Source organism: Vipera ursinii, assembly GCF_947247035.1.
Source record: "Vipera ursinii genome assembly, chromosome: 2".
NCBI lineage: Eukaryota > Metazoa > Chordata > Lepidosauria > Squamata > Viperidae > Vipera > Vipera ursinii.
Genome location: NC_139513.1, coordinates 22,856,118 through 22,977,708, shown reverse-complemented (window position 1 = coordinate 22,977,708; position 121,591 = coordinate 22,856,118). Strand labels below are relative to the sequence as shown.

The window sequence follows — 121,591 nt, the reverse complement described above, 5'->3', positions numbered from 1 at the left end:
GGGATGGGGGGAGATGTGTTGCTTTAACAATGGGTTAGACCAGGGGTAGGCAACCTCGGCTCTTTTATGACTCATGGACTTCATCTCCCAGAATTCCTGAGTCAGCATAGCTATGCTGACTCAGGAATTCTGGGAGTTGAAGTCCATGAGTCATAAAAGAGTCGAGGTTGCCTACCCCTGGGTTAGACGGAGGAATGAACTGGATGTTGACAGCGCCACAGAGCAAACAAAGAGTACAGTCACCCTGTACATCTTGAATTTCCAAGACTGGTAGTTATGGCTTGTCAGATTTGCAAATGAAATCTTCGTTGCAGCTGGGTTACTGGCCATTTTGTTTTATTCTGTTGCAGTCTTCTTTCTGTTGCTATATCTTACTCTTATTTGCTGTAGCTGGCTAAGACTGGGCTGTTTATGCCTCTGCTGTATGCTTGGATGCAGTCTTTTGACCCATAGCCCGTTAGAAATTCTGTTTACATATAGTACCAGAGAGCAAACAAAGAGTATATAGCCAGCATGTACTTTACTGTTTAACTGTAACAAGAAACAGGAAGCTCTACTCTAGAACAAAAGAGCATAGAGTCTACACCATAGATAGTATAGTTTATAGATCTATACTTGTAAACACTGACATCTATTGGCTGAATACCACTGTAGTTGCTGCATAGAAATACATTCCAACAATGAATTCCAACAATTATGGATAATTCCAGCTGTTGAGATCTGCAAGTCCATGATATGAAAACTATACATCAAGTTTCAGGGGGGGAAAGTACATTAGTCCTCAACTTACAGTCATTCATTTAGCAACTGTTCGAAGTTTCAACAACACTGAAAAAAGTGACTTAAAATCAGTACTCACAACCATCGCAGCATCTTCAAGATCACATGATCAACATTCAGATACTTGGCAACTGGCATATATTTAAGAGGGTTGCAGCGTCCTGGGGAATCATGATCAACATTTGTGACCTTCCCAGCAAGCTTCCAACAAGTAAAGTCAACTGGGGGGGAGGGGGGGAGAGCTGCATTTGCTTAACAACCACATGATTCACTTAATTGCAGTGATTTGCTTAACAACCACGGCAAAAGAGTTCGTAAAATTAGGCACGATTCCCTTAACAACTGTTTTGCTTAACAATGGAAATTCTGGTCCCAGTTGTGGTCCTAAGTCAAGGACTGCCTATAGATGAAATTTTTGTCCCCTCCTCTGGAACCCAGAGGCAAAGCCATTTTGTCAGATCTTCCTTGGGAAATCCAAAGTCTTGTAAGTCTGGAAATTGTTGTAGGAAGAGAAAGCGCTCTTGTTTTGTTTCCCACATCATGGCTAATTAAGCTGACAAGGTGTGTTGGTCAATTATTATCATTCACACAGGGAATTTCCCAATAGGGATCTGTAGATTAATCATCCACATCCCTCACCTACATTGTAGAGAGGACTGTAGCAGGGAGGAGTATCTACACTACAGTTAGCAAAAGCCATTGTTTCTTTGGTATAGACCTCCTTCTTCCTGTTCTTCTCATAGGTGCCCAAACCACAAAGTCAAAATGCTCCTGGTCTCTCTTATTCAGAACCTAATTAAATCAACTTTAACTTCATGCCACCAACAGCTTCTTCTTCACCCTTGTCAAGTCTCAACTTGCACAGTGCCTCTTCCTGAGAAATAAAATGGCTGACGGGACCTGCTTGGCTGGTTCAGATGTACTTTTGCAATTTAGGTGTTTGGTGTTCCAACATGTTTTCTGTATGAATGTAAGAAAGAGAATAGCTTTTCATGCTATATATTATTCTCCCAAGCATAGAATTCATTGGTACCAAACCTGATGCCATCAATCAAGATGGTTTGAAAAGAGGTCAGACACATTCATGAGCATAAAGTAAGTTTATTTATTTCTTTGTTTGTTTGTTTATCCAATTTAGAATCCGTTCAACTCCCTCACAGCTTTGTATTCTGTATTCTGAACTTAGTACAGAAAGCTGGGAGGAGTAACTAGGAAGAAGCAAATGGAATGGCAGGTTCTCCTTCCATATAATGCTGATCTCAGCCCGTATAATGCTGAAAACATCTGTCATCAAGGTGCAATCTAGCCTTCATTTTCAAGTACTCAAAGATAAACCTGAAATATGAGCTCTGGCAGCAATATTGCAGGTTCATGACCTTAAACCACTGATCGGAAAAAGTATCTGAGTGGCTTCTGTGGGAAGTCAACTGTGGACTAATTCAGCAATGGAGCACTGTTTTCTAAGAGGAGTCAAAAGAAGAATGTAGGCAGAACCACATTAATAAAGTAATGAGGTTAGGAAATGAGTAGTACATAGATATATATTTGAGAAGCCAAAATGAAACCGTGGTAACAGATTCATGCTTTGAGGAATAGCTTGCAAAGTTTTCTTAGCTGAAGGTTGCATTTGACCTTTGAGAGAGATGTAGGGAAGCGGAATATAAAAGAGTATACAGTAGGTGGAATCCAAACTAACAGCACGTTTTAATGCACACTGAAATATTTATATTAATCTCATATTTGTTGCCTGTAATTTTGATGGGAAGGAGAAGAGGGATTGTTTCCAACAAGTTTGAAGAAATCTCAAGGAAGCTTCCAATGATACACAGAAGAATTCACAATGCCATCACATGCTCTCACCAGCAATGGAGTCTTCAGCCAGGAGGCCCCATGGCCACAAATTCGACTGGTTCTTTCTCTCACTGCTTTGTCACAAGGGAAGAAACAGGAGATGCATCAACCACAACATCTTCCTATTCCTTTCCCAACTGACCATTTCTTCAAGAATTGTGATGAATTCCTGGGGCTATATTACAACAGGCTGAGAAAAGAATCCATATGGAAAGAGCAGGAAGGCTGGACCTCAGCCTGAATAAGGCTGAAAATAATTATCTAGTGATCATCCTCAGGTAAGAATTGGCCTACAGGGCCTCAGTTGTCTATAGGTAAAAGGTAAAAGTTCCCCCGCACATGCGTGCTAGTCGTTTCCGACTCTAGGGGCCGGTGCTCATCTCCGTTTCAAAGCCGAAGAGCCAGCGCTTGTCCGAGGATATCTCCGTGGTCATGTGGCCGGCATGACTAGACGCCAAAGGCGCACGGAACGCTGTTACCTTCCACCGTAGTGGTCCCTATTTTTCTACTTGCATTTTTACGTGCTTTCGAACTGCTAGGTTGGCAGAAGCTGGGACGAGTAACAGGCGCTCACCCTGTTACGCGGCACTCGGGATTCGACCCACCAAACTGCTGACCTTCTGATAGAGACAGGCTCAGCGTCCTAACCCACTGAGCCACCATGCCCCCCCATGTCTAATAACGGATTATTATTAAGGGAAATATTTATTGGTATTAAAGTTGGTTTTGCCAATGCGTTAAGTCCCAATGGTTTTAGAAAAGAGCTCTAGTGTTCCAAATACATTGAGCTAAAGTATTTATTTTTTTTACTAAACCAGTGTTTTACTGTACTGGATTAAATTTATACTTACGCAATACTTTCTGGTGAAAATTATTTTTATTTATATATTTATTAAAAAAAATTGGTGCCCATCTTGCTTCGAGAAGAGATTTTTACTCTTCTTCCCTGTTTATTAAGCTGAATAAAGGATTTCAGGACTGATAACAGCAGGCAGCATTTGCAATAGGGATTTTTCCACAGGATCTTTACCTTAAATAATCAGACCTGCTCAGGAAGTGAATGAGAGTTATGGGGACAAGCAAATATTGACAATAAAGGACTGCTCAGGCAACAAATAAAAATGAAATGCCATATTGGCTGCCAGATGTAGAAAGTAAAGGTGGATCTGAATTCTTCTTCTAATGAGTTTACATTTCCACGTGTGGCTGATAAAGCTCTGGCAGAAGGTAAGGCAAATAGATAGGCAAATATAGACTCAGCAACGAACAAGTTACAACAGTAGTTTCTTCCAGAGACATTGCAGTGAAAGTGAGATATTCCATTTAGAACGAGGCAGGCACGTGTGGGAAGTCAGTCCCCCAGAGAAGGAAATATTAAAAGGGCATATATATATATATATATATATATATATATATATATATATATATATATATATATATATATATATATATATATATATATGTTTTCTGAGGTTTTCGCGGGTGTTTGTATGTGGATCTTTGCTTATTCGGGGTTTTTCCCGCGTAGAACTAACTAATCATCAGGCTGGTAGCTTTAGCTTCCTTCTTCTGGGAGAAGCATGTGGCTGTTTGTTCCTCTTTTTTAAAGTTTAAAAGCCACATGCTTCTCCCAGAAGAAGGAAGCTAAAGCCACCAGCCTTATGATGACGGATGGGATTCCGTCGAAACGTTGCGCCTACACCTTTAGTTCTACGCGGGGAAAAACCCGAATAAGCAAAGATCCATATATATATATATATATATATATATATATATATATATATATATATATATATATATATATATATATATATATATATATATATATATATATTCTCAAAGGATCTTAAAAGAGGCAGGAAAGCATGCCCAGTTTTCTTAATAGCCCCAAGTCTCCCTCCCGCAAGCAGAAACCAGCTCTGCAGAATTGCAGATGATAATCTTGTCAGAAACACTGGAGTCAGGAAACTGGGATTAGGAAAAAAGATCCCTAGAATCAACACCAAAAATCTAAGTGTCATCAGCAACAGCCCCAGGGAAGCAGGATATGACCCATGGGACATAATAGGATTAACCCATCGCCATCAAAATACCAGAAAGGCACACTCAGATTTTTATTTTTCTTTGTAAGCAGTAAATAACACCCTTGACTGTACAAGCTTTAAGCTTTCAGCAACAGTCAGCAGCATTGTATTATTATTAATTGGATTTATTATGGCTACCAAATATAAAAGATGTGTGGGGAGGGGGATCTTCAAACTTAGAAACAATTTGGAAACCAATTTTTCCTTTTCAAGCAATGATCTTCCCTTGAGAGCAAAACTCAAACATTTTTCCACTTCTATGTAAAATAGATCTTTTTTACCAGGCTGTGTTGTTATCTAAATAGAGTCAATAGATGTCGTTCCTTCATAGTGATTATCAGATAACCATGGGGGTAAAAAAAATACTATGAATTCCTGCTCTGAAGAAATTATAATTTGAAAAAAACATACTGGGAGTGGCATTCATTTAATAAGAGACTGCATGCTGTGGAGAAAGAAATGGTGGTCAGTCTCATGAGAATAATATATTTTCTGTTTGCAAAATAGCTTTTAAGCCTGCCTTTTTTTCTGACCAGAATAGCTATCTTGTCTTACACAGGAAATAAGAACGGTCAAATGGTCGTTCCAAAATGTGTGGTTCAAACCAATGCAGCAAATAATATCTCACTCCTCAAAGCTGAGCTATTTCAGCAACTGTGAACTCTTAAGAACCTCTCCATGGCTGTAAGAAGTAAAGAAATAATCTGAAAAACAGCTGCTTTACAATGGCTGCTATAATCTGGTCAATACAAGGCTGGCCTACTAAATGCAATACAGACTGTGCCAGATGTAATATAACATAGTTAAGCAGCCATAGCACATCTGATGTTCTCTTACATTAGGATTGGAATTCTTAAAACATCCAATTAACAGAGTTTTTCTGCAAGTGTTTTATTCTGTTGATCCAAACCATCATCCAGATGTAGAGTTGGAATCTTGGTCCTTTTCAGCTGTTGAACCACAACTCCCAGCATTCCTTGCCATTGGCCACGCTGATGGGGTTTGCGGGGAGTGATTGGACATTGATCTAAAAGTTTCTTCTCCAGACATCCAGATTTATCACAGTTGAGACACTCCAAACATTTGGCATCCTTCTTCGCTTCTGCTTTGCCAGTTTATCTCCATTCTACTTGTAAGAATAAAAGGCCATGAAAGTTTTTTCTAGCATATTGCTTTTTTCTTAAAACAGAGAACTTGAAGATGAACCAGCACTGAAATAAGAAGCAAAGTCACATACAAGGCCAGAGATAGCTTGGACAGTGTGCTAGACTTCAGGAAAATAAAGACATCCAGAATCAGGATAGAGCCAGGAAAATAACTATATCAGAAAACTGAAAATTGAACGTAATACGGCCTTTTTTTCCTCCCACCCTCCCAAATCCTCATTGGTAAGGTTTCCACTGCCTTCTTCACTCTTCCAAAATTTGTGTTCAGCTGAACTACAAATATTTTTCTGCATGCCAACTTTAGAAGGAGAGCACACAGCTCTTGCTTGGTTAAGATTATGCAGCAAATGTAAGCATGGTGAATAATGCAAATAGCAATGGTTATCAAAAGAGAAGGCTGCAGCAATCTCCACTTGTCAAGGACTGCTTCTCAGGGACTTCCTAAATGGACCTTAGAAATACACATCTGTTTTTTGCTGTGAAAAACATGGCTAGGCTATGTAAGACATTGCACTACTTTCTCTAGGGGGCGAGAATGGACAAGATAGTGAGTGATATTATGTGAAGGGGGAATTTCAGAAATAGACAAATAACAGCCACTCATACTCCATGGGCACATCATACTGAGTGGATGAAAAGAGGGAGGGAGAAAATGAGAAAAGAAGAAGGCAGATGAAATGTCATGTCCTGGATTGGGACATGATTGCCATCCTGATCGACTGTAGTTTATTTCAGGCGGGTGGGGGTATTGAATCTCCTGGCCTGTTACTGGAGATTACAAACATAGAAAAGGGGGGTGGGAATCAAACTTTTAATCTTATTTTCTTTTGTAAATTACAAGTGACTTTTAGCTTCATCTGTACCGTCGTCTGAAAACCACATAAAGGAAAAGACATTTTATTACAGTCGTGTTCTGTAGAGATTTTCCTCCTTTCAGCGTAGGAGCACATAACCACAACTATACATGGGCAGAGAGAATATACTTACATTTAGGAGGAGTGATAGGTTGAGTAGAATAGATCAACAACACTTCCGTTACTCATATGCAGGCATATTAAGAACGTCTTACTTACATATAGTCCATTTATTTTGGGTTGCAGCTGACTATGGATGCCAGTCTGGTCTATGCAGACATCAGATGTTCTGAAGATTCCTTATCCAGAAGAAGTGCAAATTCCGTTGTTGTTCAACAGGCCGGTAAGTTCACTAATTTCAGGACAGCCTCCCAGACTGAAAAAGGTGACATATTCTCTGAAATGCCTTCCATTTCATCCTTTATATATATATACAGACTATAAGTAGAAGCCCACATAGCCAGTAGGGAGTAGGGATTAAGGGTGCAGATGAGGACCCAGAATTAAGTTGCTGATTGGTTACAATGCTCCCTCAGTGACTTTGAGCTGGTAACAATATTTCCCAGCTTAATTTCTCTTTGAGAATCCATTACTGTGCTAGTAACAGAGGGGAGGCCCATTACATATGTGGCATTGAGCTTGTAGAGAAACCCTGAGCTATAATGTAATAATGATCATTGTAACAGAAGCATGTACAATATCCAAAATATTGCACATAGGACTGGATCTGATTTGTTGCATCTTGTCATAGAGAAAACAGAAGGAAGCTCTTTGCATTGGATGTGTTTTGCTCCCAAGTAACTGTACAAAAGTTAATCACAGCTTGGAGGGCCTTGATGTTCCCAGTGACATTATACTATGAAGCTGCGGTATTATCATCAATTAGTAATTGGTTCAATTCAACACAAGAGAGATTATTGAATATCGAAGGATATGATTTGTTATATGGTTGGCATGCTTATTTATTGTTTGATAAAAAAGTGGATAATGTTTTTAGGATACATATATTAAGATATGCCCTGTTGCGAGTGTGGAAAAAATATCGTTATAACTTCAAAATTCCAATTTGGGCAATACCTAAACATGCGATAGAAAATATAAATGTGGGATTCAAGCATGATGTGACTACATATAGATTGGAAAGAAATGTCTGGCAATTAAAGCCATTTAATATTTTAAAAGAAGAAGATAGTACAAACTTGGTTTCAGTATGGGCAGTTACAAGCTAGATGGAAACAGGAACAGGAAACTGGTATTTCTATAGTAGAAGAAAATTTGGTTAAAAAAAATAGAGATCAAGTTCCTGCACATATAAGAAGGATATATAATGCATTGATAGAATTAGATTCAGAAACAGAACTTGTTAAAGATTGTATGATAAAATGGGCCCAGAATATTCAAGAACCAATAATGATGAATACTTGGGAAAGAATATGGGTCAGAAATGTAAAATTTACACAGGCACAAAATTTAAGAGAGAATTTTTATAAGATGTCTTATAGATCCTAAGAAATTGGCATCTATGTATTCAAATTATCAGCCTAAATGCTGGAGGTGTGGTTGTGATGATGCAACGTATTATCATATATGGTGGACTTGTAAAAAAACTAAAAGCTTTTTGGATTAAAATTTGGTGGAATATGCAGAAGATATTTAAGAAAAAGATAAAATTTTCTCCACAATTATTTTTGCTGGGTATTACTATTGACTCTACCGCTATAGAAACTAAATTGATGCTGAATTTAATAACGGCAGCAAGACTTTTGGTTGCGCAATATTGGAAGAAGGAGGATTTGCCTACTATAGAAGAATGGACTTTAAAAGTTTCGAACCTGGCAGAAATGGCGAAAAATCTCAGCATATTTGAAAGACCACTCGCAACAAAGATATATTTTGGAATGGAGAAGATGGATTGATTATATCCAGAATAAATATGGGACCAAAAATTTTCATTTAGCATTTGAATGAGTATTAGATTTAGAAGATTTGTTATTATTTAGTTATTTTTAAGGAGAGTTAAAGTGCGATAGGACTTACAAGTGTTATTATAGTTAGTTTGCATATTATAGTTTAAGATTGTTAGGATCAATACCTTGTATTTGCTTTGGGAAGTCGGGGGGGGGAAGGAGAGGGAGGGGGAATTGGGTGGGGGTGGGGGGGATGGGTTTTTATGTTTTTTATGTTTAAAATGTATCTGTAAAACTCTTTAATAAAAAAAAACAACAACTTTGGTTACATTGTTCTGCCACGCGTGAAACGTGAAGGATGACTGGCAATGTGGCTGTATAAAAATCTTGCAGGAATGCAACAGGGACCAGGTATCAAGTACTATTTGAAGGGAGTGCTGTGTTTGTCAGTTTTGTGCTAAGAGATAGGCGCATTTTATTCTCCTGTGGTTTTACAGATAAAATTCTAAGAGCTGCCAGCCATCGCCTCTAAAAGTTTATGTGGGTTGGTTCTGAAAGTCTGTTCTTCACCCGCCCACGTCCACCTCTCGCAAAAACTTTGAACAAAAGGCAGTTCAGCAGGGATCGTCCTCTCTACCGTCCTCTGAGCCTCGGTTGTTCTTTTTTCTTTCATCTCTGTCAGTTCAACACTTGGTTCCCTGTGCCTTTCATTATCATTGTTTTACGTCCGTTCATTTATTTATTAAATTTATATACCGCCCATTATGTTGACCCGGAATTAGGGGATACCATAGGAAGTATCAACTGTGAATATGTGCAGATGACCCCGCTGTCTTTGGCCACTTGCAGAATCATGGATGCAGGGTCATGAAAAGACAGCAAGGAAAACACCCAATATCTTAAAACCCCCCCCCCCGGGAATGTACAGTGTCTTAGGGAAACACCCCAAAGGGAACATTTTTAGCTACTTCAGCTTTCTCCCTCCTTATCTATAGTGTGCCAGCCTTACAGAGCAAAGTGTTTAGCTTATGTGTGTCAGCTTTGCTGGGTGAATTGCTTATATAATCAAAAAACTGTTCTGGGCCCAGTGCTCTTCAATATCTTCATTAATGATTTGGATGAGGGGATAGATGGGGAACTCATCAAATTTGCAGACGACACCAAGTTGGCAGGAATAGCCAATACTCCAGAAGATAGGCTTAAGATACAGGAGGATCTGGATAGACTCGAACACTGGGCGCTATATAACAAAATGAAATTCAATGGTGAAAAAAGTAAGGTTCTACATTTAGGCAGGAAAAATCAAATGCATAGGTATAGTATAGGTGGTACCTTGCTCAATAGTAGTAACTGTGAGAGGGATCTCGGAGTCTTAGTAGACAATCACTTCAATATGAGCCAGCAGTGTGCTGCAGCTGCCAAAAAAGCCAACACAGTGCTAGGCTGCATTAACAGAGGGATAGAATCAAGATCAAGTGAAGTACTAATACCACTTTACAATGCTTTGGTAAGGCCACACCTGGAATACTGCATCCAGTTTTGGTCACCACGATGTAAAAAAGATGTCAAGACTCTAGAAAGGGTACAGAGAAGAGCAACAAAGATGATTAGGGGGCTGGAGGCTAAAACATATAGGGAACGGTTGCTGGAATTGGGTATGTGTAGTTTAATGAAGAGAAGGGTGAGGGGTGACATGATAGCAGTGTTCCAATATCTCAGGGGCTGCCACAAAGAAGAAGGAGTCAAGCTATTCTCCAAAGTACCTGAAAGCAGGACAAGAAGCAACGGATGGAAACTAGTCAAGGAGAGAAGCAACCTAGAACTAAGGAGAAACTTCCTGACAGTTAGAACAATTAACCAGTGGAACAACCTGCCTCCAGAAGCTGTGAATGTTCCAACACTGGAGGTTTTTAAGAAGAGACTGGACAGCCATTTGCCTGAAATGGTATAGGGTTTCTTGCCTGAGCAGGGGGTTGGACTAGATGACCTCCAAGGTCCCTTCCAACTTTATTATTATTATTATAAAAAGGTATAAAAATAGAGATTTTCTGACATTGGGGGCTTTTCTCTCTTTTAGAGGAGCCCGTCTTTGTTCAGCTGAATAATAATAATAATAATAATAACTTCTGGCTTTCTGTATTTTTTTTATCAAGCAACATCTCAGAACCTGCACAGCAATCACACTGTTGATTGACTCTTCTTGTACATCTATTATGATAAGATCAGGTTATTTGGGAGCCACTTACCTCTGATATAAGGGACGCAGTGGCTCAGTGGGTTAGGACGCTGAGCTTGTTGATCAGATGGTCGGCAGTTTGGTGGGTCGAATCCCGAGTGCCGCATAACAGAGTGAGCGCCTGTTACTCGTCCCAGCTTCTGCCAACCTAGCAGTTCGAAAGCACGTAAAAATGCAAGTAGAAAAATAGGGAGCACTACGGTGGGAAGGTAACAGCGTTCCGTGCGCCTTTGGCGTCTAGTCATGCCGGCCACATGACCACAGAGACGTCCTCGGACAAGCGCTGGCTCTTCGGCTTTGAAACGGAGATGAGCACCGGCCCCTAGAGTTGGAAACGACTAGCACGCATGTGCGGGGGAACCTTTACCTTTACCTTACCTCTGATAGTTTCTGCTTCTCCAGTAAGATCATACAGAGCGAGTGTACTACAGATCCCTTTGATTAAACAGCATCAGGGTTCTGGAAGGTAGCATCTGTCCTCTGGAACAATATTGACCCAGAGAGCAATACGACTCCTACCTTGGTAATATCCCAGAAATCCTTAACAATCTGGCTGTTCTTCCAACCTTTGGGATAGGGTTTTCTTCAGCCCCTGTTGGTTTTTCTTTGGAATTACATGATTGTTTTTATTCCTTCTATTATTGTTCTTTACTTTGAAAACTATAAGCTGTCCAGTCATCCTTCATTCTCTAGAAATGCAATTGAAAAAAATATGCACTTTTAAACCAAGATAAACCAATTAAAAGTTGTCAAAATTCCAGTTTGCCAGTTTGCCACTGAATTCATCAAAAAGTTAAGAGATGGTAGAGGAAAGACTTTAAAAAATGAACACATTCAGTGAAGCAATGGACAACAATAATTACAGTAGAGAAATAAAAATGCTGATATTCAGGCATGTCTCCCAAAATACATTCACATTTTAGTTCAGAATTGTTTTGTGTTGTTGTTGTTGTTTTAAAAAAAAATCAGTTACAATGCATTTATTTCAAACTCTTTTGAAATCTCAAGTTCAAACAACTTAACAGGGCATATTAGCAAAAACAAGAAACTACTAAGAAAAATGGAACTGGAGAAAAAGTCATGTATTTAATCCAAGTAAGATTTAAAATTCTTTGTCCGACACAAATTGCAGTATAAAGAGCAAAATAATTTGGCATGTGTTGATTTTGAAATTGTAATATAGTGTGGTTATTTTTGTTATCTCATAATGGACTTTTGGACGTGGTGGCTCAGTGGGTTAGGACGCTGAGGTTGTCGATCAGAAGGTCGGCAGTTTGGCGGGTCGAATCCCGAGTGCCGCGTAGCAGAGTGAGCGCCTGTTACTCGTCCCAGCTTCTGCCAACCTAGCAGTTCGAAAGCACATAAAAATGCAAGTAGAAAAATAGGGACCACTGTGGTGGGAAGGTAACAGCGTTCCGTGCGCCTTGGGCGTCTAGTCATGCCGGCCACATGACCACGGAGATGTCCTCGGACAAGCGCTGGCTCTTCGGCTTTGAAACGGAGATGAGCACTGGCCCCTAGAGTCGGAAATGACTAGCACGCATGTGCAGGGGAACCTTTACCTTTACCTAACTTTTACTGTTTAATAGAGAGAGTTGAGATAGAATTTGGGTGAGATATGAAATGAAAAGATGTTTGGTATAAGCTGTTAAGGTAGAAGATTATACCTGCTTGGAATGAAAGGGGAGGATTCTTTTCCTGTTTCCTTTTTCCTCTCTATTTTTCTTTCTTTGGACTTTTTAATTTATTCTGTAACTGTATAGGTTTTACTCATATAATATAATCTTTAATAAAATTATGGGGCAAAAAGAAATTTAAATGTAACCAGTTCCATTGTTTGGATATTTGTTTGTTTGTTTATGTTAATATATTTTATGTCCTTACAATTTACCACAATTAACATTTAAATTTAACTATAATTTCAACTGGGAATCAGTGAGCATCCTAAACCAAGCTAAGTTCCAAAACGCTAGGGCCGTGGTGGCGAACCTATGGCATGCGTGCCACAGGTGGCACGCAGAGCCCTCTCTATGGGCACGTGCGCCGTCACCCCAGTCCTAGGCCTTCAGCTGGGTTTTATAAAACCTTTTCGCTTTAGGCCTCTGCCACCATATGCAAGAAAAAAAAGGTTCAATCAATCAATAAATCAATTTCAACTTCTCGCAGGAAAAGAAAAGATCTCACAAAGTTGGAATTGATTGATTGAACTTTTTAGTCCCACCCAGTCTGCTGTTACTACTGCAGCCATGCCCACCCAATGGGCCACGGCCACCCAATGGGCCATGCCCATCCAGCACCTGGCAATACATAAGTGGGTTTTAGGTGGCAGTTTGGGCACTCAGTCTCTAAAAGGTTCTCCATCACTGCGCTAGGGAATTCCTGGAAGCCTGGCACTCAGACAAATCAGCCATCAACAGGCACATAGATATAAACAACATTTGCACACCATTCAAAAGAGACAGTCAAAAAACTAAAAAGGAAGCATCATCTCCTCAGCCAGCAATCAAGATCCAAATAAACAGGGATTAACAACAGGATTAATACCACACTAATAATCAAGCAATAAACAATACCCCAATTAAGGAACTACCAACTCAGATAAAAATCAAGCCCTAAACGTCAGCTTGATCAAGAAACTAGCAAGAAGAGAACAACACTCCCACCAACACTAACAGGGCGAGCCATTGTATATAAACAGAGAGCAAATCCACTCCTTCCAGCACTGATGGTCTTACCTACTTCAGTAATGAAGTGTCTGCAAGAAAATAACCAAACTCAGAGAGCACCAAGGACTCAACAGTTCAACCCTGAGCTGCAAATATTCTTTTCTATTGGTAACATTTGGATTAAACAAATTGGATTAAAAGCATTTTTTTAAACAATATAGGACAAAATGCAGTCTGCTGGGGAATATATTAAAATTCAGATAGCAACCATTCAAATCACTCGTAAATCACCCCGATTTAATACTGCAGGAAAATCCAAGGTTTTAAAACGACATTTTTATTAATTAAATAAAAAAGCAAAAATTAAGAAAAGGGAAACAAATGCATATACATTATGTAATATAAGCCAAGTTTTTTACACAGATTGGGGTGAAAAAGGGGACAGAGTAGTAACAAAGAAGGCATGCCTCCAGGGTCCCACGGAGGGGGAAAACATTAAAATCTATCGAAACATCCTATAATACATATTTTTAAATGTGAGTGGCAAAATGAGAGGGAGGAAGCTTATAACATTCAGAAAGGGAAAGTGGTATAAGAAAGTGAAAGTTTACTTCGCAAAGGCTTGGAATATCACATGTGTCAAACAGAAGGTCAAGGCGATCGTGCTGAGCTGAGAGAATCAATAAATTGCCTTTCTAATGTGACTTTGTTATTATTTACTAGAAGTGTCGGGTGATCTGCAAAATACGTAAGATATAACCTCCTAACCACTTCCATTAGAGTAACATTCCAAATGTTTTGCTTGAATTTTGCAGTTCACCGAATATGCCCTCATTGGCATTGGATTGTTCTATGGCTTTCCTGCACTGGGAATGTTATCTTGATGGTGACTGTGATACTGATGGGGTTTCATGGTGAGTACTGTAGAAGGAAAGAGCATGATGAAGTAAGAATCAAATGTACTGAGCAGACACTCAAAGATTCAAGGATTAAAAGCATTCCTTCTCATAGAAGTGCAAATAGGCCCAGTTTTTTTTTTATAAACTACAGTGGAGCCAGCCTTCTAACATCCATCAAAACTTACCTCCTCCCCATCCAGGTTAAGGAGAGTCCTATGTTGCATCAACAGAGAGATAGAATCAAGATCACATGAAGTGATTATCATTTTCTCCTGCATTAGTAAGACTATACCTAGAATACTGGGTCCAGTTTTGGGCACCACAATATAAAAAATATGTTGAGACTCTAGAAAGAGTGCAGAGAAGAGCAACAAAGATGATCGGGGGACTGGAGGCTAAAACGTACAATGAACAGTTTCAGGAACTAGTATGTCTCATCTAAAAAAGAGAAGTACTAGGTGACATGACAGTATTTTCCAATATCTGAGGGGCTGTCAAGAGAAGAGGGGGTTGACCTATTCTCCAAAGCACCTAAGGGCAGAACAATAAGTAACGGAGAGATCCAACCTAGAATTAAGGAGAAATTTCCTGACAGTGAGACAGTGGAACAACCTGCCTCCAGAAGTTGTGGGCACTCTATCTTTGGAGGCTTTTAAGAACAGATTGCATAGCCATTTGTCTGGAATGATATAGGATCGCCTTCTTGAGCATGGGGTTGGAATAGAAGATCTTCAAAGTCCTTCCAACTCCGTTATTCTATCCTATTCTATTCTAAGATGAATTGATCCTGAGTGGCCACAGGTGGGAGAATCAGACAGGAATCAGTGACCCAATAAATCACATTGTTTACATTCAGTGACCAAGTCTCAAAGAAAACACAGCTGCCATTCTGACCCAGTAGGATAAGATAAATAATGAGAAGGCTATCGAGATGGGCTTATTAAAAATATTTACACCTTGTCTACCTCTTTATCGTTGTGTGCAGGCTTAATACATTTATGCTGCAGCTTCAAAGTGATTTGATTGCTTTCAGTGAGTTAGGTTTTGGCCACAGCAATGTAAAATGGGGCAATCCCATCTTAATTATTTGATGCTCCTTGCAGACAATCCTCTCGGCCTTTCTTCTGGTCCATCATCTTTTTCCTCAGGCACTCATCTTACTTAATAAAGAAGTCAGAAGAAAGCAAACAATTGCATAGTGTTTTGTAATCTCTCAGATCGTTTAATGAAGAAATTGCCCCAAGTGAAAATACTAAAGAGAGCCAGTTTGGTGTAGTGGTGAAGGCACCAGGCTAGAAGCTAAGAGACGGTGAGTTCTAGTTCTGCCTTCGACATGAAACCTAGATGGGTGATTTTGGGCCATTCACACTCTTTCGGCCTAACCCATGTCACAGTGTAATTGTTGCAGGGAAAATAGGAGAAGGAAGAAGTATTGTGTGCATTCACTGTCTTGGGTTATGTATGAAAACAATAAAGGCAGGATATTGATAAAATAATAAAATAAAGCTTGTGAGAGGCTATCAAAAAGTGCTAAATGGATCCCTAGTACTGGTTGAGTAGTATTATGAATCCCTGGGAGAATCCAGATGGGGCTCTCTCTCTTTATCCAGAATACAATATCTGTGATATTGTGCAGTTTTAATTATGTAACTATAATTTTGGCTTAATGTTTTATAGGCCTGGGCTGCAATTCCTCAACAGCGACAAACAGAAGCTCACAAAATCCAGAGGAAATGACTGGAATTTCAAATGCGCATCAATGCAATCAAGATGAAAATAAAACAAATAGCCAATTACAAGCACTCAGGACTTGTCTAAGGCAACATTTGTGTGAGGCTACAAATGCAACAACAGGTAATTCTTTATATTTTTAATTGAAATGTTCCTGTGACCCTTGTTATAATTTCTTAGACATTTTTATCCCCAAATATGTCTGTTTCCTGGGTTCCAAGATCACTGCAGATGAGGACTGTAGCCAAGAAATTAAAAGACGCTTGCTCCTCAGGAGGAAAGCCATGGCAAAACTAGACAGCACTCTAAAAAGCAGAGACATCACCCTGTCAACAAAAGTGCGTATAGTCAAGGCTATGGTCTTCCCAGTTGCAATGTATGGCAGTGAAAGTTGGACCATAAAAAAGGCTGAGCGCCAAAGAATTGAGGCCTTTGAACTATGGTGCTGGAGAAGACTCCTGCGAGTCCCTTGGACTGCAAGGCGATCAAACCGGTCAGTCCTAGAGGAGATCAACCCTGACTGCTCTTTAGAGGGCCAGATCCTGAAGCTAAAACTCAAATACTTTGGCCACCTAATGAGAAGGAAGGACTCATTGGAGAAGAGCCTAATGCTGGGAAAGGTTGAGGGCAAGAGAAGAACGGAACGACAGAGAATGAGGTGGCTGGATGGAGTCACTGAAGCAGTAGGCGTGAGCTTAAATGGACTCCAGAAGATGGTAGAGGACAGGAACATTGTCCATAGGGTTGCGATGGGTTGGACACGACTTCGCAGCTAACAACAACAATGTCTATTATCTCTTATTACTGATTGATTGTTTAATTGCATTTCTGGGCTGCTCATCTCCCTCTAAGAGGCATCATCATCCTTCTTTTCCCCCTGAACTCTAACAGCTCTTTTGTACATATCCAGCCCCTTTCTCAGAAGTGCACTGTATCTAGTCAGATAGAGTAGGATCCATTAACCTCTAGGCAGTGATAAACTGCTAAGTCTTGAGGGAGTCACGAAACACAGAAAGAGAAACAGAGAGAGGGAGAAAAACCTCATGGTTCTGTTGGTGCGGATCAGAGTCCAGGTTCTGAAGATGAAGTGGAAGAAATCTGCAGGGCTTACTTTGCCTTATGAGCCAGCAGTGTGTAGCAGCGGCCAAAAAAGCTAATACAATCCTGAGTTGCATAAACAGAGGCACAGAATCAAGATAACACGAAGCATTAGTACCGCTTTATAAAACCCTAGTAAGACCACACCTGGAATGCTGCAGCCAGTTTTGGTCACTATACTACAAAAAAGATGCTGAGACTTTGGAAAAAGTTCAGAGAAGAGCAACTAAAATGATCAAAGACTTGGAGACTGAAACATCTGATGAACGGCTGCAGGACTTGGCTAGTCTAAAGAAAAGAAGAAACAGGAGCGACCTGATAACAGTATTCCAGTATTTGAGGGGCTGCCACAAAGATGAGGGCGCAAACTATTCTTCAGAGCACCAGTGGGCAGGACAAGAAACAATGGTTGGAAACTGACCAAAGAGAGAAGCAACCTGGAATTAAGGAGCAACTTCCTAGCGAGGACAATTAACCAGTGGAACAGCTTGCTTTCAGAAGTTGTGGGTGCTCCATCCCTGGAGATTTTTAAGAGGAGACTGGACAGTCACCTGTCTGAAAGCACACTAACCCATGGACTTTAGACTCCTTCCTTGGACCTAGTGAAGCTGGCTCCCTGTTGTGACTTGGTGGTCTACTTTAACTCCTCACAGTTGCAAATAACCCCAGTGATTTCAGACTTGAGAATGCAAACCTATGCACAGATGGGGAGGGAAACATTCCCATAATGGAGAAATGGATCTTGAAATTAATGGAGCTGGGGGAGATAGCAAAATTGATTACTTCAATTAAAGTTAGCCGTTTGACTGCTTTTCTTTTTTACATGGGAACTACTTTTGGGCTTTGCGCTTGGTAAAGTGAAAAATGAAGCCATGATTTTGGGATCTGATAATGAGATATGTTTTGAATATAGAAATCTTGTATATTGTTGAAGTTTAACAGATATGCATTTTTACTGTAGGCTTTTATGCCTTCGTCTAATTTTAAAGCAGAGGAGGTTTTATTATAGATTTTTATTGTAGAAATATCTAGTAATATGTTTTTGGTAGTGAGAATACCAAGCAATTATGAGCTGCGAATTTTATTCAAATTAAGTGATTATGATATATATTGTTGCTGTTGTTAGTTGATTAGTGTATATATTTTTATAATTTTGTTTCTTTTTTTGTTAATCTAAAATAAGTATATATTTTTTTTATTGAAAAGTTTTAAAATACAATTTTCCTTTAAAAAAACCCCCTTCCCCCTCCCTCCTCCCCCCCTCCCTCCCCTCCTCCCCCCTCCCTCCTCCCCCCCCTACCTCCCCCTCCCCCCACTACTTCCCAGAGCTGAATACAAGGTATATATATATATATAAAAAAGCAAACCTAAGCAACCATATACTAACAACTATAAATTCTAAAATCCATCACTCTCTAGCTTATATAGGATAAAACAAACCTTAACAATATTAAATATATGTATAAAAAAAACTAGAATAAGAAAAGGACACTCTCTAGCTTATATAGAATGGAACAAACCTTAATAGTATTAAATATATATTAAAGACAAAAAAAAAGGAAAAAGAAGAAAAAACCCCTTCTCAACCCTATACTTATCCTAAATAAACTCCATCCATTTTATCCATTCCATGATATAACATTCTTACAAATAATTTTCCAAATTAACCAAGGATCCCAAATCAAAAAACTTTAAAGTCAACTCTTCTGTAATCGGCCGTTCCTCTTCCAGTACCACAATCCAAAAAAGCTCACCCTTTCCACAGAACCACCAAATATAAAAATATATTGCGTCTACACCCAAATCTTTTCCCCCCTCCCCTACTTGACTACTTGACTATATCGTAAAAGTTCCATAGACTTCTGCAATTCCTGCTACTTTCTCTTCTTAGATCGTTTTGCAGCAGCACGCGTCACCCTCTGTTTTATAGATTCATCCGACGAGGTTGTATCTTGATCTCCTCCAACACCGTTGTCTTCTATCTGACCATCTTCGGCCTCTTGATGCACTCCTTCTCCAGATCCCTTTCCAGCTTCCAAAAGTGTTAATGGCGTTGCATTTAAAACATTATTGTAGAAATCACGCGCTTGCATCACAGTAACCAAACGGTACTTTTTACCTTCGTGCGTCACCATCAACCCCACTGGGATCTCCCATCTGAACCTTATATCTCGCTGCTTGAGCTCTTGCACAAGAAATGTAAAATCCTTCCTTCTCCTTAGAATCTTTGGAGGAATTTCTTTTAAGACCAAAACTTCTTGATTAGCAATCATAACTTTAGTATCATAAGCAGCTTGTATAACTTCATCTCTAGTTTCCCTTTTTGCAAAATATACCACCACATCTCTAGGCAACTTTCTCTGTCTGGCAATCCATGAATTCACACGAAACACTTTGTCCATGCCTCCTTTTATTTCAGATGCTGGCTGTTTCAACACTATTTCAAAAGCCTCAGAAACCAGTTGCTTTAGATCTTCCTTAGTATTCTCCTTTAAGCCTCTAATTCTAATGGCAAACTGCATCTGGAAATATTGAGCAAGACACAGTTCCCTTTCCATTTTATTTTCATTCTCCAATAGTTTTGCTTCTAATATAGCATTCTTTTGAGACAAGTCTTCTAGCTTTTCCTCCAATTCTTCCACACACCGAGCCACTTTAAACACTGAAGTCAAGATGTCTACCCTCATCGCTTTGAGCTTCTGTTCCATCCTCTCCTCCATTCTCTCCTCCAATTTCTCCAATTTCTCCTCCATCTGTGCAAATCTAATATTAATTGATTCCAAAATTACCTGGGTATGTTTTTCAAGAGCATCTTGTAAGTCCTTTGATGTCAATACATCAGGAGGATGCAGCGCCTGCAATAATGATTGTTGCACGGGAGAAGTTCCAGCACTCCGAAGAGTTTTAGGGGGTGGTTTAGCCGCCATCTTTTACCAAATATGACGCACTTTCACTTCAGATTTGTAATCCAAAAAAGTCCATCAAGCTGGAGAGTAAAACATAGTAATCCTCTTTACCATTTCCTCTTGTATCGCTCTGCCTGCTCCTTTAAATCATAGTCATTCCTTCAGGCAGGGGTGGTCGCAGACGGCTGGCTCTGCTCCAAGAGGTCAGGAGCAGAGGCGACGGCCAGCTGGGAGCAACCCAGGCTACGGGGGAGTTCAATCCTTCAGCCGCCCAAGCCATAAGCTCAGGCGGCCCTGGAGAACTCTACCCCTACCTGGGAGCTCGCCCCCTCCTCTTCTCCCGAGGAGGGGGCTTCGGATTCGCCCGAACAGCTGATCGGCGCTGTTTCGGGCGAAAAAACACCAGCTGAGCCGCGGGCAGCCCGGGAAGGCTCCCTCCGTCGCCGCGGAGCCACCGGAAGTCTCTAAAATAAGTATATTGTATTAAATTACTGCATGCACAATTAAGAGAGTTAGAAGTAACCTTTTTAAAATGTTATTTTTGGTGTGTATTTTTCTAATGTCACTTCTGAAACTCTCCCTGTTGTTCCCCTCCCCTACCTTTACTATTTTTGTTCTTTTATTTTCACCCTTTTATGAAATTTAATAACATTCTTTTAAAAAAGGAAATGCTAACCTATGCAAAGTCACCATAAAATTGATTGATTGAATGAATGAATGACCCTAACCCAGTAAAAATTATCGTATTTTTAAATGGGATCCTCTCCTTAATTTTCAAAGTGACTTTAAGAGCTTGCAATATACCTATGGAGTTGGTTACAGACATACGTTTTAAGAAAAAGATTTATTTCCTTTCCTAGAGAATGGATCCTGCAGTGTGTGCCCTGTAACATGGGTTTCTTATGAGGACAAATGCTACTGGTTTTCTACTTCAATCCTGCCCTGGATGCAAAGCCACAAGGACTGTGAGGCAAAAAGAGCTCAGCTATTGGTGATTTCTAGTACAGGAGAGCAGGTAAAAGAATTTGTTGTGGGTGAAGAATCCCTAGCTTTCTTACTTTTTTATTTTTAATTTTAAATAAAAAGATTTCAGTGGTTGGACTAGCATTTACCAGCAGGTTTCAGGCGATACTTCAGGTGAAGTGGGATTAGCCCTTAGCTATGCTGACTCAGGAATTCTGGGAGTTGAAGTCCATGAGTCATAAAAGAGCCGAGGTTGCCTACCCCAGGATTAGCCAAATGAATACATACAGGTAGAGCAGATTTTCTCACTTGGTTGTTTCTATTGATCTTACTTTGATGCTTAATAGCCATCTACTCCATCCTTTTCCCCCTCAAGGATAAGCAGATGGGGCAAAATCCACCTGTTAGAGTTCGCCACCACATCAGAGGCGGAACTGGCAGAAAATAAGAGACCTGTTTTGGCAATTAATTCATTCGGAGGAATTTAACACAATCTCAATAATAGGACACGGTTAGGGATTCCAGCAGCCATCCTTGTAATGAAAATGAAATGATATTTTGTAGGAATTCATCCAGGACATCACAAAGAATAAGAATACGTGGATTGGGCTCAGATTCAAATCGCCAGAGGAGAAGTGGATGTGGGTCAATGGCTCACCATTAAACCAAACACCGTGAGTATTCCAATAGCCATGGAAGAAAACTTCTGTAATCTAGTGCTTCTTGTAGAATAAAGTAAAAAAGAGAGAGAAGTATATAATAATAATAATAATATAAAGTTGGAAGGGACCTTGGAGGTCATCTAGTCCAACCCCCTGCTCAGGCAGGAAACCCTATACCATTTCAGGCAAATGGCTGTCCAGTCTCTTCTTAAAAGCCTCCAGTGTTGGAGCATTCACCGGCTCTGGAGGCAGGTTGTTCCACTGGTTAATTGTTCTAACTGTCAGGAAGTTTCTCCTTAGTTCTAGGTTGCTTCTCTCCTTGACTAGTTTCCATCCGTTGCTTCTTGTCCTGCTTTCAGGTGCTTTGGAGAATAGCTTGACTCCTTCTTTGTGGTAGCCCCTGAGATATTGGAACACTGCTATCATGTCACCCCTCACCCTTCTCTTCATTAAACTACACATACCCAATTCCAGCAACCGTTCCCTATATGTTTTAGCCTCCAGCCCCCTAATCATTTTGGTTGCTCTTCTCTGTACCCTTTCTAGAATCTTGACATCTTTTTTACATTGTGGTGACCAAAACTGGATGCAGTATTCCAGGTGTGGCCTTACCAAAGCATTGTAAAGTGGTATTAGTACTTCACTTGATCTTGATTCTATCCCTCTGTTAATGCAGCCTAGCACTGTGTTGGCTTTTTTGGCAGCTGCAGCACACTGCTGGCTCATATTGAAGTGATTGTCTACTAAGACTCTGAGATCCCTCTCACAGTTACTACTATTGAGCAAGGTACCACCTATACTATACCTATGCATTTGATTTTTCCTGCCTAAATGTAGAACCTTACTTTTTTCACCATTGAATTTCATTTTGTTAGATAGTGCCTAGTGTTCGAGTCTGTCCAGATAATATAAATACCTAGAGTCATTAAGGACTCTAGAAGCATCTCAAAGAGATTGTAAGATCAGCTTTCATTTCATCAGTGAAGGAACCACTTCAGTACAACTGGGAAAAATCCATGTCTAATACAGGATCCATGGCTTCATTTCATTATTTTGGGTTTTCTGCTGCTATTGGAAATTCTTTCCTGTATTCATTCATTTTGTATGCTGCTCAACTCCCAATTACTAGAGCAGTGGGTGGGGAAGGGCTCATAAATAAAAACACTTTTAAAAAATGTCCCAAAGATGCTTTTTTCCCCCCAAAAGGCAACTGGACTTTGTTTTTTTTAATCCTTGAAGATGTTTCACTTCTCACCCAAGAAGCTTCTTCCGTTCTGACTGAATGGTGGAGGATGGAAAGATTTATATTCCTTGCAGTCATCTGGTGATTAGCACTCTTTCTGAGAGTCATTGAGGCCACTTGGAGGTTTCTCTGTGCATTCAGGGTCACCTGAATAGCGCAAATGGGAATAGAACTTCTTGAAATTGTTGAAAGGACAGTGTAGTAAACGGGAGATAGGTGGTGTCATATCCCACCCCCCTCTGCTGAGAGAGGCCTGTTCAATCTTAATGTAGATCACCTCTTTGACCCCTCTTTCAGACCAGACATCCTATCTGTCCTGAATGTGGACTTTGCTCTCTTCAAAAGAGTGAGCTTTCTCTTTCAAATGCAGATGGAATGCTGAATCTTGTCCTGACAGATTTGTTCTCCTAGGTCACGGGTAGGCAACCTTGGCTCTTTTATGACTCGTGGACTTCAACTCTCATGGAGAGGTTTCCAAGCTGAGCTGTGCTGGCTCAGGAATTCTGGGAGTTGAAGTCCACGAGTCATAAAAGAGCCAAGGTTGCCTACCCCTGTCCTAGGTTGTGCCATGCATTTCTTTGATTCTCCAAGGCTCTTGAAATAGTGCAAACAGCAACAAAGATGGTTAGGTGACTGGAGGCTAAAACATATAAAAAAACAGTTGCTGGAATTGGGTATATTCTAGTCTAATGAAAAGAAGGACTAAGGGTGTCATGATATAGCAGTGTTCCAATATCTCAGGGGCTGCCACAAAGAAGAGGGAGTCAAGCTATTCTCCAAAGCGCCTGAAGGCAGGACAAGAAGCAACGGATGGAAACTAGTCAAGGAGAGAAGCAACCTAGAACTAAGGAGAAACTTCCTGACAGTTAGAACAATTAGTAATCAGTGGAACAAAATGCCTCAAGAAGTGGTGAATGCTCCAACACTGGAAGTTGTTAACAAGAGATTGGACAGCCATTTGCCTGAAATGGTATAGGGTTTCCTACCTGAGCAGGGGGTTGGACTAGATGACCTCCAAGGTCCCTTCCAACTTCTTCTTCTTCTTCTTCTTCTTCTTCTTCTTCTTCTTCTTCTTCTTCTTCTTCTTCTTCTTCTTCTTCTTCTTCTTCTTCTTCTTCTTCTTCTTATTATTATTATTATTATTATTATTATTATTATTATTATTATTATTATTATTATTATTATTATTATTTCTGCTGGCATAGTCCCAGGTGGTCCAACTGCTATACAGGTAGTCCTTGATTTACAACAGTTCATTTTGCGACCATTCAAAGTTACAACAGCACTGAACAAAGTGCCTTTTGACCGTTTTTCACACACCATTACAGCATCCCCATGGTCATGTAATCAAAATTCAGCTACTTGGCAACTACATATTTATGATGGTTGCAGTGAGCTGGAGCCATGTGATCAGCTTTTGCAACCCTCTGACAAGCAAAGTCAATGGAGAAACCAGATTCACTTAACCACCATGTTACTATTTTAACAACTGCAGTGATTCACTTAACAACTGTGGCACAAGTCATAAAATGGGGCAAAACTCACTTAACAAATGTCTCACTTAACAACAGAAATTTTGGGCTCAGTTGTTGTCGTAAGTTGAGGATTACCTATACTTCATTTCATTGTAGACAGTGCCTCTGTTCCAATTGGTACTAGAGGTAAAGAGGGTGGGGAATCTATTATTTGAGAACCATGGTAACCACTGTGTTGATGGATCACTTGGTAAACATCTGGACTTTATAACTTTCCAGGCCAATGTTATTTGTATGGCAAGATCAACCGGATCCAGAAACAAGTTCCAAACTCACAGTAACTTTTAATGATTTGAGAGCGCCAGTTTGATCTAGCGGTTAAGGCACCAGGTTAGACACCAGGAGACTGTGAGTTCTAGTCCCTCCTTAGACATGAAAGCCAGCTAGGTGACGTTGAGCCAGTTACACTCTCAGCCCAACTCACCACACAGGGTTGTTGTTGTGGGGAAAATAGGAAGCGGTAGGAGTACTGTATACGTTCACCACCTTGAGTTATCTATAAAAGAGCCTTGGTGGAGCAGTGGGCTAATGCCTCCTTAAGTAACACCAGCTGCCTGCAATTAGTGCAGGTTCGCATCCCACCAGGCTCAAGGTTGACTCAGCCTTCCATCCTTCCGAGGTAGGTAAAATGAGGACCCAGATTGTTGGGGGCAATTAAGCTGACTTTGTAATAATGCCGCTTGGGGGGTGTGTGAAAGCCCTAATAATAAGCAGGCATATACATAGAACGAAGGCTACTGCTAAGCACATTGGTTTGTGCTTTAAATTGTAAGCCGCCCTGAGTCTTCGGAGAAGGGTGGGATATAAATGGGTTTAAAATAATAATAATAATAATAATAATAATAATAATAATAATAATAATAATAATAATAATAATAATAATAATAATAATAAAGGCAGGATAAAAAAATTCTAATAATAATTGCTTCCTTAGTTTATTGCAGTTCCAACAACAAAGACTCTGATTTGCTAAATGTAATATATTTATGGAGGCCTCACCTTCCTACGTATTATCATTTTGCATGTGTTCGTGCGCATTTGTGTGTGTTTGTGTATGCGTGTGTGTATATGTGCCTGTGTGTGTGTGTGAGAGAGAGAGAGAACGGGGGAAGACTGCAGAAGGCAGGTGTCTCTATTGATGAACAGGTGGCATTTGTTTACCATTTCCCAAAGTGAAAGCGTTTTTCTCTTTCCCTTCACAGATCTCAACCCTTCGAGGCTAAGTGTGGTATTATAGGAAAAAAGGGAATTACGTCAGATATGTGCCTTACAGAGCTTTACTGGATTTGCCAGAAACCGTCTGTATTCATCTGAGGATTTGCATGCAGAATTTTTAAAAATATCCCCACTCCCCCCAATAACGTGGGCTGCCTTATTCAGCAATGGCTGTTTCACCCCGGAGCAAAGAGGTACCATGGGAGGAAAGAACTGCTAAATCCTTATACCAGCCTGTTCAGTGGTGGGATTCAGCCAGTTCGCACCACTTCGGCAGAACCCGTAGCTAATTTTTTGTTGCCCGGGCCCAGGCTGGACTTCCGGAAGCGGCATCCACACAGAGAACCGGTTGTCCACATATTTGAATCCCACCCCTGAGCCTGTTGTAGACGAAAAAAGAAGCATGAAGAGAAGTGACTTTTAAATGAAGATGATTTTGTGGCGTCCCCAGCAAATACGTGAGCCCACAAAAAAGGCCCGTGAGCATACATGTTACTTTAAAAATAAAGTTCAATAGATGAAATAGAGTAAGTTATACTTGTATTTTTAAATACAGCATGTAACAAAAAATAAAGAAACCTCTGGTTACCTTTAGAGATGTTGTAGTTGTTTTTACTGCATCTGTTTTTATGCCTCCCAATGCACAACCATCTTCAGGTTCAGATTTATAATTTCCATCTTTCTTACTCTTCCCCCATTAATTTCTGAGACAGAAAAGGCTTGTTCGTGGACACCATTATAAAATCAGGTTAGACAGTGCTTTTTTTGTAAAAGAAAAAGGTGCCGGAACTCACACATGTCATACAACCCCCCTTGCCTACCCTACAAGGTTCCATCCAAAAAAGGTGCCGGAACTCCGTTCTGAGTGTTCTATGAGAAAAAAAGCCCTGAGGTTAGAAATGCTGGATTGTAATTACCCGTCAGTGCTCCCCACTGGCTATCCATGAAAACAAGGATTCTCAGTTATTGTCATCCATCCCTTTAATGAAAAAATATCATAATACAGGTAGTCCTTGACTTGCATTCATTTAATAAATGTTTGAAGTTACAACACGGTTGAAAAAAGTGGCTTATGACTGGTGTTCACACATTTGACCGTTGCAGCGGCCCCATGCTCACGTGATCAAAATTTGGGCACTTGGCAAGCAGCATACTGCAGTGTCTTAGGGCCACTGGTTGCCATTTATGACCTTTCCACGAGTCTTTCAACAAGCAAAGTCAGTGGTGGGAGCCAGATTCACTTCACAACCCTGGTGATTTGTTTAACAACCATGACAAAAAAGGTTGTAAAGTCAAGTATGAATCACTTCATGACATTGCTTAGTGATATGGCTCCCGATGTATGACTGGTTTCATCTAGAGGACTAACCCCACCCAGATATTGTGAAACTTACGCAGAAGGAATATGGTACTTGGGGATATGTTTCCCTTCTATTAATGCAGACATGTCAAACACAAGACTCGGGGGCCAGATCCGGCCCACGAAGTGGTTTCATGTGGCCCACGAAGCCATCCTGGAAACAGTGAGGGAACGGCCCCCACTGCCTTGGCCCTGGCCCAGAGACCCTCCTTCTGCCAGAGACCCTCACATCTGTCCCACTCCTGCCCAGGCCTCCATAGGCACCCTTGATGCGAACGATGTAGAGCTGGCCATGCCCACCCAGTAGGCCATATGCACTCTAGCCACGCCCACCCAGTAGGCCACGCCCACCCTGGCCACACCCACCTGGCCCCCAGAGGGCAACTGCAATGCTGATGCGGCCCTCAGTGAAATTGAGTTTGACACCCCTGACCTATACTATACCTATGCATTTGATTTTTCCTGCCTAAATGTAGAACCTTACTTTTTTCACCATTGAATTTCATTTTGTTAGATAGTGCCCAGTGTTCGAGTCTGTCCAGATAATATAAATACCTAGAGTCATTAAGGACTCTAGAAGCATCTCAAAGAGATTGTAAGATCAGCTTTCATTTCATCAGTGAAGGAACCACTTCAGTACAACTGGGAAAAACCCATGTCTAATACAGGATCCATGGCTTCATTTCATTATTTTGGGTTTTCTGCTGCTATTGGAAATTCTTTCCTGGATTCATTCATTTTGTGTGCTGCTCAACTCCCAATTACTAGAGCAGTGGGTGGGGAAGGGCTCATAAATAAAAACACTTTTAAAAAATGTCCCAAAGATGCTTTTTTTTTTTCCAAAAGGCAACTGGACTTTGTTTTTTTTAATCCTTGAAGATGTTTCACTTCTCACCCAAGAAGCTTCTTCCGTTCTGACTGAATGGTGGAGGATGGAAAGATTTATATTCCTTGCAGTCATCTGGTGATTAGCACTCTTTCTGAGAGTCATTGAGGCCACTTGGAGGTTTCTCTGTGCATTCAGGGTCACCTGAATAGCGCAAATGGGAATAGAACTTCTTGAAATTGTTGAAAGGACAGTGTAGTAAACGGGAGATAGGTGGTGTCATATCCCACCCCCCTCTGCTGAGAGAGGCCTGTTCAATCTTAATGTAGATCACCTCTTTGACCCCTCTTTCAGACCAGACATCCTATCTGTCCTGAATGTGGACTTTGCTCTCTTCAAAAGAGTGAGCTTTCTCTTTCAAATGCAGATGGAATGCTGAATCTTGTCCTGACAGATTTGTTCTCCTAGGTCACGGGTAGGCAACCTTGGCTCTTTTATGACTCGTGGACTTCAACTCTCATGGAGAGGTTTCCAAGCTGAGCTGTGCTGGCTCAGGAATTCTGGGAGTTGAAGTCCACGAGTCATAAAAGAGCCAAGGTTGCCTACCCCTGTCCTAGGTTGTGCCATGCATTTCTTTGATTCTCCAAGGCTCTTGAAATAGTGCAAACAGCAACAAAGATGGTTAGGTGACTGGAGGCTAAAACATATAAAAAAACAGTTGCTGGAATTGGGTATATTCTAGTCTAATGAAAAGAAGGACTAAGGGTGTCATGATATAGCATGTTCCAATATCTCAGGGGCTGCCACAAAGAAGAGGGAGTCAAGCTATTCTCCAAAGCGCCTGAAGGCAGGACAAGAAGCAACGGATGGAAACTAGTCAAGGAGAGAAGCAACCTAGAACTAAGGAGAAACTTCCTGACAGTTAGAACAATTAGTAATCAGTGGAACAAAATGCCTCAAGAAGTGGTGAATGCTCCAACACTGGAAGTTGTTAACAAGAGATTGGACAGCCATTTGCCTGAAATGGTACAGGGTTTCCTACCTGAGCAGGGGGTTGGACTAGATGACCTCCAAGGTCCCTTCCAACTTTAATAATAATAATAATAATAATAATAATAATAATAATAATAATAATAATAATAATAATAATAATAATAATATTTCTGCTGGCATAGTCCCAGGTGGTCCAACTCCTATACAGGTAGTCCTTGATTTACAACAGTTCATTTTGCGACCATTCAAAGTTACAACAGCACTGAACAAAGTGCCTTTTGACCGTTTTTCACACACCATTACAGCATCCCCATGGTCATGTGATCAAAATTCAGCACCTTGGCAACTACTTCATATTTATGATGGTTGCAGTGAGCTGGAGCCATGTGATCCGCTTTTGCAACCCTCTGACAAGCAAAGTCAATGGAGAAACCAGATTCACTTAACCACCATGTTACTATTTTAACAACTGCAGTGATTCACTTAACAACTGTGGCACAAGTCATAAAATGGGGCAAAACTCACTTAACAAATGTCTCACTTAACATCAGAAATTTTGGGCTCAATTGTTGTCGTAAGTTGAGGATTACCTATACTTCATTTCATTGTAGACAGTGCCTCTGTTCCAATTGGTACTAGAGGTAAAGAGGGTGGGGAATCTATTATTTGAGAACCATGGTAACCACTGTGTTGATGGATCACTTGGTAAACATCTGGACTTTATAACTTTCCAGGCCAATGTTATTTGTATGGCAAGGTCAACCGGATCCAGGAACAAGTTCCAAACTCACAGTAACTTTTAATGATTTGAGAGCGCCAGTTTGATCTAGTGGTTAAGGCACCAGGTTAGACACCAGGAGACTGTGAGTTCTAGTCCCTCCTTAGACATGAAAGCCAGCTAGGTGACGTTGAGTCAGTTACACTCTCAGCCCAACTCACCACACAGGGTTGTTGTTGTGGGGAAAATAGGAAGCGGTAGGAGTACTGTATACGTTCACCACCTTGAGTTATCTATAAAAGAGCCTTGGTGGAGCAGTGGGCTAATGCCTCCTTAAGTAACACCAGCTGCCTGCAATTAGTGCAGGTTCGCATCCCACCAGGCTCAAGGTTGACTCAGCCTTCCATCCTTCCGAGGTAGGTAAAATGAGGACCCAGATTGTTGGGGGCAATAAGCTGACTTTGTAATAATGCCGCTTGGGGGGCCCCGAAAGCCCTAAAAATAAGCAGGCATATACATAGAATGAAGGCTATTGCTAAGCACATTGGTTTGTGCTTTAAATTGTAAGCCGCCCTGAGTCTTCAGAGAAGGGTGGGATATAAATGGGTTTAAAATAATAAATAATAATAATAATAATTATAATAATAATAATAATAATAATAATAATAATAATAATAATAATAATAATAATAATAATAATTATAAAGGCAGGATAAAAAAAATTCTAATAATAATTGCTTCCTTAGTTTATTGCAGTTGCAACAACAAAGACTCTGATTTGCTAAATGTAATATATTTATGGAGGCCTCACCTTCCTACGTATTATCATTTTGCATGTGTTCGTGCACATTTGTGTGTGTTTGTGTATGCGTGTGTGTATATGTGCCTGTGTGTGTGTGTGTGAGAGAGAGAGAGAACGGGGAAGACTGCAGAAGGCAGGTGTCTCTATTGATGAACAGGTGGCATTTGTTTACCATTTCCCAAAGTGAAAGCGTTTTTCTCTTTCCCTTCACAGATCTCAACCCTTCGAGGCTAAGTGTGGTATTATAGGAAAAAAGGGAATTACGTCAGATATGTGCCTTACAGAGCTTTACTGGATTTGCCAGAAACCGTCTGTATTCATCTGAGGATTTGCATGCAGAATTTTTAAAAATATCCCCACTCCCCCCAATAACGTGGGCTGCCTTATTCAGCAATGGCTGTTTCACCCCGGAGCAAAGAGGTACCATGGGAGGAAAGAACTGCTAAATCCTTATACCAGCCTGTTCAGTGGTGGGATTCAGCCAGTTCGCACCACTTCGGCAGAACCCGTAGCTAATTTATTGTTGCCCGGGCCCAGGATGGACTTCCGGAAGCAGCATCCACACAGAGAACCGGTTGTCCACATATTTGAATCCCACCCCTGAGCCTGTTGTAGACGAAAAAAGAAGCATAAAGAGAAGTGACTTTTAAATGAAGATGATTTTGTGGCGTCCCCAGCAAATACGTGAGCCCACAAAAAAGGCCCGTGAGCACACATGTTACTTTAAAAATAGAGTTCAATAGATGAAATAGAATAAGTTATACTTGTATTTTTAAATACAGCATGTAACAAAAAATAAAGAAACCTCTGGTTACCTTTAGAGATGTTGTAGTTGTTTTTACTGCATCTGTTTTTATGCCTCCCAACGCACAACCATCTTCAGGATCAGATTTATAATTTCCATCTTTCTTACTCTTTCCCCATTAATTTCTGAGACAGAAAAGGCTTGTTCGTGGACACCATTATAAAATCAGGTTAGACAGTGCTTTTTTTGTAAAAGAAAAATATTGTGTAGTGGGTCCGACGCAAGAGAGACGCCAGCCGGTGTGTGAGTTCAGCTCTTTATTGGAAGGGGAAGTGAACTGAGGAATGAGGGCTACCTGGCCTCCTTATATACCTGGCCAGGTAAGCTAACAGCCAATGAGGTTGGCCCTAGGTTTCCCACCGAAACTGTCCAGGCCAACGCCCCCTGGTGGCTGTTTCTATGCAGGTGCCTGCATACATAACACCCCTCCCCCCTTAGAGAAGACCCATATAACAACAACAACATGCAACTACTATAACTATGAGTATATATATATATATATATATATATATATATATATATATATATATATATATAAACAGTGGTGTCCTTGTGTGAGGGTCACTTGCACACATAGTCTGACAGGTAGGCTGGTGTCCTGTGTGGACGGGTGGATCGTCTGGGTGTGCTTGGCCCCTGGGCTTGGACCGTGGGTTCCTGAGGCCTTTGTGCAGGGCTGCAAGGAGCCGGCATCAGGAAGTCCTCCTCCTCTGGTCCCTGCTCTGTGACGTCCTCAGCTGGGTTGACCCCTCCTGGAGTGTGGTCCTCCTGTTGATCGTGTGCGTTGAGTTCAGGGACATGTGTGACGCGCTCAGGGGCGTGTGTGACGTGCTCAGGGACTCTTCCTCTGAGCTGATCGATGTGTCGCCTTATGCGTCTGTCCCCCTCCACCCCTACAATGTACGAAAGGGGTCCTGTTTTCTTGACCACTGTCCCCGGAACCCAAGGATGTCCAGCCCCATAGTTCCTTGCCCAGACCAGATCCCCCAGGTTGAGGACCCTGTGTGTGGATGATGATGGCAATGGTGATGGTAGTGATGCTGGTGGTGATGATGGTGATGTTGCCCTTCCGGTTTCGGCTGCTACCCGGTCTGGGTGTAGGCGGTCCAGCTTGGTGATGAGGCGCCGTCCCCATCGCAGTTCTGCTGGGCTCTTGCCGGTAGCCACGCATGGTGTTGTGTGTTGGGCTAGTAAAAATTTGGCCAGTCTGTGGTGCCAGTCCCCGCTGATGATGCGCCAGAGTGCGTCTTTGGTTGTCCTTACCATCCGTTCGGCCTGCCCATTGGTAGATGGTCCCCCAAGGCAGAGCAGGGCGGCCGCCTTTGCACTGTCCTCCGATATCTGATTGAACCGCATGTACAGTTCAACGTGAGCCAGGTAACGGGTCCAGGTTTCGGGGCGGCGGGTCTCGAATTCACGGGGTTGTCCGGCTCTAGCCATGGCGGCAGTTGGTCGTGGATGTGGCGCTTGGCGTTGCCGGTTCGGCTGGCGGTCGTGGGGGGAAGAAGGAAAATGCCTTTCCCTTCAGCTCGCGGAGCGTTTCCCCAGTGACTTCAGCTCTTGGTCAGCAGCAATCCCACCTTCGTCGCCACTATTGTGTAGTGGGTCCGACGCAAGAGAGACGCCAGCCGGTGTGTGAGTTCAGCTCTTTATTGGAAGGGGAAGTGAACTGAGGAATGAGGGCTACCTGGCCTCCTTATATACCTGGCCAGGTAAGCTAACAGCCAATGAGGTTGGCCCTAGGTTTCCCGCCGAAACTGTCCAGGCCAACGCCCCCTGGTGGCTGTTGCTATGCAGGTGCCTGCATACATAACAAAAAAGGTGCCGGAACTCACACATGTCATACAACCCGCCTTGCCTACCCTACAAGGTTCCATCCAAAAAAGGTGCCGGAACTCCGTTCTGAGTGTTCTATGAGAAAAAAAGCCCTGAGGTTAGAAATGCTGGATTGTAATTACCCGTCAGTGCTCCCCATTGGCTATCCATGAAATCAAGGATTCTCAATTATTGTCATCCATCCCTTTAATGAAAAAATATCATAATACAGGTAGTCCTTGACTTGCATTCATTTGATAAATGTTTGAAGTTACAACACGGTTGAAAAAAGTGGCTTATGACTGGTGTTCACACGTTTGACCATTGCAGCGGCCCCATGCTCACGTGATCAAAATTTGGGCATTTGGCAAGCAGCATACTGCAGTGTCTTAGGGCCACTGGTTGCCATTTATGACCTTCCCATGAGTCTTTCAACAAGGAAAGTCAGTGGGGGGAGCCAGATTCACTTCACAACCCTGGTGATTTGTTTAACAACCATGACAAAAAAGGTTGTAAAGTCAAGTATGAATCACTTCATGACATTGCTTAGTGACTTAATTCCAGTAGCAATTGTGGTCCTAAGTTGAGGACTACTTGTCATTCCTTTGCAGCACATGGTCTCTTTGAAGAGGCACGGATATACCCCCTGGAATCTATATGTCATAAATGTCACACATATGATATGATAACATTGTAGGAATCTATTTTTTGTGCAAATTCCCCCCCCAGGAATCACTCCATCTTTAACACCTTGAATAGTGCTGCAGAGGAGGGGGAACTTCCTATTTTTTTTAAAAAAAACACCATATTGATGTGTGGGGGCCTAGAGGTAAAGACTCTCACCTCCCACTGGGAAGGTTGAGAGTTCAATCCTAGGCAGTGACAGATGTTTCTCAGGACACAAAAGTAAGAGTCTGGGAGCAAAGAGTCTGCTGTGAACTCCACGTAGGCATCAGGAAGGGCATCTGGCCAGTCAATGCTCAGCTTCATTTGGTCTCTTTGACTCTGCTGCAAATTAAGGGATTACACAGGATTGTAACAAGAAAAAAAGCTGGTCAAATAGCATTTTGAAGATCTAGGAACCTACTAGTGTTCAGGCCAGCTAAGTTGAGTCAGGAGATACAGTCCACAGATGCAAAAAAAAATGGTAGACAAGAGGACTGTAGAAAGAATCCAGGTCTCTGCAGCAGATTGTTGTAGGTTGTCTAATTTAAGGATCACAGGGGAAATAATATTACAGGGAGCTCAACCTGAACCAGAATTTCTTGTCTCATAACTTAACGGGTGGATTTGATAAACCGCAGGTGTGGGAGTAATACATTTCAACCGTTGGAAAGCAAAAAGAGGAAGTGATTTCAAAAGCAAGAGCAAACAAGGAAAGGAAAGGAAAGGAAAGGAAAGGAAAGGAAAGGAAAGGAAAGGAAAGAATTTGAAATTTCTGAACTTGACACCCTAATTAAAAAAACACTCTGCTGCTGTAACAAAAAATAAAGAAACCTCTGGTTACCTTTAGAGATGTTGTAGTTGTTTTTACTGCATCTGTTTTTATGCCTCCCAACGCACAACCATCTTCAGGATCAGATTTATAATTTCCATCTTTCTTACTCTTCCCCCATTAATTTCTGAGACAGAAAAGGCTTGTTCGTGGACACCATTATAAAATCAGGTTAGACAGTGCTTTTTTTGTAAAAGAAAAAGGTGCCGGAACTCACACATGTCATACAACCCACCTTGCCTACCCTACAAGGTTCCATCCAAAAAAGGTGCCGGAACTCCGTTCTGAGCGTTCTATGAGAAAAAAAGCCCTGAGGTTAGAAATGCTGGATTGTAATTACCCGTCAGTGCTCCCCACTGGCTATCCATGAAAACAAGGATTCTCAGTTATTGTCATCCATCCCTTTAATGAAAAAATATCATAATACAGGTAGTCCTTGACTTGCATTCATTTAATAAATGTTTGAAGTTACAACACGGTTGAAAAAAGTGGCTTATGACTGGTGTTCACACATTTGACCGTTGCAGCGGCCCCATGCTCACGTGATCAAAATTTGGGCACTTGGCAAGCAGCATACTGCAGTGTCTTAGGGCCACTGGTTGCCATTTATGACCTTTCCACGAGTCTTTCAACAAGCAAAGTCAGTGGGGGGAGCCAGATTCACTTCACAACCCTGGTGATTTGTTTAACAACCATGACAAAAAAGGTTGTAAAGTCAAGTATGAATCACTTCATGACATTGCTTAGTGACTTAATTCCAGTAGCAATTGTGGTCCTAAGTTGAGGACTACTTGTCATTCCTTTGCAGCACATGGTCTCTTTGAAGAGGCACGGATATACCCCCTGGAATCTATATGTCATAAATGTCACACATATGATATGATAACATTGTAGGAATCTATTTTTTGTGCAAATTTCCCCCCCCCCCAGGAATCACTCCATCTTTAACACCTTGAATAGTGCTGCAGAGGAGGGGGAACTTCCTATTTTTTTAAAAAAAAACACCATATTGATGTGTGGGGGCCTAGAGGTAAAGACTCTCACCTCCCACTGGGAAGGTTGAGAGTTCAATCCTAGGCAGTGACAGATGTTTCTCAGGACACAAAAGTAAGAGTCTGGGAGCAAAGAGTCTGCTGTGAACTCCACGTAGGCATCAGGAAGGGCATCTGGCCAGTAAATGCTCAGCTTCATTTGGTCTCTTTGACTCTGCCACAAATTAAGGGATTACACAGGATTGTAACAAGAAAAAAAGCTGGTCAAATAGCATTTTGAAGATCTAGGAACCTACTAGTGTTCAGGCCAGCTAAGTTAAGTCAGGAGATACAGTCCACAGATGCAAAAAAAATGGTAGACAAGAGGACTGTAGAAAGAATCCAGGTCTCTGCAGCAGATTGTTGTAGGTTGTCTAATTTAAGGATCACAGGGGAAATAATATTACAGGGAGCTCAACGTGAACCAGAATTTCTTGTCTCATAACTTAACAGGTGGATTTGATAAACCGCAGGTGTGGGAGTAATACATTTCAACCGTTGGAAAGCAAAAAGAGGAAGTGATTTCAAAAGCAAGAGCAAACAAGGAAAGGAAAGGAAAGGAAAGGAAAGAATTTGAAATTTCTGAACTTGACACCCTAATTAAAAAACACTCTGCTGCTGCTTTAATGCTACACTACTACTACTGCTTGATAAGATAGAAAAATGCGAGTTAAACAGCATCACCACCAGATGGATTCGTAGCTGGCTGACCAGCCGTACTTAGCATGTGGTCCTCAATGGAACTGCATCTACATGGAGGGAAGTGAGTTGTGGGGTGCCCCAGGGCTCTGTTCTGCGCCCAGTGCTCTTCAACATCTTCATCAACGATTTGGATGAGGGGATAGATGGGGAACTCATCAAATTTGCAGACAACACCAAGCTGGCAGGAATAGCCAATACTCCAGAAGATAGGCTTAAAATACAGGAGGATCTTGACAGACTTGAACATTGGGTGCTAGCTAACAAAATGAAATTCAATGGTGAAAAAAGTAAGTTTTACATTTAGGCAAGAAACACCTAATGCACAGGTAAGAGTGCAGCAGCTGGAGATATTCTGTCAACCTTCCAGTGAAAAGAATGAAAATAGGAAGTGGAGGACTTCCCACTCACCTCTGGGACAGCTGACAAGAAACAATGACCACAGCAAAACAGCAGCTGACTTGGAAGAAACGCCAGCAGCTCTCTGAATGGAGGTTTAATGAAGGACACCTCCCCTCTGTCAGCATTGATGGCAAAGAATTGACCCTTTCTACGTGAACAATCTTGGGCATGTGATAGACATGATCTCAGAGAGGTATTGTGGGGATCCTAAAGAGTTGCAAAAAAGATCCTCAAAGTAATGTAAGGTAAGATTTGGGCTCCATCATTCTGAGCTTCTTAATCTAGGATTCTTTGCTTAAATACTCATGGTTTGAGGGGTAGAGGGTATTGTTTGCTTTTTATGCTGTGTGCCACTTTTTATGCTGTGTGCTATTTTAACAAAATAAAAAAGTTGGAAAGACTTTAGAAGCCTTCTAGTCCAACACTCTGCTGAGACAAATATTTCAGACAAATGGCTGTCCAGTCTCTTCTTAAAAACCTCCAGTGATAGAGCATTCACAACTTCTGGAGGCAGGTTGTTCCACTGATTAATCGTTCTGTCAGGAAATTTCTCCTTAGTTCTAGGTTGCTTCTCTCTTTGATTAGTTTCCATCCATTGTTTCTTGTCCTGCCTTCAGGTGCTTTGAAGAATAGCTTGACTCCCTCTTCTTTGTGGCAGCCCCTGAGATAACTGCTATCATGTCACCCCTAGTCCTTTCTTCATTAAACTAGCATACCCAATTCCTGCAGCTGTTATTCATATGTTTTAGCCTCCAATCCCCTAATCTTTGTTATTCTTTGTTATTCTTCCCTGCATTTTTTCTGGAATTTCAACATATTTATATTGTAGCAACCAAAACTGGATGCAGTATTCCAAGTGTGGCCTTACCAAGGCATTGTAAAGTGGTATTAACACTTCACCTGATCTTGATTCTATCCCTCTGTTAATGCAGCCTAGCACTGTGTTGGCTTTTTTGGCAGCTGCAGCACACTGCTGGCCGATATTTAAGTGATTGTCCACTGGGACTCCAAGATCCCTCTCACAGTTGCTACTATTGAGCAAAGTACCACCTATAATATACCTGTGCATTTGATTTTTCTTGCCTAAATGTAGAACCTAACTTTTTTCACCATTGAATTTCATTTTATTAGATCGGGGCAGGGGTTCCCAACCCCCAATCTACTGACTGGTACCAGTCCGCAGCCATTTAGGAACTGGGGCATGCAGCCGGAGGTGAGCTGAAGGCACATTTTCCACCTTCCAGCATGCATTGAGCCTGCAGGGCTGGGGACTGTGGTGGGAGAGCAGTGGGGCAGAGGCCATCTTGCCCAGTTCAAAGGTTCCTTGCTGGCTGCATTTGCAAATGGCTTGCCACTCCTGGGCTCCACATCCTTTCTCTTCTTCCTCCTCCCGTTCTGCTATCGCTTCTTCCTCCTCGTCTTCCTCTTCCTGGTCATGCTTCCTCTTCCTCCTACTACCTCTTCTTTCTCCTTCTCTCTTGGCACCTCAACGGGGCTCACGTTGCCTTTGAGCAGCTCTCTAGGTTTGCAAACATGAGCTAGCCCAGCTTGCACCCAATAGCTCCCCCAAAGCCTCGTTGGAGGGGGACCCTCCCCCAAGATATGTGTAGAGGTGGTGTCTTTTCCTTGAGGTGCAAATAGGGGCAGGGAGAAGCTACCTTCCCTGTACTGTTTCACGTAGAGATGTGAATGCTGCTCCCTCTTGAAACAGCCAGAATAAACTCAAATGAAATGGAATAAAGAAACTACTTTTATTTCTCATGCTTCCAATGTCAATAACTCACGGTTACAGCACTGGTCCATTCGGAATGCAAGATTGTAATTTGAAGTCCATCCCATTAGGTGAAAAAATGGTGATCTTTCCATCCTGTGCAAAGCTACATGTTGAAGATGGAGCGAGATCCCCAGCCACGCCAGGGTTCATTCCAGAGAGATAGTACAAAGACAAAGGCAGGAAGTCCTACCATAAAATTTAAAACTCCACCCATTTAACTAGGTAAGCATGTTGTTGTTAGCTGCGAAGTAGTGTCTGACCCATTGCGACCCTATACATTCCAGGTTCCTATGGAGAGAAAATCTTTACAGCATCGGACTTTCCTTTCACCACCAGACACATCCACAGCTGAGCGTCCTTTTGGCTTTGGCCCAGTCGCTTCATTCTTTCTGGCGCTACTAGTACTAGCCCTCTGCTCTTCCCCAGTAGCATATTGGACGCCTTCCGACCTGAGGGGCTCATCTTCCAGCGTCATATCGTTTTGCCTTTTGGTACTGTCCATGGGGTTTTCATGGCAAATATACTGGAGTGGGTTGCCATTTCCTTCTCTAGTGGATCACGTTTTGTCAGAACTCTCTGCTGTGACCTTTCCGTCTTGGGTGGCCCTGCACGGCATAGCTCATAGCTTCATTGAATTACGCAAGCCCCTTCGCCACGACAAGGCAGTAATCCATGAAGCATGGTACTCACTAAACAGTCAGACTACAATTCACATAAAGCATCTCTTGAGGAAATAACGTTTAACCCTGTTGAAAGGAATAAAAGTATTATTCAGAAATTTCTAATGAGTCTAAAGGTTGAAGCAGAAGCCAGCTGAAGATCAGAAATAATATTTTATCTAAGTATTGACAAGTACAAATACGAAAAGCAGAAGTTACAAATTGTAATAGGCTTCTTGAAACATAGGAGACGGCCTGTGGTAACAGAAAATCAGATGGTGAAAGATAGGCTACGGACAAAGGGGCTTCCTGGAACATGGGAGGGACAGTGGTTTTAGGCGGTCTGGAAAGTTGATCGGATGATTAGGGAAGGGGTGTTGAGTGCAATAGGGGAGGTGGAACCTCCATCGGGGACAGGATATAAAAATGTGTCAAACAGCTCTGTAAGGTGTGGCTGAACTCTTGTGTGTTTCAGTCCACCAAGCCTTTGCAAACGCTTCTTTTGAAATAAAAACTTTTGTTGCTGGAATTCCAAATGAGTTTGTTTTGTTTTGGATCTTAAGCCACGTTCCAACCACTTTAAATGTTCTTACATACATTGCTGCTAGTATTAGCCCTGTAAATGCTGAATACACTAAGACAGTTCTTAATTCCTAAATTAGATATAAAATGGAGCAGCTGAAAGTATACTGGTCCAGCACATTCCCCCTTAAGTGTTATGTCTCCAAGGGAATCCCTCTCTAGTTTTCCAAGTTGTGCTTCAACTTGTGTTTTTTTCCTTTTGTTTTGATGTTCAAGGATGCCTCGTGTGTTTTGGCCACCTCCTGCCTTCTTCTTTCTATCTGATTTGGTGAGGGGGCTGCGTACCTCTGCTTACTTTGCAAAGCGGTGTTGCTCTATGCACGTTGCTCAGTGCTAGGCTCAGGAATTCTGGGAGTTGAAGTCCACGAGTCATAAAAGAGCCAAGGTTGCCTACCCGTTCTAGAACATTGGCTATTCCTGCCTGCTTGGTATCATCTGCAAATTTGATCTCTTTCTATCCCCCCCCTTCTAAATCGTTGATGAAGATATTGAAGACTACTGGGCCTAAGACAGATAATCCACTGCATACTTCCCTCCATGTACATGCAGTTATTTGGGATGGGGCTTATAAATCTTGAAGAGAAATAGATAAGTAAAACCTGAAGAACTCTATCAGGGCTAAATAATAAGAAAAAGGAAGAAAGATAAATAAGATAGAACAGGGAAGTCATAATAAAATTCTTTTTTTAAATAAAGGAAATAGCTTCAAGATAAGAAGTAACAGAGTAAGTGCACCATCTGGCACCAAACAGCAAAAGACTGTTTGGTTTAAACAATTTGCTAGCCACTGAGACTATTTCCATAACAACTAGAGTAGTTAATAATTGTACAGGGCATGCAGCATGAATTCAGCATGTCCAGGAGGTTGAGAATGAAACAAGCGGACCCTAGATCAGTATTTCTCAGCCTTGGAAGCTTTAAAATGGGGAATTCTGGGAGTTGAAGTCTGCACATCTTAAAGTTATCAAACTTTAACAAAGTTGAGAAACACTGCACTAGATATTTCAAGGTTTTCACCTGCTGAAGAGGGAAACCACTGAGAGTCTATTTATGCAGACTATTCTTTGGTAAAAGCAGCACCAGCTTTGTTTCAGATTACTGCCTTCCAGCATAGCAATACAGGCCATCCAAAATTGTTGTTGTTCAGTGAATTGAACTGCAGCTGTTAAGTTAGTAACATTGACTTTGCTTGTCAGAAGGTCACAAAAGGGGATCACATGATCCTGGGACACTGTAATCGTCATAAATATGTTGCCAAGCATTTGAATTCTGATCACGTGACCATGGGGATGCTGCAGTGCAACAGTCGTAAGTCACTTTTTTCAGCATCATTGTAACCTTTGTCACTGAATGAATGAAGGCAAATATACGTGCCCCGGGATAATATTGCAAGATCCAATCTGGGTTAATCACTGGGACTAGAACTTTTGTTTTCTGAGCTTTTGGACTCATATTGGAGCTCATCCTCAGGATGGATGGGCTCCAGCACGGCCCAAAAGCTCGGAAGACTAAACCTTTGGTCCTGGTGACCGACCCAGACTGGATCTTGCAACTAAATGAATCAATATTCATAATACATAGAGTCCTCGACTTATGGCTATCTCTACTCTGAACATGCAGAAAATACCTGCTTGTGATAAAGAAAACTATAGTGTTGATGGCATATAGCAGGGGTGTCAAACTCAATTTCATTGAGGGCCGCATCAGCATTGCAATTGCCCTCAGGGGGCCAGGTGGGTGTGGCCAGGGTGGGCGTGGCCTACTGGGTGGGCATGGCTAGAGTGAGAATGGCCTACTGGGTGGGCGTGGCCAGCTCTACATTGTTGGCATCAAGGGTGCCTATGGGGGCCTGGGCAGGAGTGGGACAGATCTGAGGGTCTCTGGCAGGAGGAGGGTCTCTGGGCCAGGGCCAAGGCAGTGGGGGCCGTTCCCTCACTGTTTCCAGGATGGCTTCGCGGGCCACATGAAACCACTTCGCGGGCCGGATCCGGCCCCCGGGCCTTGTGTTTGACATGTCTGGCATATAGCAACAAAGAAATCAGACTATAATTTTGGAGGATGGAATTCCTGCTTAGGTAAACACATGACCCATAACACGTATGCACCAATTAAATAGTGGTGAGAATGCAACCTAGTTTAAGACCTTTTGGGCTTGGAATTGAAGCAAGCGGTGCAACATTAGGACCATCTTTTTGTTCATGTCTGGTTGGATTTTATACTTCTCACATCCATCCCACACACAGCTGGGGATTTCAATGTTTGGAGTAGACCTAACAAGGACATCTCTGTTTACACTTTAAAGCTGCTTCCTGTTAATTAGGCAAAATGCTCAAGTTCAGGCCTCATGATCCCAAAGATAAATATTTAAAAACAAGAGGCTGGAGATTAAACCTCCTGATCCTGAAATTTATTTACCCTTCAGAAACCAGAAAATTCTGGAAGAGTCCTGCAGAACGTCAACCTTGCTCATTCTGAGGTTTGGCCCAATAAAAGGCTTTTTCCACATATATATTTTGTCTTTGCTTTTTTTCCCTTGGATCAGTATTGGTATTACTTTGGGAGCAGCCTATGAACAGCTGGCTGCACACTTATTGGCCTCGGGTTAGGAAACTCCCAGGATTGAGGGAGAAGGGAGAGCCCTCTAGGGCAGTGTTTCCCAAACTTGCTAACTTTAAGATATGTGGCCTTCAACTCCCAGAATTCCCCAGCCAGCAAGGGGGCTGAGAAATTCTGGGAACAGAACTCCATAATCCTTAAAAATGACAAGGTTGGGAAACTGTGTTCCTCTAGCTTCTGGAATCATAGAACACAGAGCCACAGGGTCAGAGGGCCTCTTAAAGGTCTTCTAGTCCTACCCCCAGCTCAAGGCAGGAGCCCTTATTCCAGGGGGTAGGCAACCTTGGCTCTTTTATGACTCGTGGACTTCAACTCCCAGAATTCCTGAGCCAGGAATTCTGGGACTTGAAGTCCACGAGTCATAAAAGAGCCAAGGTTGCCTACCCCTGCCTTATTCCATCCCTTTCAAAGGGTGACCCGGTCTATTTTTTTGAAGAGCTCCAGCGATGCAGCAGCCACAACTCTTTACTCTCCTACCATCTGGTAGGAGATATAGGAGTATAGCCAGCCGTACCAAGAGGCTGAAAAATAGCTTTTATCCGTGGGCTGTTAGGCTTTTGACTGGGATATAATCTCTGTGAACTTATGCAGAATTGACTTGCTGTAGTGGTGTGTGGTGTAGTTCAGAGGTCTTCAAACTCGGCCCTTTTATGACTCGTGGACTTCAACTCCCAGAATTCCTCAGCCAGCATGCCTGGCTGAGGAATTCTGGGAGTTGAAGTCCACGAGTCATAAAAGGGCCGAGTTTGAAGACCCCTGTTGGTTCACATGGTGTGGTAGGATGGAGGGTTTGTTGTCACTGTGTGTTGGGGGGAGAGAGCAGAGGGGGGGGGGAGAGGCTCAGCTAATCTCAATGTACACACGTTGTCCACTCGTTGCTTTTGTTCTTTTTCTCCTGCCAAAGGGGCGGTGCTTAGAAGATAAACACTGCAGATGCTCCCGGGGCTCGGCAGGCTGCGGCTTGCTCTTTCGGTGGGGATTCCCCCCTGATGGTGGTTTAGGATCAACGTTGCGAAACGTGGGGAGAGAAGAGAAGCCTCGGGCGCTTGCACGCTCAGGTGAGGAAGGGGGCTCGGCTCGGCTCGGCTTTGGGTGTGCTGGGGGCGGGGAGAGACTTCTTCGCATTTTCTTAAGCCGCGCTCCACGGTGCGGCCTCGGCTTTTTTTATTCCGAGGGGAGAAGAAGGGTGGGGCAAAGGCCGGTAGAAAACTCCGTCCCCGACCGATTCTTTTTTTTCTCTTCGGTGGGCCGCGTTAGCCACCTTGTGATCGGCTGAGACGACGCGGGAGGGAGCGGAAAGCAGCAGCCGCGGAGGGCTGCCAGGTGTCGCAGGAAGGATGGGGCGGGTTATTTCGGCAGCACGTTTGAATGAGCCTTGGTTGTCAAAAGTACAACCGTGGATACATTGAGATTGGCTGAGCCTCGCTTCGTTCCCCACCCCACCACCCCCCAACTCACAGTGACAACAAACCCGAAGACTTCACTTTCTCAGGGTCTTGCGGAAGAACAGGGTAGAAGGGGGGGCGGGGAGGCAACCTTGGCTCTTTTATGACTCGTGGACTTCAACTCCCAGAATTCCTGAGTCAGCTTGGTCTCCTGGGCACTCAGCAGAGCCCCAGCAAGACTGCGGCTCCAGCTGGCTCTCCCACAGGCCTGTGCTGCATTGCTGCCGCTTCAGTTCATCCCCACCCTACACTTTTACGTTTTTTTTACACATTTTTTTTACAGTGCTCTCCAACCCATCGTAAGCCTACCACCGGTTGAAAAGCCCTGGTCTACACCATAGAGCCGCGGGGGCGAACCTATGGCACGCGTGTCCACAGGTGGCACGCAGAGCCCTCTCTATGGGCACCTGCGCTGTCGCCCCAGTCCTAGGCCATCAGCTGGGTTTTATAAAACTTTTTCGCTTTAGGCCTCCACCGCTGTGTGCAATCAATTTCAATTTCACACAGGAAAAAAAATTCTCACAAAGTTGGAATTGATTGAACATTTTAGTCCCACCCAGTCTGCCGTTACCACCGAAGCCACGACCACCCAATGGGTCAGACCAACCCAATGGGCCACGCCCACTTGGCACCCGAAGATACATAAGTGGGTTTTCGGTTGCAGTTTGGGTACTTGGTCTCTAAAAGGTTTGCCATTACTGCCATAGAGATTGGATAATATGTATCTTAATGAAAGTGGTTTAAGCATGTTCAACTACCAAAGCAGAAAAGTGAAAGATAGACCTGCTGCCGGCGTCAACTTCCCTCCGTCCAGTGCGTTCCCACAGAGAGGGCCTCCTCAGGGTGCCTTCGGTCAGAGAATGTCGGCTGGTGGCCCCCAGGGGGAGGGCCTTCTCTGTGGGCGCCCCGGCTTTATGGAATCAGTTGCCGGTCGAGCTCCGGATGGCGCCCAACCTTCGCTCCTTCCGACGCGGTCTGAAGACCCATCTATTTGAACAAGCCGGACTGGCCTGATGGGGGATGTGTTGGGGTTTTAATGGGGATTTTTATATTATCATTGATTGTTTTAGCTGGGCTACTATTTGATTCTTTTTAATTTTTGTATTCAGTATTTTATATATGCCCTGTTCACCGCCCTGAGTCCTTCGGGAGAAGGGCGGTATACAAATATAATAAAACTAAACTAAACTAAACTAAGGATGCAAGTTAAAATAGGCAAGAAAATGGTAAGACAACATTTGTCCACCCTTGATCAGTTCAGATCACCAGGACCAGATGGATTACATCCCAGAGTTCTGAAGGAGCAGAGCTAGCAGACGTGATCTCAGAACCACTGAACCATATTTTTCAAAGATCCTGGAGAACCAGGGAAATACCACTGGACTGGAAAAGAGCTGACAGGATTCCCATCCTCAAAAAAGGGGAAAAATTGATCCAGAATACTACTGACTAATCAGCCTGACATCAACACTTGGGAAGATCCTGTAAAAGATAATCAAACAAAGGATCTGTGAACAAGCAAGCAAAGTTATATATATGGGTTTGTCAAACAAATCTTATTGCATTCAAATGATTGCAGGAATTGGGTATGTCTAAAAATAAATCAAGAAATCAAATTCTATTGAAAGGATTAAGTAACAAGATTGTTACAAGTAAAAGAACGTAAAGTTTATTTGATCAAGGTTAAAATAAGTATCTTATTCCTTGTAGCCCTTAACAGATATTTGCTGACCGGGATTTAATGACAAGATTTCGTGGGTTTCTTTATAGATAAAGAGATGAGATAGGGGAAGAAGAGATCTTTGTTGAAATATAACAGAAGGTGATACGTTGATAATTGTTAATATTTGTCACGAAGGGGGAAGTCATTTATCTTTCCTTCCTTCTCTGCACTTTCTACTTCCTCTTTTTGGTATCTTATCTTTTTAACTGTAGAGTTCAATAACATTATTAACAAAAGTTCCAAGACCGATTTTTCCTCCACAGCCCAACAGCCACAAAGCGCTGTGGCTCTTGCTTCTTCATGCCGCCCAGAAGAGGAAAGTTATCACAAGACTAGAAAACACGCGTACTCATCAGAAATGCAATAAAACAGTCCTCGTAATCATCGCATGACACATGTCCTTAACAGCACTAGCAGCGCAGATGCGTAACCCAAATTAGTGCAGCCTCTGCTTGCAAAATAAAACCCCCAAATCCGGAGGACCCCTGCGTGAATTCTAGTCTCTCCATTGCAAAGTTGTTGTTGGAAAACGATTAACTATCAGACAGAGGCAGATTGCTACTTTATTTGGAAAAACTTGCTTCATGAATGAACGAACCTTTATTGTCAAAGTACAACCATGTATACATTGAGATTAGCTGAGCCTCCCTTCGTGCTCCCCACCCCCCAACTCACAGTGACAACAAACCCTCCATCTTATTACACCATGTGCACCACACACCGGCCTCGCAAGTCAATTCTGCATAAAGTTTATAAAAATTATTTCCTATTCAAAAGCCTAACAGCCCATGGATAAAAGCTGTTCTTCAGCCTGTTGCTACGGCTGGCTATACTCCTATATCTCCTACCCGATGGTAGGAGAGTAAAGAGATACCGTCCAGGGTGTGAGTCATCCCTGAGAATTTTCCTCACTCTTCCAAGGCAGCCGGCCCTGGCGATGTCATCCAGTGGTGTCAGGGGACAGCCCACAATGTCTTGTGCTGTGCTCACCACCCTCTGTAATGCTTTCCTGTCCAGCATACCAAACCACAATACAGTACGAGAGGACGCTCTCTATAATAGATCGGTAAAAGAGGGTCATTAGCTGTTGTTCTACCCCAGGGATAGGCAACCTCGGCTCTTTTATGACTCATGGACGGATACTCTGTTAATGCAGCCTAGCACTGTGTTGGCTTTTTTGGCAGCTGCAGCACACTGCTGGCTCATATTGAAGTGATTGTCTACTAGGACTCTGAGATCCCTCTCACAGTTACTACTATTGAGCAAGGTACTATACCTGTGCATTTGATTTTTCCTGCCTAAATGTAGAACCTTATTTTTTTCATCATTGAATTTCATTTTGTTAGATAGCGCCCAGTGTTCGAGTCTGTCCAGATCCTCCTGTATCTTAAGCCTATCTTCTGGAGTATTGGCTATTCCTGCCAGCTTGGTGTCGTCTGCAAATTTGATGAGTTCTCCATCTATCCCCTCATCCAAATCGTTGATGAAGATGTTGAAGAGCACTGGGCCCAGAACAGAGCCCTGGGGCACCCCACTACACACTTCCTTCCATGTATAACTGAGTATTGATGGGACCTCAGGGATCATCTAGCCCTTCCTATTAGCCAGCATCCTTTTGGTTTTTTTTTCTCTTTTTTTAAGAAATGTGGGCATTTAATAATTTAAACTTGGGAAAGATTTCTTTGTAGGATAGCTTAAAACTTTTTTAAAAAAAACCAAGATAAATGCAAGCTGGTGCTTTGCCCCATGTTGATCTTTACAGTTGACCTTTAAAAGGAAAATAAGCTTGAGTAATATAATCAGCTTCTCTACAAGGGGGCTGGCATAGCACAAAATAAAAGATATGAATTTCTTACATTTTCCACTCATTTCAGACGTTTTCCACCTACACTCTGAAATCTTCCGAAGTAATGAAAGCTTTTTCGAGAAGGCGTTTGGCTTAAATCTTGTTCACATTCCGTTTTCAGTTATCACAGAACAGAAGGCTATTTATACAACAGAGGAAAATGTTGATCATATCCACCAGACCAAAAATATGGCTCACATGAGGAGGAATCAAAATGGGTTTATTGTTAAAGATTATGGGGGGGGGGGAATTGCAAGCCAAATTCCTCTAGGCAAATAAGGCAGTTCTTCCCCTTTTGTGTGTTTGTGTGGATTTTTTCCATCATTGTGCACTCTGCCCCTTAGGATACCTAGTGCTGATTCATTAATTTATTTCCAGACAATATGTATGGTTCTTAATGAGGAGAAAGCTGGTCTCATGTAGTCCTGAAGTTCAAGTCTGTGGTCACCCACGATTTTCATTTGGTGACCTTTGGAATAGCTACAGTCCATCCTACTCAGAGGATTGTCCAAAGGGTGAAACTGTAAACTGGAATGGGAAGATCAATTATGTGAATTCTTTCAGGAAGATGAATACTTGGGGGGGGGGAAAGTAGAATATGAAAATTAACAGATAAATATGATTAAACTGAGCACAATAAATCCAAGACACATATAAATAACCCTCTGGTAGCAAATAACTTTTACCTTTCCATGTAAACCAGACAGGATGTGCAAATTGTTTTACCATCAGGCTATATTAACAAGAATCTTGCAAGTTTGAAAGATTCTTCTGCTATCTCTTTTTACAGTTTGGTCAGTTTAAGGTGGATCTTTCCTAACTTTCTTTCTCTGACTGACAAGCAACTGTGGGCTCCTCCCTCTTTTATCTGATCATTCCCAGAACAGCATCATTCCGCTATCACTTAAAGTCATTCCCACATACCATTACATTAGCTGACTGATATTTCTGTGGTGGCTTCAATCCTACACTTGTGATCCAGATAGTAGCATTGGGAGACTTCTCGGTCCCTTAAGAATCATCTTGGGAAGTCCTGCAAAGCTGATGTTTCATATTACCGGATGTTTCTGTGAAACTGTTGGAAAAGTTTGGAGATAATTTTAACATGTAGTGTGATATGGATGGAGTCACTGAAGCAGTAGGCGTGAGCTTAAATGGACTCCAGAAGATGGTAGAGGACAGGAAGGCCTGGAGGAACGTTGTCCATGGGGTCGGGAGGGGTCGGACATGACTTTGCAACTAACAACAACAATATGATATTTAGCAGGACTTCTTCCCTTTAAGCTCAGGGTTGGTTCTCTCCAGAGTCTGTCCACGTCTCTGCATTATAAAGGACTAGATGAGGAACAGTAATTGGAAGCTTAATTTTTATTGCCATTGGGAAAATATGCTCCAGGCGGCAAGAGTGGGTTCAAACCCATTGGCTGCCACCTAGGGGCTAGACTATATATTGTGGCTGGTTGCAGCCCAAGTTTCAGTACAGTTCCAGCAAGAATAAAGTATGAGTTATCCTGTACTCAGCCTCGTGTCGTCATTCCTGCACCCAAGAGCCCACGACTTAACAGACTCTATGACTAAAACCATGAGTATCTATTCAAAGCAGAGGAATCACAATAAGTAAGGCAGGCATGAGTTGAAAAAAGCAAACCTGGATGGGCAAAAGTTGATCTGCAACACTTGGAGATCACTGGATTCAAGCTAAAATTAGGGAGAACTAGTAAGAGAACTAGTTAGCAGTGGGACTGTTTTCTTCAGTCACCCTTGGTTCTTACGGTAAGAACTGTATTGGAACCAAATACTCTAAATCTGATGAACCAGCAGGAGCACATGAGAGGACCATTCCCAGATGATCTTATAAGCTGGAGAGAGCCTCACTTCATCGGAGACTTTTATACCTGGGATTCTGTATGGATTGGAATGTCAATTTCAGATAGAATTCAGCCACATATATATATATATATATATATATATATATATATATATATATATATATATATATATATATATATATATATATATATATATATATATATATATATATATATGCTTGTACAAAAGCAGACATGTCAAACACAAGGCCCGGGGGCCGGATCCGGCCCGTGAAGTGGTTTCATGCGGCCCGCGAAGCCTTCCTGGAAACATTGAGGGAACAGTCCCCACTGCCTTGGCCCTGCCCCAGAGACCCTCCTTCTGCCAGAGACCCCCAGATCTGTCCCACCCCTGCCCAGGCCCCCATAAGCACCCTTGATGCGAATGATGTAGAGCTGGCCACGCCCACCCAGTAGGCCATATGCACTCTAGCCATGCCCACCAGTAGGCCACGCCCACCCAGGCCACACCCACCCGGCCCCCTGAGGGCAACCGCAATGCTGATGCGGCCCTCAATGAAATTGAGATTGACACCCGTGTGCAAAAGCAAGGAGGTCTTCCAATGTGCACCACAAAAGCAGTAGAAATGCCCCAGGTCAAAGGCCCATTCCCCCCCGCATGACATGACCACGACCACGATAAAATAATCACCTGAAATTTTGCAAGATGGTCAACACTCATGAGATGTTTTGCAGTTGCTTTGAGTTCTGCCTGTGAATGTTCAGCAGTGCAAAATTTGCAGCTCTTGTGAGGTTTCAGCTACTGAAAACATTTCTTTCAATTGTTTGACTGGGAAAGATAGGGGGCCCTGGTTGGGTATTGGGAGCATTGTCTTCCCAAGAGCAAAACTAGCCCATATCTCTATTTATGGTCATAAATGGGGTCTTCTGCCTTCCTTTAGGGGCAGAAGAAGATTCCGGATGTTGTGATCATTTGACTCCTGTGGTGACAACTGAAATTGCTCTTGGAAGCTCTGAGGCAAAGAGTGCAAGAAATGCTGGTAAAAACAAAGGTAGTCACCTGCCTGGAGCCCTTTGTGATCAATAATAATAATAATAATAATAATAATAATAATAATAATAATAATAATAATAATAAAGTTGAAAGGGACCTTGGAGGTCATCTAGTCTAACCCCCTGGTCAGGCAGGAAACCCTATACCATTTCAGACAAATGGCTGTCCAGTCTCTTCTTAAAAACTTCCAGTGTTGGAACATTCACAGCATTTGGAGGCAAGTCAATCCACTGATTAATTGTTCTAACTGTCAGGAAATTTCTCCTTAGTTCTAAGTTGCTTCTCTCCTTGATTAGTTTCCATCCGTTGCTTCTTGTCCTGCCTTCTGGAGCTTTGTAGAATAGCTTGACTCCCTCTTCTTTGTGGCAGCCCCTGTGATATTGGAACACTGCTATCATGTCCCCCATCGTCCTTCTCTTCATTAAACTAGACATACCAAATTCCAGCAGCCGTTGCTTATATGTTTTAGTCTCCAGTTCCCTAATCATTTTTGTTGCTCTTCTCTGTACTCTTTCTAGAGTCTCGACATCTTTTTTACATTGTGGTGACCAAAACTCTGGATGCAGTATTCAAAGTGTGGCCTTACCAAGGCATTGTAAAGTGGTATTAGTACTTCACGCGATCTTGATTCTATCCCTCTGTTAATGCAGCCTAGCACTGTGTTGGCTTTTTTGGCAGCTGCAGCACACAGCTGGCTCATATTGAAGTGATTGGGGAACTAATGAAACAAAATGGTTGGGACTGGACCACCTCTATGTAAAAACCAGAAACCTTTATCTTTTCCCCCTTGGTTCTGAGGAAAGGAATTTGAGGCTGTTCCTCTTTTTGAAAAGGAAAAATTCACACAAAGTCAACTTTAGGGCCAACACTGTAGCTTTAGTAAGTTTCCCATTTTCAGGGCAGAAAGCCTGCTATTGACTTTTGGCAGTTGGGGTTGGAGAGGGAAGTCCAGATCAAAGGGGGAAAAGAATTAATGTCAATACCTTTGTCTGAAAGAAGAAGATCTGGTTAATTGCTGTAGTGCTGTTGGGGGATATGAGGAGGTTGAGATGCCCTGCTCTATTTTTCGTGATGCTTTACTACATAAAGGGGTTTCTAAATATTCCTTCAAGTGTCTGTACTTCTTACTTCCCTCCTCCTCAGTTGTTTTTCATAACAAACTTTTGTTGTTGCACAGCTGAGGTTTCCGTTTCTTTAGAAGAGGCAAGCACTTTTGCAGAGAAGTTTTTTCTGGTACTTTTTTCTGGGACATTCATACCAACTTTTAGCAAGCCAAAGTACAGATGCACTTAATCCCAAGTATGTTACGTATTTGCAAGAATTGCAAGGATGCCACCGTTGCTGGGAAACCCTTTGAGGGCCTTCAAGGCAGAGCTGGGGCCTATAATATCTGCTGCTGCCTCTAGGAGGATTCCATTCAGACATACCTGTTATGTATTGGGCTTAAGGGAACACCGTGAGCGCTGACATAACAGATACCACCAGGTGGCGCTGAACCGAAACTGTTGTGGCCGGGATCAGTTTTCGGAGGGAAACAGAGGTTCACCCTGATTGGTTGGATGTGTACCTGGCCAGGTATATAAAGGGCGCAGGTAACCCCTATTCCCCAGTACAGTCCCTTCACCTAATAAAGAGCGGCTATGCTGTACTCATCATCTCGGCGTCCTTCCTGCTCTCCAGAACCCACTACGCAACAATACCCTTTCTTGTTTTATTATCTTGTTTGTAGATATTTTCTCTCTCTTTTTTTTGCATTATATTTGGCAGCTGTAGTTTGTTTTTGATTTGCTTAACCTATTTTTCCAGCTCCTCCCTCCTACAGGTGTTCATTCTTGTCAAACGTCTTCCCACGTGGTCTTATGGAAAAATACTAGCTGTGATGGAAAAGTTCCTTGAGTTGAATTTTGGGGTATTACATTTTTGAACTTGGACCACTCTCCCAAGAACAGCTTCCAGCTGTTCTTTCTGGCAGGGCTGTTGGGCGTTTAAGAGTGGTGGGATTCAGGTTAACTTTATGTCTCCCACGACTTTGAGAAGGATGGAGGATCTTAGCCACTCACTCCCAGATCCACTTGATCTGTTCTTTGGGGAAAGAAACCCGAAAACCACACTCCGTGGAGTCACGCTAACTGCCGCCTTGGGGACGGAGAGGAAGGGAGGAAGATGAGGGTTATTCAGGGTTTATTTATGGCAGGATCAGCTGCTGTGAGTCAGACCAAAAACTTTAATTGCCAATGCAGATTTTTCAAACCAAAAGCTGTCCAAATATTTTGAACTTCCTTTCCCAAATTCCCCTGCATTACAGTTTCAAAGGCCAGGTGGAACACACAAAGCTGAAGGAAAACACAGAACATGAAAACTGTTGATATAAATTACAGCCAACTGTTTGGGTAAATGTGCAATCTTTGGTATTAAGAGTAGCTGATCCTTTGCCTTTGTCTGCCTGTCTCTGTCTGCCTGTCTTAGTGTGCCATAATGCCTGTCTGTCCTACATAGTGTGACTACAACCTGAGCAGCTTTCAAGACAACAACAAATCAAAGCAATCACAATAAAATCTTGAACTTCATCTCTTCATATTTCCTGTCTGTTTTTCAGCTCTCGTGCCTAAGTGCATTTCAGACAAAAAATTCATTATAGCAGCTATTATTCTGGTCGTTGTTTTGATTATCATTATACTTTCACTGGCTGGTAAGTAATGAGAAATTTCTATTTAACTTTGTCCATAGTTGTTGTTATTGTTTACTTCAAGATCACCACATGCATTTAAACCACAGAACAATTTGGAAGGAGGAAGGCAGCAACTGTGTGTATGTTTGTCAAAAAAGTAAAAAGAAACGCTTGCGGCAGTGCAATTGAAGCTAGGATTTTTGTAGGCATGTCAGATGTTTCCTGCATATCCACCAAGGGAAGAATTTTATTGCACTGCTGTGATTGCCATCTTTTTTGACACTCTCACAAATGCTCCAGGAAGGAAGGATTATTATATGAAAGGCAGGACAAGCACAATGCAGATTGGGGGGGGGGGGGGCGGGGGAGAGAAAATAGTATAATCCAACATAAATTGGCATTTGATTCAATAACCTTTCGCTCTTGACCAGGTTATGAGTGTGTGTGGTTTTATCACACACATTCAAGTAGCTTTTTGGGGAGTGGTGTCATCAAGTCAGTTTTTGACTCATAGCAACTGCTTGGACAAGTCCTTGCAGTTTTCATGACAAAATTTTGGAAATGGTTTGTCCCTGCCTCTTCCTCCTCCTTAGGACTGAGAGAGAGTGAAGCCAACTAGCTTTGTGGTTAAGGCAGGACTAGAACTCACAGTCTTCCTTAGATTAGCCACTGCACCAGACTGGATCTTTTCCTGCTTAGCTTAGTTTACTTTTATGTTTCTCCTGACATACACAGCTCTCACTTCCATAATTAGCGTGTGGGTGTAGGTGTATGTGTTCTTTCAGTTTCTCTTAGTTTCACAAATACAAATGTTGTGTTTTTAACAGTGTCATTTCTTGATCAATCCTCTTTAGCATTTGTTCCTTTTGTATCCCAAATTTCAATCTTAAATATGTCATGAACAGCACCACATCATGGCCGATAAATATTGGCTTTAGTACCCATCGTGGCTTTGGACAACTGAATTGTCTATATAACATGTTTTGTAAGATAGAGTTGTAGATTTGGTCATATCTGTGTCACATGCAACATTTCCGGCTAATGGTAAGGTCAGTATTGATTAGTTCTTCTGGCACATTTGACTAGATTGGTATTAGTACAATTAAATCGTAGTTGCATTCAAAATAAGCTCATACTATTCTGGGCAAGCTAAGATCTCTAAATTGGAAACTATCTTGCAAGCTATCGTATGGTTGTTTGCATCAGCTAGGAGATACAGGAAGTGTACTGATACATATTCAGGATGCAAATCTAAATCACATTATTTATTTATTTATTTATTTATTTTATTGTATTTATATACCGCCCTTTCCCGAAGGACTCAGGGCGGTTTACAGGGTGATTAAAAACAAAAAATACAAAAGTTAAAAACAATATCAATCCCTGAACAAATAAAAACCCCAATTAAAATTAAAATTAAGATTCTCAGCCTGGGCCAGAGAGCTCGAAGAGCCAGGTCTTCAGGTCCCGGCGGAATGAACAGAGGTCGGGGGCAGTCCTAAGCTCCACTAGCAGCTGGTTCCAGAGGGCAGGCGCACCCACTGAGAAGGCCCTATCCCTGGCTGTCGTCTGCCGGCAATCTCTTACCGGTGGCACCCTGAGAAGACCCTCCCTGTGGGAGCGCACTGGACGAAGGGAGCTTGATGCCGGCAGCAGGTGTTCCCTCAGATATCTCAGACCCAAGCCATTTAGGGCTTATTATAAAGTTATATACATATTTGTGTATAAGTATATATGGTGTGTATGTACACACACACACACACACACACACACATTCGTTCAGCAACTGTTCAAAGTTATAACAGTTCTGAATAAATAGACTTATGAACGGTCCTTGAAGTTGTGGCTGTCACAGCATTTCACAATCACCTGATGGCAATTTGGACTCCTGACAACCTGCATGAATTTATAATGAATTTATAATAGTCACAATTTCCATGGTCACATGATTGTCATAACTAGCTTCCGATGAGGAAAGTTAATGGGCAAGCTAGCAGGAAGTTGCAAGTTGCAGTCGCATAACATATGATGATCCATGATGATTTGCTTAACAACTGCAACTGGAACTAACAAACTACAGTAACTGTTGTCATAACTTGGGCACAGTCATTGTTATTGAATTTGAATTTGAAAAATGAATATGTAAAGCACTGCATAATTCAGTGGGCAAGGAACTTTGGATATAAAGTATTGCTTGAACAATGGGAGACTATGTGGATGGAAGGTTTAAAATTTACACGAAATTACAATTTAAAAGAAAACTTCTATAAAGTGATGTATTGTTGGTATTTAACACCAGATAAGTTGTCAGGAATGTATAAAGGTATTTTAAATGAATGTTGGAAATGCAAAAGAAAGGACTTTTTATCACTTATGGTGGACAAAACAGAGACATATTGGAATAAGATTCACATCCTAATACTGAAATTTCTCAAAGTGAATATAAAGAAAAAAACCCAGAAACTTTTCTTTTGGGTTTAATGGAAAAAAACTTGGAAAAAAATTAGGAACTTTGATGCTATATACGTTGACAGCAGAGAGATTACTTTATACAAAAAATGGAAGGATACTTTGATTCCCAAAATGGAGAAAATGGCTGCAAAAGTTGATGGAGTTAGCAGAGATCGCTAAACTGACTGCTTTGATTAAAGAAAAAAACATGATTATTTTTATTTCTATTTGGAAACCTCTTCTGGACTTTGTGCTTGAGGTGGGGGAAAAATGAAACTTTGATTTTGGGTTTTACCGATTAGATAGGTTTGTTGTTATAGAAATGGCTGGTTTATACTATTATGTAAAAGTAAAAAGTTGAGGTTTGATATTATCTTACTCTACTGCACCAAACGGAATCAGAAGGGGATCCCTTCCTTTTTTTCCTCCCCTATCTTTCCTAGTATTTTCTTTTGCATTTTTCTATTTTACATTATAAATTAATAAAAAAAACACTTCGGCACAGTCATGTGATTGTCTGCTTTACAACTGCATCAGTTAGCAATAGAATTGCCAGTCCCAAATGTGATTGGTAAGTGAGGACAACCTGTATTTACAGACTAACTCACTTGGCTTCCTTAAAAAATTCTGGAATTGCAATTTTAAGTGAGGTGGCTTAATAGTTAATATAAAAGGTAAAGGTTCCCCCCGCACATGCGTGCTAGTCGTTTCCAACTCTAGGGGCCGGTGTTCATCTCCGTTTCAAAGCCGAAGAGCCATCGTTTGTCCGAGGACGTCTCCGTGGTCATGTGGTCGGCATGACTAGACGCCAAAGGCGCACGGAACGCTGTTACCTTCCCACCGTAGTGGTCTCTATTTTTCTACTTGCATTTTTACGTGCTTTCGAACTGCTAGGTTGGCAGAAGCTGGGACGAGTAACAGGCGCTCACTCTGTTACGCGGCACTCGGGATTCGACCCGCCAAACTGCCAACCTTCTGATTGACAAGCTCAGCGTCCTAACCCACTGAGCCACAGCATCCCTTAATAGTTAATATAGTTAACAATTAATAGTTAATATTAAGCCACCTCACTACTACAGAATGATAGCTAATTGTGAGCCCTATAATTTGTCCATTTTGTTTTATTTCCAGTTAAAAACAAAGAAACATGTCCGCATTGTCCTTCACTTCCAAGCCAAGGCGTCGCCTGCCCGGATACCTGGATTGGATACAAAGGAAAATGTTTCTATGTATCAAAAGAAGAAAGGAATTGGTCTCTCAGTTTAATGACGTGTTCTTCATTTAATGCCTCCTTGGCTGTTATTGATACTCAGAAGGAATTGGTAAGGAGTAATTACCCATCATGATTAATTGCATATTACTTAAGTATTCGTGGTATTCTCAGGAATCTTCTCCAACTTCAACAGTTAAATGCTTTAATATCTATCCTGGTTCTTCAAAGTCCAATTTTCTCGGAGTGTAACAGGGACAATCATTGCCTACACAAAAACATTACATCCCACCAAAAGGTATTTAAAAGGCCAGTGCTCTGACAGATGAGCACAATTGAAAGCGCACCAAAGATGTCCCCCTGAATGGAGATGAAACGTTTGCAGCCAAAATGTCAAGCTCAGAGATCAAGCCAACAGCCCAATCACTATAATAATGATAAAGTTGGAAGGGACCTTGGAAGTCATCTAGTCCAGCCCCTGCTCAGGCAGGAAACCCTATACCATTTCAGACCAATGACTGTCCAGTCTCTTCTTAAAAACTTCCAGTGTTGGAGCATTCACAGCTTCTAGAGGCAGGTTGTCCCACTGATTAATTGTTCTAACTGTCAGGAAATTTCTCCTGGTTCTAGGTTGCTTCTCTGTTTGGTCAGTTTCCATCCATTCTTGTCTTGCCTTCTGGTGCTTTGGAGAATAGCTTGACTCCCTCTTCTTTATGGCAATCCCTGAGATATTGGAACACTGCTATCATGTCACCCCTAGTCCTTCTCTTCATTAAACTAGACATACCCAATTACAGCAGCTGTTCCTTATATGTTTTAGCCTCCAGTCCCCTAATCATCTTTGTTGCTTTTCTCTGTACTCTTTCTAGAGTTGTTGCAGTTGTCAGTTGTGAAGTCATGTCTGACCCATTGTGACCCCATGGATAACATTCATCCAGGCCTTCCTTTCCTCTACCATCTTCTGGAGTCCATTTAAGCTCACGCCTACTGCTTCAGTGACTCCATCCAGCCACCTCATTCTCTGTCGTCCCCTTCTTCTATTGCCCTCAACCTTTCCCAGCATTAGGCTCTTCTCCAGTGAGTCCTTCCTTCTCATTAGATGACCAAAGTATTTGAGTTTTAGCTTCAGGATCTGGCCTTCTAAAGAGCAGTCTGGGTTGATCTCCTTTAGGACTGACCGGTTTGATCACCTTGCAGTCCAAGGGACTCGCAGGAGTCTTCTCCAGCACCATAGTTCAAAGGCCTCAATTCTTTGGGGCTCAGCCTTTCTTATGGTCCAACTTTCACTGCCATACATTGCAACTGGGAAGACCATAGCCTTGGCTATACGCACTTTTGTTGGCAGGGTGATGTCTCTTCTTTTTAGTGTGCTGTCCAGATTTGCCATGGCTTTATTCCCCAAGAGCAAGCGTCTTTTAATTTCTTGGCTTCAGTCCCCGTCTGCGGTGATCTTGGAGCCCAAGACAATAAAATCTGTCACTACCTCCATTTCTTCCCCATCTATTTGCCAGGAATTGAGATGGCCGGATGTCATGATCTTTGTTTTCTTAATGTTTAGTTTCAACCCAACGTTTGCACTGTCCTTCTTCACTCGCAACAAGAGGGTCTTTAGCTCCTCTTCACTTTCTGCAATTAAAATCTGCATATCTTAGGTTGTTGATATCTTTCTAGAGTATCAACATCTTTTTTACATCATGGTGACCAAAACTGGATGCAGTATTCCAAGTGTGGCCTTATCAAGGCATTGTAAAATGGTATTAACACTTCACATGATCTTGATTCTATCTCTCTGTTAATGCAGCCTAGCACTGTGTTGGCTTTTTTGGCAGCTGCAGCACACTGCTGGCTCATATTTAAGTGATTGTCCACTAGGATACCAAGATCCCATTCACAGTTACTACTATTGAGCAAGTAACCACCTATACTATACCTATGTATTTGGTTTTTCTTACCTAAATGTAGAACCTTACTTTTTTTACCATTGAATTTCATTTTGTTAGATAGTGCCCAGTGTTCAAGTCTGTCAAGATCTTTCTATATCTTAAGCCTATCTTCTGGAGTGTTGGTTATTCCTGCCAGCTTGATGTCATCTGCAAATTTGATGAATTCCCCATCTGTCTCCTCTTCCAGATCATTGATGAAGATGTTGAAGAGCACTGGGCCCAGAACAGAGCCCTGGGGCACCCCACTACACACTTCCTTCCATGTAGATGCAGTTCCATTGAGGACCACATGCTGAGTACAGCCCGGTCAGCCAGCTATGAATCCATCTGGTGATGATGCTGTCTAACCCACATTTTTCTATCTTATCAAGTAGTAGGTTGTGATCTACTTTATCAAATGTGCCACTGAAGTCCAAGTAAATTATATCTACAGCATTCCTCTGGTCCACTAGTTTTGTCACTTGGTCAAAGAATGCAATAAGGTTTGTCTGGCAGGATCTGTTTTTGACAAACCCATGTTGGCTTTTGGTAATGACTTTGTTTGCCTCTAGGTATTTGCTGATTCATTGTTTGATTGTCTTTTCCATAATCGTCCCAGGTATTGAGTTCAGGCTGATAGTTATGTAGTATCCTGGATCCATTTTTTTCCCTTTTTTGAAGATGGGAACTACATCAGCTCTCTTCCAGTCCTCTGGTAGTTCCCCAGTGCTCCAGGATCTTTGAAAGATATAGTTCAGGGGTTCTGAGATCACGTCTGCCAGTTCCTTGAGAACCTTGGGGTGTAATCCATCTGGTCCTGGTGATTTGAACTCGTCTAGGCTTGACAGGTGCTCACTTACCATTTTCTTGCCTATCTTAACTTGTGTTGCTAATCCGTTTTTTACCGTACTGTTTTTGATAGGTTGGACTGTTTTTTCCCTTTGTGTAAAGACGAATGCAAAAAAACGAGTTTTGTTTTCTCCCTGTTGCTTGTCACCTTCTTGCCACTTTCTCCCACTAATGGACCAATCATTTCCTTGACTTTTTTCTTGTTTTTTACATGTTGAAAAAAGCTTTTTTTTTTTGTTATTTTTGACTTTTGTTGCAAGCCTTAGTTCATTTTGAGCCTTAGCTTTCCTCTCTTCATCTTTGCAGGCTCGGGCTATTTGCTGATATTCTGCCTTAGTTATGTGCCCCTCTTTCCACTTGTTATACTTGTCTTTTTTGTCTTTCCATTTATTAGAGAGTTCTTTATTCAAACACATCTCAAATGCCTACACAGTTCAGATCTTTCTAAGTGTAGACATGTCACAGCATCTTGAATGTCAGGACCCACCCTAAACCACGTCTTAGGAAGACAAAAACTCTTGGAGTCAAGTTTTTAGTCCAAAAGGAATCTTTACTATGGCATGCTTGGTTGTAGGAAATGAGACAGGGCTTAATGGTTCCACGATGTAAACCCTTATAAAGAGTTCCCGGTTTAACCCCCCTTAATCCCCATTTGGTCAGTCCCCCCATCCTTCCTCTCGTATCATCCATCTCATGGGAAAAAGGAAGTTAGGACCCTTTTGTTTATTGCTGTCTACCGTGACAAAAGCCAGATGCTAGCCCCCCCTTTTGTTTCCCCAGTTCAAAAGGCTTCTCCTTTCCTTTGAAATGCCTATTGCCGGTTCAATACACATCTATCCTCTTCTCTTCGGGAGATGGCAGAATCCATGGGATATGTTTGAAACATTCCATTTATGAATATGATATAAATGGATTCTGACACTTAGTTCATTTTGAGCCTTAGCTTTCCTCTCTTCATCTTTGCAGGCTCGGGCTATTTGCTGATATTCTGCCTTAGTTATGTGCCCCTCTTTCCACTTGTTATACTTGTCTTTTTTGTCTTTCCATTTATCAGAGAGTTCTTTATTCAAACACATCTCAATTGCCTACACAGTTCAGATCTTTCTAAGTGTAGACATGTCACAGCATCTTGATATTTTTCCCAAAGCTTTCACGGCTGCCCTATCCATTGCTAGTCTGCAGTGCATTTCTTGACTGATGATTCCTTTATAGATTCTTAAAAGCAGAAACTGTCCACCGCTTCAATATCTTCATTGTCAGTTCTAAGACTGGTTGTTATCAAAGGTTTGGTCGTCTTTATATAGCATTCCAGTTTAATGCAATTATTACACTGTAGCCCCTGACTTATTACGGCAGCATGCAAATCTCTTATGTTTTTGGTTCTCAGGGTAATATCATCCGTATAGCACAGGTTATTGTTGTTTTCTTCCTCCAATTATTAAACCAGACTCATCTTCTTCCTATTCAGCTTTCCTTGTGCCAGGCTTAAATTTTGGACACTTTATATAAGATTCTGCTTTCTTAAATCTGTAAATCTGGGTAAGGTCAAAGGAAAGACAAAAAGAGGGTGACCAGCAGCAAGACTAGTGTGATCAAAATCAAGACGTATGATCAATTATAGCAGCAAGTGGTCCGCCATTGGAAAACCTGAAAGGCCAGGTTGGGGACAGGTCCTCCTAGAGGAGGTCAATCTAAATGATCAGCAAGAACCAACATCAGCCTGAACGAACCTAAAGAAAGAAATACATTATCTGCATAAAAGCTGCCATAAACATGTTTGTTATCTTGATGAGTTTTTAATATTAATAACTATTTAAGGAGGGATATCATTATGAGTAAGAGAAATGGTGAATGCTCCAACACTGGAGGTTTTTAAGTAGAGACTGGACAACCATTTGTCTGAAATGGTATAGGGTTTCCTGCCCGAATAAGGGACGCGGTGGCTCAGTGGGTTAGGACGCTGAGCTTGTCGATCAGAACGTCGGCAGCTTGGCGGGTCGAATCCCGAGTGCCAGGTAGCAGAGTGAGTGCCTGTTACTCGTCCCAGTTTCTGCCAACCTAGCAGTTTGAAAGCACATAAAAATGCAAGTAGAAAAATAGGGACCACTACGGTGGGAAGGTAACAGCGTTCCGTGCGCCTTTGGCGTCTAGTCATGCCGGCCACATGACCACGGAGACATCCTCGGACAAGCACTGGCTCTTCGGCTTTGAAACGGAGATGAGCACCGGCCCGTAGAGTCGGAAACGACTAGCACGCATGTGCGGGGGAACCTTTACCTTTACCTTCCTGCCCGAGCAAGGGGTTGGACTAGATGACGTCCAAGGTCCCTTCCAATTTTGTTGTTATTTTCATATATTCCTGCTGAATCCTATGCAGTGTATTTACATTTAATTTAAATTTAAATACAGAGATATGTATATCAATGCAGTAGAAAACTATAGACCACCTTTTAGCTGACTGTGGATACAAAAGACCTAATTTCTATGTAGAAACCTCCCTAAAATAATGAACAATCCCACTGTATCTGAAATAGTTCTGACAAGGCGGTTGCAAATTAATTTTACCTTAATTTTATGATTTTGTACATATGAAATAATTTGACACAAATGGTGTACATTGGCATTCAATAGACAACAGACTTTTATCCCCAATTAGTCTGCTAAATGGGGATTTTATTATATATTATTTCCCTTCTTCTAGGATTTTTGGGTGGATATATTAAATTCCTTTCATTACTGGTTTGGTCTCTCAAGAGAAGCTAACAAGGTCTGGAAATGGTCCAATGGCACAGAGTTCAAAACTCAGTAAGTATATTTTGTTTGTCTGTTTGTTTATAGTACTTTTAGAGCTATTTACCTATTCAAAGTATTTATAGACATTGCACTTCAGCTTGAATGGCTGAAAGAATACAGGTAGTCCTCAACATATGACCACAATTGAGCCCAAAATTTATGTTAATGAGAAATCTGTTAAATGAGTGTTGCCCCATTTAACAACCTGGAATACTGCATCCAGTTTTGGTCACCACGATGTAAAAAAGATGTCGAGACTCTAGAAAGGGTGCAGAGAAGAGCAACAAAGATGATTGGGGGACTGGAGGCTAAAACATATAGGGAACGGTTGCTGGAATTGGGTATGTGTAGTTTAATGAAGAGAAGGGTGAGAGGTGACATGATAACAGTGTTCCAATATCTCAGGGGCTGCCACAAAGAAGAGGGAGTCAAGCTATTCTCCAAAGCACCTGAAAGCAGGACAAGAAGCAACGGATGGAAACTAGTCAAGGAGAGAAGCAACCTAGAACTAAGGAGAAACTTCCTGACAGTTAGAACAATTAACCAGTGGAACAACCTGCCTCCAGAAGCTTTGAATGCTCCAACACTGGAAGTTTTTAAGAAGAGACTGGACAGCCATTTGTCTGAAATGGTATAGGGTTTCCTGCCTTAGCAGGGGGTTGGACTAGATGACCTCCAATGTCCCTTCCAACTTATTATTATTATTATTAACTTTTCTTGCTGTATTTGTTAAGTAAATCAGTGCAGTTGTTAAATTAGTAACATGGTTGTTAGGTGGATCTGGTTTCCCCATTGACATGACTCCTGGGCACTGCAACTGTCATAAATGTGAGTCGGTTGTCAAGTATCCGAATGTAAATCACGTGACCCTGGGGATGCTACAATGGTTGTGATTGTGAAAAACTGTCATAATGAGTCACTTTTTTCAGTGATGTTGTAACTTTAAACGGTCATTAAATGAACTGCTGTAAGTCGAGGACTACCTGTTATAAGAACTGAGAGAATTTTTGGCTAAGCTTCTCTACCCCAAAGACACAGAAAGGGGAGGAAAAGAGAATAAAATGCTCAGGCAATAGTATGCAGTGTCTGGTGACTGTTGGCCACCTTAGAAGGATTGAGAAGTTCAGGATAAATGAGATGATAAACAATAACCAAGAGCAGATGTGTCTGATGCTAATGTTTATATTTTTGTAGGTAGGGAGGCTCCATCGATAAGGCAGTGTTCTTAATCCTAACAACTTTAAGATGTTGACGTCCACACTTCTTAAAGTTGCCAAGGTTGAGAAACACTGGTTTAAAGTATTAACAAGGTAATACTAAAATGGCAAATGTGAGTGTTTGTGTGTTAAGGATCGTACTGTGTGCATGATGTATCATGCTATCTCTGATCCGATTCATATCCTTAATTCAAAATGTTGACACAGTCGTTTTTGGAAAAAGAAGCTTATTTGAAAAGCAAATAAATCAGGGTGATTTGACACTTGAATTGGGTGAAGGGATCTGATTTGGAGAGTTGCTCAGATGGCTTTTAAATTGAGTGTCTTAATCGAATAATCAGAGTATGCATACAAAAGAGATAAATTAATAGTATATAAAGGGTTTCCTGTGCTAAAATCCAGTGTGTGAGTGTATTATCCACAATTCTCCTTCTAAACTTCATATTCTGCAATTCTATAAAAGAAATCAAACTGCGCCATTCATTTATATCTAAGTTATTTGTCATACTTTAAGATTGTTCATTGGGGATGACAGATGCCGGAAAATCTAATAAATTTGAAATTAGGTATATATTAAGCATTTTACAAGTTTGCAACATTTGAAATTTAAATTACAAAGTCTGAATCTGAAACTTCAGTTTACAATTTCAGTGATTGGGCACAATACCTCAGGAGCTTGCCTAAACTTCAAGTTTCAATTTCAAGTTTCATTAAGCTTCACTTGGGCTAGTCAAGTCTCAGATTCTAGCTAGTATTGGTGGTTTAAAATATTTTGAAATTTCGTCTCATGACAGAAATAAGAAATAGCTGCCATGTTACAACTATCAAGTCATTTTTATTTGTCAAAGAAAATTTTAATCCTCTGTGAAGTTGAGAATATGACCACCATAAGCTGTGCAGATGTTCCAAGCGTGGGAGATCTCTTCAAATGATGCTTTCTGTTTTGTGTATTGGCCTGCGTATGCATATTATACTACAGCTTTTCCCACCCATGTGTCTTCCAAGCTGCAAATTTGTTGGACAGAACTCGTGCAAACTCCAGATTTCATGATCAAGTTGATCGTTAGGCACAGACAACAACTAATTGTGAATAGCCTCAATCTGAACTTTATTGTTTGTACCTATGTTACAAGAATCTCACCAGACTGCTTGCCTTGTCCTGGGAACAACCAGATAAGACTTTATGGATTTGGGGTGAGGTCATGCTTATGCCATTTGCAACTGCTCAGTAACTCCAAGGTGGGTCTTCGATTGACCCCTCCCTTAAGCCTAGCCAGCATTTCCCCAAGATTCATGCAGTGCATCCTAGAGGTAGAGTTCTCCATGCTCTAAAGCTGGGAATCTTCTTGGAAGGGGGTAGTCCTGCAATACTAATTTCTGCTGTTAGTTACCACTGCCTTGCAGATAGTAACTCCTTGCCTTTTTTCTGCCCCCAGATTTCCAGTGCGAGGAGACGGCTTCTGTGCTTATATAGATACAAAAGGGGCCAGTAGTACCATATGCTCCATGGAGAAACATTTTCTCTGCAGCCAGCCAGAAAGCTGCATCAAGGCTGGATGAGACAACCTCATCAAAAGAACAGGGAACATTTAGCTTGACCAGAATTTATTGAAGAAGCGTAAGTGACTCTTTTGGCATACCTGCATTTGGTCTTAACCATCAACAACCGATGATGTAAAAATATAACTACACTAAAGAAATTGTGTGATGATGACTTAGAGATGTTGTTGTTGTTGTTAGTTGTGAAGTCGTGTCCGACCCATCGCAACCCTATGGACAATGTTCCTCCAGGCCTTCCTGTCCTCTACCATCTTCTGGAGTCCATTTAAGCTCACGCCTACTGCTTCAGTGACTCCATCCAGCCACCTCATTCTCTGTCGTCCCCTTCTTCTCTTGCCCTCAACCTTTCCCAGCATTAGGCTCTTCTCCAGTGAGTCCTTCCTTCTCATTAGGCGGTCAAAGTATTTGAGTTTCAGCTTCAGGATCTGACCTTCTAAAGAGCAGTCAGGGTTGATCTCCTCTAGGATGGACCGGTTTGATCGCCTTGCAGTCCAAGGGATTCACCAGAGTCTTCTCCAGCAGCATAGTTCAAAGGCTTCAATTCTTTGGCGCTCAGCCTTTCTTATGGTCCAGCTTTCACTGCCATACATTGCAACTGGGAAGACCATAGCCTTGACTATACGCACTTTTGTTGACAGGGTGATGTCTCTGCTTTTTAGTGTGCTGTCTAGATTTGCCATGGCTTTCCTCCCAAGGAGCAAGCGTCTTTTAATTTCTTGGCTACAGTCCCCATCTGCAGTGATCTTGGAGCCCAGGAAAATAAAATCTGTCACTCCCTCCATTTCTTCCCCATCTATTTGCCAGGAATTGAGAGGGCCGGATGCCATGATGCCATGAGATGTTAACCAACTGCAAACCGTTTTATGGCCCATGAGAATTTTCCTCATTTATTCTGGCTGCCTCTTACATCCCACCCCAAGCTTGCCTAAACAATGCATTATAAACTCTAGATAGCCAGATTCTGTGGGCTGAAGATTGATATCCAGGCTCCTTTGCCATTGTGTTAGGAGATCTCAAGAGTGCTAACTGAAGTCAAGAGTTACCAAATACGCTCAGAAGGTCAACTGCCTTACTAGAGCCAATAATATTTTAGACCACTGTTACACAACATTAAACGATACTTATCTTAGAGGGACGCGGTGGCTCAGTGGGTTAGGACGCTGAGCTTGTCGAACAGAAGGTCGGCAGTTTGGCGGGTCGAATCCCGAGTGCCGCGTAACAGAGTGAGTGCCTGTTACTCGTCCCAGCTTCTGCCAACCTAGCAGTTCGAAAGCACATAAAAAATGCAAGTAGAAAAATAGGGACCACTATGGTGGGAAGGTAACAGTGTTCTCTGCGCCTTTAGCATCTAGTCATGCCAGCCACGTGACTATGGAGATGTCCTCAGACAAGCGCTGGCTCTTCGGCTTTGAAACGGAGATGAGCACCAGCCCCTAGAGTCGGAAACGACTAGCACGCATGTGCAGGGGAACCTTTACCTTTACCTTTACTTTATCAGTCTAAACTCAAGCAACTATGTCATGCCATAGAGGAAGCCTACAGGAAAGGAGATAGAATGCTCTACAATCAGGCCAGGAATGTATTAACAAAGAAAATCAGAGGAACGAAAAGAAGCTACCCTGAAAAGCTGAGGAATTAGTTTTCAACAAAGGTACCAGCAAATGTGTGGAAAACCCTTAAAGATATCACTGGCTACAGTAAGCCTCCTTCCCATGGCGAAGGGAATCGACAACTGGCAGATCACCTCAATGTGTTTTACTGTAGTTTTGAGAGGAAACCACTGTCAGCTATCGCCACCCTCTCCATCTCAGATACACCAACAACAGCCAAGTCTCCTACAATTGACCACATCTCATCCCACCTCTGATGATCACAAAAAAAGATGTGTGAGGTCTATTTCAACAGATAAAAGCCTGGAAAAGCACCAGGTAACTTCTTCTTGCTAGAAAGCATGTAGAAGCCCCCGCCTCCCGATCTCTGTCCCAGACACAAACGGCTTGGAGGGCCCCTCTGAGGCCTGGATCCAAACTCTGGAAGCTATTCCGGGCTTGTAGGACCCCTCCAAGGGCTGGATCCAACCTCTAGAGGTATGCAGAACCCCCCCTTCCAATCTCCATTCCAGGTACCAGTAGCTTGGAGGGCCCCTTTGAGGCCTGGATCCAACCTCCGGAAGCTTTGTTCCGGGCGGCAGCAGCTTGGAGGACCCCCTCCGAGGGTTGAATCCAACATCCGAAGGCATGCAGAAGCTCCTCCAATCTCCATTCCAGGTGCAAACGGCTTAGAGGGCCCCTCCGAGGCCTGGATCCAACCACCGGAGACATGCAGAAGCCTCCCCCAGGCTCTGTTCCAGGCAGCTTGGAGGAGGCTTCTGAGGCTCTGGGGACAACGGGTCACTTTCTCCTCCAGCGCGGTGAGCTCCGGTGGGCTGTATACGGGTGTGAGGGGCCTGGCCTTCTCCCTCAGTTGAAGGCTTCAGGCCTGCCCTCAGGCAGATAGGAGTTGGGGGCAGGAGCAGGAGTCAGGCACCTTCCCCGGAGAGAATGAAAGTTTCTGAGGTCTGTGATTTGGCGAGATCACAAACTTCAGAAACTTCCATTCTCAGTGCGAAAAGCATTTCCAAGCCGACTTGACGCTCCCTCAAAGGGAAAGAAACTGAGGCAGGATTTTTGCGAAGTAAGTGAGTCTGGCGTGGCTGGAAAGGAGGGGGATGTAGTTGTGAGGAATGGGGGGGGAATAGGGTGAATGTTGCAGTGCAACTGAAGTCACTCGTAAGGGCGAATGACTGCTGTGATGCTGCAATGTTTGTAATTTTGGAACTTGCTCTTAAACATTAAGGGGCGCTGATCACGTAACTTTGAACAACCGTTAAACGCTCATAACTCGGGAATTACTTCTAAAGAGTGTTCTTCCTGGGCCAACTCAGAAAGCTCAGACTGCCCAAAGAACTGCTGATACAGTTCTACAAAGGAATTATTGAGTTTGTCATTTACACCTCTGTAACTGTCTGCATAGGGACGCGGTGGCTTAGTGGGTTAGGACGCTGAGCTTGTCGATCAGAAGGTCGGCAGTTTAACAGGCCGAATCCCGAGTGCCGTGTAACAGAGTGAGCGCCTGTTACTTGTCCCAGTTTCTGCCAACCTAGCAGTTCGAAAGCATGTAAAAATGCAAGTAGAAAAATAGGGACCACTACGGTGGGAAGGTAATAGCGTTCCGTGCGCCTTTGGCGTCTAGTCATGCCGGCCACATGACCATGGAGATGTCCTTGGACAAGCGCTGGCTCTTCGGCTTTGAAATGGAGATGAGCACTGGCCCCTAGAGTCGGAAACGACTAGCACGCATGTGCGGGGGAACCTCTACCTTTTTAACTGGCTGCACAGCAACCAAACAAGACAGGCACAGACTTCAGCGGATAGTTAGGACTGCAGAAAAAATAATTGCAACCAGCCTGTCTTCCATTAAAGACCTGTTTAATGCATGAGCCAAAAAGAGGGCTATGAAAACATCTATACCCCTCACATCCTGGACATAAACTGTTTAGACTTCTTCCCTTAAGAAGACGCTATAAAGCAGGGGTGTCAAACTGCCGACCCATGGGCTGATCTCAGCTCTGGCAATGCGAAACAAATCACGATACATTGCGACACTTCACGTGACACGCTGAGTTTGACACCCATGCTATAGAGCACTGCACGTCAAAACAACCAGACACAAAGACAGTTTACCACCCCCACCCCCCATGTTATCATTCTGTTACACAACTAATTTCCAAAACACCGTCTGTACCCTGGACGTCAAGCCACCTAGTAGGATTGTATTGCTTATTATTCTCTCATCTGTCCTATTATTTATTTCCTACAGTCTTATGACTATAACTTTATTGTTGTATCTCGTGATTTATGTTGATTGCTTTTACTTAGTGTCCTATTATGATTTGTGTTGATTGCTTTAGTATCCTATGACTATCACTGTGTTGTATCTGTGATTTATGATGATTGTACTTTATTATGATGATTATCACTTCTTGGTTGTATGTACACTGAGAACTTATGCACCAGAGACAAATTCCTTCTGTGTCTCCAATCACATTTAGCTTAACAAAACTGTTCTATTTCCTATCTAATGTCCCTTCTGGGGAATTTCACATTTCCCTGATACATCCATGTGACATTACTGCTTCTCACTGTGTTACATTTTTATCCGTATAATAATTTCATTTCCCTTGAGCTAGTTTTAAATACCAGAAAAACCAAAGAGATCGTTGTTGATTTCAGAAAAGGCAGGCACAGCCACACTTCTCTGTGCATTAATGATTCACCTGTGGAGAGGGTTACCAGTATCAAATTCCTGGGTGTGCAGCTAATGAGTAGGCCGGCTTGGTCGCTCAACATTGAGAAACTGGTGAAATGGGCACAGCAGCGCCTGCATTTTCTGCATCGCATGAGAAAAGAACATCTTCCTTCCCATGTCCTGACCACTTTCTACAGGGGGACGATCGAGAGCATCCTGTCATACAGCATCACAGTCTGGTTTGGAAGCATCACTGCTTCAGACAGGAAGGCGGTGCAGAGAGTGGTGAGGATGGCCGAAAAAATTATTGGCAGTTCCCTCCCTCCCATCCAGGACATAGCACAGTAGCGTTGCTTGAGCAGGATCCGTAAGATTATCTGGGACACTACACATCCTCTTCACGACCTGTTCTCCTTGTTACCTTCTGGGAGGAGGCTTTGTAGTATCCGTAGCAGAACATCCAGCTTCAGCCATAGTTTCATTCCATACAGCATTAACCTTGTGAACTCTCAAGCTTCCTCCTTCTATTATATATTCAAGATGGACAGTATTTAATATTTATTTGTTATATATATGCAGGGGTTTGAATCTATCCATATGTTGTATGTAGTATGTTTAGGTGTGTTTCATGTATGTGTTTCACTTTGAGAGCGGGTAACTAAATTTCATTTTTGATGTGTGCCGTTGTGCCCGCAGTAAAAAAATTGACAATAAAGGCTACCTTAAGCTGAGAAGCTGAGAGTTACATCAAGAAGGGGAGCTGGCTGGATAGACCTATTTTGTCCCAGCAGAAGGCTGACTCAATTGCTCTCCTGCCACCCAAGTTGTAACTTGCTTTTGTGGGCAAAGTCCAGATCTGCTTGTTTAATTTGGAAGAATTTTTTTTAATGTTACTAAGTATATGACTTTTCTTAAATTATTTAATATATTTCTGAAATTATTATTTAATATATTTTTCAGCCACACCAACAGGCTGAAAATCAGCTTTTATCCGTGGGCTGTTAGGCTTTGGAACAGGAAATAATTTTTATAAACTTTATGCAGAATTGACTTGCGAGGCCGCTGTGTGGTGCACATGGTGTAATAAGATGGAGGGTTTGTTGTCACTGTGAGTTGGGGGGTGGGAGCACAAAGGGAGGCTCAGCTAATCTCAATGTATACATGGTTGTACTTTGACAACAAAGGTTCATTCATTCATGAAGCAAGCTTTTCCAAATAAAGTAGCAATCTGTAATTTTAAGTGTTTTTGCATTGACAACAGATGGAAATGCAGCCATTTTGTTCCTTTTTGCTTTTAGAGTTAGATGATGCTAGGACAGGGAGGGGGGATGTGCACAAGAGTCTAGCTAGACATAACAACACTGGATCTAGTGTGAGAACCAAGGTTGTTGAAATAAGAGATAAGGAATTGGCAGGCTGGAGAGCTGGAGGGAAAGCCCGAGCTCTAAACTAATTGGAGAATGTGATTTATGACTGTTGGGGTGGGGGGGAAATTGTGCTTTCATACTATGTGCTCAGGGGAGGGGAAGTCAGTGTTTGGTTTCAATTATGTTAGTGCAGATGCTATGCTACTGAAATAAAGATTCTTTTAAGTTAAACAATGCCTCAAAGTTCTTTGAAGAGTTTCATCTGTCAGAAGCAAGACAGTTGCTAGTGCTGGATGTTTTTTTTTCTGGTTTGTATTTTAGTTTTATTGATAAAAATCTCTCTATATCTATATCTATATATCTATATCTATATCTATATCTATCTATCTATCTATCTATCTATCTATCTATCTATCTATCTATCTATCTATCTATCTAATCAGTGCTTTTTTGTAAAAGAAAAAGGTGCCGGAACTCACACATGTCATACAACCCACTTTGCCTACCCTACAAGGTTCCATCCAAAAAAGGTGCCGGAAATCTGTTCTGAGCGTTCTATGAGAAAAAAAGCCCTGATATATATGTTTCGACGAGGTCCCACTCGTCATCTTCAGGCTGGTGTCTTCAGCTTCGTGCTTTGCTCACACAAGCATCTTCAGGCTGGTGTCTTCGGCTTCATGCTTTGCTCACACAAGCATCTTCAGGCTGGTGTCTTTGGCTTTGTGCTTTGCTCACACAAGCACGAAGCTGAAGACACCAGCCTGAAGATGATGAGTGGGACCTCGTCGAAACGTATACACACACACACACACACACACACACACACACACACACACACACACATACATACAGGGACGCGGTGGCTCACTGGGTTAGAATGCTGAGCTTGTTGATCAGACGGTCAGCAGTTTGGCGGGTCAAATCCCGAGTTCCGCATAACAGAGTGAGCGCCTGTTACTCGTCCCAGCTTCTGCAAACCTAGCAGTCCGAAAGCACGTAAAAGTGCAAGTAGAAAAATAGGGACCACTATAGTGGGAAGGTAACAGCGTTCCATGCACCGTTGGCGTCTAGTCATGCTGGCCACATGACCACGGAGACGTCCTTGGACAAGCACTGGCTCTTCGGCTTTGAAACGGAGATGACCACCGGCCCCTAGAGTTGGAAACGACTAACACGCATGTGTGGGGGAACCTTTACATTTATATACATACACACACACATACACATATACATACATACACATATATACATATATATACATATACACACATATATGCATATATATGAATTTAAGCAATTCTAAAGTGCAGCTTTTGAACAACAACAATCATTTCATCATTTTGTTGGGAAGATAACAAAGTGTGGATGGGGGAATAAAGCCTCTGACTCCAGGAGAAGAAAAGTTGATGAAGCTGAGATATCATCTAGTAAAGCACAAGATGCCAATCTTCATTTTTATTTCTCTATTCCTTCAGAAAACACATGGAAATCTGTGTCTTGTTACAAAAGGGATAAAAGATAATCAGTAAATGACATATAATGGGAAGTAGATGGAGATGTTTTATCTCTCCTTGCACTCATTAAACTTTTGCAGACTTCTGTAAAGCATAACCAAGTTTCTACAGGTGAAACTCAAAAAATTAGAATATCGTGCAAAAGTTCATTTATTTCCGTAATGCAACTTGAAAGGGGAAACTAATATGAGATAGACTCATTACATGCAAAGCAAGATAGTTCAAGCCATGATTTGTCATAATTGTGATGATTATGGCGTACAGCTCATGAAAACCCCAAATCCAAAATCTCAGAAAATTAGAATATTACATACAATCAATAAAACAAGGAGTATACATAGAACAATATCGGACCTCTGAAAAGTATAAGCATGCATATGTACTCAGTACTTGGTTTGGGCCCCTTTTGCAGCAATTACTGCCTCAATGCGGCGTGGCATGGAAGCTATCAGCCTGTGACACTGCTGAGGTGTTATGGAAGACCAGGATGCTTCAATAGCAGCCTTCAGCTCTTCTGCATTGTTCGGTCTCGTGTCTCTCATCTTTCTCTTGGCAATGCCCCATAAATTCTCTATGGGGTTCAGGTCAGGCAAGTTTGCTGGCCAATCAAGCACAGTAATCCCATGGTCACTGAACCAGGTTTTGGTGCTTTGGGCAGTGTGGGCAGGTGCCAAGTCCTGCTGGAAAATGAAGTCAGCATCCCCATAAAGCTCGTCTGCGGAAGGAAGCATGAAGTGCTCCAAAATCTCCTGGTAGATGGCTACGTTGACCCTGGACTTAATGAAGCACAGTGGACCAACACCAGCAGATGACATGGCTCCCCAAATCAACACAGACTGTGGAAACTTCACACTGGACTTCAAGCATCTTGCAGTGTGTGCCTCTCCATTCTTCCTCCAGACTCTAGTCCTTGGTTTCCAAATGAGATGCAAAAGTTGCTCTCATCAGAAAAGAGGACTTTGGACCACTGAGCAACAGACCAGGTCTGTTTTTCTTTAGCCCAGGTAAGACGCTTCTGACGTTGTTTGTTGTTCAGGAGCGGCTTGACAAGAGGAATACGACATTTGAAGCCCATGTCCAGGATCCGTCAGTGAGTGTTGGCTCTTGATGCACTGACTCCAGCCTCAGTCCACTCCTTGTGAAAGTCCCCAACACTTTTGAATGGCCTTTTCCTGACAATCCTCTCCAGGCTGCGGTCATCCCTGCTGCTTGTAAACCTTTTTCTTCCACACTTTTCCCTTCCACATAACTTTCTATTAATGTGCTTTGATACAGCACTTTGGGAACATCCAACTTGTTTTACAATTACCTTTTGAGGCTTTCCCTCCTTATGGAAGGTGTCAATGATGGTTTTCTGCACAACTGTCAGGTCAGCAGTCTTCCCCATGATTGTGATTCCTACTGAACCAGACTGAGAGACCATTTAAAGGCTCAGGAACCCTTTGCAGGTGTTATGGCTTAATTAGCTGATTAGAGTGGGACACTGAGCCTAGAATATTGCACCTTTTCACAATATTCTAATTTTCTCAGATTGTGGATTTGGGGTTTTCATGAGCTGTAAGCCATAATCATCACAATTATGACAAATCACGGCTTGAACTATCTTGCTTTGCATGTAATGAGTCTATCTCATATATTAGTTTCCCCTTTTAAGTTGCATTACTGAAATAAATGAACTTTTTCACGATATTCTAATTTTTCGAGTGTCACCTATAGAACTCATCACCTCCCCTTTTCTACCCCTATGTCTTAAACACTACACCAAACTGACTCCCTGAGAGGATTAGTGCAGAGCCTTGGTGGAGCAGTGGGCTAATTCCTCCTTAAGTAACACCAGCTGCCTGCAATTAGTGCAGGTTCGCATCCCACCAGGCTCAAGGTTGACTCAGCCTTCCATCCTTCCGAGGTAGGTAAAATGAGGACCCAGATTGTTGGGGGCAATTAAGCTGACTTTGTAATAATGCCGCTTGGGGTGTGTGTGAAAGCCCTAATAAGCAGGCATATAAATAATAATAATAATAATAATAATAATAATAATAATAATAATAATAATAATAATAATAATAATAATAATAATGACTCAGGGCGGTGAACAGGGCAAACATACAAAAATACAAGAATACAAAAATTAAAAGAGATTAAACAGGGTGCCCAAAAGCTTACAGCAGTAAGTTAAAATACATTAAAACAATAATAAAACCCAAACCCATCACCCATCAGGCCAGGCCGGCTTGTTCGAACAAGTAGGTCTTCAGATCGAGTCGGAAGGAGCGAAGGTCGGGCGCCATCCGGAGCTCAACCGGCAAACGGTTCCACAAATCCGGCGCGCCCACAGAGAAACCTTGAAGACCTGGCTCCTTTCTTACAAAAATAATAGTTTTCTGAATGAATTATATGAATGTGTTGGGTCCCAGGGTTTTCATCTTCTTTTTTCCATTTTTGTATTAGGGCTTTAATTTGTACGCGGGCCAGAATTGTTATGAACTGAGCAGACTTATATAGAACATATACATAGAATGAAGGCTACTGCTAAGCTTGTAAGCCGCCCTGAGTCTTCGGAGAAGGGTGGGATATAAATGCAATAATTAAAAAGTGCGAATGGTCATCTGCCTGGGATGTTTTAACATGGCTTCCTAAAAGGAACTTCAAGGTTGCCTGTTCTTAGATTTGGTTCCATAAAAGGTATTGTCCACGCACAGATCTTTGCCTTTGCTTTTTTTTCCCCCCTGCATCAACATGGGTATGATTTCTTTGGGAGAGGGTGCGGCGGCACTAGCCAGCCTATAACTAGGGAGCTGCAGATAGGTAAGCGGAGAAGACACAAATCGGAAAATCCCAAATATGGAGTTGGGGGGGAAGGCGACCGCTCTGGAGTCGCGTTTCCCAACCTGGACAACTTTTAAGTCACAGGGGTCTTCAAACTTGGCCCTTTTATGACTTGTGGACTTCAACTCCCAGAATTCCTCAGCCAGGCATGCTGGCTGAGGAATTCTGGGAGTTGAAGTCCACAAGTCATAAAAGGGCCAAGTTTGAAGACCCCTGTTTTAAGACGTGCGGACTGAGGAATTCTGAGAGTTGCAATTCGACATTTGACAAACTTGGGAAACGCAACTCGAGGGGGGAGCCGCTTCTTCTGCGGGAAGCGAAAGCGGCGCCGGCCTCTGCGTTTCTTAAGTCGCCCCAACGATTTGATCGGGCGAGGAAACGGGGAGGCTACGAGGTTGTTTTGCAAACGACCCTGCGCGCGGAAGCGCGCCAGCTTCCCCGTTTGGCGGCGAGCCCGCCATGATGTCATTTAGCCTGCACAAGGCGCCAAAGGCGAGGAGAAGGAAGAAACCCTCGGCCGCTATACGCTCAGGTGGGGAAGGGGCTCCGAGGTCTGCCGGTGGTGGGGAAACATCTCTCGCGGAGAGCCAGGCCCGCTCTTGGCGCCTGGTCTGTTGGGTGTCGGGGTTTCCCCGCGTTTGTAATGCTGCGCTCCACGATGCGGGGGCGTCTTTTTATGGGCAGGTCGGAAGAAGGGAGAGGCGAGCAAGTTTTACCAAGGGCCTTCACCGAGCGATCTGCTGTCAGACGCCCTAGGCCTAGAGCAGCGGGTAGGCAACCTCGGCTCTTTTATGACTCGTGGACTTCAACTCCCAGAATTCCTGAGCCAGCCATGGCTGGCTCAGGAATTCTGGGAGTTGAAGTCCACGAGTCATAAAAGAGCCGAGGTTGCCTACCCCCGTGCCCTAGAGCAAAAAGGGAGGGCGGGAGGAGGCTGGCCGCAGGGCAATTGATAGGAAAGGCAAGGCAAATTAGCTTTTTTTTTAGCCCGAGGAGCTGGAAGATTTCGAGGCCTAACAAGTCTGAAGGGGCTGCCTGGATGGAGCTGTAGTTGGGCCTCGCGGATGTTTCCCATATTTGGCGGCGGACTCGCAGCGGGGTCGCACGCTTCCCTCCCCCCCGCCCCCTTTGAAGTTTGTCAAAAAGCGTGCCAGTCCTTTAGTGTGAGGTTAATCCCCCCTCAACAATAACTTCGGGGAGATTAGAATTCATGTAATAATAATAATAATAATAAGAAGAAGAAGAAGAAGAAGAAGAAGAAGAAGAAGAAGAAGTTGGAAGGGACCTTGGAGGTCATCTAGTCCAACCCCCTGCTCAGGCAGGAAACCTTATACCATTTCAGGCAAATGGCTGTCCAGTCTCTTCTTAAAAACCTCCAGTGTTGGAGCATTCACCACCTCTGGAGGCAGGTTGTTCCACTGGTTAATTGTTCTAATCGTTAATTGTCCTTCCGGGTGATTAGAATTTATGTAGGTCCTTCTCTGGGTTTGGGGGCTTTATTTTGCAAACGGGGTACCCTAGGTTGGATCACACACCTGTTAATGATATATATTATACAATAATTAGTAGGATTAGTTTAGCACTGCGGTACATTTTGGTGAGTGCATTTACTCTAGCCTTGTGATGAGGTTCCTCCTTGCAGGCAGCAGGAAGCACAATAATAGCTTTTTGTTGACTAGGACGTGGAAGAAAAAGCACTTATGTAATAATGTTACTGAACGTTGCCGTTAAAAAGAGAAGAACTAATACCAACTAAAAACCAAAAGAGAAATTAAAATGTGCAAGGAAGGAAGGAAATGTTTAAAGAAATGACTTCACCTCTATAACAAGCAGGGCTATTTTTCTCATAGAACGCTCAGAACAGAGTTCCGGCACCTTTTTTGGATGGAACCTTGTATGTATGTATGTATGTATGTATGTATGTATGTATGTATGTATGTATGTATGTATGTATGTATTTATTTATTTATTTATTTATTTATTTATTTATTTATTTATTTATTTATTTATTTATTTATTTATTTATTTATTTAGATTTATATACCGCCCTTTCCCGAAGGACTCAAGGCGGTTTACAGGGCATTTAAAAAACAGACAATACAAACGTGAAAACAAATTAAAAGAGATTAAATAGAACCCTGAGAAAATTAAAACCCAGTTAAAATTAAAATTAAAAATATTCTCAGCCTGGGCCGGAGAGCTCAAAGAGCCAGGTCTTCAGGTCCCGGCGGAATGAACGGAGGTTGGGGGCAGTCCTAAGCTCCGCAGGCAGCTGGTTCCACAGGGCAGGCGCACCCACTGAGAAGGCCCTACCCCTGGGTGTTACCCGCCGGCAGTCTTTAACCGGCGGCACCCTGAGGAGACCCTCCCTGTGGGAGCGCACTGGACGAAGGGAACTTGATGCTGGCAGTAGGTGTTCCCTCAAATATCCCGGACCCTCGCCATTTAGGGCTTTATAGGTCATCACCAGCACCTTGAATTGTAGGATAGGCAAGGTGGGTTGTATGACACGTGTGAGTTCCAGCACCTTTTTCTTTTACAAAAAAAGCACTGATAACAAGTATATATTTTAATAACTTATCACCTTCTCTAGTATTTCAGTGGAAAATGTCTTATTCCTGTATCTCACCTCTTATCTATAAACAAATCCTTAAAGCATCATTTTTCAGTTCTGGGTGGCAAAAGTCCATTAAGGTTACCAAGGGTAACATTTATTTTAACCTTTCTCAAAGCTTTCTGGTCCCAATTCAAGAGACTTACTGTGGTGTATAGCACTAGCACTTAGACTTATATACAGCTTCATAGTGTTTTACAGCCCTCTCTAAGCAGTTTACAGAGTCAGCATATTGCCCCCAACAATTTGGGTCCTCGTTTTACCGACCTCAGAAGAATGGAAGGCTAGTCAACCTTATAAACTCTTCAGTATATTGCCCATTTAAATACAGATAGTCCTCGACTTGGAACCATATGTTTAGTGACCATTTGAAATTACAACATCACTGAAAAAAGTGGCCATTTTTCACACAACCATTACAACATCCCCATGGTCAAATTTCATATGCTTGGCAACTGACTCATATTTATGACTTTGCAGTGTCCCCGGATCACATGAACACCTTTTGCAACCTTTTGACAAGCGAAGCCAATGGGGAAGCTAGATTCATTTAACAACTGTGTTACTAATTTAACACCTGCAGTGATTCACGTAACATGTGGGGAAAGTCATAAAATGGGGTAAAACTCACTTAACAAATGTTTCACTTAGAAACATAAATAATGTGCTTAATTATGGTCATAAGTCAAAGACTACCTGTATTGTTCCATGCCGCCCATATGAGTCTTTGCTGGGTTGTATAGTATAGATCCTGCTGTGAATATATTTGACATGACCTACTGATTTTGATTTTCCAAGGAACAGCCTTTGTTGTGAGTCACAGGCATTAGGAACAGGGTGGCCCTGTTCTCTCGAATTTCAGACTTCATTATTAGCATTTTAAAATGTGGTATTTGCACGTTTAACCCAGGTTGTTTTTTAAAAAAAAAATTAAGAAAACATATTTTCCTTTCTTAGTCAAAGACATTTCTTTGGCATGTGAGAACTACTTTTTGGCAACTGCACAATAGCATTTTCTGAAAGTCCTTGAATAAGTTTGCAAATTTTAAGAAAGATACAAACCCAGGTGGGAAAGAATAATGCAAGGTAAATTTGCCACTTTGGGAATATTATCTAGAACCAATGTTTTGTATTGGTCAAGTCAGACATGTAAACCAGTGTCTTTTATAGTTTGATCATTTGTTTTCTGTTGTATTACATAGATCATTTGTGTCTATATCCTATAAAAGAACTTCTGCATCCTATAAAGGAACTTGACTCCCTTAATAAATGTTTTTGCTTTGCCTGAATTAGTTGGTGATTCTAATTTTCAGATGGGCAGAGAAGCCCCTTAATAAAGGCAAAATTTTCTCTTCCAAATTGTAATTTTTATCTGCTCCACACCAAACTCTGGATGCCTGAGTTTGGATGCAATAACCCTACACTATTCCATTTTAGGAACAAAATTAAGATAGATCTGTTTCACCCCGGGAGTGGGGGGGGAGTTGTGTTGTTGGTTTCTATCACGCTAACTACTGGATTGATTTTACTGTTTTAAATGTTGGTAAGGTCCTTCTTGAAGGGACGCGGTGGCTCTGTGGGTTAGGACGCTGAGCCTGTCGATCAGAAGGTCGGCCGTTTGGCGGGTCGAATCCCGAGTGCCGCGTAACAGAGTGAGCGCCTGTTACTCGTCCCAGCTTCTGCCAACCTAGCAGTTCAAAAGCACGTAAAAATGCAAGTAGAAAAATAGGGACCGCCACGGTGGGAAGGTAACAGCATTCCGTGCGCCTTTGGCGTCCAGTCATGCCGGCCACATGACCACGGAGACGTCCTTGGACAAGCGCTGGCTCTTCGGCTTTGAAACGGAGATGAGCACCGGCCCCTAGAGTCGGAAACGACTAGCACACATGTGCGGGGGAACCTTTACCTTTACCTTTAAGGTCCTTCTTGCATCATGTTAGAATTCTGCCGAACACCTTCCATGCATGTTTTGCAAACAAATCTCTGTACTTTTAATCATCACTCCAGCCAATTTTCTGTTGAATAGAGATCATGGTACCTGAGGGATTGCCTTTTTCCCCAGAGTTTGCTTGGTGCAGAGCCCATCAGGCAAAGCTTTAAAAACCTGGTTATGCTCCTGAGTCTGGGGAAGGAACTACATGGACCAAGCCACCGCCCCCTCTTCCCGCTATATTGTTAACAGACCGGCTGTCTTACTTTGTACTCAAATTAGACGTCTTAATGTTTTTATTGTTTTAATGAGGATTTTTTTACTGTTTTTATTGTTCTGAAATATTTTTAAGATTTAATTGTTTCTGAATTGTGATCCACCTAGAATCATTGGTTGAGATGAGTGGCTATAGGAATACTAAAATAAAATAATAGAATAAAAACTAACATAGCATAATATTAAAATAAATAAATAATAAATATGGGGTTCTTTGAAGCATCAGTCACAGATGCAGTCTTCACACACAAATTAAAAATTGAATGTGCATTTTATAAATTACATTGTGTGCTTATTTTATACTCCTAGTCCAGTTACGTCATGTAGTTTTCAGTATTCCTACATCATTTGTTTTCAGCATTTTGGGGGGAACACTTATTTTAAAGCATTCTTCGTTTACATGTTTTATCATATTTTCATAAACATCTCCAAAATCTTCCTTCAGTCATTCCATCTCTATTCCATTCTAAATTGTTTCATTACTTTTTATATTTATTTCACTCTTTTAAACACTAATTTTTCTCATCCACTTCTAAAACAATTTATATCTACTGCAATCACCCTTGGTTTCTCTGCTTTTTTTAGTCTTAACTGTCTGTTGCTTTCTTTTGCCATGTTTCTGCAACTGTCTTCATATCAATATGTCTCTCTCACCTTCATTTCTTCCATCATTCTAAAAGGCATTTTTCTGATCCGTAGCCTTGCCATACTTACTAAAAAAATAATATGATAAATATAGATATATGTTCCTGTGCAAGGATGAGTATAGTAATACCAAATTCTTTTCTTTCCATGCAGTGTGAACCCTGATATGTTTTTGTAATACAGAAAGCTTGGAAGATGCCAGGAATAATTGCAGGTGCGGCATTCAGATCTTTCTTACACTTAACTGAGAACTACAGGAAGCAGGAGAAAAATAATAATAATAATAATAATAATAATAATAATAATAATAATAATAATAATAATAATAATTTTATTTATATACTGCCCTTCTCCTGAAGGACTCAGGGTGGTGAACAGGGCAGATATATAAAAATACAAAAATACAAAAGTTAAAAGAAAATTAAACATATGCCCAACTAAAAACAGTAAATACGGTACATATCTTAAAAATGACAATAAAAACCCAACCCATCCCCCATCAGGCCAGGCTGGCTTGTTCAAATAAGAGTGTCTTCAGATCGCGACGGAAGGAGCGAAGGTTGGGCGCCATCCGGAGCTCAACCGGCAACCGATTCCATAAATCCGGGGCGCCCACAGAGAAGGACCTCCCCCTGGGGGCCACCAATCGACATTCTCTGATCGGTGGCACCCTGAGGAGGCCCTCTCTGTGGGAGCGCACAGGGCGGAGGGAAGTTGATGCCGGCAGCAGGTGCTCCCTAAGGTACTCCGGACCCATGCCATGTAGGGCCTTAAACACCATTACTAGTACCTTGAATCTCACCCGGAAGACAACTGGTAACCAGTGCAGCTCACGGAGCAGAGGTGTAACATGGGAGTATCGGGAGACTCCCAACACAACTCTCGCGGCTGCATTCTGTACCAGTTGGAGCCTCCGAGTGGTCCTCAAGGGCAGCCCCATTAGAGAGCGTTGCAGTAGTCCAGACGAGAGGTCATGAGCGTGTGAGTGACCGTACATAAGGCATCCTAATGACCGTACATAAGGCATCCTAATGAAATCAGGAAAACTTATTGATTATATGGCTAAAAACGTTGGTTGCTACATTAAGTGGAGGAATCACAATAAGTAAGCCAGGCATGAGTTGAAAAAACATGAATTGGGAAAAGTTTTGATCTGAATATCTGGAGATAACTGGATTCAAGGTAGAATTGGGGGAAATTGGTCAGAGAAATGGTTACCTGTAGGATTGTTTTCTTCAGTCATCCCTGCTTCTACTCTAAATTTGATGAACCAGGAAGAGCAGCTGAAAGGACTCTTCCAGATGATCTTCTAAGCTTTAAGAGGCTTGTTGAGCAAATCAGAGACTTTCGCACCTTGGATTCTGTGCGGAGTGTCAGTTTCAGAGAGAATTCAGCAGTATACAAACCTGCTTGTGCAAAAGCAGAGATCTTCCAATGTACACCACAAAAGCAGTGGAAATATCCCAGATCTAGGCCCAGTTTTTCCTACGACTACAGTTACCTGAAATCTTGCAAGATGATCAACTCTCATGAGATTTTTTTTTTTTGCAAGTCACCTTGGGTTCTGCCTGTGAATATTCGGCAATGCAAGATTTGAGGATTTTGTGAGGTTTCAGCTATTTAAAATCTTTATTGAAGTGGTTTTGTCTGAGAAAGAGGGAAACCTGGTTGGGTATTGGGAGCAGCGTCTTCTCACTAGCAAAACTCAACCCTAACTTTTTACCTTTCAATTTTGGTAGAAGTTGTTTCTGGATATTGTGATCCTTTGACTACTGAGATGACAAGTACATCTTCTCCTGGAAGCTCTGATGCAGAGAGTCCGTGTAATGCTGGTAAAAACAAAGGTAGACAGCCTGCCTGGGATCTTTTGTAATCTTGAAGGGAGAAGTAATGAAAAAGAGTGGGTGAAGCTGGGCCACCCTATGTGAAAATCAGGATATTATTTTACTTTTTTTCCCCTGGTTTTGAGGAGAGGAATTTGGGATGTTCCTCTATTTGAAAATAAAAAAATCACGCACAAAACTGACTTTTGGCCAACATGGGAGGTTTGGTGAGTTTCCCACATAATCTTCAGGACAGAAACCTTGCCACTGACTTGGCTATTACGGTTGGAGACAGAAGTCCAGATCATCCATCCAAGGGGGAAGGAATTGATGTTAATAACTTCGCCTCATAGAACAAGATTTGGTTAACTGCTGTAATGCTGTTGGAGAAGATAGCAATAGCACCTAGACTTATATACAGTTTCATAGTGCTTTGCAGCCCTCTCTAAGCGGTTTACAGAGTCAGCATATTCCCCCCAACAATCTGGGTCCTCATTTTACCGACCTCAGAAGGATGGAAGGCTGAGTCAACCTTGAGCCGGTGAGACTCGAACTGCTGGCTGCAGGCAGACAGCAGAAGTAGCCTGCAGTGCTGCATTCTAACCATTGCACCACTACGGTCTTGATGATTAGGTTGGGATGGCATGCTCTGTTTTTCACTGCTGTCCTCTGCCAGGGGTCCCCCAAGGCCCGGGCCACAAACCAGACTGGTCTGCAGCATGTTAGAAACTGGGTCGTGCAAACAAGCAAATCCCATCCGCACATGCCTGGGATGCAGACAGTGCACCAAACCATGCCCCCCCCCTCCAGTCTGCAGAAAAACTCCACAGAAACAGTCCCTTCTGCCCAAAAGGTTTGGAGGCCACTGCTCTATGCAGCACTTGAGTTGTATTTTGCGATACAGAATGTTTGGACTTGGAAATTAGCACTCTCACAAGTGTTGCCAAGCTTTCTCATCTGTCAGAGCTGTTAGGCATTTAAGAGTAGTGGGATTGAGATTGACTTTGTGTGTCTCACAACTATGAGAAGGATAGAGGGTGTAAGCCAGGGGTGTCAAACTCAATTTCACTGAGGGCCGCATCAGCATTGCGGTTGCCCTCAGGGGGCCGGGTGGGTGTGGCTAGGGTGGGCGTGGCCTACTGGGTGGGTGTGGCTAGAGTGCCTATGGCACCAGTAGGGTGGGCGTGGCCAGCTCTACATCGTTCACATCAAGGGTGCCTATGGGGGCCTGGGCAGGAGTGGGACACATCTGAGGGTCTCTGGCAGAAGGAGGGTCTCTGGGCCAGGGCCAAGGCAGTGGGGGCTGTTCCCTCACTGTTTCCAGGATGGCTTCGCGGGCCGCATGAAACCACTTCACGGGCCGGATCCGGCCCCCGGGCCTTGGGTTTGCCATGTCTGGTGTAAGCCATTCCAGATCTACTTTATCTGTTCTGTGGAGAAAGAAATCTGAAAGTCACACACAACAGACACCAAGGCTGTGCTTCTGTGCTCCTTGAAGTCACACTAACTGCTTCTTTATTCTTTCCTTATAGAGGGGGGATGGGAAACTATGACTCCTTTATGACTTGTCGTAGAAGGACCATAGTTCCCCACCTTTTGCTATGGAGGGCGAGAGAAGGAGATGAGGGACATGAAGGATTAATCTTGGTGGGATCAACAGCTGCAAATCCGATAACAAAATCTAATTTAGTATGCTGTAATCTGACTACAACCCTGAGTGGTTTATAAGGCAGTGAAACATTAAAAAATCAAAACAGTCTTAATAAAATTACGAATGTCGTCTCCTAATATTTTCCTGTCTATTTTTCAGCGGTCATAACTAAGTGCCATATATTCACTGTAGCAGCTGTTGTATTCGCAGCTTTGATCATTGCTACAATTCCATTGGCTGGTAAGTAAGGAGACATTTCTATTTTACCTTTCTCCTTAGTTTTGTTGCTGCTGTTGTTGTCATTTAAATGAAGATCACCACATGCATGAATCTAAACCACAGAACAATTTGGAAGGAAGTCATAGCAACTGGGGGTGAGGTATGCCAAATGAGTTAAGGTGAGGACTGCTGCAGTGCAGTTGAAAATTAGACTTTGTACATGTGTCAAAGATCACTGCAGATGGGGACTGTAGCCAAGAAATTAAAAGACGCTTGCTCCTGGGGAGGAAAGCCATGGCAAATCTAGACAGCACACTAAAAAGCAGAGACATCACCCTGCCAACAAAAGTGCGTATAGTCAAGGCTGTGGTCTTCCCAGTAGCAATGTATGGCAGTGAAAGTTGGACCATAAGAAAGGCTGAGCGCCAAAGAATTGAGGCCTTTGAACTGTAGTGCTGGAGAAGACTCCTGCGAGTCCCTTGGTCTGCAAGGCGATCAAACCGGTCAGTCCTAGAGGAGATCAACCCTGACTACTCTTTAGAAGGCCAGATCCTGAAGCTAAAACTCAAATACTTTGGCCGCCTAATGAGAAGGAAGGACTCACTGGAGAAGAGCCTAATGCTGGGAAAGATTGAGGGCAAGAGAAGAAGGGACGACAGAGAATGAGGTGGCTGGATGGAGTCACTGAAGCAGTAGGTGTGAGCTTAAATGGACTCCAGAAGATGGTAGAGGACAGGAAGGCTTGGAGGAACGTTGTCCATAGGGTCGCGATGGGTCGGACACGACTTCGCAACTGTTGCCTGCGTATCCAAAAGGCAGGAATTTAATTGCACTGCTGTTGATTGCCATCTAGACTTTTTTTTTTTTGACACTCACAAATGTCCCAGGAAGGGAAGGTTGTTCTGTGACAAGCCAAAGCAGGTACAGAGTGAAGAGAGGAAAGGAAAGAAGATTCCCCAATCTAACATAAACAAATTTGCATTTGATTTGTTTTATCACACACGCTCAAATAATCCATTCTTAGTGTAGCTTTTTTGAGAAGTTCTTTTATGATACCTTTGTGTTAATCTTAACTCTAGGAACTGCCAGGACAAGTCTCTGCACTTTGCATGGCAAGATTTTGGAAGTAGCTTGCCCCTGTCTCCAACTCCTTCCCTGGGCTAAGAGAAAGTGACTGGCCCAAGGTCACCCAGCTGGCTTTGGGCCTAAGGCAGGATTAGAACTCCCAGTTTTTAGCCTGATGTCTTAAATCACTACACCAAATTTGGTCCTTTTCCTATGATAGCTAATCTACTTTTATGTTTCTCCTTATGTGCTGAATTCTCACTTCCATATTTAGTTATTTATTTTGTTTTAAGCAGTGCTACCCAAACCTGAGCAAATTACCCCAAACTGAGTGAAAGTTGTTTTTCTTTGGGTAATGACATAAGAACCTGTTACCCTATCCCAACAGAGACATTTAAATTGACTTAGAGTACCCTACATTGGATAAAAAGGATTTTCAGATAAATGGTTTTGTGTGATTAAAGAAAGGGTTTTGGGAGCATTAATTTAAAGAATATACATGGTCATCCAACTTGCAAGAAGTAGGATTCCAGGCAATCTATAGAAATAGCTATAGAAATAAAATTACAATATATTTGGTTATAAAAACATAAAGTCACAATGAAATACACAGTTGGTCACCCACCAACATCTATTACACCTCCCAGGAGAAGCTCATGTAACATCCTAGCCCAAGAGAATAGCCAGGTCTTCAGAGCTTTCCCAAAAGCCAACTCAGGCCAGTCAGATATCAGGGTGTGTGTGTGTGGGGGGGACTTAATAGCAATAGCAGTTAGATTTATATACCACTTCATAGTGATTTACAGTCCTCTCTAAGCAGTTTTACATAGTCAGCTTATTACCCTCAACAATCTGGCTCCTCATTTTACTGACCTCAGAAGGATGGAAGGCTGAGTCAACCTTGAGCCGGTCAAGGTCAAACTGTGGGCAGCTGGCAGTCAACAGAATTAGTCTGCAATACTGCATTCTAATCACTGCGTCATCACAGCTCTAATTCCCGAGAGCAGGCACCACAATAGAAAAGGCACCTCCTAAGTCCCATTTGATGGCGTTTTCAAAGAACACAACAGAATAGGTAGAACTACACTCTTACGCACAAGCTATTTTTGCTTTCCTTGATATTCACTTCCTACAACGGACTATAGTCAAGGCGGTGGTCTTTCCAGTTGCAATGTATGGCAGTGAAAGTTGGACAATAAGGCTGAGAGGCAAAGAATTGAGGCCCTTGAACTATGGTGCTGGAGAAGACTCCTGCGAGTCCCTTGGACTGCAAGGTGATCAAACTGGTCAGTCCTAGAGGAGATCAACCCTGACTGCTCTTTAGAAGGCCAGATCCTGAAGCTAAAACTCAAATGCTTTGGCCACCTGATGAGAAGGAAGGACTCACTGGAGAAGAGCCTAATGCTGGGAAAGATTGAGGGCAAAAGAAGAAGGGGATGACAGAGAATGAGGTGGCTGGATGGAGTCACTGAAGCAGTAGGTGTGACCTGAAATGGACTCCAGAAGATGGTAGAGGACAGGAAGGCCTGGAGGAACATCGTCCATGGGGTCGCGATGGGTCGGACACGACTTCGCAGCTAACCAACAACAACAACAAACCACATATCCTCTCCTTCCTTTTTATCAGTATTTGCAGTCTTAAACTTTCTCCATCCATTTCTCGCTTTTAATAATTTTTTTATCAAGGTACACAAATTCATCTACTAGTTCAGTTTTGGGCAGCTTCTGACAAGCAAAGTCAATGGGGAAGCCATTAGGAAGTCGCAAGTTGCAGTCATGTAATGTTGCTTGTGGTGATTTGTTTAAGTGCAGCTGAAACTGACGAACTAACTGCCTTTATAACTTGGGCAGTCATGTGATTTTTCACTTCACAAGCCTATTCTTAGTGATGGAATTGCTAGGCCCAAATGTGGTCAATAATTGTGAACTGTTTGTAGGAGATGACCAGGCTGACGCTGAGGGAGGAGTCAAGCACATCATCAGCCTTAAGTCCCTTTGCACCCACAAGAGATTTAAGTCCACCCCACCTTGAATTCCATTGACTGTTATCTATCGCCAATTTGCTTTTACTGTTGGTAGTTCAGATACTTGTAGGGAATCTACCTGCAATCTACATACAATAAAGAGGATTTACATGAAATAAAACTTGCATTCATTTGAATCACCTTGGCTTCTGATATTCTGCACTTAACACTCGCTGTATTTACAGGTTAACTCACTTGGTTTCCTTAAATCCTGGAATTACAGTTTAAATGAGGTAGATTGATATTAACAATTCAAACTGTGTTGTCAGAAATGTAGTTAATTGTGAGCTCTATGATTTGTCCATTTTGGTTTTCTTTTTCCAGTTTATAGAACAAAAACGTGTCTGCCTTGCCTTTCCATTGTAAGCGCTGCCTGCCCTGATTTCTGGATTGGATACAGAGGAAAATGTTTCTACATATCAAAAGAAGAAAAGAATTGGTCTCTCAGTTTAACGACCTGTTCTTCATTTAATGCATCCTTGGCTGTGATTGATACACAGAAGGAATTGGTAAGGAATAATTAGACATGCAATTCAAGGTGCTGGTAATAACCTTTAAAGCCCTACATGGCTTAGGCCGGGGTACTTGCGAGACCACCTGCTACCTGTCAACCTCCCATCGCCCGGTTCGCTCCCACAGAGTCGGCCTCCTCAGGGTTCCGTCAGCCAGGTAATGTTGGCTGGCGACCCCCAGGGGGAGAGCCTTCTCTGTGGGCATGCCGACCCTCTGGAATGAGTTGCCCCCAGAGCTGCGGACGGCCCCTGACCTTCGGTCCTTCCGCCGTGACCTGAAGCCCTGGTTGTTCCAACAAGCGGGCCTGGACTGACTACGGTTTTTAATTAGGCTTTTTACTGGGTTAAATTGTCTTGTAATTATTGTATCTGTTGTTTAATTCTTTTTTAAATTTTTAAATTTATGTTTTTTAATTTTTATTGTTGTGAGCCGCCCTGAGTCCTCAGGGAGAAGGGCAGCATATAAATTTAATCAAATCAAATCAAATGAAATCAAATCATTCTTAATTCGATAAATGTCCTGGCATCACACACATAGCAGTCCTATTGTATTTATTGTTACTATCTATATACGCGGTGGCTCAGTGGGTTAGGATGCTGAGCTTGTTGATCAGAAGATCAGCAGTTTGGCGGGTCGTATCCTGAGTGCCATGTAACAGAGCCCCTGTTACTCATCCCAGCTTCTGCCAACCTAGCAGTTCAAAAGCATGTAAAAATGCAAGTAGAAAAATAGGGACCACTACGGTGGGAAGGTAACAGCGTTCCGTGCGCCTCTGGCGTCTAGTCATGCTGGCCACGTGACCACGGAGACGTCCTCGGACAAACGCTGGCTCTTCGGCTTTGAAACGGAGATGAGCACCGGCCCCTAGAGTTGGAAACGACTAGCATGCTTGTGCGGGGGAACCTTTCCCTTTACCTTATATATTACTAAAATTCTCATTCTGTTTGGGTATACCCTCAAGGTATCCAAACGATATTTTACATTGCAACAGTTTCAGCTAACTTAAAGAATGGGTTAAAAAATCCGGACGCCATTGATCATGATGATGTTATCCATTCAATCCTGTTTGACTCTTGCCAGATCTGTGGGCCAGGTCCCGACATCTTCCAATCTTGCTTTACTTCTTTGATTTTTTCTCTTATGTTCTAGCAGGTCTCAGGTTTGATGGTGTCCAGCCACATATTCTTGGGCAGCCTAATTTCCTTTTATCGCTAACTCTTCCAAACATAATTGCTTTCTCTAGTGAATTCTCACACACAACATGGCCTAAGTAAGTGAGATACAGTTTCGTGGTTTTTGCCTTCCAGTGACATGTCTGGTGTTATAATAATAGTAAATAATAAAACCTTTATTGTCAAAGTACAACATGTGTACATTGAGATTAGCTGAGCCTCCCCTCCCCCGTGCTCTCTCCCCCCAACACACAGTGACAACAAACCCTCCATCCCACCACACTATGTGAACCCACTACACCACACACCGGCCTCCCAAGTCAATTCTGCATAAGATTATGTCCCATTTAAAAGCCTAACAGCCCACGGATAAAAGCTATTTTTCAGCCTGTTGGTACGGCTGGCTATATTCCTATATCTCCTACCGGATGGTAGGAGAGTAAAGAGATACCGTCCAGGGTGTGAGTCATCCCTGAGAATCTTCCTCACTCTTCCAAGGCAATGAGCCCTGGCGATGTCATCCAGTGGTGTCAGGGAACAGCCCACAATGCGCTCCAGTACTTGCCTTTGTCATCCTTTGTCATCCAAGAAATACGCAGGAGTCTTCTCCAGCACCCCAGCTCAAATAAGTTTATTTTCTGCCTATCTTGCTTTTTTAAGGTCCAACTTTGACAGCCATAAGTAGCTACAGGGAACATTACAGAAGAGACTAACCTACGTTTGGTTCCCAGACTGACGTCCTTGCTTTTTTTTTTTTCTTTTCCATATTTGGCTCAAGTTCATCATTGCTGTGTGGCCCAGTGCAATCTCACATTTTATTTCTGGGCTGCATTCACTGCTTTGAGCAATCTGTGATTATAAAAAACTGAATTTTTCTACACATTCTATCACTTCCCCTTCAATTTCTCTTTTGATGTTTCCATTCCTTGCAGCGGGTCATGAGTTTGGCCTTTTTGATGCTCAGAAAAAGACCAAAATTCTCACTTTCTTCTCTTGATTTTCTTGATCAGATGTTCCAAGTCTTTAGTTTCTGAGAGGAGATTTGTATCGTGAAGTCACATCTGCCAGTTCTATCATTGTAGTATATTTGCAGGTCCAGCAGCATGGCCTTTTGTAATTGACAGATGGATATTGTTTCAATGTGTGGATTTTCTAAGAGCCATGCAAGATTTTGGGATATGGTATTTAGTGTTACAATAACCACCAAACCCATCCTGGTCAGTTTACGCTATAAACTTGTCAGTTTCAGTATTCAGATCTTGATATTTTCTGATCTTCTCCAATTCTTTTTCTTCTATTCTACTATCTCCTGGTATTGCTGCATAAATTAGCCACTCTTTCTTTTCAAGCACAGTTAAATCTAGCGTTAAGAGCCAACACTTTTGTCAGTTTGTATTTGGAAATCTCACGATAATTAAATCTGCTTATTTTCAAGTACTCTTACAAGTTCCCACCAAATGTTCATTACTGTCACATAATTTTTACACATATTCTAGTTAATCATTTGGCAACTGTATTATCTCATTGTTTACAATCTATTTGTGTGATTTTCTTACACAAGTTGAGTATATGATCTACTGCAGACATGTCAAACACAAGGCCCGGGGGCCAGATCCGGCCCGCGAAGTGGTTTCATGCGGCCCGCGAAGCCATCCTGGAAACAGTGAGGGAACGGCCCCCGCTGCCTTGGCCCTGGCCCAGAGACCCACCTTCTGCCAGAGACCCTCAGATCTGTCCCACTCCTGCCCAGGCCCCCATAGGCACCCTTGATGCGAACGATGTAGAGCTGGCCACACCCACCCAGTAGGCCACACACACACTGGCCACACCCACCCAGTAGGCCACACCCACCCAGGCCACACCCACCCGGCCCCCTGAGGGCAACCACAATGCTGATGCGGCCCTCAATGAAATTGAGTTTGACACCCCTGATCTACTGTTTCTTCTGCCTCTTTGCACAACCTGCACTTTAAATCATTTGATAATTTTTTTCTTCAATTCTAGCCTTGATTGCATTAGTTCAAATAGCAGTCAAAATCAAGGCTTTAGTTTCTTTGTTTTCCTTTTTTTTTTCATTTCCAGTTTTATGCCATTGCCAGGTTTCATCTTTATCCACTTTCCCTTCCATTTTTGGTAGAAATTGATCATTTCCTTGCTAGCATTCTGTTTGTTTATTACATTATTTTGATTTTCATCTTTTATTTTCTCCCGATTCTTAAGTTCCAATTTTTAACTTACATCCGTCTGTATTCTTGGATGTCTATCATGTAATCAGCCAATGCATGCTTTTCTTTGACACTTTGACTTAAAATCTGCCTCCATCTCTGCAGGACAGATATAATCTTTCAGTGTCACTAAGAGGGTGTAATGCGTAGTGAATTGTCACTAACTTTCTCCTGTCCAGTTCAGCTTGTGTGCTATTAATAATTCCAGCAGTACATCATAACACAAATACAGCCCAGTTTTCTTGTACAAATTGTCTATATGATCTATTTTTTCTTCTGCCTCTTTGTACAACCTGCACTTTGAATTATTTGACAGTTTTTCAGTTCTGGTTTTGCATTGATTGCAGTAATTCAAATAGCCTGCACATGATCTTTGTAAGTGTACATATGTCATGGCATTTGATATTTTTTTATCTAAACAGTCCTTTATTACTCTATGTAAATGGTCCAACAAACGGCCCTCCAATGACCGGTAAGGCTCCACCCTAAAGGTAAAGGTAAAGGTTCCCCCGCACATGCATGCTAGTCGTTTCCGATTCTAGGGGCCGGTGCTCATCTCCTTTTCAAAGCCGAAGAGCCAACGCTTGTCCGAGGATGTCTCCGTGGTCATGTGGCCGGCATGACTAGACACCAAAGGCGCACGGAACGCTGTTACCTTCCCACCGGTGTGGTCCCTATTTTTCTACTTGCATTTTTACGTGCTTTCAAACTGCTAGGTTGGCAGAAGCTGGGATGAGTAACAGGCACTCACTCTGTTACACGGCACTCGGGATTCGACCCGCCAAACTGCCGACCTTCTGATCGACAAGCTCAGCATCCTAACCCACTGAGCCACCATGTCCCTTGAAGGCTGCACCCTACACTACCCTAAAGGCAACCAAACAACAGCCCGTATATAACAAAGAAATCCACAGAGTAGGAGGACGCTCACTGGGCAAGGTCCAGTGTCCCAAGACAAGTCTACCCGGCAAAGTGAGTCCATGAGACAAACTGTAGTCCGCAAGGCACAAAGTCAAGGCACAAAACAAAAGGCAGTCCTTAAGGCAAAGGCAAGGTAAAAGGTGTAAGGCAGTTCTCAAGGCTAGGCAAGGTAAAAGGTGAAAAGCAAAAGGTGAGGGGGAGAGAAGAGAGGATATAAAAGGGGGGGAGAGAAATTTGTTAAATGACTTTTGCCCCCATTTTATGACTTTACTTGCCACGGTTGCTAAGTGAATCTGGTTTCCCCACTGACTTTGCTTGTCAGAAGGTTGCAAAAGGCGATCACGTGACCCTGGGGCAATGTAACCATCATAAATATGAATCAGTTGCCAAGCATCCGAATGTAAATCACATGACCCTGGGGATGCTGCAATGGTCAAGTGAGAAAAATGGTCATAAGTCACTTTTTTTCAGTGCCATTGTAACTTTGAACAGTCACTTAGTAGACTGTTGTAAGTCAAGGACTACCTGTACTTCATTACTTTTCCGGGGGTTTTTGGTCATCAGGTTTTTGACTCCTTGCTAGGCGATTGGTGGTACTCGGATATTGTCATATTCTGAAAGTGGTGCAATCGGTGAAAAGGTTGAAAAGCCCTGCTCTAGAAAGCAGTAAGGGTTATTTCATTTTTCACACAGGGCTTCTCCATTTTGATTTTTTTTTTCATAAAATAAACGATGACACGATACAATATGTCATGTGTTGTTGTTCATCAGAGGTTGTATTTATGTACTTTTTAAGAATTGCTAAGGACCAGCTGAAAATGTACTTACTTTTTCATATGACTGTATACATCATTTCAGTTAATACATTAGTATTATCTTAATTTTATGTTCTTGTGCCAATGAAGATAACAGTCTCTTTCTCCGATTAGTGTGCTAAATAAGGATTTTACTGTACTATGCATTTTTTTTCCCTTTTAGGATTTTTGGGTGGAAATTTTCCATCCCTTTCATTATTGGTTTGGTCTCTCAAGAGAAATTAAGCAGGTCTGGAAATGGTTCAATGGCACAGAGTTTAAAAACCAGTAAGTATGTTGTGTTTATTTATTTGTTTGTTTGTTTGTTTTCTTTTTGAAGCATTTATAGACATTAAAAAGGGACGCGGTGGCTCAGTGGGTTAGGACGCTGAGCTTGTCAATCAGAAGGTCGGCAGTTTGGCGGGTCGAATCCCAAGTGCCGGGTAACAGAGTGAGCGCCTGTTACTCGTCCCAGCTTCTGCCAACCTAGCAGTTCAAAAGCACATAAAAATGCAAGTAGAAAAATAGGGACCACTACGGTGGGAAGGTAACAGCGTTCCGTGCGCCTCTGGTGTCTAGTCATGCCGGCCACATGACCACGGAGACGTCCTCGGACAAGCGCTGGCTCTTCGGCTTTGAAACGTAGATGAGCACCAGCCACTAGAGTTGGAAATGACTAACACGTATGTGAGAGGGAACCTTTACCTTTTACCTTTAAGACTGATTATAATCAAGTCAGGTGCTTGAAAGTTTAATGAATTTGAACTTAGGTATATATCAAACCCTTTAACAAGTTTACAACATTTGGAATTTGAATTACAAAGTATGGATCTGAAAATTGAATTTAAAATTTCAGTGTTTCAGTGCAGTACCTCAGAGGTGCAAGAACATGCCTAACTGTCTAGTTCAGGGGTAGGCAACCTTGGCGCTTTTATGACCCGTGGACTTCAAACTCCCAGAATTCCTGAGCCAGCATGGCTCAGCATAGAAACCTCTCCCTTTCTCCTCAGCATGGCTGGCTCAGGAATTCTGGGAGTTGAAGTCCACGAGTCATAAAAGAGCCAAGGTTGCCTACCCCTGGTCTAGTTGATCACTGAAATTTTGAACCAAAATATTCCTTTTGCGCTTTGTACTTCAAAGTACAACTTCAACTTTTTCACAGATACCCAACAACAAAATCCATATGTGCTTCCTTGATACTAAATAGCTCAGATTATTAAATGGCAAATATATGGATAACCAAGTATCATACTCAAATTTCTATTATTTAGGAAGTGCTCACAACTTACAATATTCAGATTTAAAGTGTTCACTGAATTCTGAAAACAGTTCATGGAAGTTACTTCATTAAGGTTTGGCTAATTGTCTTTTTGGTTCTAGCTACCCACTGATGAATTCAAAACATTCTGGAATCTCTTCTAATAACACAAACATGTCAAACACAAGGCCCGGGGGCCGGATCCGGCCCGCGAAGTGGTTTCATGTGGCCCGCGAAGGCATCCTGGAAACAGTGAGGGAACGGCCCCCACTGCCTTGGTCCTGGCCCAGAGACCCTCCTTCTGCCAGAGACCCTCAGATCTGTCCCACTCCTGCCCAGGCCCCCATAGACACCCTTGTTGCAAATGATGTAGAGCTGGCCACGCCCACCCAGTAGGCCATACGCACTCTAGCCATGCCCACCCAGTAGGCCATACCCACCCGGCCCCCTGAGGGCAACCGCAATGCTGATGCGGCCCTCAATGAAATTGAGTTTGACACCCTTGTAAATAACAGAAAATAGAAATAGTGATCAAGTGCATTTGAAAGTGCAGTGTTGGTGGATGTTCCCTATTCTCTAAATATGGGAACGTTCTTGGAATGCTATTTTTTTTCCAAATGCTATTTTCTGCCCAGGCAAATAGTAACTCCTGTATTTTTTCAGGTTTGCAGTGCGAGGAGAAGGTTTCTGTGCTTATGTAGATGGAAAAGGAGCCAGTAGTACCATATGCTCCATGGAGAAACGTTTTCTCTGCAGCCGGCCAGAAAGTTGTTACAAGCCCAGGTAATGCAACCTCATCAAAAAAAAAAAAGGGAGCTCCTGGCTTGAGCAGAGTTTATTGGAGAAGCATCTGTGTGCGTAGTATCTCCTGTCACACCCAGATTTGCTAGTTGCCACATAGATTTTAGTTGTAAATCTGAGGATCCGTCTTGAAATCCTAGCTTAACAAAGTTGCTCTGTTCCTCCTCTGGGACTAGTTCAAGTCACCATGGCTGACTTGCCCCAGCCGACTCACCGCAGGACAATTCAGCGCCTCGTCTTCATCTAGGTTTGAATCTTCTCAGGTTAAAAGTCCTTATTATGACCCGGGGTGAGGCACATAAGTAACGGCCGCGAATGCGAAGGCTTGGATCCCTTTTATTGAACCAACCTTCCCCCAAATCCCCACACTTCACTTTAAGCCCAAGAGCAAGGCTCTAACATATGCACACACCTCAAGCAGTTCCTTGAAGCTAGCAGTCCAAGAGAGAGAGAAACACAGTTCTGAAGGCAAAAACAGTTCAGGAAACTCGGTCACATGAGTCTCTTGCACAGAGAGTTCGCCGGGGCCATGGCCAGAGCCGAGCTGGGTCACTGTGAACTCGTACACGGCAAGGCTAGGCAAGGCAAAGCAGAGCAAACAGCAAGTCTTGAATCATGGCAAGTGTTGCTGGCAAATACAACACTTGTTCCCAATAAAAGTCCCTCACCGTGGTGTCTTAAATCCTATTCTCCAGGTGAGCCTTCTCCATTCTCTGTGCTTAGGGATGGGGGGGGCGCAATTGCTCATCTCCGGAGCTCCGTCACTCTTCTGCTCCACGGCCTGCCCTTTTTCCATCTTCTCCCCCCTCACTCTTGTCATTCTGTGCCTTCTCTTCCTCTCTAGCAATCCTTCTGAGGCCCAAGGAACCGGGTTGCCTCGTCCTGCTCCTCCGGTCATTCCTCCAATGGAGCCATGACATTCCTTGAGGTTGGGATGAGCTGCTTTTTTACTGGTCTCTCTTTTGAGTTATCCCGTGTTGAATTGTTCCACAGCAAGCTGTCTTGTGGTGAGTTAGCTGCAGTGAGTCAGCTAGGATGAGTCAGCTCTGGTGAGACAGCCATAGAGAGTTGGCTGTGATGAGTTGTCCTATCCCCATCTATTGACCCTTTGGGGCAATTTCATATTTCCCTGATAGGTCCATGTTATATCACTGATTCTCACTGTGTTACATTTGCATCTGTATAAAACTCTTCCTCCATAATCTTCTAAAGAAGCTGAGAGTCACATCAAGATGGGAAACTGACTGGATGGGCCTATTTTGTCCTTGCAAAAAAATTATTCATTTCATCTACTGCAACCCAACATTTTATTTTTGCTTTTCTGGGAAAAGTGCTCACAAGCTCTCTACACTCAGATCTGCTCATCACTTTGGGAGAAAGAATTTATTTCCTTTTATGTTACACTAATTATTTGTCTTTGTTATTATTTTTTACATTATTTATACGGTACACTTTTTCACATGTAGCAAATATAAAACTACATGTAATTACTTTACATTTGCTGTATGTTACAGTCCTCATTATGAGCCCCTCCTAAAAACCTTTTTATCTAACATGCATTTTAATTCAACACTTATTTCTTCAACGACCCAACTTATTTTAATGATCCTTTTTTACAGTCTGTAATTTTAAGACAATAGTGTCTTTTGCATATTTTATTCACTATCCTATTGAATTTGCTATTTGGCCAGCTTCTATACTGTCGTATAGAAGTTTCCTTTGAACAAGATTGATTCCTGCTGACTTCATGGACACAATCATGCAGGTTGTGTATCAGGACAATGGTAATGATTTCTCACTGTCTTCTTCCAGGGTGTTATAATCTGTGGTTTTTTTTAATATAAATTTTTATTGCTTTTATATAAACATATTTAAACAAAAAAAATATATACATATAAAAAAAACATAACATGAACAATACAATCAACAAAAATACAACAAGAATACTTAGCTTCCGTTATTCCTAATCTTACTAATCATTTTCGGGAGACTTCCTCGAGTCCCCCCTATCTGCGTTTCTTCATTAATCATCATTAGCAATTTCTATTTCATAATTTTAAATCGTATTTAATATCTATATTTAATTTCTTATCATTTAACAATCATCATTTATAATCTGTGCCGATTGGCCTGGAACCATAATGGAGGCATTTCATACTGAAGGTTGTTTTTTTGTGTGTGTTTTTTTTCACAGTTCCTTTCATATACCACAAACCAAACAATGAAATATAAACATTTTTTCAAGTATTTAACATTTGTTATATCAGTAATGCTGTAGGTATTGTATATCGCCATACATAAATACTGTACATACATGTAAGTTTGGGTGCTGCTCGTCCATTTCCCCTTTCGCTCTACCCACCCTCCTCTCTCTCCCCTCTTCTCTACTTTTTCTCCCTTTCTCCTTTTTTCCTACTTCCCTCTTCTTCCTCTCCTCTCCTTTTTCCCTCACCACTCCCCTCCCGTTTCTCCCCACTTCTCCTCCTCTTTCCCTCCAACCTTCCTGCTTCCTTCCCCCTCCTCTACTCTCTTCAGAGCATACTGAAGGTTGTTAATGGTCTGAGGAAAGATTCTGCCTTTACACCATTTGTGCCTTATTCCTTTCCTTGCCATCTTTGTTAACTTTAAAGTTAATTTTAAAGTCAATATTTATGATTTTAATGTTTGATGATTATTTGATAATTGGTTGATATGGTTGGCATATAAATTTAATAAATAATAATCCTATAATTCTTGTGTTTCCTGCACCAGACAATGTTTTGAATTTTATTTGGAAGGTGGAAAAGACCTAACATGGCATCTGCAACCCATTAAATTAGCTGCTTCCATTTTCAGGGCTGCAAAGCAAAGCATATCCAAAACACTGCATAACTGAAATGTTCACCCGATATAAAAAAACAAAAATGAGATCACATTTTGAAATCCAGGTTCTGACCTCACAAAGGTAAATGATGAGAATTAGCATCTGCATCCCATTAAAGCAGCTGCTTCCATTTTCAGGGTTGCAAAGCAAAGCATATCCAAAACACTGCATAACTGAAATGTTCACCCGATATATAAAAAACTAAAAATGAGATCACATTTTGAAATCCAGGTTGTGGCCTCACAAAGGTAAATGATGAGAATTAGCATGGAGCAATGGTTCAGATGTCGTATTCTGGTTGAGAATCCCAGGTTGAATCCATTCTCCGTCAATGGAAGCTCAGGATGGGAGCCTCACTCTAAGCTCAGCATGACTGACAGGTGTTTCTGAGAAGATTTGAAGGAAGAACTTTCTACCTCTACTCGTTCGTGCCGTGCTCCCTTTCTTGCCATCTTTGCTAATATTCAAGTTATTGTAATATGAATATTCGTTATTTTAATGTTTTTTCTTTGTTTGAAATGGCTGGCATATAACTTTATTAAATAACACTTATATTTCCTACACCAGAGAATGTTTTGACTCTTATTAGGAAGGTGGAGAAGTGCTAGCATGGAATCTGCCTGCAAAGCATATCCAAAACACTGCATAACTAAAGTAGCTGATTTTATTTCCAGTATTGCAAAGCAAACCATATCCAAAGCACTGTAAAGCTTAAATGTTCTCACCCAGAATAAAGAAACAAAAATGAGATAACATTTTGAAATCCAGGTCGTAGACTCACAAAAGGTAAATAAAGTGAATTAGCATGGAGCAGTGGTTCAGATGTTGAATTCTGGGTGAGATATCCCAGTTCAAATCCCACCTCCATCACGGAAGTTCATGATAGGTGTCTCACTCCACGCCCAACATAGCTCACAGACATGTTACTGGGATGATTTGAAGGAACAACCCTTATACTGTATAAGCTGCCTTTCCAGAATGAAAAAAATGCTTTGCAATCTGATGCTGTTGTCTTCATAATTAAATATTATAAAAATATAGGAAGAACTCAACTGTGTTAAACCTCTGCAAGGCATTGAAGTCGCATCTGTTCCCCAAGCATTGCAGGGGGTGGGGTGGGGGGAGAGATGAGTTCTGCTACTATTGATGCTTATTAGTTAATAGTTTGTCTTTGGGCATGTTTTCGTGGGCGGTGTTATATTTTGGAGGGTTGTTTGTTTTTAATCTTGCAAGCCACCCAAAGCCATTTGTATCATTTGTAAGAGAGGAGCAGCTATATTAATGATTAAACTAAATGGAGCAGATCAGAAGACCAACTACTGTGACAAATTGCTTTGTTTCCCAGGATGATTCAAGGAAACTTGGTGGAGCAGTGGGCTAATGCCTCCTTAAGTAACACCAGCTGCCTGCAATTAGTGCAGGTTCGAGTCCCACCAGAGTCAAGGTTGACTCAGCCTTCCATCCTTCCGAGGTAGGTAAAATGAGGACCCAGATTGTTGGGGGCAATTAAGCTGACTTTGTAATAATGCCACTTGGGGGGGGGGGCGAAAGCCCTAATAAGCAGGCATATACATAGAATGAAGGCTATTGCTAAGCACATTGATTTGTGCTTAGATTGTAAGCCGCCCTGAGTCTTTGGAGAAGGGCGGGATATAAATAGGATTAAAATAAATAAATAAATAAACTCACCTTTCATGATAGACTAGAAGAAACCTACAGGTAATCCTTAATACAGTTCATTTAGTGTCTGTTCAAAATTAAAATGGCCCTGAAAAAAGTGGCTTATGACTTCAGTAAGTCATTTGACAAAATAAACCACAGCCTACTTTTTGGTAAAACAGAAAAAAATGTGGGCTAGACAGTATCACCACCAAATGGATGCACAACTGGTTGGCCGACCCACTAAGTGTGTAATCTACACTACACTACATCTAAATGGAGGAAAGCATGCAAGGGAGTACCCCAAGATTCTGCCTTAGTCCAGAACTCTTCAGCATCCTCATAACTAATTTAGATGAGAGGGTATGAAGAGAACTCATAAATTTGCAGTCGACGTCAAGACGGGTAAAATAACTTCAGAAGATAGACTCAAGCTAAGCAGTTGTGGGAACTAGGTATGTCTAACCAAGAGAAGAACTGTGACAGGATAGCAGTCTTCCAATGCTTGAGGGGCTGTCACAGAGAAAAGGATATTCTCTAAAGCAGGGGAAGTAGTGGGAAGTAGAAGATTATCAAAGAGATCCAACCTATAATTAAGGAAATAATAATAAACCAGTGGAATGGCTTGCCTTCAGGAGTTGTGGTGCTCCATCACTGGAGGTCTTCAAGAAGAGATTGAACACCCATTTGTCTGGAATAGTATAGACCAGACATGTCAAACACAAGGCCCGGGGGCTGGATCAGGCCCGTGAAGTGGTTTCATGCGGCCTGCGAAGCCATCCTGGAAACAGTGAGGGAACGGCCCCCACTGCCTTGGCCCCTGCCCAGAGACCCTCCTCCTGCCAGAGACCCTCAGATTTGTCCCACTCCTGCCCAGGCCCCCATAGGCACCCTTGATGCGAACGATGTAGAGCTGGCCACGCCCACCCAGTAGGCCATATGCACTCTAGCCATGCCCACCCAGTAGGCCACACCCACCCAGGCCACACCCACCCAGCCCCGAGCACAACCGCAATGCTGATGCGGCCCACAATGAAATTGAGTTTGACATCCCTGGTATAGACTCTCCTTGAGCAGGGAGTTGGACTACTAGGAGATCTCCAAGGCTCCCTTTGATCTGTTATTCTATGTTCAAATCTCAGGGGAATCAGGTAGCACAACCAATTGCATACCATCTTGTCCTTGCTTCAGCCCAGCTGTCAGTCATGAAGTCAACTACAGATCATGGAGCTAGTTCTAGACTTTAAAAGCATAAAGGTTTTCCCTGCTAAAAAGGTAAAGGTTCCCCCGCACATGCGTGCTAGTCGTTTCCGACTCTAGGGGCCGGTGCTCCTCTCCGTTTCAAAGCTGAAGAGCCAGCGCTTGTCCGAGGACGTCTCCGTGGTCCTGTGGCCGGCATGACTAGACGCCAGAGGCGCACGGAACGCTGTTACCTTCCCACCGGAGTGGTCCCTATTTTTCTACTTGCATTTTTACGTGCTTTTGAACTGCAAATGGCGGGATTAAAAATAAATAGAGAAAAAACTAAGGTAATAGTTAAGAACCTCACAGATAAAACAAAAGTAACAAAAACAGAGTTACAGATAGTGAAAAAGGTTAAATATTTGGGTATACATCTATTGGCAAGATAAAAGAAGATAATTACACAATATGATTGAATCAAATAAAACTGGACTTGGAAAGATGGAAGAATTCATTAATTTTGTGAAATTTGTCTGGCAAGGAAAGCAAGCTAGAATTAAGATGAAAACGTTACAAGATGCTAAGGAAAATGGGAGGTTTGGGGCTACCGGAGTGGGCTTTGTATTATTAAGCATCTATTCTAACATGGGTGAAAGAATGGACAACTAGGAGGAGCATGATTTACAATTGGGATGGCCAGTCAAATATGGCATTAAATGTATTGGTGGGAGATTGTGAGGGGGGTAAATAGGAGAAGGAGGAGACTTACTTGCTATATAATTGTGCTCAAATAAATCCTTCAGTTTCAGCTGTCTAGAGATTGTCTAGAGTGTAGTATGAAAGGAGACTCACACGATATCTTGAGCAGCTGTGTATTCTTTATTGGTTAACATTCACTCATATACCGTATTTTTCGGACCATAAGACGCACTTTTCCCCCAAAAAGTGGGGGGGGGAAATGAGGGTGCATCTTATGGTCTGAAGGTGATCCGTATGGCCAGCCCCAACCTCCGCAAGAGGAAAGCAAGGGAGATTGTCAGGAGCACGAATCGGCACGTGCTGAGAAACGCCGATCTCATGCTCCTGCACTCTCCCTCGCTCGGTTTCAGCTTCCCTTGCTACAAGAGAAAGCAGACTGAAACGGAGTGAAGGAGATTGCCTGGAATGCGAATCGGCTGATCTCGCGCTGCTGCAATCTGCCTCGTTTCAGCCTGCTTTCTCTTGTAGCAAGGGAAGCTGAAACCGAGCGAGGGAGTTTGCAGGAGCGCGAGATCGGCCGATTCGCATTTCTGGCAATCTCCCTCACTCCATTTCAGCTTGCTTTCTGCAAGAGAAAGCCGGGCTGCAGGGCCGCCTCCGTGGGTACTGCTCTAATGCAGAGAGGGAAGGACAAAGAGGGAGGGAAGGAAGGAAGGAAGGAAGGAAGGAAGGAAGGAAGGAAGGAAGGAAGGAAGGAAGGAAGGAAGGAAGGAAGGAAAGGAAGGAAGGAAGGGACAATGGGAGAGGGAGGGAGAGAAAGAGAGGGAGAAGGAGAAATAATTTTTTTTCTTGTTTTCCTGCTCTAAAAACTGGGTGCGTCTTATGGTCCGGTGCGTCTTATGGTCCAAAAAATACGGTATGTACGTCTTAAACAATAGCTTTAGCACTTAAGCATTAACAGTTTACATGCCATCCTGAAATTGGTTGTTTTTCCTTATCTACTGCTTATCCCTTTCAATTAACACAAGGATTAATATAGGATCCAGTTTCCTGCATTCCATAAGCTTATCTTTCTAATTTAAGATCATGTTTCTTGCATGTTATCTCAAGCCCACTCTGTACACATCCTTTGCAGTCCCTGTCTTATTGTTGGGGGCAATAAGCTGACTTTGTAATAATGCTGCTTGGCGGGGGCCGAAAGCCCTAATAAGCAAGCATATACATAGAATGAAGGCTATTGCTAAGCACATTGGTTTGTGCTTAAATTGTAAGACGCCCTGAGTCTTCGGAGAAGGACGGGATATAAATGGGATTAAAATTAAAAAATAAAATAAAAAATACACTAGAGATTTAGAATGTTCAGAATGTTTGAAATTTTCTCTTTGTGGCATTTCAGGCTTGTTTTTCTCTTTGGTTTTTTTTTTTTTTTGTCTTATAGTTTTGCTGCCTCACATCATTGGCAGCCGTGAAGTGCTATTGGACTCCAGGCTCTAAAAATACTGGCTTATTCTGAATTCTAAAGCAAAAATTACTAAAAGCTTAGATAAAAAGTTAATCGCTCACTGAAATGCTGTCACTTGATGACCAGGTTGCTCTGCCCTCCCCCTCCCCTCATATTTCTCCAAGCCATGAGCTCTCTTCTCTTCCAGCCTCGGTGAAACTTTCTGACTGGCTGCAGAGAAAACGTTTCTCCATGGAGCATATGGTACTACTGGCCCCTTTTCCATTTAGATATGCACAGAAGCCGCCTCCTTGTAGTGGAAATCTGGAAAAGAACAAGGAATTACTATCTGCACAGGCAGAAATTGGCACTGCAAAAATGATCCTTTCGGGAAGATTCCCAGCTTTAAAGCATAAGGAACACCAGCCAACACTGTCCCTCCAAAATGCGCTGGATCAGCTTAATTATAAAGCCTGGCCTTTATAGTTTTCTCCAACAGATTTGGAGTCTGGAGGCCACATGACTGAGCAAAGCTGGAGTATAAATAATACACACACACACACACACACACACATACACACACACACACGCACACAGACCTAAAGCAGAAAGTATTCATTTGAAGGCATTTTTTCATTCTTGGAACAACTGTTGACCCGGAATTAGGGGACAGTATAGGAAATATCAATTGTGAATGTGCAGATGGCCCTACTGTCTTTGGGCTCTTGCAAAGTCCTGGATGGAGGGTCATGAAAAGCCAGCAAGGAAAATACTCAATGTCCTAACCCACCCAAGAACATACGATATCTATAGAACAGGGCTTTTCAACCTTTTCACCCATTGCACCACTTTTAGGATATGGCAACATCCGAGTACCACCAGTCGCCTAGCAAGGTGTCAAAAACTTGATGTGATGACCAAAAAAAAAAAAAAAGTGAAGTATAGGTAGTCCTCGACTTACAACAGTTCCCTTAGTGACTGTTCAGTTACAATGGCACTGAAAAAAATGCCCCCCAAGCCTCAGCCGAGCAAGACACCTGCCTGCCCACCTGGTGGCGCTCTTCCTCCTGTCCGAGGTTTTCATTGTTGTGAGCATTTCTGTTGAGGATTGTCAGCGGGGGTGGGGTGGGGGTGCGGTGTTGGTTTTTATTCCCTCCCCTCTGCTGGGTGGTTTTGGTCACTTCACTTGACCCTGGGATACTGTGGCCGTCATAAATATGAATCAGTTGCCAAGCATCTGAAGGTAAAACACAAGACCCTGGAGATGCTGCAACATTCCAGCTGATCGGTGCTTCTTCTGGGCTCAGCAGAAGCATCAGGATCAGCACTGAGCTCCAGCTGGAGCCTGGCGCTGATCCTGGCGCTCCCACTGAGTCCAGACAGCCCCAAAGAAGCGCTGATCCTGGCGCTTCCGCTGAGCCCTGACAGCCTTGCAGCTCCAGCCGTCTCTCGCTCAGGCTTGTGCAGTGCTGCCACCGGTTCAGCTCATTCCCCTCCCCCGCTACCACTTTTCTAGGGTGGTCGCGTACCACCTGCCAGGTGCCAATGTACCATAGGTGGTACCCGTACCACTGGTTGAAAAGCCCTGCTATAGAGAAACACCCAGAAGGGAACATGTTTGTTACTTCTGCTCTCTTATCTACAGTATGCCAGACCTACTGGGTGAAATCTTTATCATATCCATGTCAGCTTTGCTGGATGGCTTGCTTACTGTATGTAACCAGAAAGAATAAATACAAGGATTTCTTGTCTTTAGGGGCTGCTCTAATTCAGAGGAGACCGTCTTTTTGTTTAGCTGAATAAAAAACGTAAAGCTTGAAGGCAACTTCTGGTTTCCTGTATTTTTTACCAGCAAAACCTCAGAACCTGCATATCACAACTGCTCAGCATGCGGTGGTCATATTCTCCACCGCACAGAGGACTAAAAGTAAGTGTAAATCACATAGTAGTTGAAACGTGGCAGCTATTTCTAGTTTCTGTTATGAGAAGAGATTTTAGAATATTTTTAAATCCTCAGGGGAAATCTAGGACCTGAGAGACGACTAATCAAACCTTAATGACACTTGAAATGCCTCCCAGAAATTGTCCTCAGAACCCCCTATACATTTTAAATCTGAATGTTACAAGCTGTGAGCACTTCCCAAATAGTAGGTATTTGGCTATGGTACTTGGTTTCCCTATATGGGAAGTCCCCGATTTACAACAACTGAGTCCAAAATTTATAATGTTATAAGGGAGTTCTGCCCCGTTTTATGACCTTTCTGGTCAAAGTTGTTAAGCGAGTCATGTTAAGTTAGTAACATGGTTGTTGTTGAGTGAAGGTGGCTTCCCTGTGGACTTTGCTGGTCAGAAGGATGCAAAAGCTGTCCATGTGACCCCAGCACACTGCAACCGTGATAAATGTGAACCAGTTGCATCCATAGTTTGATCAGATGACCACAGGGTTAGGGTTAATGCAATGGTCATAAGTGGGAAAAATGGTCATAAGTCACTTTTTTCAGTGCTGTTGTAACTTTGAATGGTCACTAAAACAAACTGTTTTAAGTGGAGGACTACCTGTATTTGCCCTGAGTCACTCTGGAGAGAAAAATTGGCAGCATATAAATTAGATGAATAAATGAAATAGCTGTAACTTAATAATCTATTAAATGCTGAGGGAGCATAAGATCCCTTCACCCAATCCAACTGTCCTGATCTGATCTGATTACTTTTCAAAGAGCCTTGGTGGAGCAGTGGGCTAATGCCTCCTTAAGTAACACCAGCTGCCTGCAATTAGTGCAGGTTCGAGTCCCACCAGGCTCAAGGTTGACTCAGCCTTCCATCCTTCCGAGGTAGGTAAAATGAGGACCCAGATTGTTGGGGGCAATAAGCTGACTTTGTAATAATGCCGCTTGGGGGAGCCGAAAGCCCTAATAAGCAGGCATACACATAGAATGAAGGCTATTGCTAAGCACATTTATTTGTGCTTTAAATTGTAAGCTGCCCTGAGTCTTCGGAGAAGGGCGGGATATAAATGGGATTTAAAAAAAAAGTATCCTTTCCTAAAGGGAGCTAAACCAACATTTTGAATTAAGGATTTGAATCAGATCACACGTATAGTGTGTTATGACCAACTGGGCTGTTCCTCCTTGCTACAAAAATGTCAAAATTGGCAGGAGAACCATCTGCTCTTGGAGGTGGTGTATCATCTCAGCCATCCTGAACATCTAGTCCATCACAGCTGGTCAGCAGTGCAGGGACCACCAGATGGATGCACTTTTGCCTGAGCAATTTTCTTCTCTTTTCCTCCTCTTTCCGTGCCTTATTTTTTGGAGAGAGAACCTTAGGTAAAAACTACCTTCTTATTATTGTTTCAGCCATTCAAACTGAAGTAGGATGTATGTAAATATTTTAGTTAAATAGCTCTATAAATCCTATAAGCAAATAAATAAAACCTTTCTTACTGATTTTTAAACTCTGTGCCATTGGGCCATTTCCAGACCCGGTTAACTTCTCTCGAAAGACCAAACCAGTAATGAGAGGAATGGAAAATATCCATCCAAAAATCCTAGAAGAGAGATAATGTTTAGTGAAGTCCTCATTTATAATACCAATTGGGGAAAGAAAGTGTCAGTTATTTTTGACTGTCTGTTGAATGCCAAAATACATCATGAAATAATTGGACTAAAATTAAATGCTGCATAAAGAAGACCAAACTTATGACAACAGCACCATAGTTCCAAGGCTTCAATTCTTTGGTGCTCAGCCTTTCTTACGGTCCAGCTTTCACTGCCATACATTGCAACTGGGAAGACCATAGCCTTGACTATACGCACTTTTGTTGGCAGGGTGATGTCTCTGCTTTTTAGTGTGCTGTCTAGATTTGCCATGGCTTTCCTCCCGAGGAGCAAGTGTCTTTTAATTTCTTGGCTGCAGTCCCCGTCTGCAGTGATCTTGGAGCCCAGGAAAATAAAATCTGTCACTACCTCCATTTCTTCCCCAGGATTTTAGTTATCTTGATTCAAAAATTCCTTGGGCTAACATGAGAGTACAAACAGATAAACACAATGAGTTTTAGTAGCATATACATTATTATTATATTAATAAATATGCCTGTTTTTATATTTGTGAATGCCAGGACAATCATCCAATTATTGCTTATTACAGCTTATTGCTTACCAATTCCTTCTGAGTGTCAATCACAGCCAAGGTTGCATTAAACGAGGAACAGGTCATTAAACTGAGAGACCAGTTTTTTTCTTCTTTTGATATATAGAGACATTTTCCACCGTATCTAATCCATGAATCTGGACAGGCAACGCTTACAAGGGGAGGACAAGGGGGACATGTTTCTGTCTTTTTAACTAGAAATGAAGCAAAATGGACAAATTACAGAACTCAGAATCAACTACAGGTCTGACAACAAGGTTTGAATAGTTAACATTAAGCTACCTCACTTAAATTGTTGTGTGTTCTAATCCTGGGTTAGACACAAACCCCAGTTGAGTGGCCTTGGGCCAGTCACCATCTCTCTCTCAGGCCTAAGAAAGAGGAGGCAGAGGCAAACCAGGAAAACAAAATCTGTCGCTACCTCCATTTCTTCCCCATCTATTTCCCAGGAATTGAGAGGGCCGGATGCCACGATCTTGGTATTCTTAATGTTAAGTTTCAACCCAAGTTTTGCACTCTCCTCCTTCACCCGCAACAAGAGGCTCTTTAGTTCCTCTTCACTTTCTGCCATTAGAGTGGTATCATCTGCATATCTTAGGTTGTCGATATTTCTTCCGGCAATCTTAATTCCAACTTTTGATTCATCTAGCCCTGCCTTTCTCATGATGTTCTCTGCATATAAGTTAAATAGGCAGGGCGACAGTATACAGCCTTGCCGGACTCCTTTCCCAATTTTGAACCAATCAGTGGTTCCCTTGTCCAGTTCTCACTGTTGCTTCTTGACCCGCATATAGGTTTCTCAAAAGACAAATAAGATGGTTGAGTGACCTTGGGCCAGTCACCATCTATCTCTCAGGCCTAAGAAGGAGGAGGCAGGGGCAAACCACTTCCAAAATCTTGCCCCCAAAATGACAGGGACTAGTGCAGGCAGTTGTTACCAGCCACAATTGACACAAAGGCCACCCACTCACCCACCTACAGCAGAAACCTAATACAGGTAGTCCTTGACTTACAAAAATTCATTCAGTGACCATCCAAAGTTACAACAGCGCTGAGAAAAGCGACTTGTGATCATTTTTCCCATTTACAACCATTGTAGCATTCCCTTGGTCATGTGATCAAAATTTGGATACTTGGCAACTGGTTTAAGACGTTTAAGACGGTTGCAGCATCCCAGGGTAACACATGATCAGCTTTTGCGATCCTTCTGACCAAGCAAAGTCAGTGGGGAAGCTAGAGTCACTTAACAACCATGTTACTGACTTAACACTGCAATGACAAAGAAAGATCGCAAAATGGGACAAAACTCACTTAACAAACGTCTCACTTGGGAACGTAAATCTGAGACTCAATTGAGGTCGTTAGGTTGTGCAATAAAACAAGAGAAATGGTCAGGAATAAAAAGCCATTAAATCAAATGCAAACTTGTTTTTGTTGGAACGTGCTATCTTCTTCCTTTTCCGAGAGCCATGGTGGCGCAGTGGTTAGAATGTAGTATTGCAGGCTGATTCTGCCGACTGCCAGGAGTTCGATCTTGACCAGCTCAAGGTTGACTCAGCCTTCTGTTTACAGAGGGCTGTAAAGCAGTATGAAGTGGCATATAAGTCTAAGCACTGTGAAGCGGTATATAATCTGCTATTGCTATATCTATGTTGACTTGCCCTAACTTTCAATACAAATAGTCTGGGATTCAACTGGGATTCAATTGCACCGGCCCAAACATCATTTTGACTTATTTGACACTCACCACTCCAAATTGCTGCTAGTTCCTTCCAAATCATTCTGTGCCTTAAATGTAATCATTAGTGCATGGGATGATTTTGATTTAAACAACAACAATAAAACAACGGAGAAAGTTAAATCCTTACCTACCAGCCAATGAAATTATAATAATGATCAAAGCTGCAATTGCAACAACAGCTCCTACAGTGAATAGTTTGTCTGAAATGCACTTAGGTATGAGAGCTGAAAAACAGGCAAGAAAATATTAGGAGATGACGTTCATGATTTTATTATGATTGTTTAAATTTTTGTTAATGTTTTCATTGATTTATAAAACCACTCTGGGTTGTAGTCAGGCTACAGCATATTTAGATTTTTGTGGTCCGACTTGCAACTGCTGACCCCACCGTGGATAAACCCTGACAAACCTTGAATATCCCTCATCATCCTCCCCTTTTTTTCCACAAGGAAAAACAAAAGGCAGTCAAAAGTGCTTCCAAGGAGCTCCAGAAGCACAGTCTTGGTGGGGTTTTTTTTCCTGTTTCTTTTCCCACAGAACATATCAAGTGGCTTTGGAGTGGCTAATAGCCAAATCCTTCTTGCATTTGTGGGAGACACAAAGCCAATCTCAATCCCATTGCTCTTAAATGCCCAAGAGCCCTGCTAGAAGAAAAATCTGACAACACTCGGGAGAGTATCATGTTCAAGTCCTAAAAGGGATATTGCAACATAGTTCAAACATAGGACAGCACAGTGAAAAATAGAATATGCCACCCCAGCTTCCTCATCTTACAAAAGTTAACCTGATCTTGTTCTTTGAGACCAGGGTAAAGTAAAGGTAAAAGTAAAGGTTCCCCCGCACAACTCTAGGGGCCGGTGCTCATCTACGTTTCAAAGCCGAAGAGCCAGCGCTTGTCCGAGGACGTCTCCGTGGTCATGTGGCCGGCATGACTAGACGCCAAAGGCGCACAGAACGCTGTTACCTTCCCACCATAGTGGTCCCTATTTTTCTACTTTCATTTTTACGTGCTTTCGAACTGCTAGGTTGGCAGAAGCTGGGACGAGTAACAGGCGCTCACTCTGTTACGCGGCACTCGACCCGCCAAACTGCCGACCATCTGATCGACAAGCTCAGTGTTCTAACCCACTGAGCCACCGCGTCCCTGAGACAAAGGTATCAACATCAATTCCTTCCCCCTCGGATGGATGATCTGGACCTCTCTCTCCAACCGTAATGGCCAAAAGTCACTGGCAGGGTTTCTGCCCTGGAAATGCGAAACACCCACCAAGGTGATGTGGGAAACCCACCAAAGGTACAGTGTTGGCCTTAAAGTCAGTTTTGTGTGAGGTGCTCCTTTTCAAAAGAAGGCACACACCCAACGTCTTCTCCATAAAACCGGGGGGGGGGGGGAATAAAGAATCCTTTTACTTAGGTGTGGCACAGCTCCACCCACTTTGTTTTATTATTCACCCCTCAAAGATAACAAAGGGCCCCAGACAGGCATTCACCTTTGTTTTGACCAGCATTTCTTGCACTCTTTGCATCATAGCTTCCAGGGGAAGATGCACTTGTCATCTCAGGAGTCAAACAATCACAGTATCGAGAAACTCCTTCTACCAGTACTGGAAGGCAGAAGACAATACAAGGAAGATGCAGTTGTCACCTCAGGAGTCAAATGATAACAACACCCAGAATCTCCTTCTGCCCGTAAAGGAAGGCAGAAAACCCCAAGAATGACAATACACAAGTGTATTGTGCTCTAGTTTTGCTCTTGGGAAGACACTGCCCCCAATACCCAACCAGGCCTTCCTTATCTTTCTCAGTCAAAACAATTTAAAGAAATATTTTAAGTAGCTGAAACCTCTTCCCAAAGCTTGCACTGCTGAATGTTCCCAGGCAGAATTCAAGAGGACTGCCAAAAATCTCATGAGAGTTGATCATCTTGCAAGATTTCAGGTGATTATATTAGGGGCGGTGCCTATGTCATAGGACAGTGATGGGGAACCTTTGAGAGACCAAATGCCCAAACTGCAACCCAAAACCCACTTATGTATCGTCGGGTGCCGGGTGGGCGTGGCCCATTGGGTGGGCGTGGTTGCATTGGTAATGGCAGACTGGGACTAAAAAGTTCAATTCCAATTTTGAGATATTTTTTTTTCCTGCGAGAAGTTGAAATTGATTAATTGACTGAAACTTTTTTTTTTTGCACATGGTGGCGGAGGCCTAAAGCGAAAAGGTTTTATAAAACCCAGCTGAAGGCCTAGGACTGGTGTGATGGCACGCGTGCCCAGAGAGAGGGCTCTGCGTGCCACCTGTAGCATGCATGCCATAGGTTCACCACCATGGTCATAGGATAAGAACGAGCCTATATCTGGAGTATTTCCATGGGGGGGGGGTTGGTACACATTGGAAGACCTCCTTGCTTTTGCACAAGAATATCTATGTATCTTTGTATCTATCTATCTATCTAAATTCTATTTGAAATTAACACTCCACACGGAATCCCAGGTTTGATAGTCTCTGATTCAGTGACCCGCTTAAAGCTTAGAAGATCATCTGGAAGAATCCTCTCAAATGTTCTTCCTGGTTCATCAGATTTAGAATATTTGCTTCCAATACATCTCCTACAATGAGAAGCAAGGATGACTGAAGAAAACAATCCTGCTGGTAACCAATTCTCCTGAATTCTAACTTGAATACAGTCAATCCCCAGATTGAAACTTTTACCCATCCATAAAAAGTTTGCTTTTTTAACTCATGTCTGCCTTACTTATTGCTGCTTAGAATAGAAATCAATGTTTTTAGCCATATAATCAATAAGAGTTTTCCTCTGATTTTATCAGTGCCCTAGGGCTTGGCTCTTGCTTTAATTCTCAGCTAGGTGAAAAAAAGATCTGAAATGCTTCACCTTTAATTTCTCTTGGCATGTTCCAAGCTGATGGGCTGGGGTGGGGGAATCAGGATTCAAACTGCATGGAAAGAAAAGAAATTGGCATCACTCATTCCTATATACAATATTGTTGACATGCTTAAGATTTAATATAAAAATTAATTGTAAAGACCAATAACAACAGGTATCAGAATCAGCCTTAGTACTGACAATGAACATATGGAAGTTATGGACAGCTTCTGCCTTTTAGGATTAACCATTAATAAAAAGGAACAAGCAGTCAAAAAATTAATCAGAGTAGTGCTTGGTAGAAGAGACATCAAGGTCCCATAAAAATAAAACAAGAAATCAATTTCTAGGACATTATTTGGAGGGATTAAGCATCAAGATTGTTAAAAGTAAAAGGAATGTAAAAAGTTGGTTTATTCAATGAAGGCTAGATGTTATCTTTGGTAACCTTTAATGTACTTTTGCTAACCTGATTGAGTGAAGAGGTTTTAAAGATTTGTTTATAGAAAAGAGATACAGGATACAGGAAGAAGAGAAAGTGATAATTTACTAAAACTGTTCATACTTGTCATGCAGAGACAAGACAAGACAACCTTTACTGTCATTTTTTTTACTGTGGGCACAACAGCACACATCAAAAATGAAATTTAGTTGTTGTTGTTAGTTGCAAAGTAGTGTCTGACCCATCGCGACCCCAAGGACAACGTTCCTCCAGGCTTTCCTATCCTCTACCATCTTCTGGAGTCCATTTAAGCTCATGCCTACTGCTTCAGTGACTCCATCCAGCCACCTCATTCTCTGTCGTCCCATTCTTCTATTGTCCTCAATCTTTCCCAGCATTAGGCTCTTCTCCAGTGAGTCCTTCCTTCTCATTAGGTGGCCAAAGTATTTGAGTTTCAACTTCAGGATCTGGCCTTCTAAAGAGCAGTCAGGGTTGATCTCCTCTAGGTCTGACCGGTTTGATCACTTTGCAGTCCAAGGGATTCACCAGAGTCTTCTCCAGCACCATAGTTCAAAGGCCTCAATTCTTTGGGGCTCAGCCTTTCTTATGGTCCAACTTTCACTGCCATACATTGCGACTGGGAAGACCATAGCCTTGACTATACACACTTTTGTTGGCAGGGTGATGTCTCTGCTTTTTAGTGTGCTGTCTAGATTTGCCATGGCTTTCCTCCCCAGGAGCAAGCGTCTTTTAATTTCTTGGCTGCAGTCCCTGTCTGTGATGATCTTGGAGCCCAGGAAAATAAAATCTGTCAACTACCTATTTGGTCGGTAGGCAAACTGAAGCGGGTCAAATGCTGACGGGAGGCTAGATACAATAATGTCCTTTATCAGCTTCTCAAAGCATTTCATAATGGTGGCCGTCAGCGCAACCGGACTGTAATCATTGAGGCCTGTAATTGTGGATTTTTTTGGCACTGGCAAGATGATGGCCATCTTAAAACGTGATGGGACCAGTGCCTCCTGCAATGAGAGATTGAAAATATCTGTGAGAACACAAGCCAGTTCATCTGCGCATTCCCTAAGGACACGTCCAGGGATGTTATCTGGGCCTGCTGCTTTCCAAATGTTAAGTTTCCGGAGTGTTTTCTGGGCAGAGGTGACATCAAAGCTTGCTCATCAGGATGGGGCACAGCTTTCCTAGCAGGAGTGCTATTTGATGCCTCAGATCTACCAAAAAAATGTATTCTGTTTGTTTAGGAAGTCTGTGTCGCCCTTGCATCTCGATGGAGTCACCTTGTAATCCGTAATGGCCTGGATCCTTTGCCACATTCGCCTGGTGTTTGTTGGGTCCTGAAAAAAAGTTCTCAATTTTCTGGCCATGGGCTTGCTTTGCACCTTTTATGGCATTTTTCAGATTTGCTCTGGCTGTTCTAAGTGCCAGCATGTCACCAGATTTAAAAGCCACATTCCGTGCTTTCAGCATCTTGAGGACCTCATAAGTCAGCCACGGTTTTTCATTCGCCCTCACAACAGTGCTTTTTCAAGACACAGACATCTTCTATGCACTTTTGAATATATATGCGGACACCGTGGTGGCATACTCCTCAACATTTGCATGTTGGTTATCAGTAGCTGCTTCCTTAAACATGCCCCAATCTGTGCACTCAAAGCAGTCTTGTAATGCTTCTATAGCTCTCTCTGTCCAAACCCTCACCTGCTTTCACTGACTAATAAAGGTTTATATGCTGGAATAAGCAGCACAGAGAGATGGTCAGAGGAGCCCAGGTGAGGGCGGGGGATAGCTTTGAAAGCCTTCTTCACGTTGGAATAAGCAAGATCCAGTGTATTGTCCCCTCTGGTTGCGACGCCATCAACCCAGCTGGGATCTCCCATCTGAACCTTATATCTCGTTGCTTAAGCTCTTGCACAAGAAACGTAAAATCCTTCCTTCTCCTTAAAATCTTTGGAGGAATTTCTTTTAGAACCAGAACTTCTTGATCAGCAATCACCACTTTAGTATCATAGGCAGCTTGTATAACTTCATCTCTAATTTCCCTTTTTGCAAAGTAAACCACCACATCTCTAGGCAGCTTTCTCTGTCTAGCAATCCATGAATTCACACGAAACACTTTATCCATGCCTCCTTTTATTTCAGATGCTGGCTGATTCAATACCACTTCGAGAGCCTCAGAAACCAGCTGCTTTAGATCTTCGTTAATATTCTCCTTTAAACCTCTAATTCTAATGGCAAACTGCATCTGGAAATATTGAGCAAAACTCAATTCTCTATCCATTTTGTCTCTTAAATCTTCATTCTCCAATACTTTTGCTTCTAATATGGCATTCTTTTGAGTCAAATCTTCCACTTTTTCCTCCAAATCTTCCACACATTCAGCCACTTTATACACTGAAGACAAAATGTCTACCTTCATCACACTGAACTTCTGTTCCATCCTCTCCTCCATTCTCTTCTCCAACTTCTCCAATTTCTCCTCCATCTGTGCAAATTTATCAGCCATTGATTCCAAAATTACCTGAGTAAGTTTTTCAAGAGCATCTTGTAAGTCCTTCGATGTCAATACATCAGGAGGATACAACGCCTGCAATGATGATTGTTGCACCGGAGAAGTTCCAGCACTCCGAAGAGTTTTAGGGGGAGGTTTAGCCGCCATCTTTTACTTTCACTTGTGACGCACTTTCACTTTAAGTTTAAAAAGTCCATCAAGCTCGAGAGTAAAATAAAGTAATCCTCATCACCTTTTCCTCTTGTACCGCTCTGCCTGTTCTTTTTATTCCATAGTCCTTCCTTCAGGCAGGGGTGGTCGCAGACGCCTGGCTCTGCTCCAAGAAACAGGAGCAGAGGCGCTGGCCAGCTGGGAGCAACCCAGGCTACGGGGGAGTTCGATCCTTCAGCCGCCCAAGCTAAAAGCTCAGGCGGCCCCGGAGAACTCGACCCCTACCTGGGGCCTCACCCCCTCCTCTTCTCCCGAGGAGGGGGCTTCAAATTCACCCGAACAGCTGATCGGCGCTGTTTCAGGCGAAAATCACTCAGCTGAGCCGTGGGCAGCCCGGGAAGGCTGTCTCCGGCGCCGCGCAGCCACCGGAAGCCCTGGAATTAAAATTTTTCATGATTAGTTGTATGGCAGGGATTTCACTGTCTTACACTGACCACAAACCTGTGTTGAGACTGTTCACAACAGACAAACAACCCCCCCCCCCCCACATACTATCTCCAAGAATGTTGAGATGGTCTATTTTTCTGTCTGCATACAATTTTAAACTAATTCACAAACCAGGGAAGGAAATGGGCCACACTGATGGCCCCAGCAGACTACCACTGCCACTAATGGATCCAGATCCAGCTCCTGCTGCTAGAATACTGTCCATACAGGACATACCTGAGTTTCCCCTCCATGCAGGGGACATTGCTGCTGAAACTGCCACAGATAAAATACTGAGTAGAGTGTTGTCCTGGGTATACACGGGCTGGTTGGAAAAAAGTCCAGGCTCTGAATTTCAAAGCTATTTTGTCAGGAGGCATGAGTTGTCTGCACATAAAGGGTGCATTTTATGGGGGAACAGAGTCATAATTCCCACTTCCCTAAGAGACAGGGTTTTACCATCATTACATGAAGGCCATCCAGGCATTGTCAGAATGAAAGTTTTAGCTAGAAGCTACCTCTGGTGGCCTGGCCTTGATAAGGCCATTGAGAGTCAAGTCCATGGTTGTTATACATGATGATGACCTGATGCTTTATGGAAAATCAGAAATTGAAATCCAGTCATTAATAAATACTGTAAGAATATTTAGCACAGATGTGACAATGGGAATTCAGCTTAGAGAAATTTGTGACAATAGGCACAAATTGGAATAAAATCCCAAACAGTAATGGGAATTGAAATGGCAACTGGCAAAACCAATAGGAGCCATCAGGGTGAATCCTGCAAGTATCTGAACATTAAGCATAGACAATTTAAAATGTGATTAGTAAAAAAATGTAGGATTAAACAAAATGCTAAAGGCAAAATTGAAGGTGGAAACACCATCAAAGTTACCTATACCTGTGAGATGATACACAGCTGGAATTATTAACTGGACATTAGCTGAACAGGACAGTGTGAACCAAAAAACAAGAAAGCTACTGAGAATTCATTATGCATTGTATTCCTGTAGTGATATTTATGCCTCCCTTGCAGGAACTGAGGCAGAGGTTTACTTTCAAGTCAAAGTGTCAAATTAGTTAAGCATGCATTGACCGATTACATAAAAGATAGCCAAGAGCAAGCACCAATACAAGTTAAAAATTGGAACATTTGGATATGCAGAAAACAAGGCATGAATATCAAAATAATATAATAAAAACACAAACTGAATGCTGGTAAGGAAAGCATTATATGGTCAATATCTATAAAAGATCATTTGGAAAGCGGATAAAGATGAAAGCTAGCAATGGCTTACAACTGGAACATTAAAAAAGAAAGAAACTGAAGGCTTGATTTTGTCTGCTTAAAAACAACCGATTTGAAATAATGCAATCAAGGCCAGAATTGAACAATCATCAAATGATTCAAAGTGCAGCTTGTGCAAAGAGCAGAAGAAGCAGTAAATCATATAGTCAGCCATTCTTGTTTGATAATGCAATTTATACTTGTGGCTCTGAGGTGCTTGTTGTGGGAGAATGAAAGGTTGGCCATTTTATAACTTGTGGACTTCAACTCCCAGAATTCCTCAGCCAGGCTGGCTGAGGAATTCTGGGAGTTGAAGTCCACAAGTCATAAAGTAGCCAAGGTTGCCGACCCCTGAGCTAACTAAGATACAAGTCTTCAGACCTGCAAGTGTGTAATTTAAAAGCTCTGCTCTTTGACCACAGGAGGGAGTCAAAGATTAGAAAACAGTGTGTAAGCCACATTTGAGTATTAAATTTCTGAATAAACATGATAAACATCAAATCAGAACAATCACAAAGATGGGAGCCAAGCGAACCGGATCATATGAAAAGTTTTTAAAAAGAATATCAAACTGAAATTAGAACTTTTCCCTTTGGGGTTATTAAATTTATTTATTTATTTATTTATTTTATTGAGGACTCAGGGCGGTTTACAGGGAGTTAAAAATCAACCATACAAAAGTTAAAACCCAATTTAAAAAATATTAAATCAACCCTGTACTATTAAAAACCCCAATTAAAATGAGTGTCTCCTCAGCCTGGGCCCGAGAGCTCAAAGAGCCAGGTCTTCAGGCCCCGGCGGAATGATCGGAGGTCGGGAGCAGTCTGTTGTGACTCAGGGCCAGCCTGTGGGTCCGACAGCCGGGTCCGATGTATCGGAGGACTCAGATGTGGGGGAGGAGGGAAACGAACCGGCTGATGATGATTTGGAGACTTTGCAGAGTCCTCAGCCGGGAACCTCTTCTCAGCTGTGTGAGCCCGAGAGTGCGGAGGATGATGACCCACAGCTGGCCCTGTTCAAGGACGCCCGACGCAGGAGGCAGACGAGCAGGGACAAACAAAGAAAGGCTATGGGACTCCTCGGGAGGAGGCACAGGGAGACCACGCCCTGAGCTCTCTATAAAAGAAGTGTTTGGGGAGGGGCTGGTTGCTGAAAGCAACTTTTCCGTTTGAGAAGTCAAGCTCTTGTATTCTTGTAACAGTGTAATTAAAACTTGGCAGAAGCCTTTTGGTCTTGGACGCTTTCCAGACTCTTCTTTTGATTAGGGGTGCGAGAAGAGGGCTGGTTCAGAACACAGTCCTCAGCTCCACCGGCAGCTGGTTCCAGAGGGCAGGCGCCCCCACCGAGAAGGCCCTATCCCTGGGTGTCATCCGCCGGCAATCTCTTACCGGCGGGACCCTGAGCAGACCCTCCCTGTGGGAGCGCACTGGGCGAAGGGCGTTTGATGCCGGCAGCAGGTGTTCCCTCAAATACCCCGGACCCAGGCCATGTAGGGCTTTATAGGTGATAACCAGCACCTTGAATTTCACCCGGAGGGCAACCGGAAGCCAATGCAGCTCGCGGAGTAGAGGTGTTACATGGGAGTATCGGGAGACCCCCATTACAACTCGCGCGGCCGCATTCTGCACCAGTTGAAGCCTCCGAGTGGTCTTCAAGGGCAGCCCCATGTAGAGAGCGTTACAGAACTTGAAGGAAAACTGTCATTACATTTGCTGATAGTATTTGAAAATTTGAAATACGTGTTACTTCCCACAATGGAAGTATGGATGGAAAAAGTACAGGACTTAGTGGACATATTTAAACAAAGGTTTTATCCAGGTTTGTTTCCATTTACAAATTGCTTCTGGACTTTCTGTTTGAAATAGAAGGGGGGGAGGAAACTTTGGCTTTAAGTCTTGAGGATTGGATTAATCTTGTAGTTACAGAAGTGGCTTGTAGTTACTGAAAATGAAAAGCAAAAAGATGAGGCTGTAACTCTATTTAGTATTTTACTGCATTGAAAAGAATAAGAAGTCACTACTTTTTTTCCCCTTTCCTTTTTCATCTTGCACTCCCCTTTTCCATTTTTCTGATCTTTATTTTCATTTGTATTTTTATTATAATAAACTCCAATACAATTTCTTGGAAACAAAAATAACACCTGTAATAGTTATCATATGCCAGTAATGAAAAATCGGTGGCAACTTCAAGTTGAAAAAGTAGTTGAAAATGAGCAGATTAAAACATTGTGAGATTGCTAAATGCAAACTGATAAAAGTCTTGGCTCGTAACATACTAGATCTAGCTGTGGTTAAAAAGAAGAAAGTGTGGATAATTGAGGCAGCAATACGAAGACGTGGTAGAATAGAAGACAAAGAATTGGAGAAGATCAGAAAGTATCATGATCTGAAAACTGAAATGGAAAGATTATGGCATAAACCAGCTGCGGTGGTCCTGGTTATTAGCACACTGAGTGCCATACTAAAAAATCTTGGCAGGCACTTAGAGAATCTGCACATCTGCACATATTTTACTACACTGATACTATACAACAATCAAGGTTCTTGGAAAGAAACCAGTGCATACGAAGGCCAACACCAGCAAAAGAACTGACAGCTATGACTTCACATTGTTGTGAACAGAAAATAAGAATAAAAATAACTAAACAATCCTGTGATTTGTTGGGTCAACCTTTGAGAGAAAAATAGTGCAGTCTGATTTAACAAAAATGACATTAGATTTTAGGTTGACCAATTTTTTATTCCCATAATTGTTAGATGTCCCTTCCTCATCTAAGTACGGTATATATCATAAATAGAAAAATAATTGTAGTGAGAAACAGACTTCAATAATAAGTCAATGTTTACTTAAAGAGATGAATCAGAATGACTGTGGGTAGACAAAAAAAAACAGTGGTAGTGGGAATGACTTGCAAATTCCTGCTGGCTTCCCCATTGACTTAGGCCCTCGACCAGCCTTCTATAGCACCCACAGCCATGAGCACTTCCCAAATCCCACAACACCATGCTGGCTGGCTGAAGAGTTTGGGAATCTGTAATCTATCTGAAGGGTTTAAGATTGAAGAAAATTTGCCTACTTCAGATTTTTTAAAAAATGTTTTTCTGCCAATGAAGAATATGTGGCAATAAAACAAAATCACTGGAAAGGACATTGTATGAATTTACTCAGTCCTTTAAACTTCTGTGCATGCATGACTCACCATTCTGTCAGTTTATTAAATCCATGTTCCTCAATCTTGGCTGCTTGAAGAAGTGTAGACTTCAACTCCCAGAATTCCCCAGCCAGTATGCTCTAGGAGTCACAGTCCATATATCTTCAAGTTACCAAGGTTGACAAACACTGCAGAGATGTCATTGAAGAACACAAGGCAACATATAAAGGTCTCTCCTCCTAGTTTTCCCGTATAGCAACAAGTTTTTTAAGTAGGCTGAACTGAGACAGATTGATTGGCCTAAAATCATCTAGAGAACGGGTCGGCAACCTGCGGCTCCGGAGCCGCATGTGGCTCTTTCAGCTGTCTCCTATGGTTCCCAGTCCTCCGCCATGTGCAGTCCAAAAAAAAAAAGTGGGACTAAAAAAGTTCAACCAATCAATTCAAACTTCTCATGGAAAAGAAAAAAAAACTTGTGAAGTTTGAATTGATTGGTTGAAGTCCCACAAACCTCTTCTTCTTTGGACTGCACATGGCGGCAGCGGAGGAAGAGACGGGAGGACTGCTGGAAAGGTAAGTAGTGGGTCGGTCGGATGGGGCGTGCGGGTGTGGTGGTGGTGTTTCTGAGCAGCATATGGAGTCTCGGGTGCTGCCAGATCCCCTCCTTCTTTTCCCCCTTTTCTCTCTCTCTCTCTCTCTCTCTCTCTCTCTCTCTCTCTCTCTCTCTCTCTCTCTCTCTGTGTCTGTGTGTGTCGGACCCACGGGGAATGGCTGGTAGGGAGGCAGCAGTCCGGCATTTCCCCCCCTCTCATTTGTGTGTGTGTGTGTGTGTGTGTGTGTGTGTCGGATCCATGGGGAACGGCTGGTAGAGGTGGCGGCAGTCTGGTGTTTGTGTCCCTCTGTGTGTCGAGCCCGTGGGCCTGACACACACACAGGAAGGGGGGGAAACGCCGGACAGTCACCTCTACCAGCCGTTCCCCGGGGGTCCGACACACACACACACAGGAGGGAGGTAAACAACGCCAGACCACCGGCTCCCTAACAGACCTCTCCTGCGCGTGGAGAAATGCCCATTCCCCTCTGCTGAGCCGTCCCAGTTGCTTGCGTTGCAGAAGGCAAGCATTTGGAATGAAGACTCGAGATTCTTTGTTTCAGCTTGCTTTCTGCATTTGGGATGAACGCAGATTCCCTGTGCGCCCTTGCGAGATATGGAGGTGCTCCAGGGAAGTAACTGGGATGGCACAGCAGAGGGAATGGGCGTTTCTCCGCACGCGCTGATCAGTGAGCACAAAGAAACGCCGAATCTCGTGTCTTCATTCCAAATGCAGAAACAAAGAGAGGGAACAAAAAGTCTCACCGTGTAATCTCTAGGACGTTCACCAACTGGCACTTTCTAGATGTGTTGGGAAGAGCAGTTCTAGTTAATGTCCTTAGGACCAAATTTCAAGCCATTTGGATACCTCATAGCTCCAAAGTTTTCTAAGCCATCAAAGATGCTTAGATGCTCCATGTTGTCTTTTTTCTTGAAGGCCACCAAAGATGGAGCACCCACAACCTCAGGAGGCAGTCAGTTCCATGCTTAACAGCTAACCCAATCAAGAAATGCCTCCCTAATTCAGGGTTTCAATTTCTCATTGTAAAACCTCTGCCCACTGCTTTGTGTCAAACCAAAGAGCCTTGGTGGAGCAGTGGGCTAATGCCTCCTTAAGTAACACCAGCTTCCTGCAATTAGTACAGGTTCGAGTCCCACCAGGCTCAAGGTTGACTCAGCCTTCCATCCTTCCCAGGTAGGTAAAATGAGGACCCAGATTGTTGGGGGCAATAAACTGACTTTGTAATAATGCTGCTTGGCGGGGGCCGAAAGCCCTAATAAGCAGGCATATACATAGAATGAAGGCTATTGCTAAGCACATTGATTTGTGATTAGATTGTAAGCCGCCCTGAGTCTTCGGAGAAGGGCGGGATATAAATGGGATTAAAAAAAAAAACCTTTAGTTGCTAGGAAGAATAAATCTAATCCCTTTTCCTGGTAAAATCCATTGGGAAGACTGCTATCATATCTCCCCT

General features: G+C 42.5%; 4 protein-coding genes across 5 annotated transcripts; 3 read left to right on the top strand and 1 right to left on the bottom strand.

Annotated features, from left to right (window-relative positions):
* The first annotated feature begins 6,985 nt into the window (after positions 1-6,985).
* LOC310633997 (killer cell lectin-like receptor subfamily B member 1B allele C) lies at positions 6,986-26,216 on the top strand. Its single transcript, XM_083352036.1, has 6 exons — positions 6,986-7,078; positions 14,360-14,458; positions 16,121-16,297; positions 21,039-21,193; positions 21,706-21,815; positions 25,784-26,216. The coding sequence occupies exons 1-6, from the start codon at positions 6,988-6,990 to the stop codon at positions 25,893-25,895; spliced, it is 744 nt and encodes a 247-aa protein (XP_083208162.1). The 5' UTR covers positions 6,986-6,987; the 3' UTR covers positions 25,896-26,216.
* Positions 26,217-50,123: 23,907 nt separating this feature from the next.
* LOC310634782 (C-type lectin domain family 2 member A-like) lies at positions 50,124-65,094 on the top strand (the record flags this gene model as incomplete). Its single annotated transcript, XM_083353318.1, has 5 exons — positions 50,124-50,256; positions 52,867-52,959; positions 56,521-56,711; positions 62,072-62,175; positions 64,817-65,094. 5 exons carry the CDS (start codon positions 50,124-50,126, stop codon positions 64,938-64,940), a joined length of 645 nt encoding a protein of 214 aa, XP_083209444.1. The 3' UTR covers positions 64,941-65,094.
* A 10,083-nt stretch (positions 65,095-75,177) lies between these two features.
* LOC310635853 (C-type lectin domain family 2 member F-like) lies at positions 75,178-98,291 on the top strand. Of its 2 annotated transcripts, XM_083355171.1 has the most exons (8): positions 75,178-75,466; positions 82,139-82,243; positions 84,033-84,113; positions 87,506-87,690; positions 92,991-93,094; positions 94,728-94,847; positions 95,710-95,793; positions 97,617-97,739. In XM_083355171.1, the coding sequence occupies exons 1-7, from the start codon at positions 75,394-75,396 to the stop codon at positions 95,780-95,782; spliced, it is 741 nt and encodes a 246-aa protein (XP_083211297.1). In that variant the 5' UTR covers positions 75,178-75,393; the 3' UTR covers positions 95,783-95,793; positions 97,617-97,739. The 2 variants fall into 2 exon arrangements, with proteins under 2 accessions (XP_083211297.1, XP_083211296.1); XM_083355170.1 differs by having other exon boundaries at positions 95,710-98,291.
* Positions 98,292-101,732: 3,441 nt separating this feature from the next.
* Positions 101,733-111,557, bottom strand: LOC310634490 (C-type lectin domain family 2 member D-like). The gene is made up of 6 exons (XM_083352907.1): positions 111,490-111,557; positions 110,090-110,203; positions 108,731-108,823; positions 106,868-107,052; positions 106,153-106,256; positions 101,733-103,033 (listed from the first exon to the last, which is right to left on the bottom strand). The coding sequence occupies exons 1-6, from the start codon at positions 111,506-111,508 to the stop codon at positions 102,880-102,882; spliced, it is 669 nt and encodes a 222-aa protein (XP_083209033.1). The 5' UTR covers positions 111,509-111,557; the 3' UTR covers positions 101,733-102,879.
* Positions 111,558-121,591: the final 10,034 nt, after the last annotated feature.

Bases quoted from the DNA above. Each gene is read 5' to 3' on its own strand.
- LOC310633997 (XM_083352036.1), top strand. From the start codon at position 6,988: ATGGATGCCAGTCTGGTCTATGCAGACATCAGATGTTCTGAAGATTCC. The intron at 14,459-16,120 runs GTGAGTACTGTA...AATGTTTTATAG, and splicing joins GATACTGATGGGGTTTCATG to GCCTGGGCTGCAATTCCTCA. The intron at 16,298-21,038 runs GTAATTCTTTAT...TTCCTTTCCTAG, and splicing joins GGCTACAAATGCAACAACAG to AGAATGGATCCTGCAGTGTG.
- LOC310635853 (XM_083355170.1), top strand. From the start codon at position 75,394: ATGATGTCATTTAGCCTGCACAAGGCGCCAAAGGCGAGGAGAAGGAAG. The intron at 93,095-94,727 runs GTAAGTATGTTG...GTATTTTTTCAG, and splicing joins GGCACAGAGTTTAAAAACCA to GTTTGCAGTGCGAGGAGAAG. The intron at 94,848-95,709 runs GTAATGCAACCT...CTTCCTCTCTAG, and splicing joins GAAAGTTGTTACAAGCCCAG to CAATCCTTCTGAGGCCCAAG.
- LOC310634490 (XM_083352907.1), bottom strand. The intron at 107,053-108,730 runs GTAGGTAAGGAT...CTTCATTTCTAG, and splicing joins TATTATAATTTCATTGGCTG to TTAAAAAGACAGAAACATGT. The intron at 103,034-106,152 runs GTAAGAAAGGTT...GTTCTTTTCCAG, and splicing joins GGCACAGAGTTTAAAAATCA to ATTTCCACTACAAGGAGGCG.